Consider the following 144179-nt stretch of genomic DNA (forward strand, 5'->3'; position numbering starts at 1 on the left):
ACAGTGATAATCCATTTAAGATCAATGCACAAATCACCTTCCTTCTGGATAGATGAGTTTCGAGTCTATAGTATGGGGACACTGGAGTGAGAGTGCAAGTGATTGTTAGAGAACAACATACATTGAGCGTGATCAACTCGAGAAACCACTTGGATGTCTACTCACTCATCAGTAATTTTTTCAATACTACAGAGGTGTAACTGGTCCTTTGATTTATGTTATATTGGCTATTTGTAGCAAAGCTACTTAATTTGAATGTACGTTTCCTTAGTCTCTAGCCATTCAGATCTTTGCTGTGTATGTTGACCATAGTAAGTTCAGATTCACTGTTTGAATAGGATGCACCTAGATGGAATCTATCGATCTTGATAGAAAAGGAGTAGTCCTATATGATTCATGAGACTGTGTTCAGGAAGTCTCTCGTCAAAGCAAGTATGAATACTGAAAAAGAATTTTCATAAAATTCACAAATGAACTCGAGTTGAGCCAATCTGGCATATAATTAATGATGGGGTTTGACGAGTTCTCTATGACCCCCATCTAGTCGAAACTCACGATAAAAGGACTGTATCACACGATAATTGCACCTAGAGGTTCATTCTTCTATTCTACTGAGTTGTCATTACATGCTGCTAGACGTCACTAGTAGATTGTGAGAACTCACTAAGATTATTTTTCAGATCAATGATTCTTGTTGGGATGAGTTGGAACCGTTCCAGCCCATCAAAAAATTTTTCGATGTTACTATGATGGAGATCATGGTATGTCTCACTACCAGATAGAATAGAACCGAAGGAATCACACACAAAAAAAAATTGACTTGATCAATAACTTGGATCACATTCGAATTATCAATTGGATTGATGATTTAAATTTTAAAAATAATTAATTTGTAAATGTTACAGATATCGCAACTGCTAATTGTTAGCAAGGATACTTAGTTGCAAGTATCGTAATTTAATTAGGACTGATTAAATTATGAATCAAATTTTAATTAATTTAAATCAGAGTTAATTTAATTAGATTTGATTTAATTTAATTCTAATCAGATTTAATTATCCAAATCAGATTTGGATTTCAATTCTGATTGAATCAGATTTGACAGTCTTTCGAATTCGATTCGATTTAGACTCAATTTGAGTTCGATTTGGATCCAGTTTAAATCAAATTGATCCTCACCTCATGAGCCCTGATTTTTTGGGCTTCTCTCTCCATTTGGCTGACTAGAAAAGGAAATGAGCGGTGATTTTTCTCACTACATTTCTTGAGTGCGCAGGTAGGGAGGTTAGGATGAGGCACCACCTCATCTTTTGGTTTGTTTTATATCTTATCTTGATAAGAGACAAAGCTAACTAATTTTAAACCAATCCTAATCTATTAGGAGTTGGTTTTGGCATGGAAAAGGGCCTCTTCCTATGTAACAAAAAATATTTAAGGTGGGCATGAAGGCATGAGGGATTTTTTTTCTTTGGGTGCATGCGCCATAACCATTTTGCCACCCTCCTTTTCTCATCCATGCCAAATTTTCTATCACCCCCTTTTCTTCCTTGCCCAAGATCAGATCTAATCTGATTAAGGCCATTAGGAGTTAGTTAGGGAGTTATTTTGTGCAACAAAATAAAAGTGAGAGAACTAGGGCGTGTGCAAGCGGTTATACATGACTTGTTAGCACCCCCTCTTTCTCCTCAACTTCCTCTTCCTCATTCTTGTTCCCAACGTCCACTTCCACCTCTAGATAAAGATCTGAGAGGGTTTAGGTAGAGAAAAGAATAGATGAAGAAAAAGGTTTTCTTCATCTTGTCTGGTGATCAACAAATTTGCATGAAAGGTTCGTGCAACAGTCCCTAATGCAGCCCTATTTTTCAAGATTTAGAAGAAGGGCTCAAATTTAAGCTGAGGAGTGAGGCCTGCAAGGTGCCAGCACACCGATGGTCTCGATACTTCGATCGGATATCTCCATGCGGATACCAACAAAGGTCGGGTGCCTGTGCGGTGACGACACGAATTCTGGACATCCACAGGATCCAATCAGGTATAGAGATCAGATCTCCAATTTATGTTATTGACTTTTGTTTTATTTTCAAATTTTAGATCATGGTGATATATTGGTATAAAGATCCTTGCATGGTTTGCAAATGAGATCTGGTATGTGATTTAAATTAAAAAGAGTTTTAATTTATTTAATTTCTACTGCATATAAAATTGATTTAGAAAAAATTTTTAAACTATACATATGTAACCACTGCAGTTTCTAACATGTTTAACCTCCACTAGTTGAGTTCGATACATAGATAGGTTGCGAGTCAAAATTCATCTCAAATCAATATATTTTTCTCAAAAACATATCACATATTCCAAATCGAATAATTCATAAAGTCATGCGATATCAAAATCAATCCGCATGATTCATATTAAATTCAATACATTCGATCATAGATCACTTAATATTTTGAAAATTGGATATATTTGGTGATTCAAAATACATGCATCATATTCATAAATCATGAATAATCCAATACAAAAAATATTTTATAATTTATTGATAAATCTAAAAAAAATAAAGCATTATTTATCTTACACGTACTTTAACAAATTCATATAATTTCATAATTTTTTTTTCAAAATCTTTAATTCATAGATCATATTGCAATATCTCACTGCTAGATATCTTTTTATCGAGACAACTAGACTGCTAAACATAATTAAGTCCAATAATCAAAAAAGATATGAATAATCAAGGAAGATATGATAAACAATAGTCACATCCAATAATTCGGATTGGTCGATCATCTAACTTCATCTGATCAATGATCATGCTAAGATCTAGATAGTTCAACAGAGATCAAAGGTGATCAAATCAGTAGTTTTTGATAAGAGTCAAGATGGATGCCAACACAGTACTCGATGATCAAAGATTAGTTCAATCAAATAACTTCATTTAATGAAGATCAAACTTAAAATATAATTTACTTCATAGAAATTAATAGATCAAATTTGATGATATGCAGATCAGACCAAGGTAGGTGCCGGCATGCCATCTGGCGATCGCAGATCAGGACCTTTCATTAAGCTCAATCAAAATCATCGTAATGAAGATCTTCAATGGATTAATCTTAGAGAGAAAAAATTTTATAGTTTGAGAAAATATTGTAGAGAGAGAAATTAGAGAGAGAAAGTGGGAAGGAAGAGGAAGGGGAGAGAGAAGAGAGAGAAACTTTCTCTCTCTTTCTTTTTCTTTTCTTTTTTTTTCTTTTTGCTCTCTTTTTCTTTTCTCTTTTTTTTCTTCTTGGCAGAACAGGGGACTCACGTTCCCCCACTCCTTTCTTCATGGAAACAAAGCATAGGGCCGACCACACCCATGCAATAACCCTGACCGATAATGACCTCTTGGCACCAGTGATGATGGTTCTGGTCCTCAGCAAGCAAGGCCATCTTTGGCAATGGTGGTCGATCTGATAGAAGGAAAATCAGAATTAAAATTGGGGAGGTTTGGTTCCCTAAGAAATCCGACGATCGGTGGAGTCCGATGGCCGACGACTACATTCGACCGTCAAGGGCTTCATGATATTCGAAAAAGCAAAGAGGAAGGAGAAAAGATTATCTTAAACTTCGATGGTTGATTGACGATGGCTCATCACAAATCACTCGACAGAAAAAACCCTCTAACTTTTGATTTCACTAGTGATTTGATGGAAAAATTAGATGATGCCTAGAGGAAAGGAGCTGGGGGATTTACAAATGGGAGTCCTAGGATCCTCACCGAAGTTTAATTAGCCCTAGGACTCCTTTCCTGATTGGACTTGAAAAGGAGTCCTCCTTTGCCTCACATGCTTAGTGTGTAAGGCTTCAAATAATTTTTTTTAGAATTTTGGGCTTGCTTTAAAATATATGCTGATGGTTGGATAGTTAATAGGTTGGGGTATCATATTCTCTCCCTTTAAGAAAAAAATTTTCATCCTTGAAATTTTTTTATATGTGCTTTCAAAAGTTATAAATTCATAGTTCTAATCTCATTCTTGAACTTTTTAATATTTTAATTATCAATGCAAATTCATCATTAAATTATGTCATAAGGAAAAGGTCAATACCCAAAAGTAGATCTGGATTAGAATCATTATTTTGGGTAATTGAAATCTGCATCTCAATTTTAGATGAGGATATCAAGTTTCTCGCTAAAATCATTAAGTACTCTTGACTTAATTAATCTATCACAAGATCATAAATAAACTTTATTATACTCTTAATAGATGAATATTCAAAGATAAAAATCTAAGAACAATAAACAATCTCAAATTCTTTCTAATAAATAGAAAAGTATAAACTTTAATTATCCTAAACCCAAGATCAAAAATTGATGGTCCAATCATTTTAGACTTAGGATGCTAAAAATTTTGTTGGCTTACTAGAGAGGAATCTACTTGTGAAAATCACATAGCGACATCCAAAATAATCTAAAATCAAAAACATCATCCTTTCCATTATCATGAATTTTTTTAGAGAGAAAATCAAATTAAATCATCTACTATAAACCTTTTGACTCAAAGAATCAATATTGTTGACTAGCTTAAAATAATTTAGATAATCCAAATTAGCATGCTTTCACTGCGCACTCTGATTTAAACCATCAAAATTTTTTAGATTTATGAATTAATTTCGATGAAAGTATTACTCTATACTATAGATCGAAAAGATCTAAAATTTTAATTCTCAATTAAAGTCAAAGATGAACTTCTGATCCTCATCCCTAATTTTGTCTAGAGCATGACCTCTTGATTAACCCTTGAGTTCAATAATATTTTCAAAACCATAATATAAATTTTGTTATAATTCAATATGAATTAAATTTTAATTCTCTTATCAATTCATTTAGACAATTCTAAATTAGAAGTCTATAAGTAAAATTAATAAGAAAAACCTCCTGATGCCTATCAAGTTAGGACTTAAATCAAAACATATCTCTTTTAAATTTTTTTCTATTGAAATCTTTGACATTTATCAAATACTATCCATAATGAGCATGCAAACCTTTCAAAATCAAATTCTCCATGTCATACTAAAGTATAACACCGATCTCAATAACAATGGCAAAGAAACTCCAGGTCAGCTCCTGAATCTAAAATTTTGAATTGCGATTTTATATGCATCCCAAAATCTCAAATAGATATTAATATGATCTTTTATCTGGATCCAAAGATTTCACTTTCAATCTCAACAACAATGATAGAAAATCCCTCGATCAACTTAAATATAAAATTTTTAATTGAAGTTTTATATATCCCATATAGTTTCCAATAGATATAAATAAGATCTATTATTTAGATCTAAAGATAATAATTAAAATTGTTAATGATTCTATCAAGATAAATACTCCGTGATCTCAAAATAAAATTAATTTTTTTCATTAGAAATAGATTTATTTACAATATTCCCAAATATACTTTCCTCCCATATGTCAATTTATATATGATCTATATATTCCAGTATAAACATTAAAAAATATATCAATCAAACATCATAAAAGATCTTCTTAGTTCAACCTGAAATAATATTTTATGAATAAATTTTTATCTTGCCACTAAATAATTAATTTCAAAATTAAGAGCAACATTATAATATTCTTTCATATTAAAATTGAGCTTGCAATTCATTTAAACTATTAATGATCAAATTAATAATTATAATACAAATAAATTTTTATGATTAATCTTCTTGTCATTACTTGAGATCAAAATCCAACTAGTCATAGCATGATCAATGAATTGTCTATCATATATTAAGCCCTCTGAATCATTATTCCTGAGTGATCTTTTCATTCATAATCATAAGGTTTAATCAAAAATCATAAAGATAACTTAATTGCAATCATCATAAGTCGATATCCTAATGTTTCTAATGTCTATCTATCTACATTCATCCTATGTCTGATTCTATATGTCATAATTTATTTACTTATGCTCTGATACCATATTAATTATTACGCTCACGATCCGATATCACAAGCAAGAGGTCGTGGTAACCGCCGTATACTCATGAAGAATTCTCCCTACAAGTATACAAGACATCTCATCATGATATCATAAATCAACAGTGAAATAAAATTTGAATAATTAATGTTTAATTTTATTTTAAATAACTAAATCAAATATTTTATAAAATAAAATTTTATGATCTTGCATTAAATTTTAATAAATTCTAATTTAAAATAAAATATTAAAATATGCCTCTAGTTCACTGTGCCATATCGAATCCCTAAAATAATCTAAATCTCTAAATCTATAAAAATAATAAAATATAGAGTAATGAGCTAGATAGCTTAGTAAGTAATGATTATCTTGACTAGATAATTTATATGATAATATGAGTTGTAAATATCAAAATACAGTTTATTATTAATCAGTATACAAATATAATCAAATTCATTTTCAGAATATGAATTCAATAATATCAATATCTTTCAAATATTCAAATACATAATCATATATTAAATTTTGAAATCAATCGTATTCAAAATTTGATTCAAAATAAATTTTACTTAACTTATCAATCTTTAACTATAATCATACTTATACCCTATGGTCGAACAAGAATATTACACTTATACCCTATGGTCGAATAAAAATATCACACTTATATCATATGGCAGGACCGAAATACTATACTTATATCCTGTGTCTAGACTGAAATACCATACTTATATCCTATGGTGGGATTGAAATACCAAACTTATACCCTATAGTGGGGTTGGAATATCATATTTATATCCTACAGCCAGTCAAAAATAAAATTATGAGCTCAGAGTACCAATGCATAACCCCCAATTAGCAAGATTCTAAACATAGTCAAAGTGAGAGTCCAAAACTGATTCGTAACATTATTTTCACAAAATAACATATTTCATATTCAAATCAAAATATACAGATATGATTTTAAATCAATAAACAATTATAGTAATAGTTCAAAAAATATTAATTCAAAATTTCATTTCAATTTTCATTCAAAACATATTTTCATGAGATTTATAAATTACATATAAATCAGTTAATAATTTATACAATATTTAAAATAATATAATATAAATAAAAAATCTAGAGAAGATAAATCATTACTTACCTCATATGTGCTCCAACGAATCTATATAACTTCATAAATCTCTTTCAAAATCTAACACCCAACATCGTACTTTTATCAAATTTTTATCATAATTATTTTCAAAATAAAAATCTTAAATCCTCTCAGGCCTGGCTATGCCGTAGCCCTACATTTAATCATTTAATCTAGGACATCAAATTGATCAACTACAAATCAAAGATTATGCTACAATGCTAGGATATAATTGATGATGAAATCTTTTAATGCTCGATCCGATCAAAATGGAGACCAACAAACTATCCAACAATCAATGATCAAAATCCTTTTACCAGGATCTATCAAAGCTATCAGAGTCTTTCTAAGATCCAAAAAATTCTAGAAAAGAGATATAATTCCGAAAGAGACACTTTTAGAGAGAGAAATTTGTAAAGAGAGAAAGTGAGATTTTTTTCTAGAGAGAAAGTAGAAAGAAAGTGGAAAGAGAAAATAATAGAAGCATGTAAAGAGAGAGAAGAGAGAGAAGGAAGAGAGAGAATCTGTATCTCTCTATATTTTTTCTTTTCTTCTCTTTTTTTAATTTTTTTTTCTTTTTTTTCTTCTTTCTCTTTTGGTGGAACCAGAGACTTCCTATTCTCCTTGTTTCTCAGAACAAGGGAGTTTCTCCCTGGTTGTGGCAATGGCCGAGGATGTAGGCAATGGCAGCACAAGTGGGAGACCATAGGTCGGCAGTTGGCTGGCTAGAACCATGCTTAGTGCGCTTGAGAGGATGGAGAGAAGATATTTAAAAGATCAAGGGGCCTTATCTCATTTTTCCAATGATGATTGACTATGGAGATAGAGGAACTATCCGTGATAAAACTTGACAAATTGACGATCAAATCCGTGAACTCTGACGAGCATCCAACGGCCAGTGGTGTGGGATTTCATAAGGGACTTCATCCCTTTAAATAGAGAGGAAAGAGTTGGACTCCTCTCCAGCATCGAATTCCAGCTCCAATTGGGAGTCGCTATTTTAATCGAGTTGATGGCTGTGTATTACAATAAATTTTGTAAAACTCAAAATAATATGATTTAAAAACTTGATAAGTATTGTTATGGTTCTAATAATATAGAGAGCACCAATAGTCCCACATTGATTGTGAGTCAAAGGAGACTCGCGCTTATAAAGAGGAAGAAATTCTTTCCACGTGAGGTGCCTTTTAAAAGGCAAAACCGTAAGGCTCATGGGTCAGAGCGGACAATACCTCACGTGACGGATCAAGCCCCTGTCTACAACAATGACGTGCCAGGTAGGGATCGAGGTCTGCCTCGATTCTCTGGAGCTGAGATCCACCTCAACTGACTGTGGGACTCCTCGGACTGTACACATCGAAATCTCCCATGACTGAGGGACTCTGTTGTGGTTTTAATAATATGGAGGGCGCCAATAATCCCACATTGATTGTGAATCAAGGGGGACTCGCACTTATAAGGAGCAAAAAATTCTTCTCACGTGAGGCACCTTTTAAAGGACAAAACTGTGAGGTCCATAGATCAGAACGGATAATACCTCACGTAACGGACCGAACTCTTATCCGCAACAAGTATCATATGTGTGAATCTAAAAAGCTCAAAAAACTAACAGCCATGTTTATACATATCAGGAGTAATATTAGATATATATGATTTAAAAAGTCGAATACATCTAAAACTGATTAATAATAATTTATTGAAAGGCTGGTCAATTTATTAACAACAAATCTGTTGAATTATGGTTGTTTAAAATAAAGATTGATGCAAATTAAGTAGTAAGAAAACCTAATGGCTTGCTAAGAAAATGTCATATTAACCCAAAGATGTTACATAGTTTAAAATGATAAATATTAACAATAAGAAAAGTACAAGAAAGCACTATGAAAGAAGCATCAATTACAATAAAAAAAAGGGTAACACAAAAGAATTAGAGGACCACAAATAACCTAGGAGAAATCTTGCCAAAATACAAACTTTGGTGGCTTGGAGAAGCAAGGAGGAAGTTATGTGGAGAGAGCAGTAGGGTTGGGCAAATGATTTGAAGTTTATGTAAATATCCAGTCGGCCACAATTTCTATTTGATTGAGGATTCTAATCCATGCATTCTCTATATGGCACCCAGCACCTACCGTCACAGCGATCCTATCCCCAATGAAAGTATGGCTGCCAACCTTAACCAATCTCCCAAACATATTAACACTATAATTGTACATTATGCCGTAGGATTCATCAAAATTTATTTGATGAACTATGGCCTAACAATGAACAGACCTTGCGAAATAACACTTCTGACCGATAAAAACATTAGTTGAAGGTGAGCAAAGCCTTTTTGATACGGAGGCGAGGAAATTTTGGACAAGCTAATCCTGCTTAATTGAGTTGCAAGCTTTTGTTTCTTCTAGCATTGCTCCGCATAACTCATTAAACATCAACAGCCGCCGAAAATATAATCTATAACGATAACCACTTCAACGCTATTAACAAGTCTTCTCTTGAACAAACAAAATGAATACGCTACGGTCCGTTTGCTTCTACTTTTTGTTTTCAGGAACACAACAAAACTAAATAAATAAATAACTAGGACTGACCAGCATGCATGATGATGCCCTTCTGATTTTAAAAATATTTGTGAATTCTTTAGAACTGTTGGAAGCAAAGATGTATCGCTTTCAAAAAGAATTAAAATGAAAACGGAAAGAGAGCTTGTCTACTTTTAAGATGAATTTTGAAAAACAACTAGCTCCACCTAGCTGAAGAATGATCTCAGCTAAATGAGATTAAACCTCTAAGTAATAGTACATGAAATGATACCTCCCCCACCACCAATATGGAAACTATGACTGTATTGTGTAATATTTGCCCCATTTAGAACAAACTCAACACAAACAAATTGATACTTGTAAGGGTAGAGATTGAAACAAATCCCAGAATCACTGAACAATAGGAAAGGCAGCGAATTTTGGCATCTTCCCAAAGTTTTCCACAATATACTCTCCAGAGAAAGCCTGTTAATGTCAAAAGGTTATGGCAAGAAACTAGCAGAGAATAGCCGAAGAAAAATCTATCCACATATTTAAGACCAGAAATTTTTTACTGCATGTGACGATTCCTGAGCACAATGCAAAGATTTTTTTTTTTTTAAATAATTATAGTTACTATTGAGCATAAATATTTTATAATCCCTTGATAGCCATTAACTCAAACGAACTGCTAACCTACCATTGCCAATCGGCCAGCCCAGAGCAGTTTGGGCCATTTTTTGTTTTGCATAGCCAAACTGTCCCAATTTGGCATCAGAATGGTACGGGAGGCCCCGTACCACTCAATTTGGGATGGTATGATGTACCTTGGTGGAAATAAATGACAAGATATAAAGTCATGGTATGTTTCAGAAGATTTTGTACAGGAATAACCATTCCACAAAAATCAGTGAATCAAAAAGTTCAAGTACAATCTAAATACTGTTGCAGAGGAAAATGTTCTCTTTTAATTATATGATGCTGTGAAGTCAGCAGTGAACATGCTTGTCAAAATTGAGCTCAAAAGAATTTTGAGTAATCACATGGTAACTATAGGATAACATCACTTTTCAACAATTCATATAAAAATCAACCAATGGAGCTAAAAGTTTAACAACTATGCTCCACTTGCTAAGAAATCTGATTCCAGACCTATGCAGCAGGATTCTACTTCTACGCCTGCTGAATGAATCTAGCATTATTTTTTAAATAAAAAAAAAAAAAAAGAATAAACAGATGATCCAAGTAACTCATTCTTGTGGATAAACATTCTCAATATGTAATTTTTTTGAAGACGAAGAATTACAAAATTTTCTTTTGTAGAGGGATAACATAAATTCCAGGAGTGACAAGTAGATGAAATGAGTGATACGTAGATGAAATGCTCTAAACTGACAAAGGGATCCTATGGAGTGACTTAAATCTCAACCAGGTTCCCTGCATGCTTGTGGTTGGACCAATGAGATCCATAAATTACCGGTCATAAAGTCAGGAACCAGGTCAGCATCATCATTCAGTGGTTCAGAAACAAAGATGCAACAAGATATGCAACTTAATCCAATTAATGATTCGAAAGAGCACCTGGCAAATGGTCAAACAAAGAGTTGGTCTTTCCATTTTTCAAATTAATCAAGCATCAATTTGTTCCCAAATGCCAATCCTTCTTGCCAAAATTCTTCTTCAACAAGAACAGAACCCAACTTATAACATTAATTTTTTATACCCTCGTACCAAACCATGGAAAGCTCAAGTAGTATCAAACAACTACAGAAGATGATTTCTAGAAGTAAATTTGAGCCACTCCAATGTGGCATAGAGTTTTGGAACGATGTCCTCAAGTGTGAAGACAGTTTGTTATGCGGGCTTTCGGTCAAGTAAGGAAACGGGAGAATGATTAGATTATGTTCTGATTTATGGACTGTTGAAAAGTCCTTGGCCTCTCTGTTCCCTAGCTTACATGAAGCCTGTGATGCCAAGTGCACTGCTAGCTGACGTCTACTCTATTATCAATTGATGCAGCCAAGGCCACGTTTTGACGTCTACATCACCAATTTGCAATCCTTCTAACACTGCTCTGCAATTAACATGACCTGAAATTGAAATAACATCTTGCATTTCATCTTGATCGTACATTGCAGCATTAATAACCTCATGAACTGTAAATAGTATCCACTAATTTCTTTTGTACAGGTATGGCTTCCATGCAGATTTTGAGGTCTGGAGGCAAATTGGAAGAAGAAAATCCATTTGTTTTGATTGCAGATATATTAAAAATATTAAGATCAAGAGGTGTCCCTGATCATGTATTTGTGATGATGGAAGAAAATAGGTAGAGGCTTAATAACTGTATGAGATCTGTATGAACCATTAACAAAAACTGTTAAGAAAAATATGAGATGAGAAATACCCTAGCAGAAAGGACCAACCAAAGGGCACTGAGCTGCTAATAGATGTGCACATTGCTTCTTTGTCAATGGGTCTGGCAGTGCTTTTAGGGGTCTCTGTTATGACAACACCAGCTGCTGAAGCACCTGAAGTGGTTGAAGCGGCAACTGGTGCTGCAACAGGTTTTGCTCTAGCTGAAATGCTTGGCACCCCTATGCTACCCATAATCCAAGAATCCTCCCATGGGGAGAGATGAACTTACAACCACATCAGGATCCTGAACATCACAGCAACTATGTCCCCACAGCATGTGCTACAATAAATGCCCTGTGATATAGAGGAGGGTCAGTGTGCAAACCATTTCAGCTATTGGACAAAGAACTTTAATATAGTGGAATGCAAAATCAAGTTTATCATAACAAATGGAATGGACATATTTAACTAATTTTCAGAATACCAAATTGAGTCTTAAAACAGTAAAAAAATGTAAAAATATGACAACCATAGATGAGTTCCCTTAAAAAGGGCAATAGTAGATGAGGCCCTTGGCAGGTTAACAGGAAAACCATGTCAAATTCAACACATAAATAATTCCAAAATTAAAGAATTATTTTCCCATGCAAGTCTGGCAATAAATAAAATTACCTACTGTATAAGAAAAAAAGGCTGTAGCATCACACAAATCTAAAATGGGTGAATTAATATTTTTTTTATTTCAGTTGCACAAGGAATTTATTTATTATCAGAAAATCACTCTAAACAGAAGAAATAAAAAGAAAAAAAGTGAAGACCATTAACTTCTTTTGTACAACTACACAACAAAAATCCAAGTCAGAAAATTCACTCTAAAATCATTACTTTACATGACCAAATATCTGCAAATATCATGCCAGTTAGACTACATTAATCATCACAAACATTCATTGCTCCACTTGCCACAGGTATTAGACCTAGCTTGGAATCTTTGTTTTTCCTTTCTCTTTCTTTTTTTTTCTTTTTTTGTGAAAGATAATTAATTTAAATGGTATGAAGTGAAGACTGAGAACAGAGAAAAGTGGAAAACACAAATGTCAAGAATCACAACACGGATAGAGTATACTTACAAAGAGGGTAAGGAAAGGGGCATTGAAGGGGAAGGAGGCCTTTAAAAGATCCACTGTCTATCCCACACAATGGACTCAAACAAATGGCTAATCCCCAAACCTACACTCAAAAGCAAACAAATGTAGCCTAAGTGTTTGTACTGCAGGAAAATGGGGAGCAGGATTAAGGTTTGTAATACCACTGAATGGCGCGCTGTAATGGACATACCATATGATACTGGTACCAAATTGATACTCCGTATGGGGGTGAAACCAAGTATCATTTTGCCGAACCAACCCCATACCAAGCCTACGAACAATGTATCAACATGCTATCAGTATGGGGTCTGGTACCAAGAGTGCAAAACTTGGATAGGATACTAACATCTTTAACATGAAGACCACGAGGCAGCCTACATACTCTCATCGTTACACCATTGTATCCATGAAATGAGTCATATTCTAAAGAAGCATAGAAAATAAAGAGAATCTTACCTTGAAGAAGCATCAAGCATTCTTACACAAAGCCCAACCACAGTTTAGCAATGTTACTTGGAATCGTGAATCTGAGGCAAGAATAACATGTTGAGAAGTATCAACTAGCGGACATGTGTTAGACTCAGCAATACACCCTAGACATGGGGATTTTTTTTCACATAATTAATGTAGGTCAGAGTCTTCCAACCAAAAATCTCATGCAGCAATGTTAAGAGTCCAAAGAGAAGAAGGATGGAGGCTAGATAAAGATTGGACAGACCTGAGTTTAAAGTTGAGTTTGGTGGCTGGTCGGATGATGTAGCTGATTGGTGGGGTTTAGGCTATGCTCATTCGAAATCAGGATTGGTAGCTGGTCTGGTGTGAGGCTAGCCAATAGAGCTTTAGGCACTCCTCTTCAAGGTCAAGGTTGTTGGCTGGTCTAAATCAGGGTTGGACAACAATGCTTCAGGTAGTCCTTTTCAGGCCCAAGGATGGTAGCTGGTCCGGTGTTGGGGCTAGTGCCGAAACTTCGGACAAGCGACAATGTAGGATAGAGATCAGGAGGAGAAAGATAAAGAAGTAGGGTAGGGGAAGCATTTCACACTTAACCTTTGGAAATGAAGGGGCGGACTGTGGGGAGAGAGAGGGAGCTGGTCAAAATCTTACTTGATTTTAAATCAAGACTTGCTAGCAACTCACAAATTTCACATGAAATATTGCTTAAGCCGATATGGAGCTTTTGAAGGACCTTATTTTTAAATATGGAAGGAATTCAAATGCTCCACATCAGCTATGTAAATATTTTCTTGGGAAAGTTCTGTATCATTGTGAAGTATGAACTATTTTATTTGTTGATATTTTAGGCAAAAGACTCAGCTCCTTATAGAAGACTCCAACCACCACCGCTGTGGTAGCCCGATTGGAACGAACCTTAGCATCCGTTCCTCGCATCGGCCTGAGCGGGTGTGCTTGGATGCGGCATCTGGTCCTCCGTGTACTGAGGTGGGGCTAGGGGTGATGTGCTCACCCAATCCGGAGTCTCCCCTCGGATATGGTGGGGAGGGAATTGTGTTGTTGCTCCCCATATCGAATATTCACTCAGCGGGGTGGGGGCTCTCATGGTCATACTCAAAAGGGGTTGCTATGTCGATTGCCTCCCCCCCTTCAATTTCTTGTAGAACACTCTAACTATTTAGTAGAATATCATTTGAAATTGCTAGGGAGAGGGTGCTCTTATGTTATTCCAGTGAGGGTGCTTTTACTTTATTCCAGTGAGGGCAAAGTTGTTTTGAAAGATAAAAAGTTCGCTCGTGAGTGGTTGTGAGCACTGTGTCTTGATTTTCATGTCCCCTATAGAGCATTTCGTCAAGCAGTTTGTGGGCGTTTAGAGGGATGGAGAGGAAGCCTGGAAGCGGTGGCGAGGGTGGCCAATCATCTGCTAAATCTGGGAGAGGAGGCCGGTCATGGGCGAAGGTGGTACAGGGAGGTCCAAGGTAGCCAATGTGGACATCGCACATAATATCTGAGGAAGAGGTGGAGAGGCTTCAATGCTATTTCACCAAAGTCCTCGAGTTCTTGGAGGATAAAATGGCGGCATCCCAGAGGAAATGGGAGAACATCCCTATCTTTGTCCGTAGCCTCAGCCGGCAAGTGCCGTTTGACTAGGTGGCGAAGGAGGTGAAGGAGTAATGTAAGCTTGAGTATGACCTAGGGACCTTTGCTATAGCAGAGGATCATTATCTGCTCCATTTTCGGTCAACTTAAAGGATGCATATGGTTTGTTGGCAGCCAACTCCTTGCTATAGAGCCTTGGATCGTGGATTTTGTGCCGGGGCCTAATACGGTTCGCCAGACGGTGGTGTGGCTTAGACTCCTCGAGCTGCCCATTGAATATTGGAAGCAAGAGAATGGCCATCGACACCGGCAAATCTTTGAAGCCCAGTATCCTGATCAGAGGATTGAAAGGTGTTTTCTAGCAACTATTTGTTTTTGATAACATCCCCACCATCTGCTACCTCTGCAGTCGGTTGGGACATTCCGACGAGGCATGCCGTTTTCCGCAAGCAGAACCGAGCTTGAAAGGGATTGATTGCCCCCTACGACCCAAGAACTTCATGGAGTCTTGAGTTCGATGCAAGGAGCTAGAGGTGACATCAATGATGGTGGTAAAAGGGGTGGTGCTGCCGGCAGATGATCTTGATGATATCTCCCAGGTGACCGGTGGCCACCCTCGGCTTGGTCCTTCGATTGTGATAGCCCGAATCTGACAACCGAGGGCGCCAAGGGTGGAACCGAAGTCTAAGGAGGCTGAAGTGCATCCTAAGTCGACTGGCCCTAATTCGTCTTCATTCTAGCTGAGTTCACCAAGGGACACCTCAGATTCGGCCGGCTTACCACTTGACTTGGATGGATGGCAGAAGCCGACGAAGATGGCTCAACACAGATCTCCGAACAAGGGCTCAACGAGTGGTGAACTCGGGCGAGCGAGCTTAGTAGACTCAGAATGGGTGAGTGGGCCTTTTCAAGTGCTGATGGATCTTGGCTCAGTGGATGGGGACATGGGTCTAGGCCAGGATGGTGGGCTAAGTCCACAGGACTCAGTTGTGAACGAGGCAGACTCGTTAAGCTGAAGCGAGCCAAAAGTCCATCCAAGCGGACGGACCATTATGATGGGAGCCCATCGACTGTAGGGTTTGTAGTAGGTCAGACCAGAAATGGCTCGCATGCCCAGATCGGCTCGGAAAACATACTAACATTATACAAGGGGTATATGGTATACCCATTACACAATTGACATGGAAAACAGTTGAATTATAAGAAGGATTACTTCTTATAGGAAGCCTCGACATATTAACATTCAACAAATATTATTAAAATGGTGGAGCACCGAGCATGCTATTTTACTTAAGAAATACTAAAATCTGAATATGAAATCACCATGAAACCTCTGCAAATTGATAGAATTTTGAAATATATGTGTATGAGGAAATTACCAGCAAAAAAAAAAAACAAAAAAAAAAAACAAACTTACATTACCCTGTGATACATAGAAGATTAAGTAGAAGGGAAGAGAAGCTACATTCCTCTCCAACTGAATTCCACAATCAGATCTGGTATACAATCTCTCATATGCTTTAGACTGTTGACAATCAACAAAAGATAAAAGAAGAATGTAATAACTACCTTTACTATGCAAAACCAGTGGCCACAACATAAACTTGTCACCTTCGTCTCTGTTAGTATATGGTAGTATAATGTGGCAAGTGATTGAATCATCAATCCAAGAATCTGACGTCTGAACCTTGAACTGACTGACTTAAGCAGATTCCAAAACCATATGCAGAGCCTTACCAGATCAAGGAAACCAATTATGTTATTGATAATAATATTACATGTCATTAAAGCTTACAAAGTGCATGTACCAGATTTTTCACCAACAGATGATATATCATCTAACTTGAATAATAAATTATACAAAGATCAATTTTCAAAAACCAAAATTTGTTTAGATGTGAAAAGTCCTAAGAAAATAGATAACTACAACCAAGTTTCGGTGACTTAAAACCGATTCCTATGCCAGCTGGCAGTACGAGTCGATATGCTCCCGTACCAAACCATATTGGACTCGAACCAATAAAAAAATGAGGGAGAACCGAGAAGGAAAAGAAAGAGAGATAAAGAGGGGAGGGAGGGGGAGGGAGAGGGAGAGAAGGAAAGGAACGCTAGCAGATATACTGACAGTGGCCATCGAAGGGCTATCGAGAACTCTGAGGCTTCGCAATCCTCAATGAGAGGAGATTAGAGAGAGATAGAGAGAAAGGGGGAAGGGAGACAAATGGAGGGAGGAGAAGGCGGCGAGGAGTCATCAAAGGGCCACCGCATAACCGCTGTGGCCGTCGGACGGCCAAAATCGACCCTACAATGCCGCAGGTTTGAAACAAGGCCGATATGCCCTTGTTCATCGCCACCTTCCCCTCTCTCTATTTCTCTCCCTCCCCAATGCCGTCCCCCCCCCCCGCTCTCCCCCTAACTCTCTCTCTTTGATCTCCTTTCATGGAGGCTTGTGGAGCCCTGGACGCCTTGGCAGTCCTCCGACAGCAGCGAGCTACCGCTGGCCACCACCGATCTTTCCCTCTCCTTCACTCATCTCCTTTCTCTCTTCCTCTCTTTCTGATGAGAATCGAAAATTCTGCACCTATTTTAGTCGAAACGTTGTAATTTAAGAATTATAGGATTTTGAATAATTGAAAATTTTTACTTTATTTTCATCTTAGAGAAATTTTATTTTATTTCCATCTTAGAGAGATTTTATTTTGTTTCTATCTTATATGAGAGATTTTATCTCATTTCCATCTTAAAGAGATTTTACTTTGTTTTCATCTTATATGAGAGATTTTATATCATTTTCACATTGAGAGAAAATCTTGTCTCCATCTTAGAGAGATTTTATCTTGTTTCTACCTTATTTGAGAGATTTTATCTTATTTCCATTTTAAAGGGATATGATTTCCAGTTTTATTAGGATATGATTTTATTTCCATCTTATTTGAGAGTCTATTTAAAGACTCCTATTGTATTGAAGGAGACAACTTGGAACGACAATTTAAAAATTCTAAAGTGGGCTATTTTTCTTTCTCTTAACTTCTTTATTTTTCTTTGGCTGTTTTTTCTTCTTCTTGATTTCTTTATTTTTCTTTCATTTTATTTTTCTTTCCTATTTGCTATCTTGATTTTTTTTTGTGCCGCTTAAATTGGTATTAAAACCCTGTCAGATCAATTTCTACGCACCATGCAAATTGCTCCGAGGTAATTAGTATCGTCTCGTATAAGGTACGGTTCCTTCATTAAATCTCATGACTTCTTCAAATTGTGGGTAGCTTCTACGAATGTTTAGGTCTTTTCTTTATTTCATATTTCCTTAAAAAAACCAAGAAGAATCAGAATCATTTGGTTGGCTTCATTTTGTTCACTTTTTGTTTTAGTAGCTCAATTATATCACATCACCTCTTTGATATTGCACGAGTTAGAAACATAGGCACTGCATTTGACTTTACATTCCTTATTGTGAGCATTGTGGTTGAATTTCTCGATGATTATAGCATATATCACTTTTGTCCTTGCCCTTGCTACCATGACCATTGGCAATTTGAAAGATGCTTATTCCATCATAAAAAAAGAGCTTGAATCAGTTAAAAATACCTAGACCATATTCCAAAAGACTTTAAACCAAATATGCTAGTCATTAGACCGACTTCAGACTGAGCTTAATGAGCTTTGTACTAATCAGGTTGATTACCGCATGGACATCGCTAATCTCATCGATCAACAGATCGAACGCCAACTGTCCCTGAGAGAGTCAAGACTGGATAAATATTCTATAGAAGATGACCATGCTAGTAGTCAACCCATTCATCAATCTTTTCTCTAGACTCTTAAGCCAACCGATAGTCCGAATCATGTCTTGCAGACTAGTCAGTCCTTTCAGATACTTCCAATTACCTACCATTGCATAAATAATTTTCAAAATCCTCATAATCGTAAGGCTCCTCCAGTTTACATAGCAAAAGCTAAGGATGATGAGTACCATGGAAATGACTATGAGGGAGAAGTGGAACCACCTATTTCCCCATCTAGATGTCATGAGCAACCTACTAGGTATGCTAGAGGTCCTAGGCACTTTAGACCCTAAGATCAACAACTTAGGCCGTATCCACCTAGATGTGAGGAGTTTGAAGAATCACCTAAAGGAGTTAAGATTGATGTCGCTTCCTACAATGGTAGGTTAGACCCAGATGCATTCTATGATTGCTTACAGGACCTAGAGGCTTATTTTGAGTGGTACCACATGTCAGATGCATCTCGTGTCCACTTTGCTAAAATGAAGCTTGTAGATTTTGCCAAGAGGTATTGGTAGATAACTCAAAGGGATCTAGAACGATTAGGACATCTACCTATAGTCCTTTGGAAGGAGATGAAGTCAATTTTGTGAGAAGTATGTTCCCACTTACTACAAGAGTCAGTTATTGGACCAATGGTATACTCTTAGATAAGGAACCATTAGTGTCACTGACTATATGGCTCGTTTTGAGGATTTACAATTAAGGTGTGATGTTTCTGAAGAGCTATAGAAGCTGGTATCTATGTTTGTTAGTGGTCTAAGAGTCGGCTTGAAAAGAGAGGTTTCTTTGTATTCTCCTAAATCTGTAGGGGATGCCTACCACAAATCCTTAGAGATTGAGAAGTTTCATAGGACTTTCCCTCAAAGAAGAGGAGTTTCCTTTTTCGATGAATCTAGATAGTCTAGGTCTACCTTTGTCAATCGCACTAAGGATATTTCACAGCTATTGCCTTCTCATACGAATCATAGTCCTACCTCAAGTATGACTGCTAATCAGCAACCCACAATCATTAGGATCTGAGACTTTGCCCCAATGATATCTCATTCAGTTAGTTCTTCAAATATAGAGTGCCATTATTGTCATAATAAGGGCCATATAGCTGCTCGATGTCCACATCATACATTGACCATAAGAATTGAAGGTGAGGAAACTTCACATGATGGCTCCATAGGAGACTTTAACCCTCTAGTGCCAACTACTTCAGAGGAAGAGTATGAGGAGAATTGTGAGGATTTAGGAGAGCATGTTCATGTCATAAGATGTACCATCACCACTCCTGCAGATTCTGAGGCATGGAAACACACCAGCATTTTTCATACGTATGCCCAATGTGGGAATAAAATCTGTAAGCTTGTCATCAGTGGGGGTAGTTTCATGAATGTTGCGTCTAAGTCTACCATTAGTAGATTGAAGCTCAAGTTTCAGCCTCATCCTCATCCTTATAAAGTTGTCTAGGTAGATAAAACTTTACTTTCTGTTAGTGAGTGTTGTCTATTGCCAATTCAAATGGGAGGTTACTTTGAGATTATGTGTGATGTATTATCCATGGAGGTTGCTAGTGTCTTGTTAGATCAACCTTGGATTTATGATATAGATGCTCATAACTTTGGTAGGAAGAATACCTATGTTTTCATGCATAATGGTAAGAAAATTAGGTTAAATCCTGCTAAGTCTAGTGAGTCCCAACCTGCAAAAAGGGATGAGAGTCCTCTTCAAACCTTTAGTCAGAAAAACTATCACATCTTAACTCATAGAAAATTTGAAAAAGAGAGTTGGAAGCCTGAAGTAATGTTAGCTGCTATTCCTAGAGGTGAGATCCACTTGACTTCGAACTCTCAAGATAACCCACCTCCTAAGATTGAGCAATTGATGAAGGAGTTTAAGGATGTGACCCTAGAGGACATACCAGATGGTCAAACAGAGATTGTAAACCATAACCTTGATGATTTACTTAAGTGTCCGATTGGCGATAGATCTGGTACATGGGATTTGTCATTGCCTACGATGGAATTTGCCTATAACAGCGTAGTGAATCGATCTACTGACAAGAATCCTTTTGAAATTATTTATGGCCTTAATCCTCGTCAACCCATTGATCTTGTTCCTTTACCTATGGACAACTGTATTTTTGAGCCTGCCACCTCTTTTACTCAACATATTCATGATATTCATGCCAATATTCGGCAAAAAATTATCATGAGCACTTAGAAATATAAACTTGCTGCTGATGCTTATCGTAGGAACGTAGAATTTGATGTGGGTGACTATATGATGGCTCGTATTCATCCAGAATATTATCCTAAATATTTGTTCAAAAAATTGCATACTCGAGCTATTGGTCCCTTTTCCATCCTTCGTAAACTTGGACCTAATGCTTATTATTTAGAGTTACCTTCTAATTTGAAGTTTAGTCCAATTTTCAATGTTGCGAACTTATTTTCTTATCAAGACATATTCAAGCCTTCTACTGTGTCTGCAGGTGTTCCTACTGATTGCATTACTTCATCTTCAATGTCAGTCCCAGTTCTCCCTCTACTTTCATCATCCTCATCAGACCGCATTGAGCGCATTATCACTGACGAGGTTGTTGCTTCTGCTTATGGTGGATTTCAAAGATTTTTGGTTAAGTGGCAAGGCCGATTGGATTCAGATGCTACTTGGATTCATGAGGATGAGTTACACCGCATTGATCCAGATCTACTAGAGGCCTATCGTAATTTTTCGTCAGAGGTGAGTTCTTTCTAGCCAAGAGGAAATGATGAGAATCGAAAATTCTGTACCTATTTTAGGTGGAGACATCATAATTTAAAAATTATGAGATTTTGAATAATTAAGAGATTTTACCTTGTTTCCATCTTAAAGAAATTTTATCTTATTTTTATCTTAGAGAGATTTTATCTCGTTTTCATCTTAGAGAGATTTTATTTTGTTTCCATCTTATATGAGAGATTTTATCTCATTTCCATATTGAGAGAAAATCTTGTTTCCATCTTAAAAAGATTTTATCTTGTTTCCATCTTATTTGAGAGATTTTATCTTGTTTCCATCTTAGAAAGATATAATTTCTACTTATTCGGATATAATTTTATTTCCATCTTATTTGAGAGTCTATTTAAAGACTTCTATTCTACTGAAGAAGATAGCTTGGAATGACAACTTGAAAATTCTAAACTTGGTTGTTTTTCTTTCTTTTAACTTCTTTATTTTCCTTTAGCTGTTTTTTCTTCCTCTTGATTTCTTTATTTTTCTCTCATTTTATTTTCCTTTCCTATTTGCTATCTCGATTTTTCTAGGTGCTGCATCACTTTCCTTCGTCTTCACTTTATTTCACTAACATTCCGAATCGAACACCTGAACCGCATCGATTGGCTGCCAATATGGATTGGTACACCCCAAACTGGATAGCTCGAGGTGGTTCAGCATTCCATGACTACAATAGTTATGGCCTCAACAATATGCGGTAGCCTCGAACAAAAAACCCAAGATTTTTAGAATTGAAATAAAAGATGTATTTCTTTATCAAGGAAATGAGAAGGCCAATGTATGCTTGAGAGTATCCTCACATCAGAACAGCATGCTTTTGGGCTTCAACTTGACTAGTTAAAGCGCATATTGATAGACAAATATCAAAGCTCATGGGCTTGAGGATGCAAAAGCTACTCCAAAAACTAACACATGATGAACTAAGTCACCACCATAAGTTAACTCTAAGTTAAGTGCAGTTGAAGAGAAATGAGACAAAGGGAAGGCAAAACAACAGTAAGGAAAAGAAATATAAGCGGTGCTTTTAAAAGGTAGGTGCACAGGCAATATTCGATATGCAAGCTGCATATGTGGGTACATGTGCAGTTACTTTTTTAATTGTTTAAAAATAAATATAATACATTAATAAAATAATTATAACAACTATAGAAATAATTTCTTTGATGGGTAACAGCTATATTAATAACAACAACAACTAACACTAGGTGCTTATTGCTTACTACCTAATATCTATGAGCAATAATTATAATAAAACCACATTGTAATATTATTACTCATCATATCAAGTCCACCTGAAACCCACATCAAATGTAACCATCAGCTTGAACCCACTTCATTTGCATGTGCCCATATAAGAGTGGGTGATATATGTTGCTCTTGAATGTTAAGGAGCCTCACTTATGCAGCCATACAATACAAAATAACTTAAATATTTGGTCATGCAATTCAAATTTGACTATCTTTTTGGTCCATTTATTGTATGAACATATATAGTAACTGCATATAGGCAACCGGTGTGGTCAATGGACCGCTACACATATGCGGGCACATATGTGGACATATACACTGCATTTTAGAACACTTGAATATAAGAAACAAAATTCCTTTCGATTTAGAATGAAAATCGAATGGTAGTTCTTATTTTTGGAGTAAATATTAGAAAGAAAGTTTAACAATAGTAAGATTTATAGTCATTTATATTGATGATATCCAGATCTGTTAGTTCTGTTATGGAGATTACTTAACACACTTACAGCAAGTTCTACAAAACCTTTAGAAACAAAAGATAAGCACATCGATCTCATGAAATATATGTCATCATACACCTAATGATTCTCGGATAATAAGTCAGATGAAGTCAAAGCAGTGAAAGTGAATTCAACATCATGGCTCTATATAACAAGTAATGGTGAATCTAAAGTTTCAATTGGTCAGCTTTGAAAGCTAGTCCAATTATAATAGCTCCCAAAACAAATTGTATTATATAGGATACTCTCTGGTTGGTTTAACATTAAGGATAAGAATTATTTGTTCTGAATCTATTTTACCAAGTGAAATATGATCTGAAATTCATTACAGTAAGATGAAACTATGAGGGAGGAAAAATAAATGAAAAAAAGGAACTCATAAAACAAGATGAAAGGAATACATTGGAGGAACCTGTTTTCCAAAGTTCCATGCAATAAACTTACCAAAGCAGACAATAGGTACATGTACATCTCATACATGTACTAGTACCAAAAAAGGACCCATTTGAAAAATGGAAAGGAAAAAAAAAAGGACCATTTGAGAAATGGGAACAAAAAAAAAAAAGAAATAAGTAAAAACACATGGAACCAATGCCTCTGACAAAGAACTGCTATTTAGAAGCAGAAGAAAGGAGGGGATAAGTCTATCCTGCTTTTAAGAAAGGCAAATCAGGCCTCTCTGTGACATATAACATCTATTTGAAGGTTTGGATAACAGCCAGCGATTTGCGATTGTCTCGTTAGAACTGCCATGAAATAACAAGAACAACAGCTGTTATTTGACATCCTCACTGTTCATCTAGTAATTTAGTTTCTTAAGATTCAGAAATCTCTATGCCAGCTGAAAAAATAATTTCCTAAGAACTCCAGTGACTAGATTCTCCTCCTATTTCTTCTTTTCCTTTTTTTTCCTTTTCTGTCTGTGTGTGTCACCGATCAGCTAATTGGGTAGACAGATAAAATGACCAGTTTTTTTCCTTTTCAGATTGGTACAAGAACTAGGTTTGATAATTACATTAAAATACAGAATATTTGAAGTACCACGATTTATTACAACAGGCAAATGATTATTTCTCAAGTAGAGAGTAATCAAGGAAGTGCAACATTCTATTCATGCACCAACTAGTATATGAACACAAATCCGACAATAAAAATCCAATCTTTGCAAGAGAACAATTATTTGGTAGTTAGTAATCATTATATCTACAAGTTTTTCCTGCAGCATTTCCCATTTTACCTCCTGTCTCCTAGTAATAGAGCCTTTTCGCTCCATAGTTCATAATGTGAAGAAACTCCAGCAGTCTTGTGACATACATAAGCACGTTAAACTCATCACTACAAACCCTAATAAAATCAAAGAGAGGATCCTGCACGCCCCACGACTGACTTTTTCTCCCTCTCAGCGAAAGCGGAAGCCAACACGGCATCCGTCGGCAGAAAGAGTTTGCACGGTTTACCCAAGATTCACCGCGGCGGAGCTCTCATTCTCTTTTTCACAAGCCAATCGCCACCCTCTCCACCACCGGAAATCTCCTGGCAAAAATGAATAAAATCCGATCTGGAATTCAGCAAAGAGGTGAGAATCTAAAGAAATAAAAGATTTGGATTTGGGGATACCTGGAGAAGACGACGGCATCTTGGGGTGGAGGATCCAGAGCTGCAGCATCTTGCAAACTTGCATAGATCCCGAGAGAGAGAGAGAGAGGGGCATGGAAACAGGGTAGCGCATAAGTTTGCATGGAACGAACCCAAGAGACGGCTCACGAGGACAAGCGCTTGCGATGAGAACAAATGGATATGGCATCAATATTATATTCAGTATTGTTTGCTTTCTTTAATGTACCCATTTATTTATTTTTTTTATTTATTTATTTATTTATTTATTTATTTATGTATTTAGTTATTTATTTATTTATTTTATTTATTTATTTATTTATGTATTTTTGTGTATTTGGTGGTGGTAGTAGATGTTCGTAAATAATGAGCGATGCAATGTACAGGTAACTAGGCGAGATTTGAACTTCACTTTGGTAAAATAAAGTCTTTGATTTATTTGAAACAAGTGGTATTCTTTGTGCAATATTATGGTCATTGTTGGCCATTATAAATTATGACTTAATAGCAAAACTATTTGATGTCTTGTTCTTAATTTGTAATTTCAAGCCCCAAACAAGCACATATGCATATATACATGTTGAATTTTTTGGTAACCACACATGTTGATTACATTTATCCATTTGAGCGCTTCCAGTCCTCTTTCTTCTGCGCTATGAACTTGTCCGACGCTTCATTTATGTCAGGAGCAACAAACGGATTTGGCTGTTTAGGTCTCGGACCCCTCGGTGGTTTCTTTTCTGTCTCCCCATCCTTAGCTGCTTGTGGCTCCCCCACATTGCCGCGTTCCCCCATGGACGCCTTCTTGCCCCACATATCCTTCACATTCTTTTCTTCTCTCAGCTCTGTGCCATCCCTAATAGTAATAGACTTCTTTCGTGGCTCCACTGTGACTACTGTTGGAGGCACAAGCCCAGCCTCATCATCCTCTTTGTAGACAGTATCCTCATCCTCTTTGTAGAGGGTAACCGGAACCTGGAATTCCTTGTCCTTCCATGTAGAAGGGCTCGTTTCCTTTGGGATGGTAGCATTTGTTCTTCCCTGGCTAACCTGTTTGAATCTAACAAAAGAAAAATTCTTCACAAGAAAGTTGAAGAGCCTGCGGCAGATGTCAACAGGCTTTGCTGGGCCATTGTTCCTTTCCATTCCTTAAAAGTTAAGAGATAAATGACGAGGGAAAGGATGAAGGAATAACAGCGAACAGGAGGAAGCTCACCTGGGGCGCCAAGGGTTGGTGCCAATGGACACACGTACTTGGAGACCTTGCATGGCAGGCAAGGATGCTTTATGCAAAAAACGAGCTAGCGTCAAGATGAAGCAGATGACGGGGACAAGAACAAGAACAATCAAAAGCTTGGAGAATACATTCCTTTCTTACCGCTCCCCTCCACAGAATTCCTGCGTTTATAGGTTTTAGCTTTGTAGGCTCGCCTAACGCATTCCCACACACCGATTGAAGGTGGAAGCAAAGAACTGTTTGCATGATGGAGAACGGATAGGATTCCATATTTCATCCAGTAATAGAACAAAGGGATTAAGTACTGCTATTTAATAGCCATAATCTTCATGCCAAACAGAAAGAAAATATACACCATTCTATCTACTGACAGCAATCATGTTCCTCGTTGGCACCTTTATTCCTTCAGCTGTTTCTTGTCCCTCTCACTAATCCAGAGCAATTGCGCAGTGACGTCGGAACCTACAATTAGATCACAACGCATAGTCCACTCCGCTGCACAACAAGTCTCCACCAAGTCTCCACTCCGCTGCACAACAAGTCTCCACCAAGTCTACTGAGAAAAAGAGACATCCCGTCACACCGAAACCCCTGGCTTGTAGCATGCAAGCTTGGAATCTGTTCTACAGCCAAGTTACGTAGGTCAGGCCAATCAATATCAAAGGTATTCAAAATCCAGCCACCAACCCCACCTTGTGGTGGAGTACCTTGACCTGACTTCTGAAGCTAAAATATACATTCTCCAATAAGTGCTGCTTTTGAACGATTCCATCCACTGAAACCACAGATTTGCCTGATCCAATTTGCCATAGAGGTTCCTTTATACAATGAGAATCCTCATAATAACCGATGTTCAGAACATTATTGAGTGTACAACACAACAGAGTACTATAAAATATATAATAACACAATAAAGAAATAGAAGAGTCCTTTACATTCTTCACTACAATGAATTGGCTTCAAGATTTACTGCCTCCTTTAAAACACCAGCAAATTAAAAGGTGCTCAACTCACAGCAGCAGAGAGGTGTTGGAAAAGTCACTTATCTTTCAGATGGATATGCTATGGTTGGAACTAGAACCTCAACACAAGAGAAACCAGTACCGATCCAGCTCTCCAGTTGGCCCATGACTTGGTCCAGGCAGGACCCTCTGCATCTTGCTAAAGGCGGAGACTACAACAACCAACCATAAAATCCATGGATCAATGAAGAAGAAGAAGGGCAGCCGATTTTTCCCTTCTCAAACAGGACATTATGGTGGTATACCCTGAGATACTAGAAGACATGTGACCTCCAATTGACCTTTTACTTGTAAACAAGGACCTTGTTGGTGGTGCCAAAAACCAAAAAAGTAAACTAGCTAAAGATCCACGCAGAGGAAAGATAAAACCGATGATGCTCTCCGCCTTGTTCTCTCACTCACCTTCCACTTCTCAACCAGGACTTTCTTGATGTGGGAACAGCTTGAGACAATGGTAGCAACTCCAGCAGCTGTTACAAGCGGACAGTAAACCATATGACAGGTCTCAAGCCTAGTGCATCCCCTAACAAGGTGGCGTAAACCAACATCCGTTATTTGCCGACAGTGGGATAGCACAATATCTTTTAGCAGATGGCATCCATCACCTAACTCAGCCAGTGCCATGTCCCCAATATTCTGCAAAAAATAGGGCAAAGTGTATTACGCACAACAGAAGTGTATAAAGGTGTAATCACAAAATGAATGCCGATACATCTAATTTCCTGGCACAAGCAGTAATGAGAAATTTTTGCAGCATACACTCAGAATATTAAGGTTCAGTTCCACACAAAAATGTCTTTACATTAGATAAAGTTAAACCGAAAAAGAATGCTGATCTGCATTGTACATTCAGGTGGCCTATGTGTCTCTACATGTAGAGTCAGTCTGAGAGCGAAGAAAATGGAAGAACTTTAGGGAATGGGAGTCAGACCAATACCAGAATCCCAAAGTATTTTGTGTACAAAAATCACCTTTCTAGATGGATTTCATATCAATCGAAACTTCTGCAGGCTATTGGCCTTTCATCTTCTCAGCCAATGTTTCTGCGACTAGGGTATCCATGCATACTTGAAAAGAAACTCCCAGCATGCATAGGAAAAAAATAATGTTCATGTGCTGGTTAGGCTTTTTAAGTCATTCAGCCTGACATAACAATTTCTAGAATCACAAGCTTTCTGCAATTAACAACTTTGATATGCAAATGATGACAGATACCAACATATAATATACAGAGCTATCAAATGGACAACGTCATTGTGAGAAGCTCATGTATGGCTCTAAATCTGGCCAGATTTTGACTTGCTCCAATGGTAAACAAGCTGAACATGAGCAAGGTTTTCGAACAAAAGATAACCAAGTCAAACATGAGCTATGTCTCATATCAAAGTCCACAGAACAAGTACTGAGACCCGTGCTGGCTGGCTGGCAGTATGAGTCAGTACAAGGTCCGTACCAGACCGGACCAGCACAAACCGACACAGAAGCGAAGAAAGGAATGGGGAAGGAGGAAAAGAAAGAAAGAGGGGAGGGAGGGAGAGGATGACCGGAGGAGACGCCGGTGGTGGCTACAAGCGGACCGTGGGCACGCTCGGAGGGCCGCCAAGGCCTCTGTTCCTCCACCGAATCACAATCGAGAGAGAGATAGAGAGGGGGGGAGGGGAAGCCAGAAGAGAGACCGCCGCATGGCGAAATCGTGGCCTGCGGCTCCGTGGGCATGAAACAAAGGCTTTCGCCCTGTTTCACAGGATTTTTTTCAAAAACTCCAACCACAATGAAGCCGGCAAACCTATTGCCGACTTCACTATTCATCATCGTTTTAAAAAAAATACGATAAATAAGAGCAGTCGCCCCTATTCCACACTTGCGGCTCTGTCCATGCCCTTTTCCGCTGCCCAATGGCCATGGCAACCACCCGGCATTCTCTCAATTGACTGCGCCTCCCTTCGGTACCCTCTCTCTATCTCTCTCAATTAAATGAGAACCATAGAGGCGTCCGCAGCCCTCCGACGACCTCGACAGGCCACCATCGGCCCTCCGACGGTGGCATCCCCTCTTTCCCTCCCCTCCTCTCTCTCCCTCTCTCTTCCTCTCTTTCCCTCCCTTGTCTGATGTTCTGATTCAGAAGGTCAAATCATCTTTGTTTGCAGTCGATACGGCTCGAAATGCCCGGAACCATCCAGTTCAGCGAACCATGCCTCATACATAGCTAAAAATGTCCAAATACGTGAATGAACAAATATTCCACATTATCTTTAAATTGTAAGTAAAGTTTATTCCAACACATATTTATTAACTACTAACAAATTTTGTATGAAGCATCTATATCAGCTGATAGATCTAATATTCTATATTATCTTTACATTTTGTAAGTAAAAGTTATTCCCATACCTATTTATTGGCTATTAACAAATTTTGTATGACAGTGTGTCTAGATCAGCTGTTATATCTAATATAATGGCTATAATGGCTTCTATGTTTAATAATAACAGCTACTGCCATTAGATATTAATTTATGGCTCAAATGAACTGAACAAATTTAAACCACCACTGCTATGACACACCCCCCCCAACTCTATGTTTTAAATCCCTTGAGTGGTGTCCCAGTTTTTTCATGAAAGGAGTTGTTGCATGAGATGCCCTCCATCTCTCCCGTTCTTCTTTCCTTTATTTCTTTCTTTATTTTTTTCTTTTGCTGCTTTCTTGCTTCTTTCTTTTTCTTCCTCGTTCCATTCTTTCTTTCTTTCCTTTTCTTCTTCTTTCTTTCCTTTCTTTTTCTTCTCCCTTCCTTTCTTTACTTTTTGTTCTTTTCTCTTTCCCTTCTTTTCTTCTCCCTTCATTCCTCTCTTTCTATCCTCCTTCCTCCACATGGATGTTTTAAGAGTCCCATCTTTGACCCAATCCCATTTTCTCACAGGAATTGGTTGGAATGGCCAAGACAACCCCCCCCCAACACACACAAGCCCCAAAAGCCCCTCAAGAATTAAAACCTTGTTCCAAATCTAAATCTGGACCATCACTCTCCCATTTCCCCTTGTACCCTCTCCACACCTAATTACAAACACCTGAACAGCTTATTTTGCATCTTCCCCTCTCTTCTCCCAAACTCCATGCCAAATTTCCTTAATTCTCACTTCTCTTCTCCTTTTCCCCAATGATGGCAATAGTGATGGACTCAAGGTTGATGATAGCGACTTAGATTGAAAACAGATCATCTCTGGATCTTTGACTTCCAGCTCCTTGCACCTCTAAATCTGCTTCCAACAACAACAAATAACCAGTGCTTCCTATGGCCCAACTCTGATGAGCCACTTCTCCTACCCAGGGATTTAGGTCCCAGCAGGACATCCTGTGGGATATCAGGACGAGGTACCATCCCATGTGTTGGAACAGACCGTCCCGTTAGCGTCCCAGCATCCCGATCAAGACATCTTGGGATATCCTCTGTCCCAAGTATCGGGATGAGGCAGGATGGCGACGCATCCCGTTCCATGAAAAAATCGGGACAATTCCATTCCACGGGATTTAAAACCTTGCCCCTACCCTTAGCCCCTAATAATCGTGCTCAGTTGAACATGAGCTAGCTCAATGACAGATAAGCGAAGCTTGAGCCTGTAGTTTCTAGCTTTTGACGAGCCAAACTCAAGCTAGCTACATGGAATTTGGAGCCATCTCATTTACAACCCTGATATTGCTAAAGACAGTTCATACAAACTCCCATGGTTTCAATGAAAATGCAAAAACAGCTCAAGCAATCTCAAAAATGGATGAAGTTGTGTTTATATTCAAGTGGGTGGAAACTATATAGAGGCACATTCTATTTCTCTTATATTTGTGCTTACTGGGGAAAGAAAATCAGGCTCCATGAAAGCGCAGAGCAATAAAGAAGAAGCACCTCTATCATGAAGGTGTGGTGCAAGGGAGTATATGTTATGATTATACAGACATATGTACATACGTTGGAGTTGTATAAAAGGTACGGTGGCAGATGCATCTAGTTGTGTATGTGCGCGCACATCGTGCACATGCACTCTTGCACACAGGCATGTGCACATGCACATGCACGCGAGCGAGAGAGAGAGAGAGAGACCTGAAGCACACTGACATCCAAGTAGATGAGATCAGGGCAGCCCCTAGCAATAGCTGTCAGTCCAATGTCAGTGATTAAATGGCATCCACTAACGTTCAAATGTCGGAGGGAACAACCTTGAGCAATTGCTACAAGCGCTTGATCACCGAGCCTGAAGATTAAGACAAAAGCAAAATTAAAATGAAAATGAAGAATGAGTCAAACAATACTACACAATACATTTCCATGCTAAAGACTAAAGAGCTTAGGAGTAGAGAGAATTGTAATGATAGTTCCAACAAAAATTTAAGCGCCAAGTAAATTAATAAGAGCTACGTGCATGAAAATCATAGGAATAGAGAAAATTCTTTCATTGATGAGCCACTATGACATGTCTATAACTAATGTAATGTCAAAACAAACCAAGTAAATCCATATGGAGAGCCAATCATTAAGCATCCCTTCCCACCATCCTCCGCATAACAATCTATCAATTCATTAAAGGGCATCCAAACATAGTTGATTAAAGATTTCTATCTGATGATATAAACCTTGACTTAGACATGCCACACTTAAAAGTAGGTTTTCACCACGCATCACCTTCATAAGTCATTACAAGTGACATTATTGGATCCACTTATGACGTTACTCCAATATGCTGCTAAAATGGTTAGCATGTAAGGATGAAAGCAGCACTTCTCTCTTTACCCCCAAAAAATAATCAATGTTTTTCAGTGTGAATACTAGTTAATTTATTACAAGGTAGTATTTTAAATACAAATTGTATGAGCAACGGAGGCTCAAATGTAGCCTAGTAATCAACAATGGAACAGAAATTACCGACCTTTATCTAGATCAATGCTAAGAAATATATTCAGATTATTAACAAAATGTTCAACAAGGTAGAAAATTAGAATAGAATAAAGTCATAAACTATATAGTATATACAACAGAAAGAACAATGCATGGACAAGCCTTTATACAGTTAAGCATTTATCAATAATAGCTGGAGTCATAACTTGCAGAACAATCTTGGAGCACATACAAATAACATAATTGAAAATAGGGGGATGTGGAAGAAACCAGGACTAGGAATTTAAACACTTTTGAAGGATAGGAATGAAGACACCACTTTAGAAAAGCAAAGATAAGAAGATCATGGGGATATTTTCACCTATCGCAGAACCGGAGGCTTAAGTCTGTAAGAGAACTACAATTCTCACCCACAGAAATAATGCCCTCATCTCCAATCTGCCAATACAAGAAATAAAGATTAGACAGCTAGAGTTACATATCTGACTTTCAAAAGCACACACTGCTTCTAAAACTAATATATTAGCCCCATGAAGGATATTTGGAATATACAAATAAAGCGCTGTCTTAAAACTCAAGAATAAAAAAATTTACTTCTTCAGTTCACTTCCAAATACAGTAATGACAAGGAATTTTTTCACTTGCTAGATAAACAACCTGAAGCAGAACTCCAAGATAACACCAGTTAAATGCAACTTCAAGATGGACCCAGGGTTGTCTTCAAAGATTATAGTTATCGGACTGTCTCAATTATCAATCCACCAAAGACCTACAAGACTTTGTTGTGTTCATATTTCTTGTAACTTGGGCATCCTACATGAGTTTCTATGAAGTGTTCAATTACTTGTTTCACGAGCAAAATCATTTTTCCACTATAAAAGGCTAAATTATTTTGAGGTAGATATACCAACACCGACTGCAAATAATGTGTACATGAATACCCCATACTTCACATTTAATCATGCACAAGAAGCCTGTCAAGGATGGAAGGGAAACTCTTAAAAATTTAGTAGTGAAACAGAGATTATCTACGAAATAAGAAGAGTGTACCAATAAGATACTGGTGTTCCACAAAGTGACGATAATTATACATAAATACATTATATATATATATACACACACACACACACATTGTATGCTCTATATACATATAGTCACAGATTGTTAGAATGATTTCGATTCAATATGAACTTAGTACTACCTGTACCTGCACCGCTATTTTATTCTTATTATATAAACTAGCATGTTAGTGTGCCATATCAACCCACGATATGCCCGCTGGTGCCCAACAAAACAACAACAAAAAAAAAAAAAGGATGAATACCACATGTTAGTATTAAGGATCGCCGACTCGAAACCATATCCTGTACCGACCGGCACGCGGTACGAGTCAGTACGCTCCCATACCGGACCCGAATCAACAAAAAAACAAGGGATGAACTAGAGAGACAGAGAGAAGGAAAGGGAGGGGAGGGAGGGAAGGAAAGAGAGGCCGACGGAGATGCCAGCGGTGGCCACCGAAGGGCTGCGAAGGCTGCTGGAGGGCCGTCGAGGCCTTCCAGGGTCCGTGGTCCTCCACGAGAGAAAATGAGAGTAGAAAGAGAGGGGAAGAGAGGGAAGATGAGGGACGGGATGGTGGCAGGGAGGCCGTCGAAGGGCCATTAGAGAGTTTTTTGGCCATTCAACCGCTGCGAGTTCGAAACAAGGGCCGTCCACAGAGACCGCAAGGAGTTTTTTGGCCGTCCAATGACTCTCCAGCGGCCTCCCCACTGCCTTCCCCTCCCTCCTCTTCCCTCCCTTTCTCCCTCACTCTATCTCTCTCTCTCTTCTCACATCCGTGGAGCTCCAGAAGCCTCAGCGACCCTCTAACATCCTCATCGGGCCACTGATGGCCACCTCCTGCCTTTTCCTCTCCTTCCATCCTCTCTCTCTCTCTCTATCTTCCTCTCTTTCCTTCTCCCTCGTTTCGTTTTTGCCGGCATTCCGAATCAAACACTTGAAGCACACCGACTAGCTGCTGGTACACTTCAGCATGCCTTGACCTGCCCGATTCGGGCCGGTTCGATGAACCCTGATTATTATGGTACCAATATGGGGTGTACAAGTACCATATAGACTATTACTCAAATTTGGCAGGTTTAAATAGCATCTTAGTTCTTAAAGTTTGATAGAACACATGTTAGTCAGCATGTAAATTATGAACTAAAACACCCTACAGCTAGTATCAATCAGGGCCTGTTACACTACTCCACTTGAGACATGGAAAAAGTACAAAATATTTTGTAGATTTCCAGTTTTCGGTAGACAAGACGTCGTTAGAGAAAGCAATTGCCAGTAGATGAGGATGAGATGAGTGACATCGGCATCCAGTTATAATAATTTCAAAGTGGTGACAAAGGTGGTAGAATGCAAGCACAGGTGAATATGCCATTACATCAGCATATAATCAACAGACCAGGACATAGTTGACAATGTACAAAGTAGCAACAAATTAGCCAAGCACATGCACAGCAATAGATATATCACAAGAGAACTCAATAAATTAGACTATCAGTGAGCTTATAGTGGAAGAAGTTAGATAAAGCCAGTAAAGTAGTATAGTCATAACTTCTGATGAAAGAAAGAAATGTGCACACTGCCTAAAATTCTATGGCACACACCAGCTTCAGCAAATAGCTTTCATAGGTATATTCAGGGTTCTCTTTATAATGATTACAGCCAGAAGCCATATGGGTCATCAACATGCTACTATAGCCCATTACCAAGCATCAAGAAACCAAAAGAAAATTCAAAAATTACATTTTGCATTAATAGTTGTTCTGTTATTACATCTGCACTTGGAATCCATTATCGTGGCATATAATGGCTTATCCTACATATAAAAATAATACTAACAGCTGTTAGATATAAAGAATTATATACCTCTGTATTGTAATGGATCTGGTCCCAAAATGATTTGAGAGTAATTGCAACATAAAAGTGGCCTTATTTAGTCAAATTTCATCTGATTGACAAGAATGCAACCCTTTTTTTCCAACAAGATCACAATGAGTGGTGGTTGCCTAGAAAAGGCACCGGTTGAGAAAAATAATAGGAAAGTACAATGACTAAGGAGAGATTCACTTGTTTCAATTGGATGAAATTTCTTTACCATGGAAAGTAGAAAATTCACATTGACCTGAAGATAGTAATAAAGATCCACATTGACCTGAAGATAGTAATAAAGATCTGATAATCCATGACTGCATACATGATATAAAAATGAACATAGGTGGTTGAACTATAAAATATCAACGAGATTGCCTATCTGAGGAATCAAAAAAAAAGGAAAAAAGATGAATGTTTAAGCAAAGAAAACCTCATTCTGCAGTTATGGACAGCAATTGGACAGCAATCCAGTATGTTATAAGAACTTGACATGGACTTGATAGTATGAGCTTATATGTTCGGCTTGCCATAAGTTGAAATCATGAAAAATTGTCCTGGATATTGCATGGATAAATGATATCTGCTATATCAATCCCCCTATATAAAGCATGATCTCAAATTTGGGGTGGAGTTCACTGAATGTAATCATCGGCGATCTTTCCAAACCAGTTATAATGAAAAAGATACTAAGTATAAGTGCATCATTAGACAGCGAGAAATGGCTATCTACTTATTTTCATGTTGCAAGGTATATGAGATGGTTGATAGGTGTGGCGGCAGCAGAAGTCAAAATAGACAGTCCTCATATCACAGCTTATTGAGACTGAAAAACTGAACTAAGTTCTGGGACCAATGTTTTTCAACATTTCATAGCTCAAACACAGTGCAAATTGAGATAAGCAAATGCTATATCGATCATTTCACAGATATGCCATGGACAGAATCGCTTCTAGAACTGAACTGAATAAGTTGGTGTAAAACAGATCCACCATATAGAATGTGGAAAATAGATATAGTTAATTACAAACATCACAATGAATGACAACAATGTGAGTGCTAATTTGTTCTTTATTATATGCTATTCTCAGTCAACCAAAAATCTTTGTTTCACTTAACAGCTAACAAAGAGCAGTTGGGTGTCATGACGATTCTCATCACTTGTGTTATCATATTAAATGACTACTATGCTGTCCAAGAGAAACAGGTACTGCTGGAATTATCGTTCATCTTTTATTTTTAATGGGGATAAATTTCATAATAATGATGAAGTTGATTTTGAGAAGAGATATGGTATGCTCCAACAATAGGAGACAAATATAATCAGGTGCAATGGGAGTGAGATGAGCAATAGAAGACGATATATAGACGATCTAAAGAGCAATACTGAAGAAGAATTACTTGATTTGATAAACGCGACCACCCAAACCTGCAAACACTATTAATCAGGGAACCAATTACATGGAAAGCAGAACCACTAACTATTCCAGTTGTGGACTCACTGCAGAAAAGTTAATCTCCTGATCAGAAGTAGAAAATTCATATTCCAGAACTAATCATAATATCATAAAATTAATAAATTCTCATCCAAAGAATGCAGCACTCATGCAATTTCTTTCTTCACACAAGAGAGAGGCCAGGAATCAGGAATTTACCTTTGGCAGAGCCACAATCAAGAAAAGATAATATGATCGCATAATGCAAAGATAAGATAAGACGATCTCCTAATTGAGAGAATTCTAAATAATGTCCAGAGCATAACAAAATAAGCACTAACAAAATAAGCATTATGTGATCACATACTATTTATATGTAAAGTCCATGGCATTGCATATTGGTTCCAGAAAAATTTGGTCCATTCATGGTAGATTTAAAGGTCATGCATGAATGAAAAACCTAGCAAATAGCTAGACATCATTTTGGCATGATTGAAAAACAAGGAGCCATGATTAGGGCCATGTATTGTTTTGACAGTTTATTCCTGAAAACCTACTATGCATGGACCTATTCACAGCTATATGCTATGAATTTATCAAATTTTGATTCTTTCTGAGTTACGAGTTTCTTTTGTATGTCTTTTGTGTGTTAGTTGTTGGGAAACAGCTTCTACATTGAAAGATCATACTTATATCTAATACAAGCAAACAATAAAACAATTCAATTATTTCCTTACAAAAAGTGATAAGTTTCATAAGCAATGCGTACTTCAAGCAAGCAAAAATCAAGAGAGGAAAACTGCTTTATCTAGCCATCTCCTACCAGTATTAAATAGAACATGCTCCACAAAATCATCGTCCAAAGGGGAAACAGCCTGGATCACCAGCAAAGGTATTTCCTTGAAAAAGGTGCTCAACTTATTGGAATTGCTTGTGATATTTTAAGGCAGGTGGATTTATTTCAAGAATGAACTTCAATTTGACTTAACTAAAGGATAAAAAACATAGCCAATACCACACATATTTGTAAGGCTAGATGTAACTGACTCAAAGACAACAAAGGATTTTTTTTTTTTTGTGTGTGTGTGCGTGTGCGTGCGTGCGAGTGGTGGTGGGGATGGAATAGAGGGGGTTTAAAGAGAAGAAGAAGAAGAAGAAAACAAAGGAAATAAAACAAATGCGCACTTCCCCCAATGTGAGGGATGCCTAAAACATTCCAAAAGTCCATGTTTCTCTATTTAAAAGAGTCTTTTATATTAAGTTGCTCTAGCATTACTACAACAGACACTGTCAAGAGGTACTAGTCATGGTGCTGCAGGGGGGACAGTTCATGGTACTGTAGCAGCAACTTATTAGGAGCTTTGGTGTCTTTTAGAGCTTTTCATCATATGTTTGAGTTGATGGCTAGGATTTTTTTTGTAATTCAAGGGAAAAGATTAACTTTAAAGTCGATATAAAGATTGTAGTTCTCTCTTTTAAAATATTGTTTTAAGATGATATCTGATTGGAAGAAAGAAAAAGGCAAAGGTCAGCTATCTTCACTTCCCTTCTCTTATCCTCTCTCTTTAATTCTTCTTCTGCTTTCTTCCTCTGATTCTTCTATGACTCTATTCATGTTCTTACAGTTTATTTTTTGTGGTTCATCACTGATCTTAGATTTGATTATAATTGGATCAATAATCAGTTTATCTTGCACTATTTTGATCCCATACGACCACTAGAAGTCTTGTCATCCATTAAAAGCCCTAAAAAGAACACTTCAAAAGCCTTATCCTTATTCATAAAACTCTACCCTTTTTTTCAAAATCCTAATGCTTCAGTTCTTGTTCCACCATCACTAATAAACAGCCCTATCCCACTTTTGTCATACATCTCTCTGTCTGAAAGAAATATTGTTGAGTGACTACAAGATCCTTTCCATTAGTCTATAGTGAATTTATAATTTCATGAAGAATAGTTTACCTTGAAGAGCTTTCTTATATAAATGAAGTTCTTATCTTTACAGTGATGGGCATTATTCATTGAGAGGTGAGAGAGAAATGTCTCTAGCAAGATTTGAAGGCCTACGGTATCAAGCCAGAATACATATTCAAACCTTCCCACCTTCTAAACTCTCATGCAAGCTCCCAATATTTGAGGCTTTGAGCTCAAACTTACAAAAGGAGAACCAAAGAGCACAAGAAAGCCAGTGTAAAGCATGGTATTCCGTAGTGGCCCGAACCGGCCAGTACACCCCATACTGTACCATACCAGTAAGAAATCGATCCGGTTCAGATCGGATTTTTGGAAAATAGCCTGAACCGAACCACTCAAAATCGGACGGTTTGGTCCGGTGCGGTGCGGTGCAGTACGGTGCAGATTCAGTCCGGTTCGGCTCAGTTTTCATTCTTTTTTTTGCCGTTGGATGAAATTTTTTTCGATTTTTTTATTGTCAGTATGGTACTGTACGGTATAGTACCGTACTAGCTGGCAATAGGCATAGGTTCCGGTACCGAGTCCGCGAACCTTGGTGTAAAAAAAACAACGACTTGGAGCCTTGCACAGGAACCAATGGTTATACATGAAATATCGCCCTTTATATATATCAAAAATAGGCCTTAGAATTACACCATGCGTTGGATAGGAACCACCAAGTTTTCCCTTGATCACCTTTGAGATTCTACAGAATTTTAGGTGATGCTAGAGACATCCCAAAATATAGAACCAAAAGAATCCTGAAGTCCCTTGATATTCTTTGGAGATTCACATGATTTTAGCACCTTTCATCTGACATCATTCAGTGTTCCCTTTTTTTTTTTGCCTTTAAGAAAGCCTCTTGCTTATCCCATAAGCACACACCCATTAATGCCAAGTCACAAGACATGATTGTCATCTAGTGACATTAATCTGAAAAGTGAACTGATGATCCAATAATTTGAGAACAGATAAAGAACTGAGACAAGATACCACACTAAAGCTTGTTCTAAGTTCTAAAATCGCTTTTTCCCAAGAGAAGCAAGATAGGGAACCATGAGAGAGAGAGAGAGAGAGAGAGAGAGGTGAACTAGGCTCTCCTGTCAGCTAGAACCAATATCTAAAAACAAAGACCCAAGCCACCAGATATGATCTACCACCTCTACGTGTAAACCAAAATTCATGCACTTTCAAGACCCCATGCCAATGCATCCAGCGGTCACAAATGGATTGTTTGAACAGCACATACAATGCCCAATTGTAACCACTTGATACTTAACACAAATGGCCTCCGAAAGCTTTTTTTTTTTTTTTGGATTTGTAGATCACATTTAAGATTTAACGGCCCAATTTTGGTTCCTGTATCACCATCTTCTGATTTCGCATGACCAGATCTGGCTTCATATCTGGCTGAGCTTGAGTGAGCTGAGGAGCTAGGGCGGGAATTGGCTCGTGGGCCTCAGGCAGGGATTGAGGAACTAGACTGATAATTGATTTCTGCAATATTCATGAACATAGGGCTGGGCTTGAGTAAACTGAGGAAATAGACTGGTAAGTGGCAAGTGGGACTGGGGCAATTGAGGAAGGATTGCTAGTCTGGACTGCACCCAACCATGATTTAGTACGGGCTGGTCTAGAGACTAGACAATGGACAGATGACAGCCTGCTGATCAAGCTAATATTTAAGCTCAAATCTGGAACATTGAGAGATAATGATTCAATTAGTAGACTCTAAAATGTAATGTTTAACTTAAGTCATAACCACAAGCAAGAATTTATCAAAATAAGAAAGTTATATATTTAAATTGATCATGGTAAATTTGCAATATGCATACAAACAGAACATCTCATCCTCAAATTAAGGTCAGACTCTTGTTCTGTATTTTTTATTCATCTAGTGTCTCCAAGAGATCCACAGTTAGAGAAGTATTTTTGGAGCAATAGTACATGGTTATCAATATCACATTAGTCAATTAATATTTTAGTTGATCATTTATTTTCTTTTACTACTAAAATAAAATTAAGCTCTGGAGACTTGAATTCTTGAATTTTAAATTGCATTATTATTGACAACCAAGCGAAATTGATAATCTTGATGATTCTACTACTCTAAAATATGCATCAGGAGTTATCCTCCAACATATACAATAATTTAATTCATTCTACAACAACTATTTGATTTGAAAGCTACCATCTGCTAAATCTGAAGACAGAAGAATTATAAGTGACAAAAAGGAGAGGTTTTTAACAGAAATAATAAGTTTTACCTCATAACAACGGCGGATATGAAGTTTCCTTAGGTTCCTGCAACCTTTAGCTACATTGCATATTGCCTCATCATTTATGCTTGAACAATCTACCAAATGTAGAGCTTGCAAATGCGAGCAGCTTCTGCCAACTTCGAGAAGAGCACTATTACCAATCCTTGGGCAATACAACAAAGCTAGCTCCAATAGGCCTCTGTTTCCACATTGTCGAACAGTAGTTAATATTGAGATTTAAGTTATAAAAGAGAGAAAGAGAGAGATGAAATATATTCATAAATGATGAATGAAAAGTAAAACAAATTAGCATACATTATACACATGCATCCCAGTATAACTACCAATTTGTTTAGACATGCAAACATTTATAACTTAAGAATTTCAGACCTTGATTGAAGCCCGTTTTCTGCAGTTCCTGATATCATTTTAAGTCTAGAGGTGATACCTCCAATTTACGTGTTTTTTTTTAACTTATTATTTGATTTAGTTACAACTCGAATACATTTAGGTTAAAAATATCTAAAGATCATGATTTACTCAATAATTTTAAACTTGACTTAAAGATCGTGTCCTCTTTTCATAATGAGCATGATAATTAATGAAGCGAATCTGAGGACATCTAGCAACATGCTACTATAGAAGTAAACTGTAAGAGCACAGAGTTCCATGGCGTGTTTTCAAGGAAAGATGGGAATCAATCTGTCATTATATAAATATATTTGTGTCATAATTATTTTAGATTTCTAAAAAATACGAGTTTCTTTAAGATCAGATTGATTAGAGATTCCATGCACTTAGAGAACAGCCTTCAAGAGATATCTTTTCATAGTCTTGATTTGATTAGAGATAAGCAAAAAGTGTAATTCAAAAGACACAGAGATATATGGCATAATAGTAATTAACATAAAATGTTAGGCAGCAAAAAATAGACATCAGTATAGAAAATAAACTAGAGAACAGCTATGAAAAGAAGACATACGGGCATGACCGTCCAATATGTTCCAGTCCAGATGTTCCAATATTGTGGCAGCCATTAATCTCCAAATGTGTCATTTTGGTACAGCCATGGGCTACATCTTCTAGACTCTTATCACTTAGGAAATAACAATCACTAAGAGTGAGATCTCTAAGATTCTTGCACCCATGTCCGATAGCAGAAAGGCTCCTACAGGATGCAAAATAAAAAAGGAACATGTAATTGTCCAACTATTGAGCCATTGGAATGAAAAGGGAGGAAAAAAGAAACAAAGAGAAGCAACCAACAATTGATCAATAAAATGTATCAAAGCAAACAAAGTAATTTGTAAACTCGCAATCAGTTATCAAACATTCATGTGCAAATCATGTGCATTTGCAGGGAATTCACAAAAATGTAGTGGAAATTCCTAGGCCTCCTATATAAATTCTGCAAAGCAAATTCAACCAGTCCAACAACCGCTGTAAAGTTCCCTGTGCAGTCCAAGAAGCCAGCTCACAGCAACAAACCGAAAAATAACAGTTCACAAAAACTCAAAATTTCCAATGTTCAACAAAAGGAATGAAATGAGAAGACATGGTATAATACTTGTCTGTAAATCGCTGGAAGCTGTACAGAGCCAACAATTCTAATGAAGAACAGAATGAGCCCACGGCCAGCAAAGCTTCATCCACTACATTTATGCATTGCAGCTTCAAAGCCTTCAAAGATCGGCAACCTTTGGCTACAGAAATTATTCCTTGATTTCTTATGTTTTCTGAGTCCAATGATAGGGTTTCTAGAAAAGTGCAGTTAGATGCAACGGCTTCCAAAGATTTATCAGTAATCCAAGCACATGCCGCAATGCCAAGAGATTTTAATGAACGCCCACAACCTTCAGCTAATCCAACCAAACCTGTGTCAGTCAAGCCTTCACAAAAACGTAAATTCAAATCTTCAAGTTGCTTGCAATTCTGGCCAACAGCAATAAGTCCTTCATCTCGAACATAACAACCCTGTAGAAAAAGAGGAATAACTCAAGCATTTCTGTGCCAAAAAAACTTTCAAAGCAAGCATTAAGGTACCCAATTTCTACAGAAAGTAACAAAGCAAACGAAAAGGCAGAATAGTCTACAATATCATATAAGTTACTTATTTTCCACATCATAAAGGCAGAATAATCTACAATATGTACATATGCAGTCTCCTAACCACATCACATTGCCTATATGCAGTTACACCACATAGGGGCTGAAAAGACAGTCGACTTGGCACTATGCAGCCATATGTGAGGCTCGAGTAGCATTGTACAGCTGCATATGTGACGGGCTTAGCATTATGCAGCCAAATATGTGCCCAAGTCTCTTGGGCTTATGCCGATGAAGCATGTTCAAACTGATGGTCAGGTCGAATGTGTGTTTCAATTATGTCATAATTATAACCATTAGTAACAAGTACCAAATAATGAGAACTAATTGTTAGATGTTACTTTTATTAATATTAATATTTACTACCCAGAAAAATTACTATCACTATTGTTTTCTTATTTTATTTAATATATCCTATTTATTTTTATTTAGTTAAAAAAATACTAAACACGTGTTGGCATATGCATATCGCATACTGCATGCATTGTGCTGTGCAAAGATGGCTGCAGCCACTATTAAAACACTGCACATGACTAAAACCTACAATATACAATGCCAATGCCATGACATGCTCAACAAAGATGGCTGTGCAGTACCTAAATAACAGTATGATTGCATTGGCTACAAACCTAAATAACAGTATGATTGCATTGGCTACAAGATCAAAACACTTTTCTATTCATGTATCTTCACAAGCAACAGAGGAAGGAAACTTGAGTCAAAACTTCATAAAACAAAATGATGAGAAAACTACTAGATAATCTTCATAGAGGCATCCTATAGATTATAAACATCACTACTTAATATTCAGAAGGAATTCCTATTCTTTGATATTTTGATAACCTCATCTAATACATTACTACCTTCCGGAGAGTATGTTTCAACAGCTAATAAACCAAAAATACCCAATAGAAAAAACAGTTTTGTCCTCATTTTTCAGGAAAATCAACAGCAAAAGTCTACAATATTATTGTGAACTCCTTCAGCGTTCACCCATTAGCCATTACCCACTCCAATTTTTGAACAAGATCAATCTGCCTGCCACCATGCCACATATTGTTATATAGGTTAATGTTGCATTCACTTCACATAAGATAACCTTTTTCATGTCAGTAGGTGTGGCCAAGAAATCACTTATGACAACAGACACACAGATCAGCTGGGTAAACTATAGAATGGATCATCAGAGTCAGTTTATTAGGCATTTTGATTATGCGTTTGTCAACTCTTTCTATTTTTTTTGGTGTGAACAAGTCCCTATCAAAGTCAAAGTGCATGACCAACTTCTACAAATTGTCTATCCTTTTATGCGGTTAGTCCCTTGTCCAACAGTTATTCCCATTTAAGGATATCATCATTTGATGATGTGGTGAAGGGAAAAAGAGAAGCCTTCAACATGGCCACCATCCTAGTCATAGACGATTTGAAGAATGATGATTCTCTTTTCTTAATTTCCTTCTTTTACCTTCTCTTGCTTTACAAGTCCCTCTGTTAAAGCAGTAAAATCCATCTAATGCGTTAAGTTAAACATATATTTGTACAAACATAGAATAGAGATCATTTTTCAAAGTATAGATGATTCAACATCCAAAGATCAACTCATCAATATCAACATAATGACAAGTAATCTCCATGCCAAATTACATGCAAGAATCATGATCCCACATTCATATAAACATATATCATCTATTCATGTACATACATAACAGCACAAATAGTGATGAGAAGAGAAAGAGTAATTCATGGAGATTTCTAGCAAGATGAAGTTGGACATGAAGCATTTATATGCTTCAAGGTCAGATTTATTTCAAAATTTCTCCTAAAGAGGATATAACTTCACAATTTTGATACAAAAGAAATGGCCCAGTCTTAAAAGATTAGATTAAAGAGTGAACTTTGTTTATCAGCAATCTCTCTTTTGAGAAATATGGTGAGAATGCCATTGCTTTCAACGTTAAGATCAAAACATAGAATCAAAACTACAATATCTAATGATGACTAATAGCTATCAGTTATAGTTATATATATATATATATATATATATAACAGAAGACATACCTGCAGGTCCAAGGATTTTAAATTTTTGCAGTTCTGAGCAACGGTTGTCAGACCCAAAGATGTTACGCTAGAACACCAGATTAAGCTAAGTTTCTCAAGTCCTTTGCAGCCCTTGGCAACAGCAGCCAGACCAGCATCAGATAGACTGAATCGATCTAGTTCAGTTTCTTCAGACTCACTGCTTTCAGCCAGATGACGAAATTGCATTGGTGGGCTAGAGTGTCTCTTTCTCTGCATAATGAATCCCAACACTGTAAGTTAGCAATTAGCTAATGGGCGCAATGTTAGAAATAAAGTTCAGCAGAGAATAACTTTGAAAGGCTAGATTAGCCTATAGGAAAAGGAGATACAATAGTTTTGCATTAGTTCAAAACAATGTAATAAATAAATCAGACATCCTTTGACAAATGCTACCAGGGCAGGAAATGACCAAATTCACCCTGTCAATAAAAATATGTAGCTGAAAGATAGGATCTATTTTCTTCCCTTAGATTTCCTCTTATGCAATGAAACACGTAGGATGTCCTGTAAGTAAATAAGCTTCTGCACATAGACACGATGATAGCAAGGTGGTAGAGGTATGCATGCCAAACTTGATGGGTCCCATAACGAGCATGAGACGTAATAAATGATTACTGATTAGTTGTCAGTGTAAGAAGTGGAACAGAAGTGGAACACACTACAGCAACTGCAGGAAAAATCCTAGAAGAAGATAAAATAAGAAAGATTTAACAAATTCAATAATACATGCTGAGTTGACTGGATCTAAAAGAATAAAAAAATATGGAGGCATTATCTTTTGTCAAACTAATAATCCAGAATGTGATATGCTAACATTTGTCTAAGAAGACACTGCTATCATTTCTCCTAAATCCTAACTAAATAGATAAATCTATAATGCATGTTAGGAACCTATTCAGCATTCTGACTGCTAGAGATGATGGTGATAGAACACCCATCAAATAGCTTGTGTCACAGCCTAAATTGCTGTGTATATAATTAAAACCAGAACCAGGCTCATACTATACCAATTTGTGTATGTACATGCAAAAAGAACCATGGACTAAACGTATAATAAGATATAGACCATAAGAGTATATATACAATGAATTTTTGATGGTTTCTCAAAATTAAGTTGCTTTTTGTGCTTAAGAACTAACATATTTGGAACAATTAGATAACATATTCATTTGCGCCAATTCTTAAGTCTGCTAAGTGTTTTCCAGTTCTAGCTTTTCATCCCGCATCGGACTTTCCCCCCATTTTGGAGTCTAAGCTTGACTTAGAATGGGGATACAATACTCAACTAGCACTCAACCCCCGCGTTGCAGGGATTTAATTAATAATAATGATAACATTTTACATTAAAGGTTGCTCTCACCAATTAATCTCATGATGAGATCAAAAGGGTTTCTGAGAGTTCTTCTTTCCAAAGATGGCCTCCCAAATCAGTGAAGGTTGCTATACTTAGTAAATGCCCATATATCGCTTTGCTATTAGCATATAGATAGATAGATAGATAATAATTTAAAATATTCTTTATTTTTTTATCATACTATTTGTACTTAAAAAATAAAAAAAATAAAACTTGACATGTGGCATTGCGGTAGATTATTCTATAATCTTACGTACCAACACGAAATGCCACCCCTAATATCCGTGTATCACTTTACTATTATTATATAGATATCTGTATAAATTGCTCCTCTTTGCATATTGCCACTCCACAGAATCATCCTATGAATCTTGCCTGAATCAGCTTTCTAAACATATATATATATATATAGAAATACAATGCATTCAATCATTATTCATTTAAAGCTTTTACACCCATAATAACAAACATCTAGGATTTTGAATGTCAAAGAACAAATGAAGAAACACAAAAAGATAATGCAAAGAATCAAGAAGAGGACAAAGTCGATGTTTGTTTACATATGGGAATAAAATTTTATCAGCAGAACATTTACTAATATTAGTACAATATAGATGCATATGTCCACTCTGTCTATCACATGGATTTCTAAGATATTGCTGATCAGTTCTATAAAGAAAAACCAACAACTTAATCAACTTTCAATTAATTCTGCACTAGAATATGTATATTAAAAAGGGAAACGTTGCAAAAATCAGAGTTAACTCTCAATTCATAAATAGGAATTCTTGGTGAGTGAGGATATATAAAGATGATAATGAGTTGGAAAGGGCTGGATGATTATAGTTAGAGTTATGGTTATGTAAAGTTTCAACACCATCTATAGTATGCCAATATCTTAATTTTTCAAATCAAAGAGCCCATCCAAAGTAGTTTTCGCACTACAAAAGAAAAGGAACAAAATCCAAAAATATAATATGACCACATTTGTCATGTACATCAGTATCTTTATCAGATTGAAGCAGAAATTTTTCTATTGGATTGACAACCTTTCCAGTTAATGCCTTTGGGAGTTAAGAGCAAGACACAATGAAATTTTGCAACCCTAATAGGCTAATACAGACTTAAAACATCTTCCTTTAACTCAAGCACTAGTTCCATGGCACAAACTGCTACTCGTCTCAGGAAGAGTTCCAAAAGGATCCAGGAAGTTCATGAGATGTTCACTTATTAACAAAAAAGCCGAGACGGAGAATGGTCCAGCCTCTGCGTTCAGCTCAATTAAGCTTGTAATATAGATTCCAAAAAAACTAGAAATTATTTTCTCTACCGTTGATAAACAAAAATGTCTAGTTCTCATACTAATGTACCAAATACCATCATATTTTACAGAAAAAAGAATGCCTCAGTTGTCAGATTGCAAGTTATAGTGAAAAGTACATCAAGGTGTATGTGCGGAGGCCTTGGCAGATCATAGACTCTTGCTAAAGCCCTTAAGTGAGTTTTTCATTACAGAGCAAGTATGGCTTGGAACCAAATCACCTGAACTTGAACACGGCTCAATTATCATATAAGCTGTTATGCCTGGTTTGCACAACCTCCTCTCATTTACATCTTACCCAAATATTATTTCCACATAAGTGAACTCTAGCAAAAGCCAGACAACTGTTCCTTCCAAAACTAGCAATTTTACCTTCTCAAGCTAGCATTTTAATTTACAACAAGATTCTAGATGCACTCCTTAGACCAAGGTTTCAAGTAATAATGTGTGCCGGTTCATGCCAGCGGGAATGTACTGTACTGTAACAATACCAACACCCTTCACTAGGTTGTCACATCATCTATTAAGTTTTCTCTCGCTTTTCTTTTTCTCTTTTTCATGTGTGTGTGTGTGTTTGTTGTTGGGGGGGGAGGGGAGACTGGTTTGGCATGGCTTTTAAATCCATGAGAGCAGAACACAAGGAACAAATATACTCAGATGCTTTAAAACAAAAAATTCTGACTCTCAATAAGCAGTACCACTGAGCACCAGACTCAGATGCTTTAAAACAAAAAATTCTAACTCGCAATAAGCAGTACCACTGATCACCAGGATGTGGTGGGACGGGACATCCACTGTGGCATGGCACATCACATTCCACGGAATAGTCGGAACAGACCCATCCCATGCGGTCTAAGTCTTTAGTTTGTATTCAAGCTTAAAATGTCCAATGTTGACTATTAGATCATCAAGCATACCATATACCTTCAGAACATTAGAAGGCTAGCTGCACAAATGAAACTATTTCCAAAGCTAGGGTTGGTGTTGGGTAGGGAAAGCAAAATCTTATCGATTGCTAAACATGAACTCGATGCAAGTCCAAACCTTTTCTTTTCCAGTTGAAGATGCATATTCTAGACGCACTGCAAACAGAATTTCAAAAGAAATGTCATCTCTCAATTTTAACAATTCTGGTTCAACTCATTGTGCATTACCTTGTTGCAAGCATTATTTCTTTTAAGGTCGGCAAATAAACCATATCAGCATCCACTTTTTCTAACACTAATTTGGCATTCATGTAACTCAACTTCCTTATAATGCCATGACCAGGTTCATACTCTTTCCATAACACCTGATTAAGAAAGGAGAAAGTACCCATATGAAGAGATCCACCTAAATCATTTTGTAATAGTTTTTTTGCAAGTAGCTCCATGTATTCTTCCTTAAACACCAACTTTTCAAAATGTATGAATTGTGCCTTCCAAAACTAACATTACATAGATTACCACATTGCTGATTAACCAGGTTATCCTCTGCAATGAAGTTGAGATTTTAAGATAATAACCTTTTTGTATTCAACAACATTTTTTCAAAATCCCATGATAAGTTGTTCGATTTAGTTCGCCTCAGAAATAGGATTGAACTTGCCCAAAATCCTTGATACCTCTGTCATCAACATATACTCCTAAGGATTTAAAAATCGATCATCTGCCTGTGTTGGTCAGTCGATACATACACAGTTTTGTAAGGAGGTAGTGCAAGTAAGACGTTGACAACTACAGGGTCAAATCAAATAAGTCAAAAAATATATATATATATCAAATAATAAAGATTGGTTCGGGATAGTATGGCTAGGTATGGAGTCAGTTGTACCAGCGAATCATCCATAGTGGTGCTACATGCCATACCCAGCCAATACATTACATACTGAGTGTGCAAGAACTTCACGAACAATACCTCAATCCTCATTCTTCCTCAAGATTCTATTTCTGCTATAGGAAAAGGCAAATTCATAGGTCTCATCTAAATTATAAAAATCATCCACAAAAAGGAATTTTCTTTTTGAAAACATCAATAAGAAACTAATTTAAGATCAATTTGCTAAATAAGAGCATAATTTTGAAAGCAGATGAAGGATTGTAGGACAAAACCTCATGATATGGGAACTTGGTTCTAGCAGAAAGGCCAATTCAAAATGTCTATTAGTGAAGAGGTTCTGGATTCCTATGAAAAGATCAATAATGAGCTCCACAAATTGGTCAGCATACCCAGATGATACAATTGTTATCGTGCAAGGAGATACATGTTCAAGCCCAAGCCACTTTCAAGACACTAGGGAGCATGCATCATGATCAGATTTGGTCTCAAGCCGCTTAAAGACCGTAATGATCAACTCTTCCAGGAGCTTGGCATCAATGAGATTGCAACCCTTATTGCTGGCGGGATCTGATAGTGGTCAAAGGATTTAGAACCAAACAAATGCTAATAACCCTAGATGGCAATGGAAGGGAGCTCTCAAAGTGGAAAGGACCATAATAAAAGTTTGAAGAGAGTGAGGTAAGACAAGGGAAGGTCAGTGCATTTACATTAGAAGTGAAAATTTATTGAGTATTACCCATTTGGATCCATTTCTGTACCCAAACCTATCCATAAATGGATTAGAATTATAGTATCCAAATTCCAAAGAATATATGTATCCATTTAAAAAAACATATGGGATATGAATTTACCAATATCTGATCTTTATTTGATATCCAATTCTTTTGCAATCACATTTAGTTTCATATAGGCCCATAAATTCCAAAGCAAAATAAGTGACAACATCTATGTATCTTTAGTTTAACCTTCTCTTCATATAGTGACATCTTTGATTTGGTAGGCAGCATCCTAAACAGAATCATTATGATTCACTAGAAAAGTTTGATGATCAATTATATCTTTTGGTTCATATTTTTACTATCACCTGTATGTTCTTAAAAAAAAAAAGAAATGGGAGGTTTTTATGCTTAGAATGAGTCTAAAAAAATAAGTGGCGTAAAATTTGATCTATAAAATTTAACCATCCGATCTATACAGCTTTAGTATTTGTACACATCAATATTCAATTCATATCCTAATCTGCTTAAAACAAATATGCGTACAAATTTTAGTGTTCAATTAATACTCATGTTCATAGTAGTCAAAAAAAATGGATATGGACATGGATACGCTAATACCTAACATATCCAATCCATTTTCAGCCCTCATTTACATCCACAATGACAATCGAACAAATAACACCCTATCTTTTGTCCATATTTGACTTTACTCATCATTGAAATCCTTTACCTTCCTAATTATTTCTTTCTATAACTAAAACCTTGACTGATATCTCCCATATGTTACACCAGCTGTTAGTCATTTATGGGGTATCCTTCTACGAGAAATTTCCTTAAATTAAGGAGTAATGCTGCACAGCTGACCTTGATACCCGCATAGCATAAGAGTTGGTGTCATCAAAGGAATTGGTGTGATTCACAGGCCTGGTGGCATAAAGTACCCGTCCTGTCATATGCAGCTCACCCGCAATACAGGGGAAATTCTTAGTGAGGAGACAGGGTGTCGGAGCCTTCTGATTCATACTATTTGCACATAAGTATAATCCATGCACATGCCCAAGTCATTCTTACACTTCATAATCTCATGCTTTACCATGTTTTCACTTCAAAAGATAATTAATCTTTTATTCTAGGTCTGCAACCATCCACAACTACTACACGTGTAAAAGGCATTTGTCAAAAAGTGCATGTCATTATCAAACATCACAGAATTAGATGGGGTAGGATTCTTCAACAGAATGAAAACACTTCAACAGCACTTTGGGTGTACAACTATCTACATACAAGTTTAGATTCTATTTCAGTCAACTCATCCTGGGATTTCAAAGATGTGCAGCAACAAGAAAAGATGGAGACAAACTATGATGCAATGTTCTGCCATGAAGCTCTCATGATGTTGTAAGGTAGATCGGTAGTTCATGGGATACATTCAATTCAACAACAAGATAGTAGTGGCATTCAATTCATGTCAGAATCAATACAATGAACACTAAAGCATGTGATCAGGATGATAATTTTCAGCAACAAGAAATGAGCCTGATCAGTTGTTTATGTTTAATGGGAACGAGCAATCCTATAGCATTCTACTATGTATGGCAGCCATATTTAGCATATTTATACAGAACAAAATCACATTAATGAAGGAATTACTATTAGAAAATTACTACGTATACATTCCCACCAGTGAAGACTAGTAGTCAAACGCAAACACCCATTATTATGCTACTAAAGCACAATATGAAAATAAACTCATGAAAGCTCTCTTATTTCCTTTATTTTATAAAGTTCCACACCTTTAACTGTGCTTCCTTTTCTACATAAGGGCCCATTAATTGAGGCCATCTCTACAAGGAGCTAATCTGCTACCACCAAGTGACTAGAATGTGCTTAATCAGGCCTACATAGCCTCCACATTCCATGGCCTCTATACACTCTTCTCAGCATGCCAAGCTAGCAAGCCCATGCTAACAACCATAGCTTGTAAATCTGTCTTGCTCTTAATTCTTTTTCTCAAGGGCTCTACCATTATGGAAAAGAATCCCACGGATGCTTCCAACCCTTGCTTTCTGCGTCATTCAGAAAATCCAAGATCACGTTGATCACAAGGCCTCTCAACAATCAATTACTATGTTGACTTGACTTCATGCTACGAGTATGATGTTTAATTCTCAAAGCAATGGGGGTATTAATGAAGGTTCAATCCTAAAGTGCCATCTTCATCATCACACAATTATCCCGTTCTAATCATATGGTTCTCTCATGGATGCCGAACATCATTGGCAATATATCTTGCTGACTTCCCACTTGCTGAAAAGGGGACACCCCTGAGAAACATTCATGCACATTTCATTGTATATCTTCCTACACAAATTTGATCAGCTATGGTGAAAAATTATTACACCAGACAACTCAATTAGTAGTCAATGATCCATATTCTGCCAACCAATCAGCAAGTTGATTAGCTTTGCTATAGATACACAATGATTTATAATCACCACAAACCATACTATAACCTCATAGAATCACCCAGACAACCATGGGTTCAGTTATGATAATAGAGCTTTCAAATGGGTCAGAAGAATGTCATAAGGATTCCCTGACCCAACCTGCCAACCTGACCAGAACCTAGCACAAAGTCGCATGTTTAGATGGAGAATGATCATGTTTGCCATAAACAGATTTACCCAGATAACTGTTTATTGAACAGGTCGTGTTCGTGTTTAGCTACTTGACAGGCCTGAACTGAATTGACCTGTTCAATCAGTTTAACATGATCATGACCTGAGACTGGTAACTGACCTAAATACCAAACCATTTTTTGTTTATACAGGTGCAATCATATCTTAAAAGTTCCTATTGTGGAATATTACACAGAGCAACATGTATACAAAATATGCGAAATTAGTGAACTAACAGTAAATCATTAATCAGATAACTGTGTCAGTGTCAAGTGAACCAAGTGGGATCTGGCTTGACAAAGTTGAGTAGGTTTAATAAGTTAGCCATGTTGTCCCCTGTTTATTGAACAGGTTGTATTTGTCAATCACAATACCTGTTTATCACCATTAACACTTCATTTTACATCCCATGCTTTAAAAGCCTAATATTGACTAACAAAACCACTAAGCACACAATATATTACTGCAAAGGCTAGCTTTGAAAATGAACCAATTTCTACCAATTCTGAAAAAAAATCAACAATGAATATTTATCCACTCTAAAGCATCATGTAAAAATCCAGGATCTTATCCAAGAAGGCTACTAGAAGTTATTATTTGGATCCTTGGCCCTACTTAGGTACCCAATATCTCCATAATGCACAACAAATGTGGGACAAAAAACGCCCACACAGGTTCTCACACACTCCCTCCATATAAAATTTGGTGTCCTTAACAAGAAAGAGTCCAATCAAAAACAAATATACCATGACCAATTCATGATCAACCCAAAAAGAGCTTATGCTGCATTGTCCCTGAGCCACACATGGGTCTTGGCTGAGTCCTCTCTGATACTATCTGTAATGCCCAATTACATCATCCAATAAGACTGGCCAAAAGTCATTATTTGAGATCTTTGACCTACTTAAATATCAAAGATTTTCCGAATGCACAACCAATGTCAGACTAAATGCATGTGCACACAGATCCTCAAATATAAACAGGGCAAGTCCAAACCATTTTTATGGCTAGAGAAAAATATCCTATATACAGCAAAATTAACATTTTATCTCTAGCGTCATATTTATTTTACCAATCACAGGTTACCTCATTGGCAATGCATACTAGTTTCATAAGAAGGACAAATAACACATTCTATCAGCAACTTCCTTTTTTTTCCTTCCACACAAATTAAAAATTGTTGTAATGAATCTTCCTTATCATGCTAATTCCAAACTTTCTCTATACGTAACACCCAAAAAAACAACAAAAGTGCCCATCTGACCCACTAAAATCCTTAATTTATTAACCAGCTTTTGTAACTATCATCCACGTATTCCTTTTTTCCAGAATGTATCATTCATGCCTTTGACAGCTTACTCATCTTATGGATCTTTGTGTAACTAAAGAATCTTTTTTTCTTTGACAGTAAGGGATGGGAATCCACCCACACTATATGCACCATCCAAGACTCAAGACTTGATCTTCTGGTAGCTACTTGCTAAGCTGAGTATTATGACAATCGGTCAAGCCCCAATTCACACATAGCTGAAGAGTTAGACTACATGAATGTTGTTTTTTCACGACCATACTCATACAGTAAGTTTATATTATCACCCTGATCTGCATATAGGACCAAACTTATCCAACGTCCTTGAGACCACCGCCATCAATATATGCTCGTACTCAAGATTGGCAAAGCGGTATTTTCGATAATTTGACCTTTTTCCTATTCAACGATCTCCCACCATAATTCTACAATAATTCTAGGTTCAGTCTCGATTACAAATCATAACAGTACCTGGATTCCTTGAAACATCAGGTAACCTTAAAATCTTTCCAAAAAGAAAGCGTCTTTCTCATCAGAAACAAAAAAAGGAGGCTAATTTGCATATTAATTTGTCAGGAAGCGCACAATCATGTAAGCAGAAAGAGGATCAAAGGAAGAACCCTAGACGGAGGCGCCCGCGGCGAGCTAAGAGACACCACCGGAAGGCGCTCATCGACGAAGAGCTTCTGGAGCCCCTTGAACCGCTCGACGACATTCTCCAGCAGCTGATTGGCGGGCCCAGACGCCCCGATCTTTATAGTGCGGCGGGTGGCGCGCTCGAGCTTCCTCCATCGCCGGCACACGAGGGACACCGCGTCGCAATCCGATTTGTCCTCGAGTCGCTGGAAGACGTCCATGATCAGCTCGTCGGGGAGCCTGGAGTTGATCAGGTCGCTACCCCTCATGGCTGGGGGTGATTTGGAGATCGAAATCGTGGAGGGAAGGAAGGAGAATTGGGGGAAGGCGGAGAGCCCTAGAGAGCGGTGGAAATGCCGAGAGCGGAAGCCGCCCGATATGGCATTGCAGAGGAAGGGAAAGAAGTGCTTTACAAGGAGCTTTTATATTTTTATTATATATATATATATATATATATCTCGGCGTCCGCATGCGAAGTTGTTTCTTTTCCGTAAATAAAAATTATTTCAGCCACGTTCTGCCACGTTTACTCTTAAAAATAATAATTTTAAAGGGAGCAAGATCGAGATTAAACCTATGGGCGAAGCCGAGTGGGCTCGGCCTAGATTTGCTTAAAAGACAAATACAATTTGCATAGACGCATGCCCGGGCCGATCCAACTTTCCGGCCTACCTTCTGAGCCTTAGCGTTACTTTTAGGTTGCATTTAATGCATCACTAACGTTCTATATTATCTATAATTTAAATAAATTATCAATAATATTGATTACTATATTTGATACACACAGATAATGTTATAATAAAATTATTGAGAATCTTGATTGACATGTTTGATATGACAATCAAATTACAGATAATGTAATATCAAATTTTTAAAATATCTTTAAATCAAATTTATTAAAAATCTATATATCATGACTTATCCTATTTTTATATAATTTGTTGCAATATATAGAGATACATATGCCCGAAATTATGAAGAAAAATAGTATCTAACTTACCACATCATCCTTTTCGTTCCTTTCCTCCATCCTTTTTTCAGCAAAAAAAGACCAGCAAAAACTCCACTGCTATCTAACCTTCTAAAGTGAAGTCCAAAAAAGAGAAAACTTGGAGGGGTATGATAGCGCCAAGAGATTCACGAAAATGGAGTTCTCCGATGGTGATTTCGTCCAATCCCCCACCGCCCCGCCGTCGCTGTGGCCCTCCACCGTCTCCTTCGCCATGATGTGCCCGTGCCTGCACAGTGCCACCACCATCATCACTACTTCTGGCCCCTCCCCCTCTATCCCATACAAGAACAGCGCCCTGCGCAAACTTCTTTGTACGATGTAGAATTTCTTTGTGCACCAAATACGGTGTAGAATTTCTGCACTGCGTGTGGTGATTGCCCGTGCAAATCTCCCCCAGCGCCAATGCGCATTAAATGCATAAAGGGGGAGTTTGCGTGGGCCAATATCTACACCGCGTGTGGTGCACAAAGATTTTCTCTAGATTTTAGAGCAGATCTCGAACTTTTTAATTATTTTCAAATTTTTTTAAAAATATCAAAATATGTTTTAAGATATTTTTTGAAACATTAAATATGGATAATTAAATGTTATCTATAACATACAAAATGTCTATAATCCCATTAATTTCATGTATCAACAACAATTATCAATTAAATATATAAATATATCAAACATGGCAAAGCAATAAAAAAAAAAAAATTTTTAAAAATCTAGCCAGGCAAGCATGGCCGACTTTAATCCTCGAGCCTAAGCTCAATCTATTTATTATATATATTTATTTTCTCAGTCCAACCTGAGTTACCAAACTCAAAACCTTGGTTTATACCGACCTAGAAGTCTTCGAGCACGAACATGTTGCCCAAGTCACCTAATAATAAATAAAGCTAATTGAGATAAATTGAGATCTAGGTTTATTATATAAAAGATCCAAAATTTTTTGGGATCTTGGCCAATATTTTAGAACTAAGATTTCGAAATGCTGATCAATATAATAAAATATATTATTAAGATTTAATTATTTTTTTTAAATTTAAGAATTTTATATATAATTCTCTCCTGGTGTCACTCTTGCATGGATTTTTTTTTTTTATGGTTGTTCACGTCCACGATCTTCATGAGCTATTTTGCCATGATTCTAGGCTATACCCTAAGAGAGGCATTTCAAGAGTCAATTCCGTTGGAACATGTCTTTAAGAATTATTGATGTAAGTTAAAAGATTAAACAAAATTAACTAATCTTTATTGTAGAAAAATTATAAATAACTTATGGAATAACAAAAAATAAAAAATGATAGAATCGAAAGTATACAAGGTACTATCCCAAGGCGTATTTCTTTCTTTTGTATAAGAAATCCAAAAACATCGCTCAAGATACGCCTGTATCCTCCATTTGCAAGTACGATCGTAAAGGAGATTGATGAAGACTTTTTAGTACACAAAAAAAGAAGAAAAAAATATTATGGTAGAATAAAGAAAGCTTAGAAAGAAAAGGAAGAAAAAGTATTATAGTAGAATAAAGAAAGCTTAGAAAGAAGAAGGAAAGGCTTTTAGATGGCTTATTGAATTAGGTCCTAAAAAGACCATTTTATAGTCAACCAATACGATAGGTGGAATTTTTATTGACTCATTAAGGTCTTTAATAAAAAATCCAATGGTCAAAAAATAAAAATAAGATTAGAGACATATGATCGCTGGTAACTAGGAGCCCAACGATCAAAAATAAAAATCATGATAATAAAGAGATAAAATATTTACATGATAAAATTAAAAACTAACATTAAAATGCTTGGAGGAGAATTTTAGGAAAATTTTGAGTTTTTCCTTTTAGAATCTCTCCAACAATCCCCCACAAAACTTAAACTTTTTTCAAAAAAAATAAAATAAAATAACGTAAATTTTTATGTGCTTATAATATGCAATAGGTAAGGTGACTTAAGCTTACTTAGTATGAATAGTTTTTATTTAAAGGAAACAGAGTGAATCAAATCTTGAATTATGTTTCTTTGATTCAGACTTCAACTACCGCACATATAGTACAGAGATTTTTCATCGCTAGTTGTGCATTAGTGGCCCTACATATGTACCTTAATTAGTCCAAATCTTATCTGCAGCTATGTACAAATACTCTCATATAGATGAATCTCTCCAAGAATGTGTATAGTGTCACATTTCGAAAAATACCTTTTGGATCTCATTTAGAGATAGACTCTTCCTAATCACTACATAAGAGTACTAATCACCATAGGGATAGGGATGAAGTCTATGACTCCTATATTATATAAATCACATATGCTCTCTGATCAATCAATTAGTTTATTTTTACTACATTGAACCTCTTTTAAGAAATTTCTTATCATAAAAGTTGAGTTCCCATTATTGGAAGATCTATTATGAGCAAAGCCCTATCCCCCTGATAACTCTAGGACCTTAGTCTTATTTAAACTTTTTGTAAGACAGACCGATAAAAGAGGTCCCTCTCTATAATTTCTGAGATATAATGACAGTGAGATTCAAATTATCAACAATACTATAACAGAATGTTTCGTAGATAGTTTTACCATATGACTAATGACAATAATGACTGATGTAAGAAACTTAAAATCAATTCAAAAAACTTTAATGTTAAAATGATAAATAGTCTGTAAGAAATTTAAGGGCATGAAAATGATGAATACAATATGACAAACACACCTGTCATCAGCTGTATAAGTTATAAAACCATAACTGGCAATTTACCTAGAGCCATGAAGCAAAATCTTGAGCACTACAGGCCAAAAGTACCAAGGCAAACAGTTCACATATAAGAAAATTCGGATGGGTTAATGTTTTGTTATGCAACTGAAACTGCGTTTGTTTGGCATTTACTTTCCTCTGGCAAGTTTGTCGCTGAGATGAAGGAATCATAAAATCGAACCAAATAAATGGGACAGTGTTGCGGCCAATCTCCTCATCGTCTGGTCATCGGAAACGAGCGCCTGTAAAAGAAAATTCATACTGATCGGAGGTAGCTCCGGCGGAGACCCTCCGACGGTCAAATCAGAGAGGAGACTAGGCAACAGTGAAAAGAAAACAAGGAGCTCAACGAGAGAGGGAAAGAGAGAGAGGGAGCAAATCCAAGAGTTTTTCGAAGGACCTCTAGCACTGTTGCCTTCCCCGATATATATAGTGGAACATGGTATGGCGCCGTCATTAATGGCGCGAACAATTGAAGAATTGTCAACTCACTGAAGACTGTCAGAGTCGCCGTAAAGGTGTCAAATCGCCGTGGGGCGGTCAAATCGCTAGAGTTGACCATGCCTTAGGTGGGATAATGCCCCTAGACGACAGTGCCGCATGCCGTTGTCAGGACTGACAGTCTCCGACAGTAGTACGGCGATTGGAGGAGCCAACCGACCGTAGGTCGGCGGCCAGCTGAGGGGCGTCGGGTGAAAATTTGAGCCCCTTCGACAGTCAGTCGGGCACGTTGCAGGAGTCGGGCGTCGGACTCCATAGTGCAGTCGGTTGGGAGAGTGGAAAAGGTCCGTCCGACCGACGTATCCTCAGTCGGTCGATAGCCGTCGAACGGCACCCGTCGATCGGTCGGTAACGGCTCCCACCGGTCGGTCGGTCGGTAAAGTCGGACGTTGGACATGTAGGCCCGATGATGAGTCAGCATAAGTGAGGTCGGTCGGTATTTCCCAACAGATAGAGCTTGAAACCTCCCAAGTTGCTCAGAAGTCTCTCTGAAAACTAAGCATTTCTTTTGAACAACCAATTAACAAGTTCAAGAAATTCTAATGTTCCATGTATTGGCACAAGGAAATACATTGCTAGCAGATAAATACATTTCAGGAGTGTAAGAATGGATGAGAATCAAAATTAGTGACAAATTTTTAGTATGTCATTGTGATCCGTATCACTTTCAAAGGCAATAATGCTGTGAAAAATCTATACTAACAGAATATCTCATAGTTTTAATTGAGTAGATAGTGACAGTAATAAAATAGTCCATACTTTATGCAAATAATCACTACTACAGGACAGGACTACGGCAGCGGTTCCACAACCATTGCAACTGTCATCGTCACCGTAGGTGTATGACAGCGGTCATTGCAGTGGTTACTGCAACCGCTGCTATAAAAATGTATAATAGTGGTTATTAAATCGTTGTTAAAATCGGATCTATCGCAGCAGTATATAGCAGCGATCCGCTGCTATAAGATCTATAGCAGCGATTCCTAAATCACTACTATAGCTTCTACAGAAATAGTTTAGGAACCGCTGCTATAGATTCTCTAGCAGCGGTTACAAAACTGCTACTATATCTTCTACGCAGGGTCGGTCCTGACATTTTTTAGACCTAGGGCTAAATGAAAAAATGAGACCTTCTCTATTAAAAATTAACATACTTTAAATATTAATTATCGTTGAAAAATTAATCTACGTACAATAATTTTTTATAGATATATTCGTTAAGCAGTGTATAAAACCCATCATTAATCTATTTAATTATTTTTCTTGTTATAATATTGTAGAAAGCCATCCTTACACCCTATTGGAACATCAATACAAGGTCTAGGCCTGGGGCCTGGAGCGGTCGCCCAGTTTGACCTGCCCCAGGGCCGGCCTTGGCAATTACGAAAGTGCTGTGATTATGGCAGCGGTTACAAAATCACTACCACAGAAAATAAATCTATGGCAGCAGTTACGAAACTGCTGTCGTAGAAGCAGGGCCGGCCCTGGACAGGTCAAACTGGATGACCGCCCCAAGCCCCAGGCCTAGACCTTGTATTGATGTTCCAATAGGATGCAAAGATGGCTTTCTACAATATTATAACAAGAAAAATAATTAAATAGGTTAATGATGGGTTTTATACACTGCTTAACGAATATATCTATAAAAAATTATTGCACGTAGATTAATTTTTCAATGATAATTAATATTTAAAGTATGTTAATTTTTAATAGAGAAGGTCTCATTTTCTCATTTAGCCCTAGGTCTAAAAAATGTCAGGACCGGCCCTAGTAACTGCTGTCATAGATTTATTTTCTGTGGTAGTGATTTTGTAACCGCTGCCATAGATTATGGCAGCGGTTATTGAACTGCTGTCATAGATTATGACAATGGTTGGTACAGATATATGATAGCAATTGGTACGGATATGGCAGCGATTGCGCAACCACTACTATAGGCTTTTAGACAGCAAAAAAAATATAAATTTTTTTTTTATCTTTTTTTATCTAATAAATGCAGTTCAATATATAATTACTCAAATTAAAATTTGAAAGAACTAAAAATTTTTCATAAAAATCAATAATAATGCAGTAATATATCTTAAATACTCAAATTTTATTACTGCTCAAATTATATTATAATATTTTTTAAATAAAAATAAAATACATCAAAAATCTACTAAATCTAAATCCTCCTCTCCAAGCATCTCATCATCACCAGAAGGAGCTGGAGCTGGAGCTAGAGCTAGAGGTGTTGGAGCAAGAGCTGGAGGGGCTGGAGCCGAAATACTGGCCAACATGTCTTGAATGCTTGAAAAATTAGCTCCAAGATGAGCGAAGAGTTGTATTATTATCGCATATATGACGCTCTGTAGTTGAGATGCGCACTCCTCGGTATGAGATGCACGCTCTTAAGCCTGAGCTGCCTGCACCAAGGTCTCATCAAGCTGCTCTTAGCTAACGATCTCAGAAGTGTGTAAGGAGACGCTCGCCTCAGATCAGTAGCTCGTCGGCATATATTCGGATCTGCAATGAATCCTCTCAGAGTTCTCAGGTCTCAAGACCTGAGACAAATGGTCATGAGGGCCAAAGGTGTCCAGGCCCTCACCCGCAAGCACGTCTAACTGCTCCTGTAATTGCAAATTCAAATAAAATCTCATAAGAAATACTATAATACTAATCGTATTAATCATATTTTAGTTATTACTTGCAAAAATCTTTCTGATCGCGATGTTCATCGGCCTGCCCTTCTTGTCCATACGACTAGATCGGAAGATGGCACTACGGATGGGCATCACCTCCTCTCTCGTCAACTATAATATCAATCAGCTTATTAGAAACATGCAAAAAAATAATAATTCAATAACTTATAAATGAAGGATTAGAATTTATTACCTCTCTATGCACACGACTAGCTATAGACTCACGGTCGAGAGTGTGCGTGTACTCCTGAGCGGTCGGATTCTCCCAATTCTGACTGGAGGTAGCCTAAAAAGTATTTAAATTACATAAGTTAAAATCAAATATAATTATTAATGTAATAAAAAATTCATAAGTTACAAATTAAATCTGAAACTCCTGGCTCCTCCAATGCCTGACCATCTCCTCCAACTGACTCGAAAGAGTTTTGGATTCAAGGAACAAGCTCCTCCTCAGTGTCCCTACGGTGCTCTAGCCACCCTCTATGGAGCTTGACCTGGTAGTTTCGGTATAACTCTCCAATCTTCTGCAGTCAAACATCTCGAACCCTTTCATGATTTGAAAAGCCATACCTCTTCTGCACAAAATTATCAGAAGTCAGTTATGAAATTATTCTAATCAAATATAGTGTAAATAGATCACATGCATATATAAAATTATGATACACTTACCCAAATCTTCTCCCATACCCGATCTTTGACACCAGCATCTATCAATGGCTAGTTTATAGGTAGTACGAAAATGATGTCGGACTGCCTTACAAGCACTCTGAAAAAGAAATGCATTTCTCGTACAGTCTGCCATACTGGCCTCCCCTCCTGATCGTACTCCACCATGATGTAATGCTGGCAGTTTCATACATGCAGCATGCGTGTGGGATCACGAAATGTCCTACTGGATGATGCACCTGCAATAAAAATATATTACGAATATATAAGAATGTGCAATAACTATACAATAAATAAATAATTGACACAATAAAAATCTACTCTCACTGGGATCATGCGACATGGATGCCAATAGAGCTAGATCGATGGGTGGAGTATGTGCCAAAGATGTGGCTGTCGGTGAAGACTTGGATGCCGATGGTGCCTACAAAGTCGAAGCCAATGCAGAGGTGGATGGAGTATGCTCTGACAACGGCTCAAATGCGGAGCTCTGCATAGCCCATCGAGGGGCGGGAGTGAAAGTTAAATGGCGTTTCGGTGCCATTGTGATCTGCAACGTTAATAAACATTAACCAATATAACATGTTAAATAATAATATTAGTAGAGCATCAATAAATAAATACTAACATTTATATCTGGATGTTGAACTCATCGCCTAGTGACATCTACAATATAGACATCACTATCGCTCCTGACAAATGTATCTGGGATCTCGACAACACCAGGTAAGTTTTATCCTAAAGAAATACTTTGTATGTATGGTCCAACATTATTATCAACCTCGATATCATCAAAGATATGCCTAGACACTATCCTCACAACAATACCCCATTGAAGCTCCAAAGGATCACTAACGTAGAAGATGACTAGTTTGAAAGATAAGTATATACAGTTCTTCAGTGTGAAGATGGCGTTGCATATTGATGAGAGCAAAACCGCACTCATCAGTCTTCATCTCTAGCTGAGAGAAGGTGTCAAACCAATCATATTTCATCAACGTAATCCTCCTTTTAGAATAGTAGTCTAAGATGACTATCTTCTCCATAACCCCATAATAGTTTAGATCCTCCATATGAGGCTGTAAATTCCTCAAGCTAGCATAACATCCAGTGATGGTGCTCAACATCACATCACTATTTTATATTATCATGTTTACATACCGATTGTGAATATTGAATCGGTAGCTGTTAATGACGAGCTGTTTGTACTCACGTACGGTACGATTAAGTTCCATTGAAAGAGCATGTACTTCAGAACTCATATCACTGAGCGGTAATCTCCACACCTAAGAAGATGACACCTAATTGTAAACATGTTCAAATAAGGTGTACAAGGTAGGAATACGTACTCGCTTATATAATCTTTGAACCCCTCAGAGAACTCTTTGCTGTGCATTTTCTCTTTTTCCTACATACTTAGAGCACCGTATTTTACTCTTATGATCTCTTTATATTTGCTACATATATAAAGAACAAATTTAAGTGTAATAGAATATTTTCTTCTAAGTAATAAGAAATAAATAAGGCTGAGTGACTCACCTTACATACAGCTCAATGACATCATAATTGAACAGCATATAGCGGTGTGCCTTATCCTTTTCCTCAAGGCTCAAATTAGTGAAATGGTATGAAGTGAGAAGTTCACTTGACTGTAGAATGGACTCAAATGCAGGCTCAATTGGCTCATACTGATCGTCCTAATTTTTCATTGGCCAATTACATGTCTCAGCTTGTTTAAGTACATAGTACAAAAATCTATACACTCTTGATCCAAATAACCTTATGCTATGGATCCCTCCGGGTGATTCATATTCCTTACATAAGATTTCAGTATTTGAATATTCTTCTTAGTGAGGCACATCCATCGACAGAACATTGGGCCTCCAAGTGCAACTTCTCCTGTAAAGTGCATTGTGAGATGCATCATAATTATGAAAAATGACGGTGAAAATATCTTCTTCAAATGACATAATATAGTTACCATCCTTGTCTTCATTTTCTTCACATCTTTCTTAAGTAATCTCTTCACACAAATATCTCTGTAGAAGTTACAAAGACGAATAACAGACATTCTCATATTTTTTGACAACACATAGTGAACAGCTATTGGGATCAACCCTACATCAACATATGATAATCATGAGTCTTCAATCCATCAAGTCTGGCATCCTTACTATTTACATACTTTGATATGTTGCTTAAGTACCTATTTGGGACCTTTATATTCTCCAACACATGAAGAAATATAGACCGTTCGAAGGTATTTATAACATAGCATGCATGAGGAAGCCTCTATTGTTCTCCCCCTACCGGCTCTGAGTGGAGTGATCTCCTAATACCCCATTTTTTCAAATTAAATTAAAAATTTAAGTCATCTTTGGTCTTATCCTTGATGTTCAAGATTATTGCTAATAAGAGCTCGCACACATTCTTTTCAATGTGCATGACATCTAAGCAGTAGCGCAATAAGTTTGTCTTCTAATATGGTAAGTCAAAGAATATACTTTTTTTCCTTCAATTAAAGTGTGTGTCATCTGTTTTTAATTGACGCTTCCTCTTCTTATCACCAATCAGATCATCTTTTTCAAATTCAATATTGAGACCATCCAACTCTCTCAATACCTCATTCCTAGACATTCGGCTAGATATCTCACCTTCTTCAACAGTACCATCAAAAGAGTGTGCATCCCTTGTATATGGATGGTTTTGATGGAGAAAATGCCGATGCCCCATAAAGTTAAAACTCCTTCGATATGTCAACCTTTTAGACTAGATGTTTTTTCAAAAATCAGGCATGCTAGCTCACCTTTCGTGCTCTAATCCGATATTAGGGCATCAGCTAAAAAGTTGTTCATTATCCACATAAGCACCGCGCGCATGGAGAATGACTCATTCATCAAAGCATCAAAAGTTAGAACACCTTGAACACTCCATAATTGTTTCAGCTCGATAATAAGAGGCTGCAAATAAATATCAATGTCATTTTCTACCTTCATCGGTCCAAGGATGAGCACTATCATGAAAGCAAAAGATTTTTTCATACATATCCATGGTGGAAGGTTGTAAACATGAGCAAACACTGGTCATACACTATGGTTGGTATACATGTGCTTGAATGGATTGAAATTATCGCATGACAAGCCCAACCTCATATTGCGTAGCTCTTGTGCGAAATTAGGATGTATTTCATTAAACTTTTGCCATGCCTCTCCAAAGGCTGGATGCCTTAATGCATCATCTTTTCTTCGCTCCTTTTCATACTATCTCATGTCCTTCGATGTCATTGCTGACATAAATAATTTTTGTAGTCTTGGTATCAAAAGAAAGTACCACATCAACTTTTGAGGAACACGGGTCGATGTGCCATCTTTGTTCTATTTCCATCTTGATATACCGTACTTTGTGCACTCTTTTCGATTAGCATCTCTCTCCCAATAGAACATGCAATCATTAGGACATGCATGTATCTTATTGTAAGTAAAGTTTAATTATTCAATAATCTTCGATGCCTCATAATTATTCTCTGAGATTTATGTATTGTTTGAAAAAATATCTCCCAAAAACTCTAGTATACTATTCACTCCATTATTACTGAACCTATTGGAGCATCTCGCATGATACCATCGGATTAAAAACTCAAGCTTCGTCATCTTTCACACCCAAGATACAATGAAATATTAGCATCCTGCATCAACTTACGAATTTTTTCCACATCCTCACTGTTTATCATTCCACCAACCACAGGATTAAGCATGGACGTAGATGCACCATCATTGTGGCCAACTAATAAAAAAATACCACAAACTATTTATTCCACTCTCTCATCATATTGATCACCCCCTTGCAGCCTACCCTCATTATGTTGATCCCAACAAATTTTAGAGCTAGGTTTAAAGCCATAAATAGTGAGGTGATCATTTACATCTTGACGAAGTAGTCAAAGTCCACCCATACACTTCTTTCAAAGATATTAGATCAGTCCATGGTCTTCGAATTTTTCTATAGCAAAATTAAAACTTTTGAAGTCCAACCTCATATTCTGATAAGAGTCTACTCAACTTTATCCACCCTTTATCCATATAAAAATGGTGATACTATAATTAAATCATGTGTGAAAATAAGACACAATACAATAACATCAAGATAATATTGCAATTCCTAAACTGTCCAAATTGGACAATCAATTGATCAATATACATAATTCTCTCATTCGTATAAAAATATATAAATATACGGATGCCATAAAATATATACACTAATCAAAAGATGGATCTATAGTTTTATGCATGGCCTAGAACCCACTGTAAAGTGGCGCGGCCTATAATCCACCGGTACGATCTAGAATCTGATGGTCCAGAATCCACCGGCACGGTCCAAAACCTGCCGACATGGCCCAGAACCATGGGATCATTACATAGGCAAACAAAAAATATTATTTGCATTAAATACCATTTTCATATACCAATACATTATAAACAAAAAATATTATTTGCATTAAATATCATTACATACCAATGCATTACAAATAAATATTTGAAAAAATAAAAATACATTAAATATCATTTTCAGATATGTAATAAATACATCCTATCACCAACTAATAGGTAAAGATATGTCCTATTTCATTCAGAAATTACAATAATTCTATAGATTCATTACAGTAATCAAATGATATGCAATAGAGATCGAAAAAAATTTTGACAGTATTTTTTTTAGTTCTCCCATATAAGAAGAACCAAAGAAAAATACTCTCCAAAATTTTTTTCAAACCCTCAGCATACCGTTTGATTACTTTAATTATCTATAAAATTATTTGTAATTCCTAAACTGTCCAAATTGGACAATCAATTAATCATCGTACATAATTCTCCTATCCATACAAAAATATATAAATATATGGATGCCATAGATTATGTATACTAATCAATTGATAGGAGTATCGTTATGCAATGCAACAAGCAAAAGCAACAGGGACTAAACAGTAACCCAAAAAATTTTATGCAATAAATTTCACAATAGGAATTACATTAATTCTAAAATAAAAGGATGCTCAGATATGTAAACAACCCGATCCAACCCGACCCCTCTTATCTATCCAATCCAAGGTCGATACAGAGCTGGTATGGTATGGGATTTTTAATTGTGAATGGGTATAGGTATTGGCCGACCCCGATTCATACTTGACTTGTTGCCATCCCTATACAGGATCGATAAGATCAATCACAAGAAGGTTGCCCTCCCCAATAGAAAGAGAGACTTTCATTGTCACATATCCATCCTAGCTCCACCCTGTCCACCAGATATGCAAACTCCTACTGAGGTAACTGGTTTCTAGATGATGGTACTCCCAAATACATCCATGTATCTTCCTTCATTGGAATTTGCATAAGCCAATGAATACGAATCGATGTCAAACCAAAATTGATGGACTAAACATGAAGTGTGACTTGCTTGTATTAACAATTTGACCTAATATGGCATGGTAGAGATCCATGACCAACTTTAAGTGAGCAACATCAAAGAGTGTAGCCCGCACCACAAGCATAGTATCATCTGCACAAAAAAAAAGGTGAGTAACAAAAGGCTGCTGCCTTATAGGAGTAAAAGCCCTTGGAGCATAATGCTAAACTACTATATTGCTTAGGTGAGAAAAAATTTTGGAACATCAAATAAGAAGATATGACGATAAAAGACAACCTTGCCTTAGTTCAACAGAAGGAGAAAAATAAGAAGCTTGGGTCCCATTAATCAAAAAAACAAATTTAGATTGGAAGACATAGCTATGCACCCATCTAGTAAAACTATGATGGAATTCAAAATGCATCATTATTCTACATGAAAATGCCTAATTAACTTTATCACATGCTTTTTCTATATCTAATTTGATTGCCATTAAACTCTTAATTTTTGGTGCGTGCATGAGTGAATACATTATTTATTGGGCTAATAGAATATTTTCCATAATTTGGCAACCATAAAAAAACTCCTCCTGAGCTTGAGATATCAGATACCAATACTTAACTCTATTAGCTAAGACTTTAGCAATAAATTTATTAGTATTACATAGACTAATTGGTCTAAAGTTCATTACTAGAAAAGGATTAGGCTTTTTAGGGATAAGGACAATGTGAGTGGATTTTTGGTCTAAAAATCCTTTCTCCATATGACTAAAATTCCACTAGATAAGCCAACTGCCAGAACAATATAAAAATTCCAAATAGGGCCCATGATATGTTGCAATCTCGACAAGGACTTAATCGACATGTTGGTTTTTGGCAAGCAACAAACATCCAACTTATATTCCCTAACCATATTCTTAATATAAGAAACAAAAGGATGCTTGGTTGTGCTCCTACGATTCCATGATAGAACCGTTGTTGCTGCTTAAATTGATCGAGATCTGATGATGGACACCTGATCCTCGTGCAGGGACACTGGTGCTGGAGTGATTTGCAAAACAAGTTCTAAATCAGAGGTTGTGGCTCCGATGAGGATCCTCCGATACTCAAATCAGAAAAATAAATAACTAAAGAGCAGCAACGGATTCTTTAAGAGAAATTTGATTGGACTTACCTGGATCTTCAGAGCTTTGGCTATTTATATAGAAAAATATCGGACAGCTAGATTATTAGCTGTGAGATTGTACGATCTTGAGATTATCGGACTGTTGGACATATCAAATTGGATGAGATAATTTAGCCCTTAATCACTTCTACGAGATCAGAGGAGATGATTATGCCAAATCTTATCTATTCAAGATAGACAACTGTCGCACACGTTGAAAAGATAAGTTGGCTGAGCAGCTCATATCTAGATCAGACCTCGAGGATGTCTTAGCTCGGCATGGAGATGGATTCCTCAGCTCATACAGTGGTCGGCGGTCTTGTTGATGACCTGAAAACTTGAAATATCTTGTGATATAAAGCTGATCCGAGGCACTCATGGTAATCACTATAACACTACCCCCTACTTCTGAGTCTGAGGATCAGGCGAAAGGAGTCCTCCAAAAGTACCTCGGATCCAATACCATGCACTTTTGCCTTCACGTCTATCTTCTACATTTAAGATGTGTGACTTCAGCCTAATACGACTAATGCGGACGGGCGTAATTGATGGAACCACTAAGACGATGGTCCCTTCAGAATTTTAATTACTTTGCGGTGGCTTTTCATTTTCTTTCTCATTTAAATTTATGCTTTGAAGGCACAAATAACCACAGATCTTTTTTATGCTGATTATTCATCATGATTTTCTGGAGCAAGATAGATTTCCAGCACATGAAGAGACTCGAGCAAATTCTAGCTCGTAGGAGGCAGATTACGATTTCGATTGCTGAAATGGGACCCACGATCAGGAAAGAAGAACATGCCGCTCCTATCATTAAACCCACGACCCTACCATTGAAAGCCGTGACGTAGGATTCTCCAGGAGAAGTTTCGATCGACAGGGTGCCAATAGAGACGGCATTGAAAATGAGCATCGAGGGATGCTCTAAAAAAGATCTGATTGAGGTAGTGCGGATGGAAGAGGTGATCGACAATCTGGAGAAGGATCTGACGACGATGATGGAGACTGAGGGATCTCTAGAGATGGTGACTTCTGCTAGGCACTTTCTTGCATCCACTGCTCATGTAGAACTCTCAGATTCGATCTCTCATGCTCCATCCATAGAAGAGAGCCTCCAATCCATGATGGAATACTTAAGGAACCTCCTACCATCTGTCGAGAGGTTGTTCTTCAATGAATAAAAGAGGGAGAGGCGATCTGCCGATGCCTATGATGCCAGAAGGCAGTCTATCCGAGGTCGAGTTGCTACCAACTATTTGAATCTGAACTTAAATTTTTTGGATGAAATTTGGGATCCTACCACGGTAGATGTCTCAGTGGCCGATGCCTCAGCTCTAGGCGCCATCCTGTAATTTCTGTATTTCTTTTTTTCATGTTTTAAGATTATTGTAAGAAAATTTTGAAAGAAATAAAATGAGTAGAATCCTTTGTCATACTTCTGTTACATGGACTTACTCATGCCGATCTGAGGTAATTTAATTGAATGATAACTTCATTCTACTCCCTTGAATGCAGACGATTATGGAGAATAGCAGGCGATGACTCATTCGATAAGGCCACACATGGAAGACACCACAGAATTTATGAAGATGTGCCATGTGGGCACATTTTATTTTATGAAGCATCGTAAGAATTTATTCCCACTCCGAAGAAGGCGTGCCATTAAATGTTTGGCCATTAACTCTTGAAAAGTATCGATTGACGATTGATGTGGCTGCTAGCACTTATAAATAGAGAATCAGAGAGCAAAGAGATCTCCACTACTTCTTCCATGGTAAGAAGTCTCATTCTCCGCCTGCTACCATGTTGTTGCCTTCAGATCTGCCACCCTTAGAGTTAATTAAGAATCAGATGAGAGAGCGGCATGCCATTGCAAGAGATGCCCGCTGGAGGTACTTAGCTCATGAAAGAGAGAGAGCTAGATGGACCGGCACATCCACTTCTCATGGGGCTCCCCCTCTTTTGCCTCCTGCAACCAAGCTCCCCCTTCTGCTTGAGCACATCCCACTTGCAATTCGAGAGCATTGTATTGCAGAGTTCTAAGATTCTACGGCATTCTGAAGGGAGATGCTCGATGTTGCCGTCGCTGCCTTTATCCAAGGCTTCGATTATTGTAAGTCCCGTCTACTGAGGATAATATCATATCTAGAACTTCATGGCATATAGGCTAGTGGTACCGACGAAGAGATGGAGACCTCGATGGATGAAGATTGAATCAACTCATCTGGATGGTGAGGAGGTGAAGTCCTCGATGGATGAAGATCGAACCAACTCACCTGGCTGATTCAATGCTCCATCAATTACAGCGGGACATCCCTTCTCATCTCCTCTTCTTATTTTTCTCTTCATCTTCTGCTATCCTCCTCTTCTTCTTCTGCTATCCTTCTCTTCTTCCTTATTTTTTTCTCTTATTCGCAAGACAGTGCTTGAAGCAACTGTCCTCTAAAATATTTGAAACACCAGCTTTTTTTTTATAAAGTGCTTTAATGAATAAAAGGAAAAGCTTTGTTTTAAAAGTTGTTGCTTCTTTTTTAGCTTTAAATTTGCTTCTGAACTTTGTGAATTTTGCTCGGCTCGTAAAGAACAGCACAAATAGGCATTCAGATTAGTGTGAGAAAATACTCGGTGCTCAGCTCAGCATGAGTAAGGTTCTAGGTTGCTCAGCTTTAGCACAGATATACTTAGGACAACTTTGATTGAAGTAAACATATTTAGAGCAGTTTAGAACAACTTGAATGTAATCTGACTGTTCATGAATCTGAGGTATCATAATAATTATCTCAATACTATCTCCTACTTCTGAGTCTGAAACAATACCTCAGAGGAAAGGAGTACTTGTTGAGGTAATGCCTTTGGCCATCTTTTTATTTTTCTTCTGAAGAGGCTATGTGTGCCGGCGACGAGCTTGTGCCTATGGCATCTAGGGCTCTTTAGTGGTATTCCAAGAGTCTGATTAGTTATCCCTCCGAAGGTTCTCTAAAGATCTCCTCTACTTCTTGTGCGACTCGGGCTCTGTAAGGGTCTGATAAGTTAGCCCTGCCTTGGAGTCATCGAGATCTTTTCAAGGGTCTAGTAAGTTAAACCTCCGGAGGTTTCCTAAGGATCTCCCTCCGCTTTTCGTGCGACTCAGGCTTTGCAGGGGTCTGGTAAGTTAGCCCTACCTCAAAGTCGTCGAGATTTTCTTGAGGGTTTGGTAAGTTAGCCCTCATGAGTGGTGTTGTGTGCCTGCGGTGATCTTATGCCTATGGCATCTAATACTTCTCGTCTTCATATGAGAGACAGTATGTACCAGCGGCAAGCTTGTGCCTACGGCATCTTGCACTCTCGACAGTATTTTGAGGGTCTAATTAGTTATCCTTTTGAAAGTTCTCTAAGGATCTCTCTCTGCTTCTCGCATGACTAAGGCTTTGCAGGAGTTTGGTAAGTTAGCCCCGCCTCAGAGTCACCGAAGTCTTCTCAAGGGTCTCGTAAGTTAGCCCTCCAGAGATTCCTTAAAGGTTTCTTTCTGCTTCTCGTGCGACTCGAGCTCTACAGGGGTCTAGTAAGTTAGCCCCGTCTTGGAGTCGTCGAGGTCTTCTCGAGGGTCTGGTAAGTTATCTCTCCGGAGGTTTCCTAAGGTCTTTCTCTACTTCTCGCGTGACTCAGACTCTGCAGGGGTCTGATAAGTTAGCCCCACCTCGAAGTCGTCGAGATTTTCTCGAGGATCTGGTAAGTTAGTCCTTCAAAGATTCTCTAAGGGCCTCCCTCCGCTTCTCACGTGACTCAGACTCTGTAGGGATCTGGTAAGTTAGCCCCAACTCGGAGTCACCAAGATCTTCTCGAGGGTCTGATAAGTTAGCCCTCCGGAGGTTTTCTAAGGGTCTTCCTCCACTTCTCACACGACTCGAGCTCTGTAGAGGTCTGGTAAGTTAGCCCCATCTCAGAGTCGTCGAGGTCTTCTCGAGGGTTTGGTAAGTTAGCCCTCACATTAGTTGACTGTAGTTATAGTTCAAGGTCTTAAGTAGAAGGAGAAGGCAACTCTTGGAGAACTCAGATGCCAATCACAAATTGATGGCCCTGCAAATTTTATTTTCATAAAAAGTAGTTACATCATTGATAATATATGTTGAGGTTCACTGAGTTTCATGGTTTGAAAATTGGAGTCCCGTTGAGCTGCTTTAGCCTATAAGTTCCTAGGCGTGCTACTTCATCCACTCGGTAAGGACCTTCAGTTGGATGATAGCCTTCCTTCTAGCGCCTGCTCGGTAGGTTGTGAGATTTTGGCTTACCACAGCATTAGATCACCAGATCAAAGTTGATCATCAGACGAAAATATCCATATTTTTTTGCAAAAGATTAATTAGTCGGTATTTGGTTACCTTATCTAGATGTGAGCCGATTTTCACCATCCGACTTAGATTCTCCTTCCTTAGTAGGATATTTAAAAGGTCCTCGGTTGGTCGTAAACTTCATCATTAGATAGTAGCTTGAGATATCAGCTATCAAAGTTCTTAGCCTGGGATGATCGAGGATGGCATTGTAAGCCGAGGGACTCCCCTGATCTAGACGACCCCCTAATAATAATGTGGATTTCTTCTCAAATAGGTCACTCTTCTTCCGCCATTTGCTCTCCAACCTGCTGCCATTCCTACCGCGATGGTACTTGCTGTGGTTGAGGCTGAGGAAGAGACTGCTGAGGTTGAGGGGGTGGCTGCTGAACTCTCGGAGCTCGATGTTGAGGAGCCACTCTTCGGACAAAACGATTCAGTTGCCCCTGCCTGACAAGCCTTTCAATCTCATCGCGAAACTGATGGTAGTCTTCAGTATCATAACTATGATCACGATGGTAAAAGCAGTATCTATTCAGATCTCGATGGTGTTTCGACCTTGTTCTCATCAGTCGAGGCTCAGATAACTCAGACCCCCTTGTAACAACACATCTCTCTGAGGAACAGTTAGAGGCGTGTAGTTATTATACAACCCTGGAGATGATGGTTGCCGAACTCTTCTCGGAGAACTCTGGGATCGATGATTTTGACTCCCATTATTCCGTCTCAGGGAAGGAGATTGGGAATGCAGGCATCTTCTCTTCTCTCGCCTTGAATGGTGCTCCTTACTAGATCTCACCGTGGTTGAACCAGCAGGAGTATCATCGGCAAAGATTTTTTTCCATGCGAGCATACTTCTTCGTATAGACAAGCATAATCAGGAGAACCCGAGGATAAGACTTAATGAATGATTTTTTTAAGTCGTTCTTCAGTAGACCGTTCATCATTGTAGCTATCATGATCGACTGGTTTAGGTTTTGGACCTCCAAGGTCGTCACGTTGAATCTATTCATGAAAGAGCAGATTGACTCACTCTCCTCTTGCTTGATGGTATAGAGGTAGTCGGACCACTTCTGCTATCATCAGTTGCTGATGAAATGATCGACGAAAGATCGATATAAGTCTTCAAAGGAATGGATAGATGTCGGCCTCAAACTCAAGTACCACTGTCGAGCGGCCCTCTTAAGGATTGGAGGGAATGCTCGATAGAGGATTGTATTCGATGCTTCCTGAAGGAGTATGACTACCTTGAAGATCTTCACATGATCTACGGCGTCCGTGGTCTCATCGTAGACCTCCAGTTGAGACAGTTTGAAGTGCAGGGGGAGTGGTTCCTGCACAATCCTCGGGACGAAGGGCGGCTGACTGTTATACCCTTTATAGGGCAGTGTCGAGAAGCCATTATTATCGAGGACCTTTTTTATTTTCTGATCTAACTGCTGGTCGAGCTCCTGAAATCGCCTTTCAAAATCAACTTCACGGACAGTGCCAGCCTCGGAGCGTAGAGGAGATTGATGTCTGGAGGTTGAGTTGTGGCTCGACTATGGGCTTGAAGATTGCCGCCTGACCGACTGCTGGGCCCTAAGGCGACTTTGATGAGTCAACCTCTTCTCTGGACTTTGAGGAGGCACCTGCGGCTCTAGTTGAGGTAGTGACTGCGGAGCTGCAATCAAAGCAGGATTCTATGGTAGTGCCGTTATGGAAGGCACAGGCGGTACTATCGTGAAAATTGCATGACGCATCGCTGTAGAGGGTGCAGAGACAATCTGAGGAGGCTGTGGCACCACCTGGAAGGGCGTGAGAAAAGTCTGGACCATTTGGATCGCGGTAGTCAAATGTTGAACTTGCTGGAAGAGCTAACTGAATTGATCGATCGTGACTAGTGCCAGTTGAACCGATGAAGGGACGATCGATTGAACTGATGGAGAAATTTTTGATGCCAGCAGTTGAACTATATTGTCAGCTTGGCTGGTCGTCTGTCGGAAAGCGACGGCATTGAAAAGTCGAGAAGATGTCCGTCTTGGAGCCATGAATGCGAATGTAGCCCTTCCTCTATCTGTTGCTGCTTAAATCGGTCGAGGTCGGATGACGGACACCTGATCCTCGTGTAGGAACGCTGGCATTAGAGTGACCTGCAAAATAAATCCCAAATCAGAGATTGTGGTTCCGGCGAAGATCCTTTGATGCTCAAGTTAGAAAAGTAGAGAACTAAAGAGCAGCAACGGATTTTCTGAGAGAGATTTGATTAAACTTACCTGGGTCCTCGAAGCTTTGGTTGTTTATATAAAAAGATGTCAGACAACTGGATTGTTAGCTGTGAGATCTTACGATCCCGAGATCGTCGGGTTGTTGGACATGCCAAATTGGGCGACATAATTCAGCCCTTAATCGCTTCCGTGAGATCAGGGGAGATGGTTACGTCAAATCTTATCTATTCGGGATAGACAGCTATCGCGTATATTGAAGAGATAAGTCGGTTGAGCAGCTTATATATAGGTCAAACCTCGGGGATGTCTCAGCTCGGCATTGAGATGGACTCCTCAGCTCATACGGTGGTCAGCGGTCGTGTTGATGATCCGAGAACTTGAAATATCTTGTGATATAGCGCCGATCCGAAGCGCTCACATTAATCACCGTAACAACTGTCATGATAGAGGGGTTTGTGTAGAAGATCACCCATGGAATTATCTATAACAGTAGCAGATACCATGTATGATCTCTTATATCTTGGCCAATCCCCAAAACCTAAGCTTTCCTAGACCCAGACTGATTAACCCCACCAATGACCATTTTAAGCTTCCCAAAAACGAGAATATGAGATTCAGCTTGGTTGCCTTGAGGCAGAGAAGAAGTAATAAGGATCATAATTGGACTTAGAAGAACCTTGATGATCAGAAGTGAAAAGCTATGGCTTGGCAATCTTCTTTCCTTGGTGTGAGATTAATGGCTGTGCATCATGATCAGCAGGCAAGTCTTTAGTAGACACCTTTGCCGCCTGCCCCTAAAGCATATTTGAACCCTTCCCTTCAACCATCAGGACCTTGGCTTGCTGTGGTGATGATGAATTGTGTGATGTACCCCATAAGGAAGTGTTTATGCTTTACCTTGGATGCCGCAGCTGAAAACACGAATCCAGATGTTGAAGAAGCTTCGCCTCCATCGGCATCACATCTGAAGGTGACTCACCCATAGCATTTTGCAAAAGTGCAAACCTTGAGCCACCCGCCTCGGAGGCCCCATTCTTTGGATCCAGAGAAAAGAAAGACCCCGTAGGTCTCATCGATTTCTACTGGGAACCCGAGCAAAGCATGGATGAAGTTGTACCTATTGTCAGCCTTGTTGAAGGGACAGAAGCGGTATCTGAAATAGGGACCTTGCCGCTCGAACCCGAGGGCCAAAGAGTGGCTTCTGACTTATAGTAATCAAGTGCGTGCTCAAACCTTTCATGTAACAAAATTCTAGTAATTCTTCGTACACAAGCTCCTGCCATACTTCAACATCCTTAACTTTGATGGAAGTGCCTAGGCATAGCATTCTTTGGAGATCCAAAAGAATACAGACACAGGCAAACCTAGCATGAGCATCCTTGGCGGTCTTGTCATCTAAAGATATAGGCTTTCCTGCAATAATAACAACGCGAAAGATTTTGTCTTCCTCCCAAAATTCAATTAATAGATTGGGTGTTCTCAATTAGATGGCAACTTTAGTAACAAAATCTTTTATATACTTAAAATTAGGTTATCATTTTTCCAAGGCCAACAATTGCCCGGCTAAAGAACAAGGATCCTCAGCCAAGATTATGTCTCTTACCTCCTCTGATGGCAACTTGAAGATGTACAACCCCTCTGCTAATGGCACAGCTTGAAACTCTGTCCCAACAGGCCACCTACTAGCCAACTCCTTTTGCATGGTAGCTCTCGACCCAGTAAGTACCTTCCCTATAAGTGTCGTTTTATACAGTATATACCTGTTTAATCTCTGCTTTAGAAAAGCAACTATCGCCTTGAATCATCATTGAAGAGCAACTAATTCATCATCCGAAGTCCTCAACATTTTCCAACGAAACTGTCCGCCTGGAACCATCTAAGCCCAAAAACAAGCAGACATCACAGAAGGTTGACGACCTAGTTTAGCCGACCTCCGAATAGGTGAGGCAAAAGCCCTCAATTTATTCACCAATTGCTATCCTTGAGGCGAACAAGATTGCCTTTTATGAACCTTCTTAGGCCTATGCTGGATCCCCCTCCCTTCTACACACAGAAGAGTGCGATGAAATCCTAAACCTTTTTCCCCTTTTTCCACACCTATTGTAGCTCATTAAATATGCATAAATAAGGTTTATTTTTTGGATAAATTTTTTTTGTTCTTTTCTCTTTTTTTTTTTCCTAGTTGTATTTAATTGTGGATATGGTGCAAATGCTGTTTCGGAGTTTCATTGTCTTGGTTGACGAGAGGGGGAAATTGGTGAGGTGGGCTCCTTTTGGTGGATCCGATAAGATTGAAAGCGTTTGATCCAAAAGAACTGATCTTTATATCCCACGGCATGCAAACAAATCCAAATCCGTGGACCATATCACCGTATGAGCGAGCCCGGTCCCCGGTTTCAGGTCTCGAATTCGTGACAAATAATAGAAGGAAATCATGCATGCATGGTAAGCACGCATTCGTTGCGGCCGCCGCACTTGTGAAGTTACTGGAAGACCGCGGGCAAAGCTTAATCGACCAATTTCCAATTTCCAAGCCACCTTATTCCGATCATCCGCTGCAGTTATCCTTTTCCTCGCTCTTTGTCCTTTTCTTTTTTCTTTCGATTCCTGCCCCTCCCTCAATCCCCATTGATTTCTTTAAATCCGTCCTCTCCAACCCCCACGACATCGAGGGGTTAAATCCGTTCCCTCCAACAACAACCCCCGACGACGACGGGGACGACGTCGAGGAGTCGCGCTAACTCTAACCCTGACCTTATTCCTTTCGCCGGCGGCAGCGCTATGTCGAGCCTCGGAGGTCTCGTCAAGATCCTCGCCGTGAAATCGGAGACTGTGTTCCAGACTTACCGCCGGGACCTGGAGGAGTTCCGCTCTGGCCTGAGGAAGGAGACTGCGGCGCTCCGGGCGGCCGCCGCCCGCGTCGTACGCGAATTCCCGTGCTCCCTCGAGGGCAGAGCCGCCGCCGCTCAGGAGTCCCTCGAGTCCGTCGGCCAGGCCGTCGGTGGCTCCGTCGCTGGGATCCTCGCCCATGACCGAGAATCTCTCCTCCACCCCCGCGAGTCCTCTGTGCCGCAGAAGGCCACGGAGATCTCGTCGAAGCGGCATAGCAGGTTCGAGGCGCAGGTTCTTGCTGTCCAGTGCGATCAAAAAACGTTCTTGGAAGAGCCGGAGGATGGGGAGGATTTCGAGACTTGGAAAACAGGGTTTGGGTTGGCGGAAAAGGAGGAGGAAATTGAGAGGCTTGGATATGAGCATGGGATTCTAAAGGGTGTTATTGAGAAGCTTGTGCCCGATGTAGTGGATTATGAGACCTTCTGGAGTCGGTATTTCTACAGGATTCATATGCTCAAGCAGGCGGAGGATGCCCGGGCGAGGCTCATGAGAAGGGTTATTTCGAGGGAAGACGAGGAGGAGGATTTGAGTTGGGAGGTGGATGATGATAAGGAGAAGAAGCAAGTAAAAGAACAGAAAGAAGTAGAAATTAGAGGAGAAAAAGAAGACAAGGAGGTGGAGAAAAGAATTTGTGGGGGTTTGGGATCCATAGAGGATAAGGAAACCATACAAAAGTCCCAGGTTGAACAAGCAGTTGAGTCGAGAGTAGGAAATGTGGGAAATGCTGAAAGAAATGGTGATGTTTGGATATCCATATTGAATGAGAAGATGCAGGAGGAGAAGGAGGTGGAGGCTGGAGAGTGCAAGCTGTCTATGCAAGAGGAAGATGATTTTGACTGGGAGGAGATCGAGGATCTTGTGGAGCATGATGATGAGGGAGTGGTAGGTCCTTGTGAAAGTTTGTGTCAGGTGGATTTGCACAAGAGACTTAGTGCTGATGAAGACGTTGACGTTCTGAGCTGGGACATTGAAGATGATGATGATGAACCCACTAAGCCTTGAAATTCGGCTCAAGGAATGTTGGCCATTGAATTTATTATGTATATATGTCCATCCTTAGATTTTCTTGCTTTTGAAGAGGTCTGCTTTCAATGGTAATTGTTTAGATTTGGTTGTTTATTTTCATTTAATCTTATATATGTGTATTTGGCTGAAGGAATTAATAACACCAGATATTATTTGAGCATGTTTCCCTCTTATCTGTTTCACCAATATGGAGTGTTGTTGGCAATTTAAGTTCCACTTGATGTTTTCACTCTCATTGGTTTTTTTTCTTAATTTTTATTTGTCTGTTTCTTGTTTAGCTAGGATCTGAAAATCTTTCATAATAATGCCTAAGAAAATTGATAGTTTATGGAGCAGTAATTTTCTTGAACCTTGACCGATGCTTGTCCCTATCTTTTAATTATTTTTTGTGCTGTGAATAACTCCATAATAGATTACCATTTTAGTATCTTTGGAACCTTCATAGATATTTTCTTAAAAAAGTTTTTAATTAAGCAGTGTTACTGGTTAATAATGGATTTATATGTATTTTCCTGCTTCTTGTTTTTGCACAGAGGAGTTGATTATTTCATTGCAGAAAAGAGTACAATCTTTGTTTCTTTAGAAGTCTCAAATATTGACATCATTTTTGGTCTCCCTGGTTTCTTACCTAATTAGTGCTGGATAACTTGTAAATTACAACAAGCATATGCATGCAACGTGCAAAATTTGAAGATATCGTTCAAATATTTATTTTTTTCCTCAGATCATTCATTATGCAATCAAGATGAAAAATCTCTAATTGTTTTGATGGATATGCATTTGGTTGTTCAAACAGGAATGCCTATGTGCCAAACTTGAGGATCAGTCTTTTTCCTTGATAATAATGGGCAGGATCGTCTTTCATACTTTCATGAGCATCTCAAATAATTCACTTAAATCTTAGTATCAGAAAATCTATGAAGAAATGCAAGAACAGGTATAACTCAACAGTCAAATAGTAAAACTAGTTTTGCAAACACTGATTTGCATCATAATTGTAATATGAGGTTAGCAAACAAATGCTTTGATATAACTAATGTGTTCAATAGAACCTGTCATGTTGGGAATTAGTAGCATAATTCATTCCATAAGCCTGTCTTGTCCATGCAACTAAACCATTTCAGGACCACTTGATGCATAGGTAGGAAACTATTTGGGTTGAATCCAGCATTGCCTATCTGGTTACCGGTCAATGATTGATTGATTGATTAGCAATGAGAAAAGACTTTTCAGGCTAGTCAGGTATGCATGCTTAGTTTACGGCTGCATGGTTTACATGTCTTTGAAAAATAGTTTTTAAGGCCCTTTTTTTTTGTTTTAGATCATGTTGTTAGTAGGATTGAAACATCAATCATAGTGGGAGTATAACTGCTTATCTCTCTAATATACACACAGAGATATTTAGGTGTGCATATTTGCAAGTTCCAAAAGGGAATCTAGAATGTATAAAAAAATCAGAAAAAGAAGAAGAAGTGCCAATTGCAATACTGTGGACCTTGGTAGCATCTGTGCCACATGATTTGTTACTCAAAGTTAATTATAATAGTCCAGTGGTTCTTGCTTCTGAGATCTGCATGTTATCAATGGAAGCAAGATGAAACAAAATTACAGGCAAATTATAGGACACGAATGGCTGCTAGCATAGAAGTTTGCTTGGATCTAGTTTATGCCCATAGTTCATAATTTGTACTGAGCTTCTTATTAATAATTTAATTTGTTTTAATTGTATGACTAAGTACCCTTGTCTTGCGATATTTTAGTATCATGTTGAAGTGATTAGTCTAGGTTTTGTTGTTGACATGACCTACGGAAATGGTTTAGAGGGGTTTGGAGGTAAAAATAAACTAGTGCAAAATATTTACAAGCTACCTGAACAAAATCCTTATCATTGTCTTTATTAACCAAATTTTTCTGGCTAGACTGAATGGTAATGCAAATTTGTTAATTCTAATACCAGTTCAAAATTCTTAGCAATTGATTAATGCAGCTTTTGATGTACATCTGCTTTAGTATGTTCTTCTGTATTGTCTAGTTGACCATATTGTTTCATTGTCAGGGAAATATGCAACAAGTTTAGAAATATGTAGTTAAGTAGTTATGTTCCATCAAGTTTCAGCCTCTTCGTGGCAATAGTCAAAATATAAATGTCGCCTCTTGGGTATATCTAGATCGAACTTCATCCATACTTTGTGGAGCTTGTTGACTATCAAAATAAAATTGTGAAGGTTAAGTTTCAAAATTTGAGAACATTATTATGCTTCTTAGGAAAAAAAATTAGAAACATTGTTGCATAGAACAAATGTTTTTTAGAACCTCAGTTATGAGAATCAGTTGATTGTCTGGACTAAAAGATGTTACTAAATGTATCTCTGTATTGCTTGATGGATTTCTATATGGGTACTTCTAAGGTAGTAAGAGGCCAAGGTAAGGGAAATCCTGCTAGTTGCCATGCATTTCTTGTCTTTATGAAAATCTTTAGTACCAGGTGCAAAAAGGTGACTTATTAAAATAAGTACGTTAGATTAGGAGGCTTTTAATTTAATGTTGTGGAGAAGTTTTTCATGTGCAGATTAAGACTTGAAACAGGGATGAAGTCTGGATAGCAAAAGCAACAGCCAAAGAACGTGCAGAAATTTTCTTGTATTTTCATAGACTTAACATCTAATTCTCTTCCTAGGTGAGTTTTAAGTAATGAATGACAACATCCATTTGGCTTCATTCTGACTTAATAAGTTTCTTATCTTTTATTGATTGAATGTGTGGACCTTGTAAAGACTGGAGAAAAATATTGGAGTTGACAGGTGTTGGTGTCAATGTTCGCATATGGACTGTGTAGGTCAAGGTTGTGGAAGTATCAAGATATTATAGGTTTTGCATCAAGGTGAGCATCCAATGTTGCTGAGGTTGCTTTAATGATTGTTTGCTTTGAGTACTTCTGTAATTTTGATATCATCTGGTTGCCTGTGTTTACTGCTTATCAAGATTGTGCGGTTTGGGTTGTCGTGGCTATTTACTTTGACTGTTCTGCTTTACAATTCCAAGCACATTTTATGGTGTACACATGACCTGTGGCATTCATCTCTTTCTTCAATTGGTGTTGGTTTTGAGGCCTTGTTGGAGGGTTTCAGATCATTATTAATTCTATGACTTACCGAAACCAGGGCATAACCAGAAATCATAAAGTATAAGGGTGATATCTGTGTACCTTTTCATGAATGAGCAAAAGAGTAAAAGCAAAATTAGGAGTCGGATAAAAGAAAGAGCTCTAGCTGCATTTATCCTAGTTAATTGTGGATTATACATAATCAAGCCTTTGGCAAATCCTCTGGCTCATAATCAATTTACATAATAAAGATCTAAACAGTAATTTTCTCGTGTTTTCTCTATGCATGATTGTCTGGAATCCTGTATGGCTTGCTCTTTGTTAGGTTAGGGATCTCTATCCAGAATTCTTGGTAGAGATTATCATACAGTACATTAACAAAAGCAAAAGAACTGATGATCTAGGTCTGTTATCTGGAATTCATCGAGTCAGCAACAGCATAATGATATTAATCATAGTATGTCTAAACTATACAATGAAGCATTCATGATCTCGTCATAGATGAGAGATTTCACTCAGAATTATATGGAATCAAACAAATTGAGAGGACTTGTCTAATTCAACTTGGAAGAGCTGAATCAGGATTCTCCTTGCATATTGTTTTATCATGACATGATACTGAATGTTGCTTTATTTCTATTACTGTAATTTGCATCCAAACAGTTTTGTTTATTTTATTGCAATGCAATTCACTGAATTGCATTCATAAAATAAAATGTGGATCTTATGTGTAATCTGAGTTATGTATCTGGCTACAATAAGTTAGAAGATGATCCTATCAGATTTATTACTCGTCTAATTTATATTACCCTCTCCCAACCATATACTGCACAAAAGTCCTAGTGTTTCAATTCAAGACAGGATTAAGCATTCTTGAAGGGGAATGATATGATATAATCCACTTAAGAGCTATCAAGAAATTCCAAGAGGTGTCTTGTGAGGCTACAAGTGGTGATAGATCGATTTTGTTATACATATTTTCAAACTCATATAATTAACTGTAGTCTACAATCAGGGTTTGCTGAACTGTCCCATTCAGGGCATGTCGAATTGTATAGGTGGTGGACTAGGACAATTCTTGCTTAAAAAACGGAACAACGGTGAAGAGGGAGAAGAAAATAGAGGAAAAGAGAGAGAGGAAAGGAGGAAAGGTGAGGGAAAGGTTGGAGAGGCTGCAGGAGGCCGTTTGAGGCCTTCGGAGCTCCATCCGCCTCCATGGAGAGGAAAATAGAGAGAGACAAGGGGAAGGAGAGAGAGGAACGAAAGGAGCGCGAGAAGGTGGGGCCGGCGGTGGCTGTTAGAGGGCGTTGGAGTCCCCTAGAGGGCGGGATCTTCCTCTCCACCCTCCATCGGATCAAAATAGGGGCAACTAGCCTTGTTTTGATAGTGATTCTTTTTTTTTTCATTGTGATCCATGGTGAAGTCGGCATTGTTGTTGCTGGCTTCACTATCCCATCCTTCGGGGACCTCCATAGCCCTCTACTATGGGCCTCCCCACCCTCTCCTTCTCTCTCTCTCTCTCTCGGTTTGGAGTTCTCCACTCCTCCGGTCATCCGAGGGCATTCGTCGGCATCTTTACCATCTCCCTCTCCTTCTGATGCAATGCAAACATTGTTTTCCCACTTTTGGAGAACCACTTGCAATAAATAAGAGAACAAAATACGATTCAATAGGAAAAGAAACCGAAATGGTTCATTGAATCACAAGAAAATGTACCAAATTTTATTGGAATTAAAAAAAAATAAATATAAACTTAATTAAATCACAACTTATTCGAATAACAATTTATTAACAAAGCAACTAACAAGAAACAAACTTTCTAACGAGTCTCAAAACAAACACCAGTCCCAAATCTTTAGTTAGATAAGTTCAAGTTTGTGGAGTGGAGGTTGCAGGTTCTAAGTTAAAGATGGGTTTCAAATAGGTTTAGATAGGTTTAGAGGAAAGTGGAGAGCTTTGGGTTATAACTAATGCCTTAGCCCAAGCTATTGAGAAGCATCAAAGTTCTTTTCAGCTGCAAGTAACTCCAACTTTTAACTGTTTTGGATTGATTTTCAGCAGCAAATCAGCACCGTAATTGCTTTAGCCTATAATTCTTTGCTCTGCACAACAGGAACAGCAAACAGGGAGGCCACTACAGTTTTTAAAGAACTCGTGGAAGCCTACATTCCACCATCAACTCCAAGTGGGGCATCCAGCGACACTTGTAGCAGTAATAAGAGGGAGGCATGGCCAATCCAGACTCAGATAGAGAAGAGAAGGGGCCAATCCAGGCTTAGATTATGGAGAGGATAACACTCAAATAGGGCAGCAAAGAGGTAGATCCAGAATTTTTTTTTGTTTTCTTTTTTTTTCCTCCCCTTTTTTTTTGAAGTTAGCACCATTTTTTTTATATCCAACGAAGTCAGTTTTCAACAGCTGACTTTTCTCCTTGAAATCTCAACAAACTTCTGGTTCAAACTCCAGGTCATTGCTAAGATATCTTTATCAGTTTGTTGCTTAAATCTCTTCCATTTGAATTTCAAAATTCAGGTAGAGAAGAACTCTCTCAAATCCATTTTTAAGTTCAGGTTTAGGAAATGTTTAGCTTAGGGTTTTTTTTTAAGGTTGGGTCTAGTTAACCTCAACTTATCCAATTAAAATATGGGATTGAAATTTATTAAGAGACTTACCATGAAAGCTAGTTGATGCCCACATCATTTAAAAAAAAAGAAAACAAAAGAAAATTCTGGATCTACCTCTTCGCTGCCCTATTTGGGTGTTATCCTCTCCGTAATCTGAGCTTGGATTGGCCCCTCCTCTTCTCTACCTGAGCTTGGATTGGTCATGCCTTCCTTTTATTACTGCTACAAGTGTCGCTGGATGCTCTACTCGGAGTTGACGGCTGAACGCAGGCTTCCATGACTTCTTTAGAAGCTGCAGTGTTCTCTTTGTTTACTGTCCCTATTGTGCAGAGCAGAGAATTATAGACTGAAGCACTTATGGTGCTGATTTGCTACTGAAAACCAGTCTATAATAGTTAAAAGTTAGAGTTACTTGCAGCTGAAAGGAACTTTGATGCTTCTCAAAGTCTTGAGCTGAGGTATTAGTTATAACCCAAAACTCTCCACTTCCCTCTAAACTTATCTAAACCCATTTGAAACCCATCTTTAACCTAGAACCTACAACCTCTACTCCACAAACTTGAACTTATCTAACTAAAGATTTGGGACTGGTGTTTATTTTGAGACTTGTTAGAAAGTTTGTTTTCTGTTAGTTGTTTTGTTAATGAATTGTTATTCGAATAAGTTGTGATTTAGTTAAGTTTATGTTTGGCTTTTTTTTTAATTCCAATAAAATTTGGTACATTTTCTTGTGATTCAATGAACCATTTCGATTTTTTTTCCTGTTGAATCATATTTTGTTCTCTTATTTATTGCAAGTGGTTCTCCAAAAGTGAAAAAAATCAAAGTATGCTGAACCGGTACCGTCGGCTGTTTCAGCCGGCTGGCGGTACGGTTCGGTATGGTTTCATACCGTACCGAACCGACGATCCAAATCGGAAGAAAAAAATAGAAAAATAGAGAGAGAGAAAGAGGAAGAAAAAAAAAAGAGGGGGGAAAAGGAGCCGGTGGGGCCACCGGATGGCCTTCGACTGGCTGCCGTAGCCGTCGGAGGGTGCAGTCCACGCGCACGGGGCCGCAGGCGTGAAACAAGGGCATCGCCCCTGTTTCGCAATTTTTTTTAAATAACATGGTTTTAAGTGAAGCCGGCAAACGATTTGCCGGCTTAATGATTTTTTTTAAAAAAAAAAAATTCTTAAGTCGGCAACTAGGTTGCCAACTTCATAAGTTTAAAACAAAAAAAAAATCAAAATAGACGTCGTCTGTTTCGAAAAAGAAGGGGGCGGAGCCCGCTCGATCGCTCTTAGGCCATCGGCATCGGTTCATCGCCACTGGGAGCCTCGCAACGGAGGCACCGTCTCTCCGGTAGGTTCCCGCCTCCCCTCCGAGCGCTCTCTCTCTTTTTTGCTCTCTTGAAAGCCCTATCGGGTGATACGGGATTCGGAAGCCCTCCGGTGGCCGCAGCCGGCCACCGCCGGTCTCCGATGGCTCCCACCTCCCTCCCTCCCCTCCTCTCTCTCTTTCTCACTTTCCGTTCTTTTTTCTTCGGTACCGCCAGTATACCGATTTTACCGACTGAATCGTGTCGGTTCCCCGTCGGTCCGGTACGAGACGTGGTGTACCGGCCAGTTCAGCACGGTATGGCAAACCTTGGGAAAAATAATGTTTGCATTACATCAAATTGGTATCAGAGCAAGTTTTGATCTAAGGGCTTGCATTTAGTTTCACGAAAATTCCCACACCTAGTTGCATATTCATATTTTTTTTACCAACCAAGAGTCATCTAGTATCCATTAGCTGCCATGTCAACCTCCAATTCCGATCAAAACCCACTTGGCAATGACTAGAAAGCTACCTATGAAAGGCAGCAAGAATTAATCATGCAACAACAACAATCATTGAATTGATTGGAAGCCAGTGTGGCTGAGATCAGAAATATGCTCCAAAATTTTCAATTCAGAAACCAAACAGTCCAAAATCCACCTAAGGGTGATGGGCAACCTAGAAGAGCTTTACCCGCACAAGACTTGGTAGGAGAGTTCGATGACCCAGACCATCTCACAAATGCCCAACATGAGCATAACAACAAAAACCTTAGGACTAAAGACAGGTGGGAACAGAGGATTAAAATTGATGTAGGTGAGTTCGAGGGCAAATTAAATCCAGAGGAGTTCTTAGATTGGATAGAAAAGGTTGATCAATTCTTTGAGTGGAAAGAAATACTAGATGATAAAAGGGTGAAATTTGCTCGCTTGAAATTGAAGGGACATGCACTAGTTTGGTGGAAACAAGTCCAATATGATAGGCTAAGGAATGAAAAAGAAAACATTAACTCATGGGACCACATGAAAAAAAAACTAAAAAGAAAATTTTTGCTAGTTGACTTCAACAAAACTCTTTTCCAAAAGCTTTACAACCTAAGGCAAGGAACTAGAACTGTGCAAGAGCACACTAAAGATTTTTATTCACTATTTACACGAAATGACATTAGAGAAATAGAAGAACAGATAATAGCTCGCTATGTAGCAGGTTTATGACCCCAAATGCAAGATGAACTGAGCCTTTATGACTTTCAGAAGGTTGATACAGCCTATAGCCGAGCTCTTAGGGTTGAAAATAAACTAAAAAGACTGACTGTTCGTGGATTTGAAGGTAGAAGTAAAGGACCCATTAAGACAAACAATAGCATACAAGTTAAACCTGCCCAAGAATCATTAGGAAAAGAAAATGGAGTCTTAGGTCCTAAACCTCCAGGAGTGATTTGCTACAAATGTAGGAAGATAGGACATAAATCTTCAGAATGCCCATTAAGAAAATTCAAGCCCCATGTAAACCTAATAAAACATGAGGATGCAAACATTAATGAAGACAAGGAAGAACAAGTAGAGGATGATCATTGTGAAACTGAGGATGTCGATCTAGAAACAGAATATGATGCCTATAATGAAATGGAAGGACAATCACTTGTCATGCATAAGATGATGTTAAGCCCTAAGGTCCCAAGCGATCACATATATATGTCATTGGTGTAGTCTTTTCCAAACAACTTGTGCATCTAGCGGATGATTGTGTAAACTGATAATAGATATTGGGAGCACTGAAAACTTTGTGGCTAAAGAAATGGTCGACAAGATAGGCTTGAAAACTAAAAAGTTAAATAGGCCATACAAGATAGCATGGTTCAAGGGTGGTAGAGAGGTTCCAGTTGATCATAGGTATCTAGTTTAATTTTCTGTTGGAAAGTATAAAGACAATATTTGGTGTGATGTAGTTCATTTAGAAGTTTGTCATATCCTATTAGGCCGGCCCTGGCAATTTGATAGAAAAACCATTCATGACGGGGAAAAGAACACATACACATTTACAAAGGACAAAGTGAAAATCACATTGCATCCACAAAGAGAGGGACCAAATTCTAGTAGAGAGGACCACTCTGTAAACCATAGTAGTGGTGGAAGGGAATGGGTAATGACTTTTAGCAAAAAGCAATTTCAATCAGACTTAGAGGAGTTGCCCATAGTTTATGCTTTGATGAGCAAAGAAGTTTCTGAGGTGAGTACGATTTCAAAAAAAAATTCAACCACTGATCTCTGAAATTTCTGACATCACTCCAGAAGAACTTTTTGATGGATTACCACCTATGAGGGACATCCAACATCGTATAGATTTAATTCCTGGAGCTACCCTTCCTCACTTACCTCATTATCGAATGAGTCCCTTTGAGTATGAGGAGCTACATCGACAAGTGACAGAATTGCTAAGGAAAGGCTACATTAAAGAAAGTCTTAGTCTGGTAGGGGTACCTGCGCTCCTCATACCAAAGAAAGATGAATCTTGACGAATGTGCATCGATTGTCATGCAATAAATAAAATAACCATCAAATATAGGTTTCCCATTCCTAGGCTTGATGACATGATAGATATGCTTAGTGGAGCAAAAATCTTTTCAAAAATAGATCTCAGGAGCGGATACCATCAGATCAGGATAAGATCCGGAGATGAATGGAAAACAGCCTTTAAGACACATGAGGGATTGTATGAATGGATGGTTATGCCATTTGGTCTATCAAATGCACCAAGCACTTTCATGAGAGTGATGAACCAAATGCTCCATCCTTTTATAGAAAAGTTTGTTGTTGTCTATTTTGATGATATCCTAATATATAGTTCGTGCCCCAAAAGCCATTTAGGATACTTAAAAAAATTTTACAAACCTTAAAAGACAATCATCTTTTCATCAATTTGAAGAAATGTACCTTCCTCACTAATAGCTTAGTCTTTCTGGGATACATTGTATCGTTCAAAGGATTGAAAGTTGACCCCACTAAGGTAGAAACCATCCAAAACTAGCCAACCCCAATTACAATCAGCGAAGTTAGGAGTTTCCATGGGTTAGCTTCCTTCTATCATCATTTCATAAGAAATTTTAGTTCTATGATTGCTCCCATCACTAATTGTTTGAAAACAATAAAATTTGAATGGACCCATGAAGCCGAGAAGAGTTTTGATCTCATAAAAGCCAATACTAGCGCACCAGTGTTGGCGCTACCGAACTTTGAGAAAATTTTTGAAGTTGATTATGATGCTTCTAAAATAGGTATAGGTGCAATCTTTAGTCAAGAAGGGCACCCGGTGGCGTTCTTTAGCGAGAAGCTAAATGAAGCGCGAACTAGATACTTCACATATGATTTAGTTCTATGCTATTGTCCAAGCTTTACGCCATTGGAGATATTATCTAATTCAAAGAGAATTCGTGTTGAACACTGACCATGAAGCACTAAGATACTTAAACTCCCAAAAGAATCTTAACAAACGACATGCAAAATGGAACGCCTTCTTGCAAGAGTATACTTTTCACTTGAAACACAAACCAGGGGTTACTAATAGGGTGGCGATGCCCTTAGCCGACGATCTAGCCTATTAGTAGGCATGTCCATACAAGTTGTAGGATTTGAATCCTTCAAAGAATTGTATAAGGATGACCCATACTTTGCTTCAATCCTCGAGGCTTGTTTAGAGAAAGGCAAAAACCCAACAAACAATTTTGTCATTCAGGATGGATATTTATTTAAAGGAACACGGTTTTGTATACCTGAAGGATCACTTAGAGAGAACTTGGTACAAGAATTGCATAGTGGGGGTTTAGGAGGATACTTTGGTCAAGACAAGGCTTTGGGATTAGTACAAGAAAGATACTTTTGGCCTAAGATGCGGAGAGATGTTGTGAGATTTGTAGAGAGATGTCCAATATGTCAAACTTTTAAGGGCCATAAACAAAACATGGGGTTACATACATTTTTACCTATGCCTATTGCTCCTTGGGAGGACATCATCCTAGACTTTGTGTTAGGTTTATCACAAACTGCTAGAAAAGTAGATGCAGTTTTTGTTATTGTTGATCGATTCACCAAAATGGCATATTTTATATCATGTCAAAAATATCAGATGCATCACATATAGCGAACTTATTTTTCAAAGAAGTTGTACGTCTGCATGGCATTCCTAAATCTTTCACATTGGATAGAGATACTAAATTTTTAAGCCATTTTGGAGAACTTTTTGGTCAAAATTGGGAACAAAATTACAATTCAGCAGTGCGTACCATCCCCAAATGGATAGACAAACTGAAGTGGTCAATCGATCACTAAGAAACTTATTAAGGTGTTTAGCGGGAGAAAAGCCATACCAATGGGACTTAATTCTACCACAAGCTGAATTCGCCTATAACAGCTCTATTAACAAAACAACGGGAAAATCACCTTTTGAAGCCTTGTATGGCCGACCTATTCCTCACTTCCTAGATAGAAACCCTTTATCCTTTTACGAAAGAATCAATGCTGATGTAGAAGCTTATTTAAAAAAATTGAGGAAACGCATCAAAGTATCTTTGATAAGCTACAAGTTTCTTCTCATAAATATAAGGAAGCTGCCGATCAACATCGAAAAGAGAAAGTGTTCGACGAAGAGGATTTTGTCATGGTCCATTTTCAAGGAGAAAGATTTTCGGTTGGTACGTATAGCAAACTGAGCAGGAGAAATTTGGCCCTTATTGCATCATCAAAAGATTAGGGCCTAATGCTTACCTACTAAAACTTCCGACCAACATACCAACTTCACCTGTGTTCAACATCGCCAACCTATACAAATTCCATGGAGATCCACCAATAATTACTGAAACCAATGCTTCGCCTTTGCACGACACAAGCAACAGTACTACGGATCGGATTGAGGACATCGTGGGTATGCATGACATTGCTACACGTCAAGGAGTGACTCGACGATTCCTTGTTAAGTGGGAAGGACGACCATTATCAGATTGTAGCTCGGTGGAAGAAGCTAAACTTCAAAGTCTTCGTAAAGACTTGTACGAAAACTACATGGAAGCCATCTCAATGCGATCAAGATCTTTCCACCCGGGAGAAAATGATGCGGGCATCAACTAGCTTTCATGGTAAGTCTTTTAATAAATTTCAGTTTCAAGTTTTAATTGGATAAGTTGAGATTAACTAGACCAAAACTTAAAAAAAAAAAAAAGGACCAAAGCTAAACCTTTCCTAAATCTGAACCAAAAATTGGATTTGAGAGAGTTCTTCTCTACCTGAATTTTGAAATTCAAATGAGAGAGATTTAAGCAACAAACTGGTGGAGATATCTTAGCAACAACCTGGAGTTTGAATCAAAAGTTTGTTGAGATTTCAAGGAGAAAAGTCGGCTATTGAAAACTGACTTTGTTGGATATAAAAAGGAGGGTGCCGACTTCGAAAAAAGGGGAAGAAAAAAAAAGAAAACAAAAAAAAATTTTGGATCTACCTCTTTGCTGCCCTATTTGGGTGTTATCCTCTCCGTAATCTGAGCCTGGATTGGCCCCTCCTCTTCTCTACTTGAGACTGGATTGGCTATGCCTTCTCTTTATTACTACTACAAGTATCGCTGGATGTCCCACTCGGAGTTGACAGCTGAATGCAGGCTTCCACGACTTCTTTAGAAATTATAATGGCCTCCCTGTTTGCTGTCCCTATTGTGCAGAACAGAGAATTATTGGCTGAAACAATTATGGTGCTGATTTGCTGCTGAAAATCAGTCCAGAACGATTGAAAGTTGGAGTTACTTGCAGCTGTAAGGAACTTTGATGCTTCTCAATAGCTTGGGCTGAGGTATTAGTTATAACCCAAAGCTCTCCACTTCCCTCTAAACCTATCTAAACCCATCTTTAATCTATAACCTGCAATCTCCATTTCACAAACCTGAACTTATCTAACTAAAGATTTGGGACTGGTGTTTATTTTGAGACTCGTTAGGAAGTTTGTTTCTTGTTAGTTGCTTTGTTAATGAATTGTTATTCGAATAAGTTGTGATTTAATTAAGTTTATGTTTGGTTTTTTTTTTTTAATTCCAATAAAATTTGGTATATTTTCTTGTGATTCAATGAACCATGTTGGTTTCTTTCCCTGTTGAATCATATTTTGTTCTTATATTTATTGCAAGTGGTTCTCCAAAAGTGGAAAAACAATGTTTGCATTGCATTACCTTCCCTCCCCTCCTCTCTCTTTTCTTCTCTCTGGTTTTCCTACTCCTCTACTTCGGTTCGGGCCCGATACGGAATGGTATGGGGGTGTATCGAACCGTACTACTGGCCGACCAGCACGGTTGCACGGGGTGTGGTTTTGGTACGGCGAACCTAGGCTACATGCATGAGTTACATGAATACCGAAGTTACATACATTAGATTTACGCCTCAAAATAGAGAACCAAGGGGGTTTCAGATCAAACTTCAAAGTCCATTTTAGAATTAGTCTCGAGTCTCAACTCTCAAGAGGCCAAACATCTTAAGCAATGAAACCCTTTATCAAAAGCTAATATTAAACCAGATAATTTCTTGTTAAAAAAAAGGGAGATAACTATATAGTCACTAAAAACTAGATGAACTGGCTAAGTCATGTATTACTTGACCTCAATAATTTCTATTGAATTGAAAATGAAAACTGCCTGCAGGCGGTAGATCTTAAATGCCCTGTCCATGTTATCACCAACCATCCATTTGGCAACATAGACATTAGGTAAAATTAAACTTCTTAGGCTTGCATAGGACAAGTGATATTTAAAAGTTTGATCAATAACTGAATTAAAATATAATTTGCTGCACTTGAGTAAGGATATCTCTTTGCTGCAATTTCATTGACAAGTGATGTGTTAGTTTTGCACTAGCTTACTAAGATCCTTTGGATATTGTTTCCTGAGCTAGAAAAAGTAAATCGTCTTTAAACAGAGTTCTTATGCTACAGTACTGAAGTATATCATTGAGCATGCTTTCATTGACATTAATATTTTCACATTCTGATCTGATAGTACTATTAAGAAAAAGAAAGTTGGCTCTAAGATTGATCACAAAAAATGTCAAGATGCATTCAGTGACAATCGCTAGAACGAGCATGAGAGTCAAACATTTTTGAAAAATTAATGACAATTTTGGTTGAAAATTGACCAAGAGAATTAGTGTCTCTTTGTGTATTGGTAATTTTAGGTGGATCAGGGATGTGAGAATATTTCAAAAGAAAAGTTTGTGCAATGGGTGCTCAGGATCATTTTTCGTAACTGTAGCCACTCTAGGAATAGTAATGGGCAAAGATAATGGTTTGGACTAAGAAAATCCCAAAAAATTAACCAACCCATCCAATCAAATTTTACTTTAGGTTTATGTCAGAAACTTTGTCCTGTTTATTACTATGCATCAAGCATGAGCAAAGAAATATAGAAGCCTTATGATTCTACATGAAAGCCTCTAATTCAAGTTCTTTTTCCCCTCTTGGCTGAGATATAATTTGAGATATCAGCTGACATAATATCAAAATATCAAATAATAATTTTGCAGTCTTTCTTTAGATGAGTTTATTGATTGTTAATATCAAGATCAATGTCTTAAAAACAATACTCCCAGTTTTACTATATCATTGGTGTTTCAATACCTTGGTTCCTAAATATCACCAATATCTTTGAATTTTTTGGTTCCTTTTTTTTGGTCAAGTATTCCATCTTAATCCAAATAAACTGAGATCTTAGTTCATCTCAGCATCACCCACCTACCGAGATGGCAAGATATTAGGCTTTAAAGAACTTTCTTGAATTTAATTGAAGAAAACTTCACACAAGAAGATATTGCTGATCAGGCCTAAGTTTATTTGAGCCTCACCATAAAACCAAGTTGGAAATAAACATGGAGCAGAAACTTGAGTGCTGTTCATGCTCGGATTAACCCATCCTTAAAGAATGTCTCTCCCGTTAGTTTTTCCCTAGGTGACAAAAAAACACTTGTAGAAACATTGTAGAGGAAGTACTAAATTTACATATATCATAAATCATTGTATTCTTCTACAGTCTAGCTTGTAATCATTGGAAACAAGTCAACCTTTTTGTCAATAAGTTCACATTACAAATTCCAACAATTATTGCATCTGCATCCTCCCTGTGGTCATGTGCCATTGGGAGAAAGTGCAATGACTTGTTTCTATCAAATGCATCTGAATATATTGCATGCTAGTCTCACAATGTTATTAATGCATTCTTCCAAAACATATTTTCCCTGAACCACTGCTGGACTCCTATTAGGAATTTAAGAAAGAGGCAACAAAAAAGTGGTGAGGTGCATCAAAGTTTTGGAGATTGTTTGGTTTTGCTAGGGGAGCAAAGTCATATAATCTTCCCCAATGGCTCCAAAAAGTTAAAAACAAGTAGAAAGAACCAAAACACATTGCATGTGACTCACAGTCACAGACACTAAGAACAGGTAGAAAAATGATGGCAATAGGATCAAGCAGTTGCTTATTTAATTCTGCTCTTTCTTTGGGGGCTAACATAAGAACTGTAGGTAACTAATCTAAATGAGCATTGAAATACTTGAAAAGAAAAATCATATCCAAAAGCAAATCATGACATCCAAGCATTGAGAGGACACAAACATGTAAAAAATCATAAACAGACCTAATTATAATCTGAAACCCAATTATAAACAAGAGCATGATGCAAAATTGCAAATACAGCTATCAGATATTGAGCACAAAGACTATTAAAGACGTTAAGAGGGCCATTTGTTACATGAACACTCAAATGACAACCATCAGATGTTTAATATTGTGACCTAACATGCATATTCTTTTTGCATCCATCAACATGCATATTCTTTTTGCAATTCATGCATTTACATTTTTAAAAATTTATTATCCTTAATGAGTTGGTAGGGCATTAAAACACATAACTGATAGTTATTGTTTATGTTACATATAATTACCACATTTAATTCCTTCTAAAGACTTACGTCTAATGCATGTTTATAGGTACCAATTTAATATGCCACAATGTAGCCACATTTAACTGATACTAAAGGTTGAATTTAGTGCACTTATCTCATTGTGTTGCCATTTGGCTCATTGGAGTGGATCATGAATAAGTAAATGCAAAAAATTAATTTATGCATTTAAGTTTTCCAAATTTATTTTCCTTGATGGGTTGGCAATGCATTAAATATTAGTGTTCTGACCACATTTACTTCCTGCTAAAAACTTAGATCCAATGCATGTTTAGTTCATTGCAATGCATGAACACGTATTTTGACAGTATTTTAATATTTCATAGTATAACCACATTTAATCAATATTAGAAGATTAAATCTGGTGCATTTATCTGATTGTATTGCAATTTGGCTAATTGGAGTGTGGTGTCTGAATCATAGATAAGCATATGCATTACATGATTCTAGAACTAATATCAACCAAATAGAAAGCAGAGCATGCTTATTTTTATGGCTATTGTTTGATCCAAAGCTCCATCCATCTAATCTAAGCAAAATGTGGAAGGGAAAAAGAAACAAACTCAAAACTCAGAAGGCAAATCCTTTAATTACACTATTACCTTTCAAGCTAATTTAAAAATGTTAAAGGGAAAGGTTATGATCCATCCTTCACCTTGATATAACAAATCTTAGCGAGCGCAAATCATGTTATTGCAAAAAGAAAGTTTTAATAGAATATTCTTCATATGAAGAATATTCTAATGGGCCATAAGCACATAAACTATTTTATATCAAAGACTAGAGGAAAAAAATAAAACATAATTAGAAAATAAATTATTAAATTCCAAGCAACCTGATGGCTGAGAAATAATTCTCTATTTGTTATCATAGCTGGCTTTGTAGCTGTTCAGTTCTAATTTCACCTTCAAAAATTCATAAAAAGACTTAGTTTAGGAGTTATATTATGGGGGCTCCTATCATGTGTATTGGAACAAATCTCCTGCCTTACGACAAAAGCATTGATGTAACTCATAAAATTTCTGGCGAAACACATTAATTGGTTGATCTTTGGGGTTATCAAATTAGTAGTTATGGATTTGATGAACTTTTCATGTGCATACAATGAGAGAGCTCTAAAGTTTCAGACTCATCCTTTGAAACTTCACGATCTGACTATAGCATATAACCTCATCCTTCTATCACTGTTTAAGTTGCAGATATGGTACCATACACCATAGGATCATGTGAACATTGCATATCTTTTTGTTTATGACAAAGTTTAAAGAAATATGGGCTTCTTCTTGATCTTTGCTATGTGCCTCTTCCAACCAGAAACTCAAAAATCAGTATTATCTGCATCATATAATTCTCATTCATCCAAATATCCTTCATGATTTTAATATGCCTTTGCAAAATGATCCTTAACACAACATTAATTCCCTTTTTCTATGGGGCATGCAAATGGGCTTGTCTAATCTATACATTTAACGGATTGAGCTTGGTAGATTGTTTGCATTTAAGGTTCGCCATCTCGATACCGGACCCTATACTGGTACCGCCTTATTATAGTGTCAGTATGCGATTTGGTATGGTAAAGTAGTGTTGGTACTAGATGGTTCACTGTACCGATAAAGTAAATGGTATGGTATACTTTGTACCGAATAGTACTGGTGGTATGGCAAACCTCGGTTGCACTATTATATGCCATTTGCTCGAGGCTTATTAGGTTGGGCCAATGTCAACCTTGAGCTGTCCTAGAACTGATCATGTTTCTCAACTCCACTTCCATCTCTCAATCTTTATAAAAAGAAGGATCTTCCTTTTCTAGGACAAAAGCTTGTTTCTGCAACACCAGCAGATGGTGATGTTGATAATGATAAAAGGTAGAAGTAGCACTAATATTGGTGGAAAGTAAGTAATGATTAGTTGTGGAAGATTTTGGTCGGAGGCTGCAATGGCAATGTTGACTGCATCATAGTGGCAGGAGGCTGGAGGCAATCGTTGCAGGTGCAGTTGAAGACTTTTCTTTGTTTGACCATGTAGAGCTTGGGTTTAGTCATGTAATGATTTTAAAGTGAGGAATTTAGAGTCTAGCAACATGATAAATTGTGCAAGTGACAACATCAGGCCTACTCTCTACATGAACAACAAAGTTAATATTAGGTCTTAGAAAATTGAAAGGGCATAGGAGCATTTACTTGTTAGTCTAGCATAGGGCTGCAAATGGGTTGGATCAGACCGGGGCATGCTTGACCCCGATCCAACCCCATGTCATATGCAGATCATGATTTTGGACTTGAATGTAACCCCTTAGCTAATTACATCAGGTTAGGTCCATTGTAAGGATTTTAGACCTAACAGATCATTTGGGTTAGACCAGGGTCAGATATGACCAGCACTCAACTCAAAATATTCAGGTTTGGGTTGGGATTGAATCATGCCAAGTTTGCAATTTAAATTGACATCTAGCTATTCTTTATAGCTAAAATATAAAAATTGATAGTTCAATATAAAATCACTAAAAAAAATTTAAGTAAAACTAAAAGGAAACTTAAACTTGAATTCTGATTCAAAACTTTTAATTTCATCCAAATAATTGATATTTTTTAAGTTTACAAGCCATGATTTTTAAATATATATATTTAGAAATAAGAAACTATTAAAACAATGAAATATCTATATCTAAATTTAATTAAGTGAAAACAGTTGAGAGATGTGATTGTTAATGAAAAAAGAGAAATTATTCTAAATGAGTTCATTCAATGAATTGAAAAAGATACTCAAAGTGAAGAACAAGGGGGTTTACACAATTTGGCTTTTTTGATCAAGCTTGATTGGGTTCATGTCTGATTGGGCCTATTTTTTGTCGACCCAAATTAGACCCCGATGATATACGGGCCAGGTTAGGTCGGTTTGGGCTAAAAAATACAAGATCCAGACCTGTTCGGTTTTTAGATCTGTTTTATGTTTTGAACCCAAACCAACCCAACTCATGGGCCTTCAAATATGGATCAGGTTGGTGCTAATATGGTCGAGACTGTGTCAGGTCCAATGGTTGACCCATTTGCAGCCCTAGCCGAGTGAGCATGTGAATCATATTAATGTACTTTCATACAACATGAAATATATTAGATAGCACAACATGATTGGGTTATCTCATGATAAGCTATATCTGCAAATGTTCCTCAGCTTATTTATTGTGACTAGAAGAATTCCTTTTGGTAATCATGTTGTCTTTAGAATGATGCAGCCTTAAGATGCATGGGAGTGATGACATAACACAACTCTGCATAAAATCAGCCGCCATAATTGCCTAATTGAATCCAATGGACCTACTTGAGATGACACAGTGAAGATGATAAATGTGCGACATGTTTGATAGAGGATGGGAAGGAGCTACATATTGACATTCTTATCAAGATCAACAAGAACAAAGTCTTCGACTCTTTTATGTGTTAAGCTAGTATATATGTTCAATTGTGAACCATGGCCGCAATGATTAACATCTGAATGATCATCATCATGGGACCAAACAATCAAAGTGGCAATCTTGGAAGGTGCTTGTTGTGGCAATTCCAAGAATGGTTGTCTTTATAGGGAAGTCCCCCTTAGCTACAATGCTTCCTTGGAATTTATAGTAGTGATTTTTTTTAGATAAAAAACATTTTGTCTAATTTTTCTCAAAATGACTATGACATATATAAAACATTTTACAACCAAAAAGCCTTAACTACTATTCGCATCAATTTGAAATTTGCTACAATTTGGCACTTAATTTTTTCAATTGATTATCATTTATTTAAAAAATGATTTTTTGTGCTGGTAAGTTAAAATCTTGGCATGGGTCTCACTCAGGGTTCATTGTACCGTTAGTGGGTACTGTACAAATTAGGCAAGGCTGGTGCAATATAGTACATCCTTCTACCAATATAGGACTGGGGCTCTTTTCTCATGCCTAGCCAATGTACTGCCTGAAACAGAATGTGGTACCGGTCAAAACAACATGAAACTAGGTGAAACTGGTCATTTCCACCTGATGTAAGCTGGTTTGGCCTCTAAATTGCGTAGACCTTGCCACTGTACTGGTACAGTACAATACACTTGGTACAGAGCGATATTGTTTGGTGTGGCGGACCTAGACCCCACTAAATTCTATTTTTGGGAGAAATATCACAAAAGTGCAGGATTTCGTGAAGCATGATGAATTGTCATTTAGCTAATAGTCTGGGTTGGTAAGAAACAAAATCTTAATTAAAGATTTGAAACAATAATTACTTGATTATTTCTGATTACAAGCAATTTTGACATTATTTTTGTTGATTCCTTTGCATATTTGAGGGGGTTGATTCTCATAATGGGTTTTGCTAAACTCTATTTTTTTTTTTAACTTTCAAGGTGATCAGCTTTCTGACTATACTGAATTTTCAAGTGTTCACATATTCTTGATCTCCCTAGAGAGCTAATGAGTATTTATTGCAGCATAATACTGGGCAATTAAAAATTTTCCTGTGTTATGCTTGCATCGATCAGTGGCTGGCATGAGACTTGCATTTTAGCACTCGCCAACATGAAATGATACACAATTCTGGGAATAGATTTTTTTTTTTTTTTTACTTCTCAGTTTGAATTGTTAATGCCACACTTGCATATTGAATTAGATAACAACAGGGCAATTATTGCAAAGTATGGATACTGATAGTTGGAGATATTTTTGATTTCATCTTTAGTTTTATTGTTTTTGGATGCCTATAAGGGAAGAAGTAAAAAACTATCGTTTGTGGTTTCTGAGTTGTGGTTTCCCCACTTTTTCCATTTTTTTTCCTCAAATGTGTTCATTATCAAAGCAAGTTCATTACTCATCACAGATTCTTGCATGCTTGGCAAGAATTTGAATAAAATCTGAACTTTTTACCTTTTTACCTTGTTAAATAGATGCCTTAAGGAAATAATGCATTACCACTTGCTTGCTTTATAGAATTGGTGAAGGGCGATGGAAGAATATACTGTTGATTTTAGCTGATATCCCTCATCTAATTTCATCTCTTCTCCATTTCTAATCTCATTATTCATGTGATGAGGTGGTAAGTTAGTTATTTTCTTGTATAGAAGTCCATAGTGAGTAAAGTTTGTGACTCCTTCATTTTGCCATTTGTCTCTGGAAGTAATGTTTTCCAGTAGCCCAAGCATTGATGAATTTCAACATAAAATTTTTGTGGACATCTGCGATGACGTTTCGACATGTAGTATGGGCATAAATGACCATCACCCAGACCTGCGTGAATATAAAATGGTGGTCATGTTCTGAGATGTTGCCAGCATTGAACCAAAAACTCCCTTGACATTGTGCATCAAAGCTTAGTTTTTTTTAAACTCATCTAATTTGAATTTAAACTTGCCTTGCATGGCCTTTCAAGTCCATTAGATGAAGATAAGTACGTCGATTATGTAATATATAAATGCATTGGAATAATTAAGTCTGTTAATCCATAGATTAGGTCAACATATAGAACTGCAGGAAAAGCTGCCATGGACCTGAGATCAAACATTATTTTTGTTGAATATATGTATAGGTTTTTCAGTCAATTCAATCTGTTTCAGCTCTGATAAAATTCAAATCAGTGAATTTTCAAGCATGCTTGAACCAAGTTTCACCACTGTTAGAATCCTCTAGGACAAGTTACTGAGATCACACCACCATTCTTTGTGTTTTCAAAAACTGCAGGAGTCTAAAAGTTCATGTATTTGCATATGTTAGTGTTTTTCCCCTCCCTTGATCGATTGACTGCTATCTGGCCTGCAAAGATGGCTCGGTTGGTTTCCACTGATTACTTTCCCAATTTATCCTTGGTTTAGAACAGAATCATGAGGGTGAATTGCATCACCTGTTTCACTTTTCAGCAAAAGGATATACAGTCCCTTGAACCACATCATACAACAAGTAATCATTGTCTTGTAGGATTTCGATTTCAAAGGCCTTTGACCTTTCAGCACTTGTTTTTTTTGATGAAAAAGGAAGGACAGCCACCCATCATTTTATTGGAAAGGACATCCTGTCTATATTTACAACCAATAGTGCTAGAGTGAGTTTTCCTTTGAGAAGAAGCTTATCCAAACTTGCACCAGAAGAGGTGACAGCTACATCAGATTTATAGATTAAACATTCTGTAATTTGATTGGAAAGCAGGACTGAAACTTAGTTATCAGCTTTAAGCTTGTTTATAACCTCCATTATTTGCTGCTTGAATCTTCCAAATAAAATGGAGATCCAGCTTTCAGATGGTACAGGCATTGTTTCAGAGTTTTACTTGGAGCATTTGCTTCAAAATGAAATATTCTCCCATTTCACTCTTTCCACAGGCTCCTGCAGATTGTTGATACTAGGCAGTCCCATGCTATCTTCTGAACATTCCCTGGTAGGATTTTCCTCCATGTCGTCCACAGATCTTGTACTGATGTTGTCATTGGTGGCATGTATGGTACTTGCATGATTAGCTGCTAGATTTGTCTGGAATAGTTGCATGTTAGAAAGAGATGGTCGCATGCTTCTTCTTCAGTGCAATATGAGGAGCAGAATGGTTGAACATCAATATTCGTTGTTCTTAGATTGGTTGCTGTTAGGAATTTCTAATTGTAAATTTCTATTATATCAATATTATGCATAAAAAGAAACTTTTATTATATCAAATTGTAAATGTATTTTGTTATTGGGCATCCCTCTGAATTTCTAATGTTGGTCTCCATTGCTTGGAAAAAAGATAATCACCTTAAATCTCAGTTCTTTTCTGGGCTTCAAATACAACATCTTAGAACTGTATCAAAAAAAAAAAAAATCTTAGAAATAGTTTTGGAAACTTAAATTTCTTCAATAAGTCTGGTTGATTTGTAAATCCTGCCTGGATCTATGAGTTTGTCTCTTTGTAATGTTGAAATACATTGAAGATACCACAACAATGCATGACAACATTTAAGTATTTCATGAAGGAATAACTTGTAAAATAGGGACTCCGGTTTTGTGAAACAATGGTATCTGATCTTCTGGAAGATTGCTCTGTTTCAGTGCATAGATTGATCATGATTTCTCGGTCGTTGGATCTAGCTTAAGGCTTGCTTGGAGATATAAGCTTATTGTCTCCTGTGATTCTTCCAGGGAGGATCCAATGGCAAAAAATTCTAACCCTAGGATTCCATGCAAAAAAGCAATATAATTTAATATCAAAAGAACCAGTGAAGCCTAAACCTCTGATATGGTCAATAGGCATTGCATGGCAGTAAAGTCTCCAACATAATGTAGATTTGGATGCTGAGCAATATTGAGGTATGCAAACAGTGTTCATGGAATGGGTAAAGGGTAATTGAAAAGCTATAAAGGTGATTCAAGTATATAAAGGGTTGGAGTAGGTTCAATCAAGAATAAATTGTTTATATGATCAACGGCAAGTTTTGAAAACCGGTATTGGTTCTAACGGGCCTGATAAATTTGGTCTTTGGAATTTTTGTAGTTTGAGCTGTAGTTTTGGTTTTTTGTTCAAAAAATATAAACAAATCCGAGAATGTGTCAATCAAAATAAGAAAAACAATGAAAGAAGAGTAAATTAGCAAAGATAAATTAGACGCCACATATCATAATGTTTAAAGCCCCTGGATTTATCACTACAATGTTTTCGCTTACCATGCTAAAACATTCAAAATATTATGCTTAAATTACAAACTGATTAGACAGCATGATTTATCACTTTACTCTCTTACTTTTTTTTTTTTTGGTCACATTATCACTTTACTCTATGATGGCAAACATATAGCAGTTAAAAGATCTATAGATTTTGAGCCATATGACAGTCGAGTATTTTCTTCATAAGTAGGGTTGAGCATGGGTCAGGTTCGGTTGGGTTGACAGAAAAATTTCATCCGACTGAACCCAATCGGATTGAAAAAAATTCAATCCACTATCGATCATTTATTATATATAAATTTATGTCTTTCAACTGACCGAACCCGATGTTTATTGGATTGGCTTGGATGGATTTTTTTGGGTTTCGATTATTTGTTTAGTCGTATTCATAATATTTCTAAATCTTTTCAAGGCATGCACAATCTATGTTTCACCTTGACAACATCGTAAAAAAAAGATAGTTCAAAGCATCAGGCTCTTGCTAAAACAATTGTAGGGTTCAAGAAGGATTAGTTGTTCTCAGCCTTATCTCCCTATGTAGAAAGGTTATTTTCATATTTCAAACTCGTGATCTTTAGTTAACAATAAAGCAACCTTTCCGCTATGTCAAGACTCATTTTCTATTTTAATCTTGACGATATTTTTTTTTCATAATTAAAAAAATCAAGAAATAACAAAATGATCTGGCATTGGCATCCATGTATATAATAAAACTGGCCCCGCAAGTTCTTGGCCAGAATTTCCTAACAAACACATAGTGGTTTTAAATCATTTCAATCTAACTCTTTTGCTTTCAAAGTTTAGGACAAAACTTGAAAGTTTGATTCATAAAGATGATGTAACACACTATAAACAATCAATTTGGCTAGAACAATTTAGGTGACTAGGTTGTAGGTCAGTCGTTTCAACTATCATACAACTCCAAGAAAATAGCTAGACCCAAAGAACCAATATATTTTACAATCTTCTCCCTTTTCTCGTTGGAAACCTAGCTTATCCTCCTTTAATACTCGCTTCCTTCTGATGGACAATCGGCATAGCACATTTCTCCAGGATGATGAGAAGTTTTGTCCCTTCCGGGTGATGGACATTAGCAAAGAGCTACAACTTTGAAGCTTTCTATCCAATGTCAGCCTCTTTCCCAAAGGCAACATCTTCCCATGGTATCCTATTACCAGTAAGATTTTGTTAGTTTAAGTGATTGCCTTCAACCTGTTACCATTACCATCCACCTCTTCCTAGTGGCCAGACAGAACAGGAAGTCTTCTAGCAATTTCTTCTATCATGGCTCAACTTAACCTCCTCCAAGCTTTGGATGGCGCTAAGTCACATGACTGAGTAATGGATAGCATTTAATTCCAGCCTCTACATATGACCATGAAGAGAGGTTGACCATGAAGAGAGAGAGAGAGTTCAAGTAATTCGGGAAAACATACCACCAAGGACTTCACGCATGAGATCATAAAGAATTATTATCCTCCAAAATTTTTAAAAAAATAATAAATTGTAAATTTACTAATAAGAGCTATCATATTTTATTTTAGCTTATTTATTAATTATGCTCTTCCATTGCAGAACTCTACATTTGCCATTTTTAGTAATATCAGAGCTCTTTGTTTGCCACCTGTAAATGGGATTTAGTTCTATGCGAAACCGAGTCGAAGAGGTGCTTGCAACTTGTGAGTTTGGATTATTGTATATTTGGATATATTTTTGGCAATGAGGTATAGTACTTAAGACTAATAGAATTTAGCTATCAAGAGAGTTCCTCTGTTCGATGGCCATGTGGCATCTTAATCGGGCACTATAATTAAGTCATAGGTTTTCTTGAAGATGCAGGGGGGAAAACAAAAGAGGGTAGAGACCGATTGTTGCACACAAACAGCAGGAGTTTATATTCTAGCATAAGGAAAACATAATTTTGGCATATTTAAAAATTATCATTAATTGCAAAATCATGAAGAGATTATTCACAAAAATTAATTATACTTTAATATAAATATTAGTATAGTTCAATAATGTTTTAATACATTAATTGAAATTAATAATATTTTAGTTAAAATAATATAGTTAGTAGTACTAATAACACAAATAATACTAATAGTATCTTAACAAAAATAATATATTTTTATAATAATAATAATATTTTTTACAAATAATATTTTAAAATATTTATAATTTTTAATAATATAGAATATATTAACAAAATTATATTTTACCAAAAATAATAAATTTAATTATCAATAAAATAAATTTTTATACATTAGTAAAATTATATTATTTTTAAACAATTATGTAATTAATAAAAAAATATCTCGAGGTGGTATACTTGTTAAATAAAAATAATACCCCGTATATTGAGCAGCTTGCATGCTAGTAGGCATTAAGTTGCACTCAACAAGAAAGAGAATGAGGCGTACATGAGTATACAACAAACTTAATTAGAAGAGATTAATTTAAAAATAAATAAATGGCAACTATTTTTTCTGGGATGGGACCGCACCTCTAATCATTTGTGTATCGATAGTAGAAGTCACAACGGCTGCGCATGCACGTAGATAGACAAAGGGAGAGAGAGCATGGGCAGAGGCTCAACCAACTTTGATTAGTATGTCATTGAAGATATTACATTGACATTCCCGTATGACTTATTCAACTCTTTGATTTAGCAATCATCGCAGCAACAACAACACGTGTCAAGTGTAGCGCAATTTCCCTTGAGCACTTTTTCGCACATCTTAGTGCACTGATTATCATCGCAAAATTTTGGGATCCTCAGACGTACATCACATTCGAATTCCTGACCATCCACCTCAATGAGCAAATCTGCTTAGGGATGGCAAAATTAATCCGATCCGATGGGTATACATCCTACCCGAACCCGGTCAAATCCGAAAAATAAGGTTTGACTGGGTTTGGATAAAACCCGAAAACTATAGTACGGGTATGGATAGTGTTATTTTCTATCCGAACCCGATCCGAACCTATAGATATGGGTAATACCCGAACTCATATCCGAATATATATATATATATATATATATATATATATATATATATATATATATATATATATATATATATATATATATATATATATAAAATTATATATATGTATGTATGTATATGTATGCATGCATATATGTATGCATGTATGTATGTGTGTGTGTTAGAAGTGTGTATGTGCGTATGTATGTATGTATATATATATAATTGGTAATTCTATTTTTGATTGATAATATGCATAAAATTATTTTACTTTTTTTGTGCGTATGTATGTATGTATATATATATAATTGGTAATTCTATTTTTGATTGATAATATGCATAAAATTATTTTACTTTTTTTTTGGCTATAGAATGGATGTGTATGGGTTGGGTATGGGGCGGGTATGGGTTGGGTATGGGGCGGGTATGGATTGGGTATGGGGAAATGGGTTACCCACGGGTATTCTCGAACCCGTTGGGTATGGAGATGGGTATCTCTTTTCTTACCCGATTGGGTATCGGGTAGGATTTGGGTATAGGGTATTAAGTTTGGATTTGGGGATGGATAGTATACTATCCGATCCAAAACCTACCCATTACCATCCCTAAATCTGCTAGAGTTTTTTTTGTCAATATCTCAGTATATCTCAAAGATGATAAATTTCTAGAAGTAAAAATTAGAAGGTCACGAGGCCAATAAAAATGTGAGTGAGTGGTAAAGACAATTAAGCTTTTAATCATGGGCCAACTAACTAGGTTAAGCTAGACGGAAAGTTTTTGCTCCGTCAAGTGTTGATGGCATAACCATCTTTTACATCAAAAATGTTCTTTTGCTGGGAAATAATAAATACACTCCTGAATTTCACAGGGATAAATCCATCTATAAATAGATTATATCTATGTAAATTAAGGATGCGTTTGGTCAGCTCCTAATTTTTTTATAATTTTTTTTAATTTTTTAAAAAATAAAAATAAAAAAATAACCTTTGATAATAATCCAAAAAGTAAAAAGTGGAAATCAAAAAATCAAAAATATTTACTTTATATGGAAAGTAATTTTTTTTTTGCTTTCTAAAATTTACTTTTGCTTCTCCCTGACTTATCCTAAGTCTCCCTGATGCTCGCCACCTCCCCCTCCCTTTGGCTCTTTGCCTGCTGGACTTGCAAGCCCTGTCGCCAATCGCTATCGGTCAGGAGGTGGAGACGACAGCGGACGAGGATGCCCATGCTCCTTCCCCTGGGCCGCCATCCACGGCTCAATCGAGATGTCTGAAAACCCAATGCAGGCCATCCTAAAACCCTTCGACTCCTTCGCCCATGACTTCCAAACCCATCTCTCCCACTTCTTCTTTGAGCTCTAGACCTCCTCCTCCTCTTCTATAAGGTCTCGAGCTCCTAAGCCCCTCATATCGGATGAGTCCGCCACCCTTCAATCAGTGGAGGATGTCTCAGATCTTGCTTCGCTCGCCAAGGTATCCTCCTTAATCCTTTCAGCTTATAATCGATACACAGATTTTATGTTTTTGGATTGGTACTTTGATGTATCCTTTTCTTTTGAGGACATGCTCAAAAAAAATCTGTTACTCCTTTGATGAAAGAAGAGTTCGGGAGGGCTACGTGGATGCTGCTTCACAGTATAGCAGCCCGGGCATTTGATCTATTGTTTCTTCGAAGAATTTATTTTTTTAAAGATCTGATTTTTAATCTCATAAAAATAAGATTTATAGCAATGAGTTACTAAACATACCTTTTGTTTTTTTATTTTTATTCTATAATAAAAAAAATTATTTTTTAGAAAGTAAAAATTAAAAATTAAAAAGTATAATCAAACGCACCATAAGCTAGCCAATTTATCTTTGCTATCATGCTTTATTGAATTTATTCTGATGGGCACGTGAGAGTACATGCACCTTGGTTTTTCTGATATCAGAAATCCAATAAATCAACAAGAATTTATCTTAATGTAGAGTAGTTTATTCTTCTTTCTCTTTTATATGTGGATAAATATAGAGATGGAACACACATACACCATGTGACATGTCCATATGATGTAATGCTTTCTTGCAGTGAAGCCTACATTGTACTACCATTACTATTGTGTTCGGGCAATCAAAAAAAAAAAATTCTGAACCAATAATTCATCCTGGTCATGTACTTTAAAAGTAATACGAATGGAACAAAATGAAAGAAAGCTTAAGGAGTTAACATAGTCCATGGCAAGAAATAGAATTTTTTCGAAAGAAATAGAACATAGAGGAAATAGAATTTTTTGAAAGAAATTGAACATAGCATCGGTAATCATCTCAAGGGAGGGGAGAAACTAACAAGCAATAGAGTACTTACCACTGGAGATGACTAGCACAAATACAGTTAGGAGAAGAACAAAAGATTTCTTGATATTTGAGGGTGCGAGTAGAATGAAGTAATCTATTTGTTCAGGATGAGACTTTGTTTTGAGGGAAGACAAATTTATACATCTATTCTATCCCCAAATCCACTTTATACATTTAAGTTTTTAAAAATTTATTGTCCTTAATGAGTTGGTAGTGCATTAAAACACATAACTGATAGTAATATATAACAACCACATGTAATTCCTGCTAAAAACTTACATCTAATGCATGCTTATAGGTAATAATTTAATATGCCGCAGTGTAACCACATTAATCTAATACTAAACGATTGAATTTAGTGCATTTGTCTCATTAAGGACAAAATTATATAATATATTGACAAAATTATATTTTACTAAAAATAATAAAATTAATTATCAATAAAATAATTTTCTATACATTAGTAAAAATATATTATTTTCTAAATAATTATGTAATTAATAAAAAAATATCTCGGGGTGGTATACTTATATCAAAAATTAAAAATTAAAAACTGTAATCAAAAATCAGGATGAGACTTTGTTTCGAGGGAAGACAAATTTATACATCTATTCTATCACCAAATCCAATTTATACATTTAAGTTTTTAAAAATTTATTGTCCTTAATGAGTTGGTAGTGCATTAAAACACATCACTGATAGTTATATATAACAACCATATGTAATTCCTGCTAAAAACTTACATCTAATGCATGCCTATAGGTAATAATTTAATATGCCACAGTGTAACCACATTTATCTAATACTAAAAGATTGAATTTAGTGCATTTATCTCATTGTGTTGCAAGCTGGTTACTTTGAGTGGATCATGAACAAGTAAATGCAAAATATTGATGCATGCACTTAAGTTTTTCAAATCCATTTTCCTTGATGGGTTGGCAATGTATTAAATATTACTATTCTGACCACATTTACTTTCTGCTAAAAACTTAGATCCAATGCATGTTAAAACCTTACATCCAATGCATGCTAATTTCATTGCACTGCATGAAAACATATTTTATAGATAGTATTTTATTATTTCATAGTTAACCATCTTTTTATAATATGTCACAATGTGACCATATTTAACTAAAACTAAAAGATTGAGTTTAGTGCATTTATCTCATTATGTTGCAATTCGGCTAATTTGAATGGATCATGATAAGTAAATCCAAAAATTTAATTTATACATTTAAGTTTTCTAAATCTATTTTCCTTGATGGGCTAGCAATGTATTAAATATTACTATTCTGACCACATTTACTTCCAGCTAAAAACTTAGATCCAACGCATATTTATTTCATTGCAATGCATGAACACATATTTTATAAATAGTATTTTAATATTTCATAGTTAACCATCTTTATACAATATGTCACAGTAAAACCACATTTAACTAATACGAAATGACTGAATTTAGTACATTTATCTCATTGTGTTGCAATTTGGCTAATTTGAGTAGATCACGAATAAGTAAATACAAAAAAATAATTTATGAATTTAGGTTTTCCAAATCTATTTTCCTTGATGTATTGGCAATGCATTAAATATTACTATTCTGGCCACATTTACTAAAACCTTAGATCTAATTTATGTTAAACTTAGATATAATGCATGAACACATATATAAATAATATTTTAATATTTCATAGTTAACCATATTTAATTAATATCAGAAGATTAAATCTAGTAGAAATAATATGCATTATGCAATGATTGTCTCAAATAATATGCGTTATGCCATGTTTATACCAACAAAAAGTATAAATAATAAATTTCAAATTTTCACTCATAGTTATCATCTAGGTTAAAAAATAATTTAAGATTAATATAAAATTAATAAATAAAAATTATGATATATAAAATATTAAAAATAAAATAAAATTATATTAAACGTATTTGAACTATATTAAACACAAGGTTAATAGTCCACATGGCTTCTATAGTGGACTACTACAGTTTAACTACTCTAATTCACATGGACATGGGTTGTTGCCTTCTTGCCATATCAAGATTTTAAGATTTGGGGTGGTGCAATTCCCTACCTTCACCATTTCCAAATTTTTTAGATCCACTGTCCCTTTACATTAAAGCAGCAAATGCCTTCCAATGTATATGGACGGTGGCCTCAAAAAAAAGTTCGCAATTTTGGTGGAGTAGAATCCTAATAATGCATATGGATAGTGGCCCCAAAAATAAATAATTTCATACAAACCCTAAATCAGAACCGACTATAAAACTCAAGAAATCGTAATATTATCAAGTACAAACAAATTGGAAGTATAAAAACACAATAAATCCATTGTTATCAAGCATAAATAATTTTAAATGGCAATAGAATTCAAGTACAAATACAAGAAATTTCAAAACCTATCTCTTGAAATCAGTGTATCTATTGAGGAAACCATACCAATGAGCCGACAGTTGATAAGGATTTCGACTACTTCAAATTTCTTGATAGATGTAGATATTAAGTTGGGTGACCACCATCGATTAGGGTAGCAAATGCCTTCTAACGGAATTAGAAAAAGCTCTGATATTTTTTTCCCTAAAAATCAAACCCGCTGATAGTTAAAAAGAATTGAGAGTGTTTTGATCATTACTCCTTTTCCATTGATACTATTAAAATAGAGGCAAATAGCTAGGTCTCTTTGCAACATTTATAAAGTTTTGGGGTCTATTTCAAATCTTTTTTGATAGGTCCAAGTACAAATGGATCAAACTTTAAGAGATATCGCTGTAATATTCTCAAAAATTTATTTTAAATTTTTCAATACAAGTGAAGAAGAAACCTCCAAAAGAAGTTGAAATTCATGCCAGTGTAAGAACCATGCTAGTAATACTATTTAATAAAAATATTTTTTTAGATAATTCAACAATCACTACAAGAAAACAAAGATTTTATGATAAATTTTTTTGGTAACATTTGTGATGGATTTTGCGACTGATTTTTGAAGAAATATTAATATAGCAGCCAATCAAAAATCAGTTTCAAAATCGATTGCCAAATTTTCCGCCATAAGGTGCCCTAATATTTTGTAATGAATTTTGCAACTAATTTATTAAATATAAAAATAAATTTATAAAAAATATTTTTTTATAGATTTGCAACCAAAAATTTGATCTCACATATTTTTAATTATTTATTTTTAATATATATTTGTAACCAATTTATTAATTGCAAAATTCTTTTAATAATTTCCAATTGAAAAATCAGTTGTAACTATTTTTAATTAATTTTTTATTATGTAAATATATTTATGATTGATTTTTTGATTATAAAATGGCTTTATTAATTTACAACCAAAAAATCAATCATAATATTTTCTAATTATTTTTTATTTTATAAATATATTTATGATCGATTTTTTGATTGTAAATTTTTTTAATAATTTATAACTAAAAAATCAATAGCAACTATTTTCAATTATTTATTTTTATTTTAAAAATATATTTACAATCAATTTTTTGATTGTAAAATTTTTTTAATAATTTATAATAAAAAATTCTATCATAAATTTGAATTTAAAAAAAAAAATTGACACCTTTATTTTAAATAAAATTAAATAAAAATAATTTTCAAAAAATATTTTAAATTCAAAAAACTAATTTTAAATTATATTAAAAATATTTTTTAAGAAATAATTTTTTAATTTTTACGACTGATATTTTGGTTGTAAGTTAAAAATAATAGTTAGCAATCGAAATATCAATTACAAATGTATAAAATATTATTTTTTATGTAGCAACTGATTTATCAGTTGCTAAAAGTAATTATTAAAATTTTCAGCACTGCCCCCTCTCGATCGATCCCTTCAACCTGTTCTCCTCTCAAACCCTAGCTGCTACATCACCCCTCGGCTCATTCGCCCGCGATAGCCCCCCCTCCCCTCCCCGACGACAGTAGGCCCCCTCCCTCTCCATGACACCAGCACCCCTTCCCCCCTCTTGATCCCCTTCTGAACCTCGAGCCCTAACTACCGCATCATGCTGCCCCTTTTTCCCCAGCCTACTTGCCCGCGACAGCCTCTCCTACCCTCCTCGATGATAGCAGCCTCCCCCTCTCTGCGACAGCAGTGCCCCCTCCCTTCTCGATCCCCTTCTTTTCTCCTCAAACCCTAACCCTAACCACCGCATCGCAACCCCCACCCCCCGCCCACTTGTCGACGACAGTAGGGCCCCCTTCTCCTCTTCTCTTCTTGTCTTCCCCTCACTGCCACACCACCATCGACACTGCCCCCCCCCACGTGGCCTGCGACAGACCCCTCTCCACCCCTGCGATAGCATCCCCCTTCTCCCCTTCTCTTCTCCTCTTCCCCTCACCGGCACACTGCTGTTGACATCGCCGGCCCCCCTACGATAGCCCCCCCCAATAGTAGCCCTCCTTCTTCCCTTTATCTTCTCCTCTTCCCCTCACCGCCACACCACCGGCTATCTATCACCGAAAAGTGACCACTGGCCTTTGAGGTTTGTTCTTCTCTCTCTTATTCTCTGACTCTCTCTTTCTTTTTCCTAAATTGATCAAAATTTTTTAGATTATAACCAAAATTCTAGGGTTAGAAGCTTTATGCTTTCTAATTATTATGTGGTTGTCATTTGTTTCTTTTTTCATCCATTTGGGGGTTTAGAAATCTAGGTTAATTTTTTTTATTTTTTTATGTTAAATATGAGAATAATAACATTAATTAGTTAAAATCTAAATTAAAATCTAAATCCTAAATCTTAAATCCTAAACCCTAAAACCTAAACCCTAAACCCTAAAATCCTAAAATTCTAAACCCAAAATTAACCCTAAACCCATGCTAATTGAGTTCGGATAATTTTTTAATGCAACCTAGAAATGATTTTGCATTAAAAAATTAAGGATGCTTTTCCTTTTATTTTCATAAACTGTTATCCAATAAAGAGGGCTTCTTGTGCTATATTATATATGGCAACATATTGCTATTTAAAGAAAGTAATGCTACTCTATATTTATCATGATGTTTACATGTATTATTTGATAAACAGTAGTACAATCCAGTACTATTTGATACTAGGTTGATATATATTGGCACGCAACCAACTGAAGATATGTAGGTTGGTATCTCTAGGTAAGCCTATAGTATAATATGACACATGCTTGTTTTTTTGACCGGGACTAATTAGCATTTATAAGAAGAAATAGAGTTTGGCATCAAGCTTAATTTTAAACATGATGATGCCAATCTCCTATTTGGCATGATACCATCCTTTCTATGTTGAAATCCGATTCTCTTTAAATCCATGTTACTTTTTTAGGGTTCTTAATTTTTTTATTTTTCTCTTTAAACCCAAAAATAATATATTATATTAATTTAAATCTAAGCTATGTTCATCTCATTTAATTTGGGGTTATTGTATGTTAATTGCATGATGTAGATTGATTGTCATTGAATATGGATGCATATTTTGTGAATATCTGACTCTTATTATCTTAGCTTTTTGATCTGCTTTTAGCTGACAGTAGAGAAGTTCTTTATAATCGAAAGTAAAAATGACACTCTCTTATTATCTTACTGGCTCTATATATTATGTTGGTATCACTTATTTTTGTTGCAGGTAATATTTTGGAAGGTCTGTCGACTGAGCTACTTAACAAAGACAAAAGCAGCCCATGATTATGATACATTTGGCATGAGGTATGTTATGGCTTCTTTTTTTTATTCTCATATAATGTGATAAAGCTGATGGGTGCTATTGGATTTTGCTTGTTATATTCTTATGGTTGCCTTCTTATTTTTCTTGATGATGATCCAAACTTAATGAATATTAAAGAAAATGGCTCTACAGATTGCTATGTCTCTTTTTTTTATTTTCATATGATGTGTTAAAGTTGATGGATGCCAATAAATTTTGCTTGTTATATTCTTATGGTTATCTTCTTATTTTACCTGATGATGATCCAAACTTAATGGATATGAAGAGAATGGCTTTACAGATTGCTATGATCTCTTTTTCTTATTTCCATATGATATGTTAAAGCTGATAGATGCTAATGGATTTTGCTTACTATATTCTTATGGTTGCTTTCTTATTTTTCTTGATAATGATCCGAACTTAATAGATATTAAAGAAAATGACTCTACAGATTGCTATGGTCTCTTTTTTTTATTTTTATATGATATGTTAAAGCTGATGGATATCGATGGATTTTGCTTACTATATTCTTATGGTTGTCTATTTATTTTTTTTAATGATGATCCAAACTTAATAGATATTGAAGAAAATATCTTCACAGATTGCTATGATTTTTTTTCTTGTTCCCATATGATGTCTTAAAGCTGATGGGTGTCAATGAATTTTGCTTGCTATATTCTTATATTTGCCTTCTTATTTTCCTTAATGATGATCTAAACTTAATAAATATTGAAGGAAATAGCTTCATAGATTGCTATGGCCTCTTTTTCTTATTCTCATATGATGTGTTAAAGTTGATGGATGCTGATAGATTTTGCTTTTAGCTAACAGCAGAGGAGTTTTTTATAATTGAAAGCAAAAATGATACTCTCTTATTACCTCATCGGCTCTATATATTATATTGGTATCACTTATTTTTGCTACAGATAATACTTTGGAAGGCTTGTCGGCTGAGCTATCTAACAAAGACAAAGGTAGCCCATGATTATGACATATTTGGCACGAGGTATGCTAAACAACTGATACATTTGGCACGAAGTATGCTATGGCCTCTTTTTCTTATTCTCATATGATGTGTTAAAGTTGATGGGCGTTAATGGATTTTGCTTGCTATATTTTGATGATTGCCTTCTTATTTTTTCTCATGATGATCTAAACTTAATGAATATTGGAGGAAATGGCTCCACAGATTATTATGATCATTTTTTTATTCTTATATAATGTATTAAAGCTGATGGGTGCTGACTTACTTAAGGAGCATTTGTATTGCACTAGCTTTTTGTACATCCTTTCACCACCAGGGAGTTCTATGGCTTGCTAATTAGATTAGTTGTAGACACTTTGGCCTATTATTCTTTTATTACTTTCTATTTTAAATCTTGTTATTTATTTTTAGTATTTTTAAATTGTCTGATTGTAGGTCTTGTATTTTATTTTTATCATGAGGAGATCTAAGTATATTTTGGCCTTTTTCTTGTTACACTTTATTATTTAGGATATGTTGTTTGATTGTGTATAATGAATTTTTGACAGATGTTGCTTAGTTTTGTTATGTTTCAATAAAGTTGCAACCCTTGTAACAGAAAAAAATAATATGATCTTAATTTATTTTTTTGAATCTAATTTTAGCGATCAATTTTATGAATGATATTTTAATTAAAAATATTAAAAAATAATTTATGATCAATTTATGATCGATTTTATAAATAAAAATATTTTAATAATATTAACGATCAATTTTTAGGTTGATTTTATTTTAAAATTTTTTAATAAATTTATTGATTGATTTTATAATCAATATTAAAAATAAAAATATTATAAAAAAATTTGTGACTGGTTTTATGATCAATTTTTTAAATAAAAAAATTTTAAAAAATTAATGATCAATTTTTAGATTGATTTTAATTTAATAATTTTTAATAAATTTAGTGATTGATTTTACAACCAATATTAAAAATAAAAATATTATAAAAAATTATGATCAATTTTTTAAATAAAAAATATTTTTAAAAAATAATGATTGATTTTGAGATCAATTTTAATTTAATATTTTTTTAATAAATTTGGCGATCAATTTTTTCATTGATTTTAAAAATTAAAATATTATAAAAAATAAATTATGATTGATTTTGTGACTAATTTTCTAAATAAAAAATATTTTAAAAAAATTAGTGATTGATTTTTTTAATTTTTGATTGATAAATCGATTGTAAAATAGTAAATATTTTTTTTTATTTTTGATCACTAAATCGATAGTAAAATTTTAATTATTTTTTTCTTATTTTCAATCATTAAATTGATCATAAAATATTACAATCAAAAAAATTGATCATAAAATATTTACAATTAGAATTTTTGTAATTGACAAGAATCGATCACAAAAGTGGTCACAAAAGAAATTAGCGACTGATTTTTGCTATTTAGCAATAGACTTTTCAGTCACTAAAACCCTATTTTCTTGTAGTAAATAAATTTTTATAATATCACAATATTAGCAAGATAATAATATATAAAAAAATTGTATAGAAATAAATTTTGCATTCGAAAGGCATTTATGAAGAGAGAAAGAAAGAGGGTGAGAATGGGATATTTTCTTTAAAAAATTAAACAATTTTTCCAAACATATGTGGCATGATTTAAACAAACTTTTGTCTCAATTTCTTTAAAAAGTATATAAATATTGGTGTGAAAGAGGAGGCTTTCCTTTGTCTAGTTTTTGTTTAATTTCTTTTATTCACGATCTTTGCCCTTGAAAATTTGTCAATTTCTTTCATCCCAAGCAACCTATAAACGGCCTAGTGTAGGATCAGATTTGGGCTTAAATAGAGAGAGCATATATTTTTTGGGTCGAGCATGAGTATATTATTGGCTTGGCATCTTAGTCTTTCAATCTTTCATGTGTAGCTTCTTTTTTTTTTTTGATGAAATACTGTATCTTTATGTTAGCAACCATCTACCGATCACAAACATACTTATTAGAAAAGAAAATTGATGACACAATTGAAAATGGCATTCGTATTTTCTAAGCAGCTCTTAAACAAGTACCTAAGTTTGGGCTTCATTTTGTGCCTGAGTTTGGACTCTATTTCAGGCTTTGTCCAATATACTAATATACATCTAATATCACCATTTAGGATTCATGGGCTGATCTCTTTCTTAAAAAGTCCTATACATCTAATATCTTATAAGAATATTTTTTAGGAAAGAATTTATGCACTGATCTTTATCCAAATTATTTTCTAAACCAAAAGCCTTTTATTAAAAAAGGAAGGTCATCACTGATTGCCACGTACTCCATGCACAAGCGGAACAGTGGTTGAACCCTTCATTTTAAACCCCTTCCTTGACATAAAAAGGAAAACCCTATTGCCCCCCTCCCATTTCGATCTAGAAGAGTAGTCTCTAATAGTATGAGGAAATATGCTCCAATCTTATAAATATCTTAAATATCTATACACATAGTAATGAATGGTTATATTTTGTTATTAATTATTATTATCTTATGAATGTTAGGGCCATAATATTCTTATAGTTCTAATTATATTTCTCCCTTAATATTCGGTGCACCTTTTTTTATGATTTCTTAAAAGTCATTTGCAATTGTGTTTTGAAATTCATTGTGCTTCTTTTCATAATGTTTGTCTTGATGTGTTTTTTTTGAAATATTTTTTTTTTCTAATAACGATTGACTCTATGGACAAATATAATTGTAAAGATGGATGTAGTTAAAATTTTAACTAAAGTCATATTGGAAGAAATCACATCTAAAATTTTTACTTAAATTTTTTTTCAAAACAAATTTATGGAATTGAGGTGTGGAATGGAGGATATATGATATCATGCTAGCTCAAGGTGGTGACTTGTGAGGTGACTAGGATTTGAATGCAATCTAGTAGAAAGCAAAGTGAATCTGAAGAATTCGTTACTGAAATTACTCAAGGGCTTGAGGAAATATGTCGGCCCCTCTGACATTGTTCCAATGTGAGGGGGCTTAACCTCAGCCTCTTTAGCCCTTTTTTGTTTTCTCTCTTTTCCTTCCTCATCCCTCTTATTTATTTTTTCCCCTCAATCTTGTACCACTCTTTGCCTCCATTCTCCCTCACCCCAAAAAAAAAATCCACATCTCTCTCTCTCTCTTCTTTTAGATCCCCACTCATGCCATTCTTCCCCCCACTACCTCATAATCCTCTCCCCCTTCCATGGATATTCCTCCAAAGAAAAATGAGGAAAAAAATCTAACATTCCCTAAGCTTCTCACCCAAACATTTGAAAAAAAATCTTTAAAAAAATTATTTTTTCTTCTTTCTATACAATCTTTTCGATCCTTGTTTTCCCCCTAATATCCTTTACTTTTTAGAAAAAAAGAATCCCTACTTTCCCCTAGCAATGCCGTCTTTAATTTTTTTTGTTTGTACCATGCTTTTTCCTTGCTTTGTACTCCCAATCCATCCATTCTTCCTTCATTCTTTTTTCTTCCATCAAACCAACCAAGATCAAAAATTAGAACAGTGTGATTAAATATTTTTCAAAAAAAGGTTCAACCTTGGCACCATGTGTTATTTGAACTTCCAATTTCATTTGAAATACTTTTTTTTTAAAGAGAAATTGCTTATATCGATCTCTATATATCTTAGCTTTCTCTATTGACCTGTTTGACCCACTTTCTCCTCCTTTTGTCGACACCTGTATAAAAAAAAGGGTGATGTCCACCACGTGTCCTCCTAATATCAAGAGAAAAAATGAAAAAGGAAAAAAAATCCTATGCACACCCCTTTTTTTCCTATTCTTTTATCTTGTTTTATCTTTCTCTTTGATCGTATTTTTTTGACCTACCTTAACCATATTATGGTCGTCAAAGTGGGGTAGAGGAAGGCTGTGTAAAATAGCAACCCCCTACCATTTCTTTACCCTAATCTTCCCTACCCAATCATGAGAAGAGGAAGGTTGCCCTACTGGGAGCAACCCCTCACATGAATAGAGAAAAAAAAGGCTTAAGAGCAAGCTTGTGTGCTGTACCTTCCCTCCATCGATGAGAAGAAACAAAGGTAAGACACATGCATAGCACATAGATGATCTGCCTCTGATTATCTGAGGTGACAACATAGATCTTCATGTAAGTCACTTACATGCTTCAATCCTTCTGTTTTATATTCAGGGATAATATCGCGATGACGATCCACATAGCCTAAATTATCAACAATCAAACCAGTTATTTCTAAATATGGAGGAGTATTGTATTATGGAAGATAAACATTTGTTCGGTCATATCAGTCATATGAGTAGAAACTATAATTCTCTGAAATGATCTCTGGTCATTCTAAAAATCTTAACAATTTAATTTTCATGATAAACATTTTCAATAAATCTTTTATAATTTTTTAATCTATTTATAAGATATCATCATTCAAATTTAATGCTTCCATTCTATTACTGTATAACTTCATTTTGAGTATTTTGTGTGTGTGTGTGTATAGCTGAACAAATTTAGGCTTTTCTCTATTAACTAGAAGTAGCGAACAAATTTGATGATAATTTTGATCACTGATCTGAAAGTTCATATGGCTCCAATTTCTTAGTGATTTCATTATCAATCTTTGCACCAATTGAGAGAAATGAGAAGATAAAGTTATATGCTCATGTATTTTTCCAAAATTTCGAAGCACTTTTTCCTCTACTATAATTCAATAAAGCAACCAAAAAATATGGGGTTGGTTCAAGTAATAGAAAATCAACTCTTTCCTTATGACCACATAAACTAAATACGAGTTTGGCTATTTCATGTTATTTGTGTATATATTTTTATATCATAATAAAGCTCCACAAAATTGACATTAATGCTCAAGTAACCCTAATTTCGAGGTTCATTGAATTTTTCTTCACCCAAAAAAAGAGTCAAAAAAATAAGACACGGGAAAGAAAAAATTGAAAGACTTTGATTTTTAGAGCATGGTGAATCTTTTTTTGATTGATAAAAAAATAATTGTTTTGAAGGAATCACAATAGATTCTTCATTTTCTTAGACTATTTTTTTAAGCAATAAGAAACTTCAATATCAATGAATATCATTAATATAAGAAAATAATTATTTTATCTCCAAATATAAAAAATATACCTTCATTTATCAACAACTCAGCATCTTTTTCGATCATTTCAAAAGAAACATAATCTATGACACCTCTTTTATCAGCAATATCATGAATAGTATTTTAAAAATTATCAAATCCACTAGCAACATTACTTGCATTTATCATAATAACAACTTGTTTGGTGGGATATGAGATTGAAATTTTTTTATGTACATAGCTATCAAAGCATCTTTCATCACTGTACTTGAGGAACAACTTTGTTGATATAAAACTATTCTCCATAATTGCCACCTACAAAAAAAAAAAAAATTATCCCAAGACACTACATGCAAATACTAAAATGATAAAAAAAAAATAAGATAATGCATATCATGAATAAATTCCATATAAACCTTATAGATATAATATCATCCTTTAGAATTTATGGGCTGATCTCTTTCCCCAAAAGTCCCATACATCTAATATCTTATAAGAATATTTTTTAGGAAAAGATTTACGGGACGATCTTTATCCAAATTATTTTCTCAACCAACAACTTTTTATTACAAAAGGGAGGTCATTGTTGATTACCATATGCTCCATGCATAGGCAAAATAGTGATTGAACCCTTCATTTTTAAACCCTTTCCTTGGCAAAAAAAAAAAAGAAGGAAAATCTTAACTCCAAAATCTTAAGCCACCACTCCCCCACCCTCCCTCGACCCAGCTACCTACTACCGACCATGCCATCACCCCTCCTCCATCACCCCATGGCAAATAAGGACAATGCTACTTCGGATATTGATAAGGTTGAGCTTTTCTTTTTTGGGCTTACATCTTCTTCCTCACACCACCCTCTTCTAACCCATCCTCTTCAACCATAATCACCTTTCTTTTTTTTTTTTGCACAAGCCTACCATATATTTCTTTAAATATACTATTTCTTGCGTTGCCGATTATGCTCTTCTTACATAGAAACCAAGTGAGGCAATCTTGAAAACCTAACCCTCTAAAAAAATATCCAAGGGAGCATAATCAAAACTCCAACCACTTTCTCTCTTTCAAATAAAAAAAAGTGATTGCACCTCATCAAAGGAGAAGCATGGAGGGATGACTTCAACTCCAACTCCAACCTGATCTCCATACCATCGACCTCTGCCTCCGACCCAATCTCAAGCCCGCCTCCTCTCCATCTCATTGCCCATGAGGGAACAAACAGTCTCTCAACTCTAGGTCTCCATCACTACCTCCACTACCACTGTCCAAGAATTCGGCACCACTACCACAACCATCGGCTTCACCATCGATGCTAGAATTTTTTTCTGCCCTTGAAAGATTTGGAAGGGCTTGTCAAAGGGTGACCCCCAACAAGTCTCCTCCCCCACCACCAAGAAGGCCGCTAACAACCGTGCCCCTCTCCTAGCATCCCCCAGCCTCTCTCCACTGACGGCAAGATCGACAATGCCCTCCACAACCTTTGGGTGGCGGACCCCTTCTTGTTTGCATGATCAATGCCCAAGACGCTTGACCTTCCGGTGTTCCCTTTGCAGATCAAGAGCTTGGGGTGGATTCACAAAAAAAAAATCAGCACTTCTACACTTGATGCATGGTGTGCTAGGAGTCATATGGACTCTCCATTAATGTATTTTTAGATTTGTTGCAATAGTTGGATTTGGACCTATTCAATTCTAATTTTATCTTCAAAAATTCATAAATAGACTTATTTAAGGGATAATATTATGGGGGCTCCTATCATGTGCATCGAAACAAATCTCTTGCCTTATGGCGAAAGCAATGATTTTATCTTATAAAATATGTTGCCAATCATAGTGATTGGTTGATTTTTGGAGTTATCAAATTAGTAGTTGTAGATTTAATCAACTTTTCATATGCATATAGTGAGAGCTCTAAAATTGATTGCTTAAATACTAGGTGACCCGCCCAAGTCTAGATCACTTTGGATGGGTTTGAGCCTTATTTTTAAGCTTGAAGAGTTGGACCAAATTGGGCTCTGGTGTACATTATCATGACCCAAGCATGATTTTATATAATATATACAATTACGTAATATGAAATATAATATAAAATTATTCATTTGCTCTCATCATCCTCCTCTCCATTCTCTTCCTTCCACGAGCTCTCGCACCACTCCACCCTCATCACCAGACTTCGAGAGCACTGATGCCAATAACATTGATGACACCGACAATGACCCCCACTCCCTCCCCTCTCCTTCCTCCTCCGAGTCCTATCATGATATCTCTCCTCTTCCTCCTTCCTCGAGTCCCACCATGACCTCACTCCATCCTTCGACCCCTCCAATCCCAATCCCTCCTCCCCCCTCAACTCATGAGATGAGGATGAGTTCGAGGGTATTGAAAATTATGTCCCAAAGTCAATTGTCAGTTTGTTGATGGTTATGCTTATATTTATACATTATATATAATTTTTTACTAATAAATATTATTTGATCTTTTCATCATATTTTGATCATCTTCTTAGAACTCCTGTGTTGTGATGAAGTCCTTAGGATTATATTTAATCGATAAAGGAGGATTTATCATTTAGTCCTTAAACGTGTTCGCGACCAAATGATATGTTATTAATAGGATGATAGCAATATCAAGTGTAGGATATTATGTGCCATATGGATTGATTTTTCTCTTAATCAAGGAGTGTGGAGATACTAGTATGACATGCAGGTAGAATGTAGAAATACATTCACACCAAACGTGATCAATTATGGAATACTCTACTATCGAGAGTAGCTCACAAAGGATATAGATATAAGTATCTCTCTGATTTGAGATCACTACGGTGACTTGTAAACAACTCACTATACTTTAGTATCGGACTATTTAAATTTTTAATTCAATAATAAAAAATTTTTAGATGTAGTCAAGTACTTGTCAAGTCGGTGCATGGTCAAAATGGGATTGACCTCTTCGAATAAGTAGGAGTTAATGCATCAGTGTATTTCAATTTAGTAAAATCTTGGTTAGGATAAATTATGTGATGGATTTAAAAGATTGAAATACAATATAGTTGACTATTCTAGGGTTGACAGTTAAATCCTGGTCACCTTAAGCATTAGGATCAAAGGGATGAATTATACGGCAACCGTACGTCGGTAGGTTCTTAAATGTTACTTTGCAATCATTCGGCCTATTCGAATATCGAGTTCTATTGCTAGATGGTTACATCGATTAGTATAAAAAATTATTTTTATACTGCTGATTTGGTTCGAATCTATGGAGTCACACACATTAGAAGTTTCGATCTGATCAGATGGTTGATCTAATGAAAAGTTCAACTGGATTGTGACTCTGGTGAAGAGTCCCACTGGACTGAAATTCTATCATTAATAAAAGATTAATTAGTAATTAGATTACTAATTAGCTCAATTTGATTGAGTAATGAGATTCGGATCAAGTCTAATTGAATTAGATTTAGTTTGACTTAGATTGGGTTTGATTAGATCAAGTCTAATTATAAGAAAAACTAGTTCTTGATTTTATCAGGACTTGGATTCAATTAATTTTTAATTAGATTAAAAATTTATTTGAAAGATTATGTTTCTAATTAGATTAGGTTCCTTTCTCTCATTAGGTCCAAACCAAATTTGATTTGGATTAGAATCAAATAAGAAACTTAAGAGTCCCAACCACCTGAGATTCTCTCCCTTGTGCATGCCTTAGGACCCATGCCATTCTTTACATGTAAAAGGAGTTTTTCATGAGAAATTTTTGGCATGAGAAAGGAGGGTGCAGAGAGGGGTGGGCGGCACTCATGATGAGTCATGAACTTTATCTCCTTTCTTATTTAAATTTGATTCAAATCATAGATAAGAAGATAAGAAGAAAATAAATCTGATTTCATGGAAAAGTTTTAGTGGTGCCAAAAACTCTTTCCTTATCCATGTTAAGAGATTGGTTGGTGTGAGAAAGATCTGATTTCTTTCTCATGCCATCACAAAACCAGCATTGAAATTTTTAGATGCCATATATTTTATGGCGTGAAGGGTGTTGGTGCCTCCTTTTAACCCTAATCCCTAGCCCACCTCCAATAGTTGGACGCCCGAGAGAACATGAGTGATTTCAAGAAAAGAGAAAATAGTTTTCTCTAGCCTCTCCTCCTTTAATTTTTTTCCTTCTCTAGAGTATCTAAGAGATTCAAAGAAGAAAAAAAAAATCAGCCATCAAAGATCTTCACAAGCTAGCACTCCTGAGGAGATTGATTAGCAACCAATCTTCGTATGGATGATCCATAGAGGTTGGACATCTTGTGCGACTGTGAGCAATCTGAAGGAGCTCGAATCCATGTGATTTAATTATGAAGATCAGCAACCCATGCTCTGATAATGAGTGTGGAACTCGTTAAATTAGATTTGATCGAATTTAATAGTTAAATCTGATCTAGAACATCGATATGATCGATACAGATTTTATTATTTTTAGATCTTAATCATATATTTAATCATATCATAGATCTTGATAAGATAGTTTAGATTAGATCTTATGCATGTAATGTAGATTAAATCATTTAATCTATCATATTTCGCTAAAAATTTTTTAAAATTACATGCATAGAGTTGCCTAGTTTTCCTTCAATTGGTATCCGAGCCTTGTTCAATATAATATAATTTTATATATATTTAGATATAATTTTATATTATTTAGATTAGATCTAAATAATTTTTATATTCAGATCTGATGTTTGATCAGTCTTGTATATGTTAGATTAGATGATCTAAGTAGTAAAGTATTTGGATTGGATAATCACCAGATCATTCGATCATAGGAGCAAATAGAGTTACATGACCCTCTCCTCTCATTCAATGAGGTGCTCTTATGGTATGTAGGGGTGCCACTGTAAGGTCTCATAAAGAAGAAAGTGAAAGAAAGAACTTACTTTTCTACAAAATCTTAGATCTTGAAATCCTAAGATTTATTATATGTAATACAAATTATAAGAAAAGTAATAACATCTAATCTTAATGATTAAAATTATTTTAATGAGATTTAAAATTATAAAAGATTTAGATGAGATCTAAAGAGTTTTATGATTTAATTTGATTATGTTTATGCAAAATTAATCTGATCTGAAAGAAGAAATTGATGAAATTTTTGTTGCTGGCAACCCTGTTTGAGTGGACTCGAATTTGATTTGAGCCGACTTGAAGCCTTATCGAGCTGTTTCGAGTCTAGGGTGACTCGAATCAATGTTTAGGTTAGAATTATTTTGTATAAAATTTATGTAAAGATGTTTATATGTGAAATAGTTTCAAAATATAACCTAAACCCATATTGATGCTGAACTTAATTGAGAATTAAGTGTTGAATCGATTAGATCGAGAATTATGATTTAAGATCTAATGACATTATATAAAATATGGAAGTATGAGTTAATTCAAATTAGGTCCTTTTAATTGGGTTAGATCTAAGATTAGAATCAAAGAGTTAATGGACCATATAGAGAAATTGACTAAATCTAACTAAAAGTTGAATTAGATTAAATCAAATTTTCTCTAGTACCAACATAATAGTTGTAGTTGGTCAAATCCATATCTTTGATTAAACCAAATGAATCTTGATTGAAGTTCAGTGGTTGAGCTCGAGTCATTAGGCTAGTTAAATCGAAACTAATTAACCAATTGATGTCTAAGATAAGTTTGGCATTTTGATTGATGATTTGTAATTGAGAGCAGCTTACTTAACCATTTCAATGGTATCTAAGGCAAGCTTAGCATATCTTTTCATGGATCTCATTTATCCGACCAACTTGATGGATTATGTTTGAATAGACTGCTAAGTGATTTGAGTTGACCCATGCCATTAAGGTTGATCAGTATGACTGATCTAGGCACCCTTCAACTAGCATGTCACTAGTCTAATTCAATGACTTGGTAAAGTTAGTGAGAGGATTGTGGTTTACTGGTTGATCTCTTTTTTTCTCTTAATTTATCAATTGAATCCTTTAAATTATTAGGTCTCTAAAATGAGATAGTTATGGTGATAACTAGATCATAGCCTCCCATTAAGTTGGATGATAATGGATCTATTAGTTTGATGATCATTGGAGGTCCAAAGGTCTGATGCTCATCTGCTATTGGAATTATTACTCAGTTGAGTCTCTTTAGCAAGTGGTCAGATTGGCCGATCAAAGTCGGACCTGATCATTTAGTAGTTAGATTCCTGAGCATGATCATGTTAATGGTTGGACCTAACCAAAGCTTGCAGAGATGATCAAAGTCAATTGAAAATTTTTTTAAGGCAAAATCAATTATTAAAAATTATTTGATGAAATAATTGGTTAAAAATCTATCCATAGATGCACATGGGTGGGTCGATCAAAGTTGGGCTCATGTGCAGTCTGTATGGATTCTAGTATCCACAAAGGAATTAAGATAACTTCTCGAATTGGAGGTCGAGGCTACTAATTTGTATAAAATAGTAATTGAATCTTTAGACTAAAGTTCATATCTTTAGACTTAATTAATTCATATACTGATTAGGTTTTGATTTTTTTTTGTGCAGTTATGGCCACCAACTTATCGCTCCAACCACTGTTGGACAGTGAAAAATTGATGGGACCCAATTTTGATAGCTGGTATCGAAAATTAAAAATTGTCCTGGAGCATGAGCGAATTTTGTATGTGCTTATAGATCTAACATCTGAGGAGTCCACTCTGGATGCTCATGGTGTGGTTCGAGATACTTATTTGAAGTGGCTCAACGATCGCACCACGGTGTGTTGTATCATGCGAGCGGCTATGAATGACGAGTTCAGTCCTAAATTCGAGGAAGCTCAGTCAGAAGACATGCTCAAGGTGTTGAACGAGTCTTTTGACATTTTTGACGATGTCGAGCGGTACAAGACTAGTTATACTGTTTTCAATGCTCGGATGAGAGAGGGAGCATTGGTCACCGATCATGTATTATATATGATTGAACAGATCGAGCATCTGAGCAAGCTTAGCTTTTTCTTGTACGAATAGTTTGGAAAAGATGCGATCCTAAATTTTCTACTGAAATTCTACCTATCATTTCTCAATCATTACCGAATGATGAAGCCTGTGGTGAACTACCATGCTTTGTTGGGGTTGCTATAGACTTTTGAGAAGGATCACCAGCTCCATAAGGAGACGATGAATGTAGTGGGAGGATCTTCTTTGGGTGGACATCGTCCCTTTAAAAAAGAAAGAAAAAAAAATAAAAAGGTGTAAAATACTGAGAGTCAGACCCAAAAGCCTAAGTCCAAGTCCGACCAGAGTCAGGTAGTGTACTTCTACTATAAGAAGTAGGATCATTGAAAGAGAACTATTCTCAATACATAGCATCTCTTGATCCAAATAGACCAAAGAAGAAGAAGCAATCGATTATTGGGAAAGGTAATTATATGATAATATCTTGTAACTTTTCAATTTTTGATACAATGATCTGAATATTAGATATTGATAGTCCTATTAATATTTATAATTCATTGCAAAAACTTCAGATCAGTAGAAGATTTCGAGACGATGAGAGATTCTTGAACATTGGAGATGGAAGATTAATTTCAGTTCTGACTTTAAAAATTATCAAGCTTGTATTCGATTCTTATTCTATTGTTCTTAGTGATTATTATTTTTTTCCTAATTTTTTATTGAACGTAATTTCTATAGATCTTTTGGCCAAAGAAAATTATGAGATTTTAATAAATTTTTTTTTTGTGATATCATTTTGAATGATGTTACTATGTTGCATGGACAATTAAACAATGATATTTATGTTGTATCATGATCTAATGTAATATATACGTCAAATAAATATCCTAGGATAGATAATGTCCTGGATGCCTATCTTTGGCATTGTAGGCTTGGTCATATTAACAAGAATAAGATAAATAGGTTAGCTTAAAAGAAAATCTTTGAAGATAATGATTATGAATCATTGCCTGCTTGTAAGTTTTATCTACTTAGGAAGATGATCAAGTCAACTTTTATTGAAAAAGATGAATGAGTCAGTGATGTTCTGGATCTTGTACATACTGATGTATGTGGACCTATAAGCACTAGTACTAGAGGAGGGTACCACTATTTTATTATATTTATAGATGACCTATCTAGGTATGGGTATATTTATTTGATGAAACACAAGTCTGAATCATTTGAAATATTGAAACGGTTCTGTAGTGAGGTAGATAAACAAACTAAAAAGAGTATAAAAACTCTTCGATCTGATCGAGGAGGTGAATATCTTTTTGATGAATTTCTGACATATCCAAAAGAGAATTAGATTCTCTCACAGTAGATATCTCTTGGAATGCCATGGCACAATGGTATGTCAGAAAGAAAAAATTGAATCTTGTTGGACATGGTTCGATCTATGATGAATTTTTTTAGTCTGTCGATCTTTTTTTGGAGATATACACTCGAGTCAGCTTGCTATGTACTTAACAAGATTCTGAATAAATCTGTGAGTAAAATACTACATGAGATGTGGATGGGGTGTAAGCTTGTGCTCTCTCACCTAAGTATTTAGGGGTGTCCGACTTATATCAAATATTTAAAAATAGATAAGCTCGGAGCTAGATCTAAGAAGTATATTTTTATAGGATGCCCTAAAGAAACTGTTGGTGCAAAAATCTGCTTGCGCCGGAGAAGCTGGAGTCGGGGAAGCCGCGGTCGCCGCCGAGACCTGCAAAGGAAGTCTAAACCGGAGGTGGGGTTGCTCCGGCAAGACCCTCCGACGCTCAAGTCAGTTCTCTGTCTCAACAAGAATGGAGTGCTCGAACGGAGAATTTAGCAGAGTTTTGAGATAAGAAATGAGCTTAGAGAATAACGTATCTGGGTCCCCCTTTTATAGACGGAGGAGGCAACGGATTGATGGGGACATTTGTAACCGTCTGGTAGTGGGCCGCCCATGGTCAGGAGAATTTATTGCGAAGGGTAGTGGAGTAGACCCGTGGCTATTGCTATGGTCTGCCACGTAGAGCCTGTTGCAGGTGGTGGAGCGGCGTCCGTTGCCGTTAGTTGTCAGGGAGTAGTGGAGTCGCGCAGCACCTGCCGTAGGGAGCGGAGCAGAATCGTGGCCGTTGACACAGTTTGTCAAAGAGTAATGGGTCCGCCGCAGGGAGTGATGGAGTCGCGCGGAATCCGCTACAGGAAGTGGAACAGGATCATGGTTGTTATTGTGACCTGCCAGGGGGCGCGGATCTGTCGGTTGAAGCTCGACAGCGGTCGGAGTCCGGCCTCTGTAGAGGTCCGGGCGGAGTCCTCCTTGCAGTTGGGGTCGTGGGTGGAGCCCGGCTTCCGTGGGAGTCCGGACGGAACCCTCTCGGAGCTGAAGTTGCGGGCGGAACCCGGCTCCCGTAGGAGTCCGGGCGAAGTCTTCCTGCAATCAAGGTTAAAGGCGAAGTCCGGCTCCCGTCGGAGTCCGGACAAGGCTTGCCAGCAGTTGTCGTTGAGGACGGAGCCCGGCTCCCGTGGGAGTCCGGGCGGAGTCCGCCTGCAATCAAGGTTAAAGGCGAAGTCCGGCTCCCGTCGGAGTCCAGACAAGGCTTACCAGCAGTTGTCGTTGAGGACGGACCCCGGCTCCCGTGGGAGTCCGGGTGGAGTCTGCCTGCAATCAAGGTTAAAGGCGAAGTTCGGCTCCCGTCGGAGTCCGGACAAGGCTTACCAGCAGTTGTCGTTGAGGACGGAGCCCGGCTCCCGTGGGAGTCCGGGCGGAGTCTGCTTGTTGCCGAAATTATTGGCGGAGTCCGGCTCCCGTAGGAGTCCGGACGCAGTCTGTCTTGCAGTCGAAGTTGTTGAGAATGAAGCTCGGCTCCCGTCGGAGTTCGGGCGAAGTTTTCCTACAGTCAAGGTTAGAGGCGAAGTTTTGCTCCCGTAGGAGTCCGGACAAGGCTTACCAGCAGTTGTCGTTGAGGACGGAGCCCGGCTCCCGTGGGAGTCCGGGCGGAGTCTGCTTGCAATCAAGGTTAAAGGTGAAGTCCGGCTCCTGTCGGAGTTCGGACAAGGCTTACCAGTAGTTGTCGTTGAGGACGGAGCCCGGCTCCCGTGGGAGTCCGGGCGGAGTCTGCTTGCTGCCGAAATTATTGGCGGAGTCCGGCTCCCGTAGGAGTCCGGACGCAGTCTGTCTTGCAGTCGAAGTTGTTGAGAATGAAGCTCGGCTCCCGTCGGAGTCCGGGTGAAGTTTTCCTGCAGTCAAGGTTAGAGGCAAAGTCCGGCTCCCGTAGGAGTCCGGACAAGGCTTACCAGCAGTTGTCGTTGAGGACGAAGCCCGGCTCCCGTGGGAGTCCGGGCGGAGTCTGCTTGCTGCCGAAATTATTGGCGGAGTCCGGCTCCCGTAGGAGTCCGGACGCAGTCTGTCTTGCAGTCGAAGTTGTTGAGAATGAAGCTCGGCTCCCGTCGGAGTCCGAGCGAAGTTTTCCTGCAGTCAAGGTTAGAGGCGAAGTCCGGCTCCCGTAGGAGTCCGGACGGGGCTTACCAGCAGTTGACGCTGAGGACGGAGCTCGGCTCCCGTAGGAGTCCGGACGGAGCTGTCCTGTAGTCGATGTCGGCGGTGGAGCCCGGCTCCCGTAGGAGTCCGGGCGGAGTCTGCTTGCGGCTGCAGTTGTTGGCGTCGAGGATGAAGCCCGGCTCCCATAAGAGTCCCATAAGAGTCCGGGCGAAATCTCCCTGCAATTAAAGTCAGAGGGGAGGTCCGGCTCCCGTAGGAGTCCGGACGAGGCCTACCATCGGTTGATGCTGAGGACGGAGCCCGACTCCCGTAGGAGTCCGGACGGGACTGTCCTGTAGTCGATGTCGGCGGCGGAGCCCGGCTCCCGTAGGAGTCCGGGTGGAGTCTGGTTGCGGCTGCAGTTGTTGGCGTCGAGGATGAAGCCCGGCTCCCATAAGAGTCCCATAAGAGTCCGGGCGAAATCTCCCTGCAATTAAAGTCAGAGGGGAAGTCCGACTCCCGTAGGAGTCCGGACGAGGCCTACCATCGGTTGATGCTGAGGACGGAGCCCGGCTCCCATAGGAGTCCGGACGGGGCTGTCCTGTAGTCGATGTCGGCGGTGGAGCCCGGCTCTCGTAGGAGTCCGGGCGGAGTCTGCTTGCGGCTGAAGCTGTTGGAGTTCTTGGTGACGGAGCCTGGCTCCCGTAGGAGTCCGGGTGAAGCTGTCGTGTAGTCGATTCCACTGAGGACTTCGGCTGTGGATATTTTATACCCAACACCAGTCCCCCTACTTTCGAGTTTGAACTTCAAACGAAGGAAGTACAGAGAGAGAGATGGGCACAGCCGAAACCGTCCCTTCGAATCCCGCGCACTGCCGCCCCCAGATATTTTAGCATTTAATGTGTGCTCGTCAAAGCCCGCTTTCCGGTGAAGGTGACCTGAAGAGTCTTTTCGGAACCTCCGTCGGAACGCGATCCCAAACGTCGTGCCACGGGAATTTGTGAACGGTCAACCCCCGATAGCGATGAGGGGGACATGCGCGACACGTGGCACGCACCAGTTGGCCCAGGAACATCCGCCGTCATAACTGCGCTAGGATCCGTCGGCTATTTAAACCCCCTACCCCCCTTCGTGGCTTCATTCTGCCGATAGGATGGTGCCTTTCTTTTGCCCGAGAGCTTAGCTACTCAGCTACTCCCCTCGCACCAGTCCTTGCCTTCTTCAGCTCTCCAATTCTTCTCCGAGGATTTTCACGCCATGTCCTCTACCCCGGAAGCCATTCTTGAAGCGATGTTTAGGGCTTGGAGGAAGGAGAGGAGGAGAACGACGGCCGGTGAGAATCTCCGTCGCTTTAAAGGGGGCTCAAGGAAGAATTCTTTCAACAACAGGGGTTTAATAACGGGGGCAGCTGGTGAAGTTATTCTGCCCGAGAATTTCGGAGCAGCAAGGTGGGGTGATACCGGTCAAGAGGGCAGAGCTGTCGTCGCAAGCTATGGCGGGATCCTTGATACCGTCGGGGCTGAGGGACCAGAAGCGGTCGACGTTGACGGTGGGGCAGTGGAACTTGTTGCGGGGACGGTGGAAGTAGCGCATGTCGACCTTGCCGGAGCATTTTGGGTGGCGACTGTCGTGGAACATTCGGAGATGGAGCGTATCTCTGGCATCACCGCTGCATCCAAGGTGACTCCGGTTCTTCTTGAAACAGATCTTCGTCACTGCCGCCGCTGCCCTTACCGCCCCCGGGAACCTATCCCACCCTTTTCCCCCTAGGGTCGGGAATTCGGAGATGGAGCGAAGCGAGGTGGGGCGAGAGCTGATAGGTCCGTTACACACACTGGAGAATGCAGTTGAGAAGGACAGAGACGAGAAGAGGAGTTTGCAGCTCGGAGCGGCCTTTGGTATACCCCTTCCAAGTCGTGCCCACGAGGCTTGCGAGGATGTATATCTTTTTCTTGACCCATCGGGTCCTGTAACGTATATCTTGTTAAATGAAAAGAAGATTTGGTTACCTTGTCTGCATCTTGCATTGAATAGTTGTCTGTCGAACTTCTTCATTTTCCTTTCCTCTCTCTTCCTTCTTTTCTTCTTTTCTTTTTCACGTCGTCCCAAGGTCATCGATGACCTCTTTTATTCGCGTAGGGTTGTTATTTGTCGAGCTCTTTTTTGACTTTTACGTTGTTTGAAGATACCCAGTTGTTATTCCGTTAACGGCTGCAGGTTCGCTCGGGGTCATTTGGGCCCGGGGTCCTTCCTGGGGCTTGAATTCGGGGATCCGAGCTCCCGTTGCCCTCGTGCACTGTTTGCTTTCCGATCATCGCTGTTGCGATCCATTGCCTTCCTTTTTTGCTTGGAGTTTTTCTCCGCTGAAGTTGAGGCTAGGTTCGGCTCCCGTGGGAGCCCGAATCGGAGAATCCCTCTTAAAGTTGGAGTTGTGGGCGAAGCCCGGCTCTCGTAGGAGTCAGGGTGAAGTCTTCCTGCAATCAAGATTAAAGGCGAAGTCCGGATCCCGTAGGAGTCCGGAAAAGGCCTATCGGCAGTTGCTGTTGTCTGCGGAGCCCGACTCCCGTAGGAGTCCGGGCGGGGTTGTCCTGTAGCTGATGTCGGCGATGGAGTCCGGCTCCCGTAGGAGTCTGGGTGAAGTTTTCCTGGGCATCGTGGACGGAACCCAGCTCCCGTAGGAGTCCGGGCCTCCCCCTTTATTTGAGCCAGGGTGAGGTTCTCCTTCTGTTCCTGGCTGGGCTGCGAGGGCGCGTTAGGACGCTGTAAGGCCTCTTCCCCCATCCGGTCTAAAAGAACCGGGCTTTTGACTTTGCTCGTGTCAGGACGAGGTTCTCCTCCCGTTCTTGACATGGCTGTGGGGGCGCATATGGGCGTTGTAAGGCCTCTTTCCCCATCCGGTCTAAAAGAATCGGGCCTTCGACTTTGCTCGAGTTAGGGCGAGGTTCTCTTCCTGTCCCTAACAGGGCTGTGGAGGCACATATGGGCATTGTAGGGCCTCTCCCCCCATCCGGTCTAAAAGAACCAGGCCTTCGACTTTGCTCGAGTTAGGGCGAGGTTCTCCTCCTGTCCCTAACAGGGCTGTGGGGGCGCATATGGGCGTTGTAGGGCCTCTCCCCCCATCCGGTCTAAAAGAACCGGGCCTTCGACTTTGCTCGAGTTAGGACGAAGTTCTCCTCCTGTCCCTAATAGGGCTGTGGGGGCGCATATGGGCATTGTAGGGCCTCTCCCCCCATCCGGTCTAAAAGAACCGGGCCTTCGACTTTGCTCGAGTTAGGGCGAGGTTCTCCTCCTGTCCCTAACAGGGCTGTGGGGGCGCATATGGGCATTGTAGGGCCTCTCCCCCCATCCGGTCTAAAAGAATCGGGCCTTCGACTTTGCTCGAGTTAGGGCGAGGTTCTCCTCCTGTCCCTAACAGGACTGAGGGGGTGCATATGGGCGTTGTAGGGCCTCTCCCCCCATCCGGTCTAAAAGAATCGGGCCTTCGACTTTGCTCGAGTTAGGGCGAGGTTCTCCTCCTGTCCCTAACAGGGCTGTGGGGGCGCATATGGGCATTGTAGGGCCTCTCCCCCCATCCGGTCTAAAAGAACCGGGCCTTCGACTTTATGAGGTTGCCCTTTTGTTTTTGATACAGTTTGTTTGAATTGTCCCAAGACATATGGGCATGCATTTTTTGATTAAAATGAAGTTACTGGTAGTACATTCGTAAGTTTTCTGAGCTCCACGGTCGTGGGAGGTTGGCTCCTCCGAGCTCCTTAAGATAATAAGTTCCGGGCTGGACTACTTCTTTGACCTCATAAGGTCCCTCCCAGTTTGGGGCAAGTTTCCCCTGGCCCTGAGGTTGCGAGACAGCAGCTCGTCGGAGCACTAGATCTCCTGCTTTAAATGCTTTGTTCTTGACTCGGGCGTTGTAATATCAAGCAACTTTCTGTCTGTAGGCTGCCATCCGAACCTGAGCGATCTTCCGTCTTTCTTCCAGCAGGTCGAGGTTGGCTCTGAGACTTTGTGAATTTTGGTGTTCGTCGAATGTCACGACTCGTGCTGACGGGAGTTTAAGCTCGATCGGGATGACGGCTTCCGTACCAAAGGCTAAAGCAAAGGGAGTCTCCCCCGTAGGTAACCTCTGGGTGGTTCGATACACCCATAGCACATGATAAAGCTCGTCCGCCCAAGTTCCTTTTGCTTTTTCAAGCCTTGTCTTAATCCCCTGCAAAAGGGTTCTGTTAGTTACCTCAGCTTCGCCGTTCGCCTGAGGATAGGCTACCGATGTGAAGTTGTGGGAGATGTTTAGATCTTCACAGAATTCGACGAATCTGGCTCCCGTGAATTACCGTCCGTTATCAGTGATTAGGGTTCTAGGCAAACCGAACCTGCAAACGATCGATTTCCAGACGAAATCCTACACTTTCGCTTCTGTGATTTTTGCTAGTGGCTTGGCTTCAACCCATTTGGTGAAGTAGTCGATCGCTACAAGGAGGAACTTTCTTTGCCAAGACGCCATGGGAAAGGGGCCAAGAATATCCATCCCCTATTGTGCAAAAGGCCATGGGGCACTCAAGGGTGTGAGCTCGGTAGCGGGCTGTCTCTGGATGTTGGCGTATCTCTGGCATCGATCACATTTTTTGACATATTCAATCGAATCATGATGCATTGTTGGCCAGTAGTACCCTTGGCGGAGTAGCTTGTGGGATAAAGATCTGGCACCCAAATGGTTTCCGCAAGCTCCCTCGTGTACTTCCCATAAAGCGTAGTCAGCTTCCGAGGGCCGGAGGCACCTTAAGAGGGACAAGGAGTATGATCTTTTGTACAATCTGCCCTCATAAATGATGTACCGGGAGGCTTGATTTCGGAGGTTCCGAGCCTCCTTCGCATCCCGGGGAAGAACTCCATCTCTAAGATAGGTCATCAGCGGGTCGACCCAGCTGGGCTCGTGGTCGATCTCCATTACGGGCCGCGGTTCTTCTGTACTCGGATGTTTTAGAACTTCAAAGAGGATGCCTTTGGGCAATTCGGCCGGAGCTGATGTCGCCAGCTTGGAGAGAAGATCGGCTCTGGTATTCTCCGACCTTGGAATCTGCCTGATGTCGAAACTGCTAAAGGCGGGGGTAAGCTCCTTCACTTTCTCAAGGTACCTGGCCATACTGTCTTCCCGCACTTCATAACTCCCGCTGACTTGTCCCACCACAAGTTGGGAATCGCTGTGCACCCAGAGTTGACCTATTCCCAGCTCTTTGGCGATCCTTAATCCTGCAATCAGAGCCTCATATTCCGCTCCATTGTTTGTTGCGGGAAACTCGAAATGCAGAGCATACTCCGCGACGACTCCCTCCGGGCTGACCAAGATCAGGCCTGCACCCGCACCTGCCATGTTGGAAGATCCGTCCACATAGAGGGTCCAAAAGCAATCGGAGGGACTGGCTTCTTCGTTAGGGGAGTTCGGTTGAGACTTCAGACTGTCAACTCTGCTTTGCTCAGGTTCGGCCTCCTCTGGGATGGTGCACTCTACAATGAAATCTGCCAATATTTGGGCCTTTACTGCCGGTCTAGGTCTGTAGTTGATATCGAATTCCGTGAGCTCGATCGTCCATTTTGCCATCCTTCCAGAGGTATCAACTCGGTGCAAGACCGCCTTGATCGATTGATCGGTGAGTAGCGTCACCGTGTGCCCTTGAAAGTAAGGTCGGAGTCTCCGAGCTGCAACCAACAAGGCATAGGTCAGTTTTTCTAATTTAGTATACCTGGTCTCGGCGTCCCTCAACGCGCGGCTAATGTAGTAGACCGGTCGCTGGACTTTCGTTTCTTCTTTGACAAGGACAGCTGCGAGGGCCGTGGGAGAGACTGCCAGGTACAAAAATAGTTCCTCCCCAGGTTCGGGCTTCGCCAGCAGCGGGGGTGAGCTAAGGTAGCCTTTTAATTCTTCGAATGCCTGTTGGCATTCAGAGGTCCAACAGAAGTTCTTCGGCTGCTTGAGGGTTTGAAAGAAGGGCAAACATCGTTCGGCCGACCTTGCGACAAAGCGATTAAGAGCCGCTATCCTTCCTGTGAGGCACTGAACCTCCTTGATCGACCTTGGGGCGGTCATCTCTTGGATGGCGCAAATTTTCTCTGGATTGGCCTCAATCCCGCGCCCCGATACCATGAAGCCCAGGAACTTTCCTGAGGTCACCCTAAAAGCGCATTTGGTTGGGTTCAGCTTCATTCTATACTTTCGAAGAGCGTCAAAGGTTTCCTCGAGGTCGGCGACATGATTCCTGGAAGACCTGCTTTTTACAAGCATATCGTCCACGTAAACCTCCATGTTTCGGCCGATCTGCTCTTTGAAGATTTTGTTCACCAGTCGTTGGTAGGTTGCGCCCGCGTTCTTGAGACCGAATGGCATGACCCTGTAGCAGTAAAGGCCACGATTAGTGATGAAAGCTGTCTTTTCTTCATCTTTCGGTGCCATTCTAATCTGATTATAGCCGGAGAACGCATCCATAAAAGTGAGGAGCTCATGGCCTGAGGTAGCGTCCACCAGTTGGTCGATCCTGGGAAGGGGATAGCTGTCCTTTGGACAAGCCTTATTCAGCTTTTTGAAGTCTATACACATCCTCCACTTGCCGTTTGCTTTCTTGACCAAAACAACATTGGAGATCCACTCAGGATAATTGACTTCCTTAATAAATTCGGCCTTGAGAAGCTTATCCACTTCCTCGGCTATCGCCTCCTACCTCTCCGGGACATGACTCCGGATTTTTTCTTTTGTCGACCGATGTTTCGGGTCGACTGCTAGATGATGTTCCATGACTTCTGTGTCAATCTCCGGCATATCCGCCGGGACCCACATGAAAACGTCCGCATTCCTTCGGAGGAAATCAATGAGACGCGTCCGCACCTCCTCCCCCAGGTTGGAGCCAATTAACACCACATGCTCCGTGTTCCCGTCATTCAAAGGGATCGGTATTAGATCTTCGATTGGACCGCCCCTCTCTTCAGCGAGGTCATCGCGAGTATCCAATCCATCGACCGGACAGAGGTCCGCTTGATTGCTTCTTTGCAAGGCGATGCTGTAGCAGTGTCTGGCCAGGGCTTGGTCTCCTCGGACCTCTCCGATCCCCTGGTTGGTGGGGAACTTCAATTTCAAATGGTAGGTTGAAATGACAGCTCTGAGGGCATTGAGGCCGGGTCGGCAAAGGATTGCATTGTAGGCTGATGGCGCCTTTACCACCAGGAAATTCATCAGAGCTCTGGACTGCTTTGGATACTGACCCGCAGTCACAGTCAGAGCTATCATTCCCTCCGTCGGAACGGTGTCACCGGTAAATCCTATCAACGGGGAGCAAATCGGTCTCAGATGACCGCTAAGAGTGGACATTCTTGAAAAAGCATCGTAGAACAAGATGTCGGCCGAACTTTCGTTGTTGACAAGAATGCGACGGACGTCGTAATTCGCTATATTCAAGAAAACTACGACCGTGTCGTTATGAGGGAATTGGACTCCCTGGGTGTCTTTTTCGGTGAAGGTTATGGGTTCTTCAACTTTTCGCCGCTTGGGGGATGCAGCCGGTGCACTGATTGCCTCCCACCGGGATTCCCCTGAGATAACGTTGACGGAATCCGACAGAGACCGGTCATCTGGCTACCCCTTATCGACGACCATAGCCGGAGGTAGTTGTGCAGAGACCTCGTGAGAAGGCATCAGATGAGGGAAGGAGGATTGGGTGCCTGAAAAGATGGCCGGAAGCGGATCCGTTGAGCGCTTCTTTAAGAACAAGGGTACTGCGAAGACACAGCCCTCCTTCTAGCGCCAATCCTATTGGTGCAAAAATCTGCTTGCGCCGGAGAAGCTGGAGTCGGGGAAGCCGCGGTCGCCGCCGGGACCTGCAAAGGAAGTCTAAACCGGAGGTGGGGTTGCTCCGGCAAGACCCTCCGACGCTCAAGTCAGTTCTCTGCCTCAACAAGAATGGAGTGCTCGAACGGAGAATTTAGCAGAGTTTTGAGATAAGAAATGAGCTTAGAGAATAACATATCTGGGTCCCCCTTTTATAGACGGAGGAGGCAACGGATTGATGGCGACATTTGTAACCGTCTGGTAGTGGGCCGCCCATGGTCAGGGGAATTTATTGCGAAGGGTAGTGGAGTAGATCCGTGGCTATTGCTATGGTCTGCCACGTAGAGCCTGTTGCAGGTGGTGGAGCGACGTCCATTGCCGCTAGTTGTTAGGGAGTAGTAGAGTCGCGCAGCACCTGCCGCAGGGAGCGGAGCAGAATCGTGGCCGTTGACACAGTCTGTCAGAGAGTAATGGGTCCGCCGTAGGGAGTGATGGAGTCGCACGAAATCCGCTACAGGAAGTGGAACAGGATCATGGTTGTTATTGTGACCTGCCAGGGGGCGCGGATCTGTCGGTTGAAGCTCGACAGCGGTTGGAGTCCGACCTCTGTAGAGGTCCGGGCGGAGTCCTCCTTGCAGTTGGGGTCGTGGGTGGAGCCCGGCTTCCGTGGGAGTCCGGGCGAAACCCTCTCGGAGCTGAAGTTGCGGGCGGAACCCGGCTCCTGTAGGAGTCCGGGCGAAGTCTTCCTGCAATCAAGGTTAAAGGCGAAGTCCGGCTCCCGTCGGAGTCCGGACAAGGCTTGCCAGCAGTTGTCGTTGAGGACGGAGCCCGGCTCCCGTGGGAGTCCGGGCGGAGTCTGCCTGCAATCAAGGTTAAAGGCGAAGTCCGGCTCCCGTCAGAGTTCGGACTAGGCTTACCAGCAGTTGTCGTTGAGGACGGAGCCCGGCTCCCGTGGGAGTCCGGGCGGAGTCTGCTTGCTGCCGAAATTATTGACGGAGTCCGGCTCCCGTAGGAGTTCGGACGCAGTCTGTCTTGCAGTCAAAGTTGTTGAGAATGAAGCTCGGCTCCCGTCGGAGTCCGGGCGAAGTTTTCCTGTAGTCAAGGTTAGAGGCGAAGTCCGGCTCCCGTAGGAGTCCGGACAAGGCTTACCAGCAGTTGTCGTTGAGGACGGAGCCCGGCTCCCGTGGGAGTCCGGGCGGAGTCTGCTTGCAATCAAGGTTAAAGGCGAAGTCCAGCTCCTGTCGGAGTCCGGACAAGGCTTACCAGCAGTTGTCGTTGAGGACGGAGCCCGGCTCCCGTGGGAGTCTGGGCGGAGTCTGCTTGCTGCCAAAATTATTGGCGGAGTCCGGCTCCCGTAGGAGTCCGGACGCAGTCTGTCTTGCAGTCAAAGTTGTTGAGAATGAAGCTCGGCTCCCGTCGGAGTCCGGGCAAAGTTTTCCTGCAGTCAAGGTTAGAGGCGAAGTCCGGCTCCCGTAGGAGTCCGGACAAGGCTTACCAGCAGTTGTCGTTGAGGACGGAGCCCGGCTCCCGTGGGAGTCCGGGCGGAGTCTGCTTGCTGCCGAAATTATTGGCGAAGTCCGGCTTTCGTAGGAGTCCGGACGCAGTCTGTCTTGCAGTCGAAGTTGTTGAGAATGAAGCTCGGCTCCCGTCGGAGTTCGGGCGAAGTTTTCCTGCAGTCAAGGTTAGAGGCGAAGTCTGGCTCCCGTAGGAGTCCGGACGGGGCTTACCAGCAGTTGACGCTGAGGACGGAGCTCGGCTCCCGTAGGAGTCCGGACGGAGCTGTCCTGTAGTCGATGTCGACGGCGGAGCTCGGCTTCCGTAGGAGTCCGAGCGGAGTCTGCTTGCAGCTGCAGTTGTTGGCGTCGAGGATGAAGCCCGGCTCCCATAAGAGTCCCATAAGAGTCCGGGCGAAATCTCCCTGCAATTAAAGTCAGAGGGGAGGTCCGGCTCCCGTAGGAGTCCGGACGAGGCCTACCATCGGTTGATGCTGAGGACGGAGCCCGGCTCCTGTAGGAGTCCGGACGGGGCTGTCCTGTGTCGATGTCGGCGGCAGAGCCCGGCTCCCGTAGGAGTCCGGGCGGAGTCTGCTTGCGGCTGCAGTTGTTGGCGTCGATGATGAAGCCCGGCTCCCATAAGAGTCCCATAAGAGTCCGGGCGAAATCTCCCTGCAATTAAAGTCAGAGGGGAGGTCTGACTCCCGTAGGAGTCCGGACGAGGCCTACCATCGGTTGATGCTGAGGACGGAGCCCGGCTCCCGTAGGAGTCCGGACGGGGCTGTCCTGTAGTCGATGTCGGCGGCGGAGCCCGGCTCCCGTAGGAGTCCGGGCGGAGTCTGCTTGCGGCTGAAGCTGTTGGAGTTCTTGGTGATGGAGCCCGGCTCCCGTAGGAGTCCGGGTGAAGCTGTCGTGTAGTCGATTCCACTGAGGACTTCGGCTGTGGGTATTTTATACCCAACAGAAACTAAGGGATATTATTTCTATCTTGCTAATGAACAAAAGGTGTTCGTCAGCCTTAGGACAGTCTTTTTGAAAAAAATTCTTTAAAAAAAGAATTAATACTTCTAAGATTGAACTTGATGAAATTCAACAGGTAGAACTGACACAATCTAGTGAACTCAAAGAATAAAATTTGATAGAATCAAATCTAGATCCTATTGTAGAGGCACCATTATGGAGATCCGATAGAGTATTGCATCAATCAAACAGATACTATAGTTTCTTGATCTGGGATGGAGATCCTATTGAATTCGATGAAAATAATGAGGATCTGATCACCTATATAGATGCAATGCAGAGGTTTGACTCTGATAAATGGCTTGAAGCCATGAAGTCCGAAATAAAGTCCATGAAAGTTAATGATGTGTGGACATTAGTTGACCCACCTGAAGGAGTTAAACCAATAGGGTGTAAGTGGATCTTTAAAAGGAAGAAGGGTGCAGATGGAAAGATAAAGATCTATAAAGTCTGTCTGGTTGTCAAGGATTATCGTCGATATTATGGTATTGACTAGACGAGATATTTTCTCCTATGACAATGCTCAAATCCATTCGGATTATGCTTGCGATAGCAGTACATATCAAATGGATATAAAAATAATTTTTCTAAATGGAGAGCTGGAAGAAGAGGTGTATATGATACAGCCTGAAGATTTCACATCCATAGATGAGTCTAAGGTGTGCAAGCTTCAGTGATCTATCTATAGATTGAAGCAGGTATCTCAAAGTTAGAATATATATTTTGATAAGGTGATCAGAACGTATAGCTTCATTAGGAATGAAGAAGAGCCCTGCATTTACAAATAGGTTAACAATTCTATGGTTACATTTCTTGTTCTGTATGTGGATGACATTCTTTTAATTAAAAATGACATCCCTATATTATAGGAAATAAAGATTTAGTTATCATCTCGATTCTCTATGAAGGAGTTGGGAGAAGTGTCCTATATTTTAGAGATGAAGATCTATAGAGTAGATCGAAGAGGATACTCGGATTGTCTCAATCTATATACATAGATACCGTGCTGAAGCGGTTCAGTATGAAGAATTTCAAGAAAGACTATTTGCCAATAGACCATGAAATTTTTTTCTTGAAGAGGAATTGTCCGATAACTCCTTAAGAGAGAGAGCGTATGAATAGAATTTCATATGCTTCGATAGTGGGTTCTATAATGTACACTATGATATGTACGAGATCAGACATGGTATACTTACTAGGGATAGTGAGCAGATACTAGTCTGATCCAGGAGAAAACTACTGGAAGGTTGTAAAGACCATCCTTAAGTATTTGAGAAATACTAAGGATCAGTGGCTCGTTTATGGAGAATCTGACTTGAAACTAGTTGGGTTCACTGACTCCAGCTTTCAGTCAAACCATGATGATAGCAAGAGCATGTAATGATACGTGTTTATCCTTAATGATGGAGTAATTTTCTAAAAAAAATTCAAGCAGCACATCGTGGCCGACTCTATTTGCGAGGTGGAGTATATCGTGGCATCTGATGTTGCAAAAAAAGCTGTGTGGTCATGAAAGTTCATCAATGAGCTTGGAGTGGCACCCTCCATTGATGACCCTCTCTTGTTGTACTGCGACAGTATTGGAGCCATAGCTCAAGCCAAAGAGTCGAAGTTCCATCAGCGCACCAAGCATATTCTGCACCGCTACCACCTTATCTAGAAGATTATGAATCGAGATGACGTCGATCTTCAGAAGATTGATAGAAAAGAGAACCTAGCCGACCCTTTTATTAGAACCCTCAAAATCAAAGAGTTTGATGATCATAAGTCGAAGATGGGTATACGATATTGTACTGGTTGACTTTAGTCCAAGTGAGAGTTGTTAGAAATTATGTCTCAAAGTCAATCATTAGTCTGTTGACGATTGTGCTCATATTTGTACATTATATATAAATTTTTATTAATAAATATTATTTGGCTTTTTCATCATATTTTGATCATTTTCTTAGAACTCTTGTGTTGTGAGGAAATCTTTAAGACTATATTTAATCGATAAAGAAGGATTTATTGTTTAGTCCTTAAATATGTTCGTGACCAGATGATATGCTATTAATAGGATGATAGTGATATCAAATATAGGTCGTTATGTGCCATATGGGTTGGTTGTCCTTTTAACAAAGGAGTGTGAAGATATTGGTATGGTATACTGTGGAATATAGGAGTACATTCGCATCGAATATAATTAATTACGGAGCACTCTGTTGTCGAGTGTAGCTCACGAAAAGTATGGATATAAGTATCTCTCTGATCTGAGATCACCATAGTGACTTGTAAGTAACTCACTGTACTTTGATATTGGACTACCTGAATTTCTAACTCAGTAACGAAAGATTTTTGAGTACAGTCAAATACTTATCAAGTCAGTACATGAGTTAAGATGGAATTGACCCCTTCAAATAAGTAGGAGTTAATACATCAGTGTATTTCTATTTAGTAAAATCTTGATCAGGATAATCTATATGATGGATTTAAAAAATTAAAATATAATATGGTTGACTATTCTAAGATTGACAGTTAAATCCTAAGTCATCTTAAGCAATATGATCCAAGAGATGAATTATACAATAACCAAATGTCAATAGGTTATTGAATATTTTTTTGCAATTATTCGGTCTATCTGGATGTCGGATCCCATTGCTAGATGGTTATATCGATTAGTATAGAAATTTATTTCTGTGCAACTAGCTTAGGTTTGAACATATGGGATCACACACATTAGAAATTTCGATCTGATCAGATGGCTGATTTGATGAAGAGTTTCACTGGATTGAGACTCTGGTGAAGAGTCCACTGGACTGAAATTTTATCATTAATGGAGGATTAATTAGTAATTAGATTGCTAATTGGCTCAATTTGATTGAGCAATGAGGTTCGGATCAAGTCTAATTGAATTGGATTCAATTTGATTTGAACTGGATTTGATTAGATCAAGCCTAATTAAAAAAAAAAAATTAATTTCTAATTTGATCAAGACTTGGGTTCAGTTAATTCCTAACTGAATTAGAAATTTTTTAAGAAGATTGTGTTCCTAATTAGATTAGGTTCCTTCCTCTCATTGGATCCAAACCAAATATGATTTGGATTGAAATCAAATAAGAAACTCAAGAGTCCCAACCACCTAGGATTCTCTCTCTTGCACATGCCTTAGGACCCACACCATTCTTTACATGCAAAAGGAGTTTTGCGTGAGGAATTTTTGGCGTGAGAAAGAAAGGTGCAGAGAGGGGTGGGTGGCACTCATGATAAGTCATGAACCTTATCTCCTTCCTTATTTGAATTTGATT

At 38.1% G+C, this 144179-nt stretch overlaps 2 protein-coding genes and 2 long non-coding RNA genes across 11 annotated transcripts; 2 read left to right on the plus strand and 2 right to left on the minus strand.

Annotated features, from left to right (window-relative positions):
• Positions 1–10497: 10497 nt before the first annotated feature.
• Positions 10498–16585, minus strand: LOC105045395 (uncharacterized). 3 transcript variants are annotated; one of them, XR_012141572.1, is made up of 5 exons: positions 13583–16585; positions 13317–13500; positions 13109–13208; positions 12028–12332; positions 10498–11710 (listed from the first exon to the last, which is right to left on the minus strand). It is a non-coding gene; the product is annotated as an uncharacterized lncRNA (long non-coding RNA). The 3 variants fall into 3 exon arrangements; XR_012141574.1 differs by having other exon boundaries at positions 13288–13397; positions 13583–16584; XR_012141573.1 differs by having other exon boundaries at positions 13317–13397; positions 13583–16583.
• An 8017-nt stretch (positions 16586–24602) lies between these two features.
• On the minus strand, positions 24603–55227 carry LOC105045394 (F-box/LRR-repeat protein 4). Of its 6 annotated transcripts, none has more exons than XM_073258066.1 (11): positions 54806–55227; positions 44966–45196; positions 42369–42775; positions 41784–41969; positions 40808–41000; positions 32588–32664; positions 31435–31585; positions 26467–27983; positions 26305–26371; positions 25092–26138; positions 24603–25007 (listed from the first exon to the last, which is right to left on the minus strand). In XM_073258066.1, the coding sequence occupies exons 1-8, from the start codon at positions 55088–55090 to the stop codon at positions 27687–27689; spliced, it is 1827 nt and encodes a 608-aa protein (XP_073114167.1). In that variant the 5' UTR covers positions 55091–55227; the 3' UTR covers positions 24603–25007; positions 25092–26138; positions 26305–26371; positions 26467–27686. The 6 variants fall into 6 exon arrangements, with proteins under 6 accessions (XP_073114167.1, XP_073114166.1, XP_073114164.1 ...); XM_073258065.1 differs by having other exon boundaries at positions 25092–26148; XM_073258063.1 differs by having other exon boundaries at positions 25092–26371.
• Positions 55228–77075: 21848 nt separating this feature from the next.
• Positions 77076–99489, plus strand: LOC114914199 (uncharacterized). Its single transcript, XR_003800927.2, has 4 exons — positions 77076–77213; positions 81983–82090; positions 82188–82294; positions 98642–99489. It is a non-coding gene; the product is annotated as an uncharacterized lncRNA (long non-coding RNA).
• On the plus strand, positions 77817–79573 carry LOC105045392 (uncharacterized). The gene is given in 2 exon segments (XM_010923656.4): positions 77817–78229; positions 78231–79573. Coding segments are annotated over 2 exon segments (1557 nt in total). The 5' UTR covers positions 77817–77831; the 3' UTR covers positions 79390–79573.
• Positions 99490–144179: the final 44690 nt, after the last annotated feature.

The sequence above is a fragment of the Elaeis guineensis genome, chromosome 5, assembly GCF_000442705.2.
Source record: "Elaeis guineensis isolate ETL-2024a chromosome 5, EG11, whole genome shotgun sequence".
Lineage (NCBI taxonomy): Eukaryota > Viridiplantae > Streptophyta > Magnoliopsida > Arecales > Arecaceae > Elaeis > Elaeis guineensis.

Excerpts from the sequence above, each read along its gene's own strand:
- LOC105045394 (XM_073258066.1), bottom strand. The coding sequence starts at position 55,090 with ATGAGGGGTAGCGACCTGATCAACTCCAGGCTCCCCGACGAGCTGATC. Across the intron at positions 41,970-42,368 it reads TTCCAGCGATTTACAGACAA|GAGCCTTTCTGCTATCGGAC; the intron begins GTATTATACCAT and ends TGCATCCTGTAG. Across the intron at positions 27,984-31,434 it reads TGGATGTCAGTGTGCTTCAG|AATATTGGGGACATGGCACT; the intron begins GTCTCTCTCTCT and ends TATTTTTTGCAG.